Source organism: Xenopus laevis, chromosome 7L, assembly GCF_017654675.1.
Source record: "Xenopus laevis strain J_2021 chromosome 7L, Xenopus_laevis_v10.1, whole genome shotgun sequence".
Taxonomy (NCBI): Eukaryota; Metazoa; Chordata; class Amphibia; order Anura; family Pipidae; genus Xenopus; species Xenopus laevis.
In genome coordinates, this window is record NC_054383.1 from 36659948 (window position 1) to 36804126 (window position 144179).

The 144179-nt window shown below is 38.5% G+C and overlaps 1 protein-coding gene across 11 annotated transcripts; it reads right to left on the minus strand.

Annotated features, from left to right (window-relative positions):
• Nucleotides 1-3978: 3978 nt before the first annotated feature.
• Nucleotides 3979-100824, minus strand: sorbs1.L (sorbin and SH3 domain containing 1 L homeolog). 11 transcript variants are annotated; one of them, XM_041568784.1, is made up of 36 exons: nt 100722-100822; nt 96452-96510; nt 96040-96108; nt 91891-91986; nt 86742-86801; nt 84871-84984; nt 82898-82924; nt 82698-82813; nt 78953-79735; nt 77110-77460; nt 74191-74329; nt 71745-71774; nt 67213-67385; nt 66705-66768; nt 60181-60234; nt 59484-59613; nt 57473-57587; nt 50842-50925; nt 44790-44855; nt 41970-42062; nt 36132-36169; nt 33012-33157; nt 30700-32142; nt 29641-29726; nt 26898-27065; nt 25603-25649; nt 24417-24531; nt 22418-22543; nt 21678-21872; nt 17988-18680; nt 17611-17709; nt 15056-15154; nt 11418-11477; nt 10799-10989; nt 7777-7889; nt 3979-6385 (listed from the first exon to the last, which is right to left on the minus strand). In XM_041568784.1, the coding sequence occupies exons 1-36, from the start codon at nt 100766-100768 to the stop codon at nt 6318-6320; spliced, it is 6357 nt and encodes a 2118-aa protein (XP_041424718.1). In that variant the 5' UTR covers nt 100769-100822; the 3' UTR covers nt 3979-6317. The 11 variants fall into 11 exon arrangements, with proteins under 11 accessions (XP_041424718.1, XP_041424719.1, XP_041424720.1 ...); XM_041568785.1 differs by lacking the exon at nt 30700-32142 and having other exon boundaries at nt 29641-29729; nt 96452-96513; nt 100722-100823; XM_041568786.1 differs by lacking the exon at nt 30700-32142 and having other exon boundaries at nt 96452-96513.
• Between the last annotated feature and the right edge of the window lie 43355 nt (nt 100825-144179).

Here is a 144179-nt window from a genome sequence, read left to right on the forward strand (position 1 = left end):
TGAAAAATTTGACTTTGGGCCAAATAGGTAGCAGTTACAGTTGCCACCTGGCCAATAAAAATTATGGTTGATCCCAATTTTATTAATAGGGAAAAAAGACAAATATATAGGAAGGTATTTTTTTCCAGAAAAGCTGGCAACCCTAGTAGCAGGGCCTGGTTCCAGAATTTCCTGGCAAAAGGACTGCATAAACAAGCTTGGCACTTTTGAAGACTCCAAGGTTTTACACATCTGTGGCCTTATAAAAATATTTACAAAGGTTAGTGAGCCAAATGTAATACTGACAGCAACAAAATATGAAGCAGTCATCACAAATCCTTGCGAAATTACCAGAGTATTAAGAAACACCAAGTTTTTTCTCAGATCTTATTTGCATACACTACTAAATCTTTATGGTATTATGTATTTTTGTGATGTTTTCTTTGCACCATTTTAAATAGGCCCCCTATGTCATGCATGTAGTGACACAGTAGGGGGATAAAATTAGGCCAAATTAGTGTTTTTTTGCTATCCTACTAATTGTGGGCTGAACAAACAGATAGTATTCAAGGGGTCTATAATCCACAAAAAAAAGCACTATGCTTTAAAAGTGTCAGAATTCTTTGTTCACTTATAATGTCTTTGTAATTACAGTAGGGGTGCAGTATTCCTTATAATAATGCCTTTGTAGCTAATGGCATATTACACTGTGGTGCTCATTCACTTACTGGACAAACTTCCACTTTGTTGCCAGAGAAACGTTTTTTTTCCCTTTTTTATCCCTCACTGGAAAATTCCAGGATTCCTTTTAAGAAATTCTATGGGTAAAAGGCTGAGCTTTTCTTCTTTACACTTTACTTTTTACTAAATAATCTGATTTTTTAGTGGGAAAAAAAACCTAAAAATTGCAGAAGTCAGTGTGAGCTGTACTAGCTAATCTATTTATTCAATTCAAGTTTTTTAAAAAATGTTCCCACTTTTATTCAAATGAGTTTTTTATGTCTGAATTTTTTTAAAACACGTTTTAAAATATTTAAAATGTTTATTTGAAGTAGAAAACATTGTAAAATTACACAAATTATACAAGTTTTAATAAATAGGCCTCTCAGTACAGGTATTAGTCTAGAGTGGTTACTCTAATAATAGTGTATATACGGTGTATATATATATATATATATATATATATATATATATATATATATATATATATATATATATATATATATATACTGTATATATATGTTTTAAAAATTAGTGGTGAGCACAACTTCCCCTTCGTGATTCAACGTTTTTATTTATACACACATATAGCCACTCCAACATTTCGGTCCTCTTTGGGACCTTTATCAAGGATAATGTGCATTGTGCAAACAGGCTTTAAATAGTGCAAAGAAAACACCAAAACGACTGCACAGTGTCAATTAGGTTTAGCCAATCAAAATCCATCTCATTTACATGTCATTAAAGTGTCATTGCCATGTGTTAAAACATCAATTAAAAAGAATATAAAATGCAATGTGTTACATCACCACTAGGTGTCTCCATTCTGTGAATTAAAATCTATTCTTAAAACCTCCATATGTGATCCATCCTCTAAAACAGGGGTCCTCAACCTTTTTCACCCGTGAGCAACATTCAGATGTAAAAAGAGTTGGGGAGCAACACAAGTAAGAAAAATGTTCCTGGGTGGTGCCAAATAAGGGCTGTGATTGGCTATTGGTATAATCACTCCCCTCCCTTATCAGCATTTCTTATTATGATTTCTTTGTTGTTCTTAAGTTAAGGTGGCCATAAACGGGCAGATAAAGCTGCCGATATCGGTCGTTTAGACCAATTTCACAGTTTATCTGCCCGTGTATGGGGGCTTCCGACGGGTCTTCCCGATCGTTGATATCTGGCCACGATATCAATCGGGAAGGTTTGATTTTTACCCGACCGACCCATCAGAGCCCCTTGGCGTATCGTAATTTGATCGTTCGACCATACGGCTGAACGTTCGAATTACCCCCGATATAGCCATGCCGTTAGTGGCATATCGGGGAAAGATCAGCTCGTTTTGCGATGTCGCCAAATGAGCAGATCTTTGAGTCTATGGCCAGCTTTAATGGCATCTCTCTCCACAGGTGTCAGATTACCCTGCCATTTGTGTTTGTTTTTGTGTAGCAATAACATAGCTTTGTTAATCAGTCGATGGAAAGTTTTAATGGAAGGGTTTGAGCTCACTGGATCATTTTCTTGAAAATCCGTTCTATGCCTTTTGCTGCATATGCATCCTGCTGCTTCTCATGTGTCCCTCCGTTCAAGCCCCTTACTATTCCCTCAACACCAAACTGTTAATTTAGGCAGATTTGTTGCATATAAACAATATAGTAACAAAAAAAATACATTACTGAAAAAGGTATATAATGCATTCATAAGTGACCACACAGGGTGGATTTCAATCAGTGTCTGATCACGTCCTATTCAAATATCATACAAGCCTGGCAGAATTTTGCTTCAGCCAAAGACAACTATATGTCAAAGGTGTGTTCTGTGACCACTCTACTGCCCACTGTGTTTGTAACCACACAGGCTTGCACCCATTTTGGTACTGCAAGAAATCACCAGTCTATTTTGGGAATGGCTGCATGATTGCCCCTGAAAGTTGTCCTTTTTGCAACCTCTAGTAACCTGCTGCACTAGGATCACCAGTGCAATGTTTGCCCAAATGTTTTGCATTCAGTCACCATTACTTTCCTAATCAAACCCTATACACCAATATCCCCCAACCTTACATACTGCAGCTGGTAAAAAGGATTCTGATTCCAGTAGAGAATTTTTTCCACAAAAAAAGTGTCAGTCTTATTAATATCAGTCACATGATGCAATAGTAATCCTGTCAGAGACCTTTGCACTAGTGATGTGTTGATCAAGAAAAACTCAACCAGCACCTGACCCTAACCTGCAAAATGTTGCTATTGTATGACAAGCACACAACCCACACCTGCATCATTTTACTCTGTGCGCTACTTCTGTGCATGCCTCTGTGTCCAAGACAGGGAATCTTTTAGAGCAGTGGACTGTACTTCCCCAGCCTGACCTGCACCGAACCCTAACCCCAGGACCAGAACTACCCCTAGTCCGTGTTTGCTCTCTCTGCCACTCTCCCCTCCCCTCTGCTGCTCTCCCCTCTTTCACTATACCCTCTGTCACTATCCCCTCTTCCGCTCTCCCCTCTGTAACTATCCCCTCCCCTCTGCCACTCTCCCCTCCCCTCTGTCACTATCCCCACTTCCGCTCTCCCCCTGTCACTATCCCCTCCCCTCTGTCACTATCCCCTCCCCTTTGCCAACTCTCCCCTCCCCTCTGTCACTATCCCCTCTTCCGCTCTCCCCTCTGTCACTATCCCCTCCCCTCTGTCACTATCCCCTCTTCCGCTCTCCCCTCTGTCACTATCCCCTCTTCCACTCTCCCCTCTGCCACTCTCCCCTTTGTCACTATCCCCTCCCCCGCTCTCCCCTCTGTCACCATCTCCTCCCCTCTGCTGCTCTCCCCTCTCCTGTCACTCTCACCTCTGTCGCTATCCCCTCCGCTTTGCCGCTCTCCCCTCTCCTGTCACTCTCCCCTCTGTCACTTTCCCTCTTCTGCCCTGTCGCTTGCCCTGTGCTCCCTTCCATTGCTCTCCCTTCTATGACCATGGCCCCCTACCACATATGGGCAGGTGGTGTAAGAGATGGCCGACCAGGTTTCCTAGAGCACCCAGTCGGCTTGGCCCAGCCCTGCCTAACCCAAGATAGTCAAATTTTTAACCCAACCGGTGGTCAACCCGTTGGTCACCACAGGTTTCAGGCCAACCTGCACATCACTACTTTGCACAGAACCAATAACCTGAATCAAAGTATATTATAATGGTGGTGTTTTTGTTTGCATTCATAATCACCTTCCAGCGATTCTGTACCTTTAAGAAGAAATAAACAGTAGATGACAGATATATTTGAAAATACAGGACAAATACAACAATTATTCAATGCTTTAATTTATTAGGCTTCAAAATATAATGCACTGCAATATGAAAACAACACAACATAACTTGAAAAGTGACTGGTATGGTGATAACTGAACAATGCTGTTAAAAGTGTATTGGACTATAAAGTTTGGTAAGGAAAGCGTTATTGTGAAATAGCCAAATGGTAACATAATTCTAAATATGGTGGCTGAAACTTCTGTTGAAAGAAAAAACATTAATAAAACAAGGGATATGTTTGCTAAAAAGTGTTCAGTGTCATTTTCTTATGTGTCCTATGGTTCTGTGCTTAACTCTTCTTGTGTCATTTAAAACAAACTTGTTCATTAAATTAAATTCAAGAACTTGTTTTTCCTGAATCTTGCGCTTTTATCTTTCGATCAGTCCTCTTAAATTACTCTTTTTTTCTATACAAGATACAACATACATGTTCTTTACAAAGTCAAATATACATATTTACAATTGCTGTCTCTTAATATGAACCATCTGTGACTTAGATGTACTGTGTACATGGAAAAAGAAAAAAAAAACTTAATATAGGTAATATATCAAAACATATTGCTAGTCATGCCAACGCAGCTGCAATTGTTAATAAATCTGTATAAAAGCAATAGCAAAAAAATAGTCATCTTATATTAAATATATCTTGTTATGACAAAAGAACATTCTCAATCTTTTTTTTTTCTTTTATGAACATAAGCTACAAACTTACAGTATTACCCTCCCTTTTTTTTTTTATTAATAAATGTGTTTATTTTACAGGTGTTTACAGTTTGGGAGATTGCTTTGATAGGCAGATTACAAAGATTATATTTACTTCTTGCATTATTTTGTAAAAGAAATTCAATGTGGAGCCCAGTTTGGCAATGACAAGATCATTCTAAGCCAGGAAGCCAAATGATGTCTGGACCTTCTGAATTGAGACATGGCCTATTCTACGATGATTTGAGGCTATCAGTAATATATAACTATTTATATATATATATATATATATATATATATATATATATATATATATATATATATATATATATATATATATATATATAATATTTATATATATATAAAATTTTATAAGATGGCTTTGTTCGGGTGGTTTCCCCTTATTGGAAGCCCAGTTAGTGATGACATTGGTCATTTGCTGAGCTTGTGCCTCATTCAGGGGGTAAAATGTTCTGATAACTTAGTTTCCAAGCTCTTACTGTAGGAGATCTCATGCCAAATGATTGAACAACAAGTGGAAAAATCCCTATCACGTCTTGTATCTGTTCCTCAATTTAGCAATGATTATAACAGAGGCAATACCAAGTGACCCATCGTAGTATGAGGGTTTCTTGTGTGCACCCAACAAGGCACAAAAGCAGCTACTTATAACAAAAGTGACCGGTGACAACCAGACTATGCATGGACACTACTATGGACATATTTGTAATTAACAGCCTTTTGTCTCAAAACAGAATGGGCAAGCCCCCACCACAAAAAAAAACGATTCTCTAATTTGCAAACTGTATCTACTTCTCATAGCAATCACCTTATAATACTCATTATGTTGTTATGACTGTTGATTTGTTCAGATAGCAATAAAGGCAAATGACTCCCATGAACACTGATGGCGCTTTTGAGCATTGAGCAGCACCATTATGAATGACGCTTCAAGATGGTTTTGTGCACAAATATTCTCTATAGCACACAGGATTTCCTATGGCTTATTATTAGGCATAGAATTTCTGTAAAAAAAAATGACAGTTTTCATTGCTTATTAATTAGTTCATATTGGTTGGTAAGAGCTGACTGACCAATGCCTGCACTCTACAGCTACAACTGAACTGCAGATTTTTACTCTGGAAAGATTCTGGGGGGGGATATACCCTCAGCTAAATAGCTGCAGAAGGGCATAGCCGAACAAACGTATTCAGCCTTGAGGCTTTTCTTGTTTTCCTGTAAAATAACGATTCTCTGTTGCCTTGAACTGCGTCATTTAGGCTGTTAAATATCTAAAGTAACAGCTGAAGTGAATATAAAAAAATATTTGTTGTTCCTCCTCTTGATTAAAAGGTTTGAAATAAAAATAAACGGGAAAATCTAAAATTTAGAACTTAAATAAAATATTTCAAAGGCAACAGGTTCAATATAAATTGTAAGAAATATGTCTTAACTTCATCATATATAAAGAAATCAGAGGGCCACTTCTTAAACCCAGAACTGACACATGTAAACCATATACCTCTATAAATAACTTTTATCTAATACATTCAGCAAAGGCTTTCGGTTAGCATCATTCCCACAAGCAAGGCTCCGTATGGATGTTTCCCGGTAATTCCGAACACAATCTTCTTTAGTAGAATACTAATTTTACGTAATTGCCTGGAAAAGTACCAAAGAGTTTGGTTCTTCTAGACGTACCTAGGTGGTAAAATATAGAACATTAGCAAACAAAACAATATTTTTATCCAGATCTACGGCTTTTCTTTTTAAAGGGATTTTTATGATGTTTTTATTTCTCAATTACACTGTTTTCACTGCAAATAATTCACTTTTCAATATAAAATTTCATTCCTGAACCAGCAAGTGTATTTTTTTTTTAGTTGTAATATTGGTGTGTAGGCGCCATCTCAAGTCATTTTGCCTGGTCATGTGCTTTCAGAAAGAGCCAGCACTTTTGGATGGAACTGCTTTCTGGCAGGCTGTTGTTTCTCCTACTCAATGTAACTTAATGTGTCGCAGTGGAACCTGGATTTTACTATTGAGTGTTGTTCTTAGATCTACCAGGCAGCTGTTATCTTGTGTTAGGGAGCTGTTATCTGGTTACCTTCCCATTGTTCTGTTGTTAGGCTGCTGGGGGAGAACTTGCATTAGAGCAGAGTGACTGAAGTCAATCAGAGCACCAGTCACATGACTGGGGACAGCTGGGAAACTGACAAAATGTCTAGCCCTATGTCAGATTTGAAAATTAAATATAAATAAATCTGTTTGCTCTTTTGAGAAACAGTTTTCGATGCAAAATTCTGCTGGAGCAGCACTATTAACTGATGTGTTTTGAAAAAACAATCCCTCCTACCCCCTGACGCAAACCATCCCAGCACCCCACCTCGGTGTCCTCAAATTTATCCCCCATGCCCCAGTCCAAGGCAGGATGTGGTCCTGGGCTGGGGCCTACTGGTTTTTCCCCCAGTGCCAGTTATTTGGCCAGAACAATGCATTATTGTATCCATCTGAACTAAATGGATAGCCACAGGTACTTGCACAGCAATGGGGGAGTTCTGTGATTATATTACATTATATATTATGTGACCAGAACATTTAAGTTGGCTGCTACAGGTATAGCCTGCTTTAGCCTAACATACCAAGTGAAAATATCTCACAACTTGTTATCCAAGTGCAGGTAATACATCATGAAAGTATCTTATTCAGTACTGCATTGATGAACAGAGAGAGATGAGATATTACTTCTAATTTTAGATGAAAACAAATGCTTTATTTCTTATTGAGCTTTGGTAAATACATTATAATGGGTATTGCCTAATATCCTTATAGACGACTTCCGCAGATATAATTAATAGACAGTGCTCAAAGAGACTCCGGCCTACTTCTTCCATTTTGTTGTTCACAGTTTGTCCACAAGCCACTTCAGGCTATGGTGAGAAATGGGTGTCAGGATTCTATTACACAAGGGCCATTCTATTTTTCTGCTACTTCCAAGAGGAGGAAAGTAGGAGCAATGAATATGCCAGGGAGGTAGGTATGCAGGTTCCTAACACACAGATATTGTACTTTGGGATGATAATTCAACTTACCTACAAACCAGCCATCGTCACATTTTTCCATAATATCAACAATGTCCCCTTCTCTGAGCTCCAGCTCGTCATCATTTTGGGGTGTATAGCTATACAAAGCCTGATAGGTATATCTAGATAGTAAAGAATAGAAACATTCACTTAAGTCAATGACACAGTGAGATTCACAATGAAAGAAACAATATCCACATGTATTTTCATACGTATATGCTACAATAATCAGGAGTGAAAATATACTGTATAACCGTCTACTAAGAAGGCAAGAGAAGAAATAGTGAGCCATACTCATAGAATAAGCCATAATATACTCTTGCAGCTCTTCTGCAATATACTGTAACATATACCTGCGATATACTGTAACATATACCTGCGATATACTGTAACACATACCTGCAATATACTGTAACACATACCTGCGATATACTGTAACATACCTGCGATATACTGTAACATACCTGCGATATACTGTAACACATACCTGCGATATACTGTAACACATACCTGCGATATACTGTAACAAATACCTGCGATATACTGTAACACATACCTGCGGTATACTGTAACACATAACTGTTGTATACTGTAACATATGCCTGCGATATACTGTAACATATACCTGCGATATACTGTAACATATACCTGCGATATACTGTAACATATACCTGCGATATACTGTAACATATACCTGCGATATACTGTAACATATACCTGCGATATACTGTAACATATACCTGCGATATACTGTAACATATACCTGCGATATACTGTAACATATACCTGCGATATACTGTAACATATACCTGCGATATACTGTAACATATACCTGCGATATACTGTAACATATACCTGCGATATACTAACATATACCTGCGATATACTGTATCATATACCTGCTATATACTGTATCATATACCTGCGATATACTGTATCATATACCTGCGATATACTGTAACATATACCTGCGATATACTGTAACATATACCTGCAATATACTGTATCATATATCTGCAATATATATACTGTAACATATTCCTGCAATATACTGTAATGTATACCTGCAATATACTGTAACATATAACTGCAATATCTATAGCATACAAAATCAAACAACTTCATAACAAACAGATGCAAATGTGCCACTATATATACAGTTGCTGTATGAATGTGGGATATGTTCCCATATATATATATACAATGCGCAACATATAATATATATAATAAAAACATATAATGAAATTAGACACACACAATGCATAATACATATATGAATATATGCGATACAGAGGCGGACATGAATACATCTGTGAAAAAGTATTGGTCTGAATAAAATGTGGCTGGATCGTACAACTGTTAATAAAAGCAGGGAGGGGGGTGCAACCTTCCACAATACAGGGAGCTGACATCATCCCAAGCCGGAAATTCCTCCTAGCAGCTGTGTGAATATGGTATACATTTCCAGGCTATGTGGCTACTAATCTCTCCTGCATACTGATATGCATTCTTCTCAGGCTCATGCAAGCAATGGAAAATATGAAATCATGTTGGAAAGCCAGGAAAGGACACAGCACTGACAGTGGTTCAGTAATAGTGTTATGTCAGGGGTTGTTTAAGGCATGCTGACATAATGCCTTGTTACATTCTGGTCCTTCTGAATCCCATGCCAATCAAGCAACGCACAAATACCTCAAGACTTCCTCAAAAAAGATTGTTCACCTTTAAATTAACTTTTAGTATGATGTGATGAAGATTAGGAGACAATTTGCAATTGGTTTTCGCTTTTTATTATTTGTAGTTTTTGAGTTATTTTTTATTCAGCAGCTCTCCAGTTTGTAATTATTTTGGCAATCTAGTTACTAGGGGGGTCCAAATTACCCTAGCAACCATGCATTGATTTGAATAAGAAACTGGAATATGAATAGGAGAGGCCTGGATAGAAACATGAGTAAAAAGTAAAAAAGTCGAAATAACAAGAAAAGTGTAGCCTTACAGAGCAGAGGATCAGTGATCACAGTTTGAAAGCAGGAAAAAGTCAGTAGACAAATGCAAATAATTCAAAAACTATAAAAAAAAAAATAGGCCTATTGAAAAACTGCTTAGAATTAGCCATTCTATAACATACTAAAGTTAACTTAAGCAGACCCACCCCTTTAAACACATTTTATCCTCACATCTAAAAAAATCTGCATTGCTCTTAAAAACTCTATCACTTTTTATTAGGGATGCTTGAATCCACTATTTTGGATTCGGCCGAATCCTCCGCAAAAGAATCGGCCGAATACCGAACCCTAATTTGTATATGAAAATTAACGGTGGAAAGGGGAAAACATTTTTTACTTCCTTGTTTTGCAACAAAAAGTCACGTGATTTCCCTCCCCGTCCCTAATTTTTATATGCAAATTCGGATTTGGTACGGCCGGGCAGAAGGATTCAGCCGAATCCGAATCCTGCTGAAAAGGCCAAATCCCGAAACCGAATCCTGGATTTGGTGCATCCTTACTTTTTATACAAAAAATGAATACAGATATGCATTAGTCAGTACCACTTCTCAGCAGTCTCGGTCAGATAATATTACACTTAGACCGGATATGAACATCGCTACCTGTTCTGGCTTATCTTAGAACTGTCAGATCCATTGCAAAGAAGAATCTACACTGCAGAAAGGTGGTAGCTGTGGGATATTCACCTTTAAATTTACTTTTAGTATGATGTAGAAAATGTTCTGAAACAATTTACATTTGTTTTTAGTTATTTAGCATTTTATTTGGTTTGTAATTTCACAATCTGGTTGCTAGGGTCCAAATTGCCCTAGCAACCATGCATTGATTTGGATAAGAGACTGGTTTATCAATAAGAGAAGGTCTGAATAAAAAGATGAGTAATAAAAAGTAGCAATAACAATACATTTGTAGAATTAAAGGGCTATTAAAAAAATGAAGAACAATTGAAAAGTTGCTAAGATTTGGCCATTCTATAACATAATAAAAGTTTGTTTAGAGGGAAAATATGAGAAAATAACACTTACGCATCCTGTGGCGTCTGGCTCCTTTCTAGGCTGTCCCTTCTGTGTTGCGCTTGAGGTTGCTGGGAAATGATTAAACATTGTTTATTGTCATAGGAAGAGACCTTGTGTCGATAGTCAAAAGGATGAGAGATAGTGCTGCAGTAACGGACAGATTTCTCTGCAATGCTTATTATCTCATTGCAAACAGCTTCCTGCCGTCAGGTCACACCACCATTAGACAGTCAAGTAAGAGGAAAATAAGAGACAGGGCATTCCCGATTGTAGTATATAATTTCAGAATACAACAAGAGTTGTAGATCCGGTTAAATCCATGGAGTGGAGTGCAGAGTATATCCAGGTAAGCATGGAAAAACAGGCAAGATACAGAATAAGGTAGAGTTTAGTACAGAGACTGACATAGCCGCAGAGCAGGATGCGTTTGGCACATTGCTGTTAAAAACAAAGATAAATCGAGCAAAGGAATACTTGGTGTGCAGCAGTCAATTCGTGCATTATCATGGTTAGGAGTTAGAGGGAAGGCATAGCAAGTGAAAGCACATCGTATTATTTGGGAACAGACAATAGTCAAACCTAGGCACCAGTGACCCCTCAATATCCAGTGGATCACAGGATCTCTTACCACATAACTCTTCTCAGACTCTGTGAGCTCTGGTCCTGTGCTCAGTGTGTGATGAGGACGCTGTGTCATTAAGCAAATTACAAGGGACATATTTAGCAAGGGTTATTTGGTTATACTAAGACATAAAGACAGATGCTACAAAATAAGACCCTGGCAAACTGCAGGGGAACCCTTTCAGTCCTGATGCTGGATGTTAACATTGAGGGTTATTTTATAGCAATATTTAGGGGGTTATTTATTAAAATACAAATGTTAAAATCTCGAAAAATTCATTAGAAAGCTCAAATTTTTAGAGGAAAAAAACTAAACATTTTCAAGATTTATTATATATTAAGCCCTGATGCTGCAAAAAGCCAGAATCCGAAAATCGGCCATCTCAGACCAGTCGAGGTCCTGTATAAGTCAATGGGAGAGGCATCTATCTCAATTTGAATTTTTTGTGGTCTGTGCTGGTTTTGCCCAAAAATCCTTTTTTCAGGGATTTTGGCCAGAAACTAGAAACATTTGAGCACAGTGTCGGACTGGCCCACCGGGATACCAGGAAAACTCCCGGTGGGCCCAGGTGTTAGTGGGCCCTCTTGTTTCTAAACATTTGGCCTATTTCATGGGCATTCCCTATTTCTTTATGGGGGAAAAATGCTTAATAATGGGAGATTATTGTAAGTATATATAAAAGACTAGGAGAATAAAGAGGTTGAGTGAGTAGCGGAGGAATAATAGTTTAGAAAGGTCCACTGTCTAAGGTTTTCTAGTGGGCTCACGGTTTTAGGTTTTCTGGTGGGCCCAAGCTCTAAGGTTTTCTGGTGGGCCCAAGGTCTAAGGCTTTCTGGTGGGCCCCTGGCATCCCAGTCCAACACTGTTTGAGCAATTCGGGAAAAAAGCCTGAAAAATTTGAGCATTTCCGATTTTCACTCGATTTTATCTCGTTTTCCCACCATCCGTTTAATTAACAAATAAAGATAAAATAGGGCATGGGAGTTTGGTCGTGGTTTTTTAAAATATAAGATGAATTCGGATTTTAGTAAATAACCCCCTAATTTTGATTTGATTTGCTCCCACACTCCAAAACTATACAGGGATTATTATTAGCTGCTAATAAAATTCACCATAGTATATGTATGTGATGGAATTTAGTGTACAATTATAGGAATCTTAGACTGTAAAGTCCATAGGGCCAGGGACCAGTCTGAATGATGTAGAAACTCTCTAAACTTTTGCGAATACAGTAGCACTATTTTAATAATAATAACAAGAAACTGCCAAGGCTTTGGGAACAGTTGATTAAGTGATTAGAGTGTGGGCACAAATCTTAAAGCAGCACGCTGCACCATCCACTCCTTTTGGGGAAGTATAACATGAAGCACAGACTATTCTACCAATTCTTATCTCAGCTATGTATATATTTCTACTCTATCTGTACACTAAATGGGGTCTAGAGTTCTTCTGAATTTACTAAATGGTCCAGATTGGCACATAAGATAATGGGGCAAATTCCCTAAACTGTGAAAATTCGCCAGCAGCCATCACAACACTTCGCCAGGAGTAAATTCGCTAGGACAACGCTAGTTCACTAAAGTGATAAAGTTGTGGCCAGGGTGCCGAATGTTGGTGAATTTTCATGCACTAGCGTTGCCTAATTTGCATACAGCGGGAAGTGATAAAGTTACATGGACGTATATGTTGCAGCAAATACATTACATTATTTACACAAGTCCAGGGAATCTTAATAAATAAAATAGAGTTGTTATAATGCCCTACACATGAGCCCAGTGTATAGTTTATGTTCCATATGTTAGAAAATGGAGGGGGGAACACGGTTACTGAAAACATTTTTTACAGACCTTTGCAGGCTATCACTCTGAAAAAAGGAAAAGCCCCCAGTGTTTTTTGTGGGACTTTTTGCACCAAAAATTGAGGAAGTCCTATGCACTCCATTGCATTCACCTGGTCTGAGCTGGCGAAGGCAAGTCTGGCGAATGAGGTAGCGTTCAGTAAAATCAGCATCTAACTGAATTTGCAGAGTTACGTCCATTCATCAGAGCGAAAATTCACCTGGCGTTAAGAGTGCGAAGCAACGCAAGGGTCTATCTCCTTCGCTAGCGAAGTGACGCCTGTGCCTGGTTCAAAATGGTGCCACGCTGGCGAATTTTCACCAGCGTTAGTCACTTCACCCTTTAGGGAATCTGCCCCAATGATTGCTTTGTACTCTGCTAAAAACAGCCAATTAGAATGAGCCTGCCAACTTGTCTTTGGACACTTGCCTTTTGACCTGTCCACCAGAACTATGAGACTGAACCCTTTTACGGCCTGTTTTTCCAAACATGGATCTCCATTAAGTGGAAAACCCTAAGTCCCAAGCATTCTGCAGACTAAAATATTTTATTTGATATCATCACAAGAATACAATAAGGTATAGAGGATGTCAATGAAAAACATAAAAATAAATGTTACAATGAACTCTAACAGAGATGTTTAATGAAACATGATGCCAATTGAAGACTAATGGAGTAGAAGTGTGAAGACTAGATGGTTCATCTTATTTTGTAAAGGACAGATGTTTTACATGTTATTACCCTGTGCCACTGGGATTATATTATTGCATTCTAAAAGGATTTGTCTGTTGGGAAGATAAACGATTAGTGGATAGATTTTGGTCCAGTTGAAAATGGGATAATTATACTGTATAATTAATCCTAGCTGACAATAACAATATTTGTCACAAAGGCAGAATATCGGACACATTTCATCCAGAAATGAAATCCCTGGTATAGTGTAACTGGGCTAAATGTCGTTGAGATAATTGTACTTATACGTATTATATATTGAACTTATTGCACCAGCCTAAAGTTTCAGCTTCTCAATAGCAGCAATGATCCAGGACTTCAAACTTGTCACAGGGGGTCACCATCTTGGAAAGTGTCTACGACACTCACATGCTCAGTGGGCTCTGATCAGCTGTTGAGAAGCTAATCTTAAGGTATCGTCGCAAATTATCAAGCAGAAAATGTGGTTGGCCTGTAATATAAGATGATGCTACAGGGCTGATTATTAAATTTTGATGCTAAATGCACTGGTTTCTGTGCTGTCATGTAGTAATTACCCATATTAATTACTAATCAGCCTTATATTGTGACATTTATATTCTATGTGTGCTGTATATTTTGAGTCGGTCCCTAAGCTTAGTAACTGACAGCAACATGGAGCATGTGCAGTGAATCAGCAGAAAAGAAGATGGGGAGCTACTGGGGTATCTTGGAGACACAGATCTAAAGGACTGTGGTTGCCTTGGGCTGGTACAGAAGCACAAAACATAATGTACAATATTTATAGCTACTTCTTTAGTTTAACATTCCTTGTCCTTTAAAGATAGTCAATAGGCTTGTATATGATGGCCAAATTTACAAGATTGAATAAACTTTAACAGGGCTGGATTGGGGCACATGTAGGAGTATTCCAGTATTGCTTACTAATATTTTTCAGTTGTAAATGTACCGAACAATAACATTGTTGCATATAAAACAACTATATTAATTTTATTGTTAACCAGAATAGGAGGAAATATGTAAACCTGGAATTGTAGTGCATTTATTCTTTTTATAACTAGTATAATCCTAGAATAGTTATTTGCATGGGCTTACCACAACAGAATTTGAGTTCAGGGTATTAACCGGGGAGCCTGTAATCATTACAGGACTTTTAGACGCCCTTCCTGTCTGTTCTCCGTCAGATCTGCAAGGCTAATGGAATGATGTAAACAAAATTGAAAATACAATGAGAATGGGATGAATAATGTCAGCACACTTAAGAAAATTCAAAGTCACAGCATACAAGGAGTCATGCCAAACAGAGGTCATATTTCACGATCATATTTCTACCATACACATTACTAGGTTTAAATATACAAAATGGCACATGCAAGAATAGCCATGGAAATGTATCCTCCTGTATCACAGCTATTGTACAGTAACAATCATATGCGTTAGCCAATCATTAGATCAGGGACAGCCAACTTGGAGCACTGATGTAAATGCCGAACTTCAGCTCTCAACATACGCTGCAGTTAATAACAAAATATAATGTGAAGGGAAGAAATGCTTCTATTTCAAAAAGTAATAATCAGTGTGTTTTTGCTAGAAGAGAAACACAAACATCACTGGACACACCAAGTAAGATTTTACTTAAGACAGTAAAGGAAAATCCAGGAGCCGATTTATTTTGGAGGCTTATTTGCATGGTCTTTGCAGTGACAGATCATGCAAAATCTATAGAACATTTGCAAATCTTTGGCACATGCCCTAATATGTACCTTGTAAGAGTAACAGCTATAGGATCCGTTATCCAGAAACCCGTTATCCAGTTGATTCCAAATTACGGAAAGGCAGTCTCCAATAGACTTCATTTTATCCAAATTTTTAAAAATGATTTTCTTTTTTTCTGTTGTAATAAAACAGTAACTTGTACTTACTAAGATATAATTAATCCTTATTGGAAGCAAAACCAGCCTATTGGGTTTATTTAATGTTTACATGATTTTCTAGTAGACTTAACGTATGAAGATCCAAATTATAGAAAGATCCATTATTGGGAATGCCCCGGGTCCCAAGCATTCTGGATAACACCTGTAGTAAGTATAAAACTAAGAAAAGTATAATTTGGAAGTGGCTGCTGACTTGGCATATTTGGAGGAACACTCAAAACATCTTCTAAAGACTGATGGTGGAAACCAAGTGTGCCCTTGGCAAATGCCCAGTTTTTAAAGTGGCCCTTGTCTGTTCAGCTATCTTGTTGAAGTGACAGGATGGCCAGTGACTACCTTAGGATGTGTAATAAGTTTCTAAAGCCTTAAAAAAACAGCAATCTATGAACAACAGGAGCTGATTTATGATGGTGACTTGGCATCTCCAGACCACGCAAGCAGCTTACTAGCCCTGCATCCAAGCTTTCCCAATGGCCTGTCTGACATCTGACCAAAAATCCTGTCGAGCAAGTACAGCATCAGCCCCAACTTTCAATATAACGTTTTACATATTGAAGTATTTTTTTACTATAATTCTCCTGCACACAAGTGTTATATTGAATAACTAGTTCACTAAATGAAAAACGTTTGCCAGGCTAAAATGTTGCAAGGTTGGATAGTTTACCAGCCCAGCTTGAAAAACTGTATTTGATGCCAATAGTATTAATAGGAAGATAAATAGACAGGTTTTTTTAAAGGTGGTAACTAGAGTGCGCCAAGCTCCCCTGCAAAAAAATCTTCAGAGGGGCCCAGCGCACTTTGATCCCCATCCTACTGCCCACTTCCCGCCTCTGCCAAGTTCACGCCCTGACTCTGCCCACTCCCCCACCCAGACTCCGCCCACTATGTGGCCAGTGCCGAGGGGAGGGCCTGAATATGAAGAGGTGTAATAAAAAGTTGCAATAACAATAAATGTGTAGCCTCAGCGAGCAATTGTTTTTAGATGGGGTCAATTACCCCCGTCTGAAAGCTGGAAAGAGTGACAAGTAAAAGGGAAAAAAAATTAAAAAAATATATATTTACGAAGAACAATTGGCCATTCTATAACATACTAAAAGGTGAACCGTCCCTTTAAGCACAGGGCTAATGATGACAAAACTGACTGACAAAGAACAGCAGCCACATTTTGCTCAGGGCCTACAAAGCAACATCAGAATGTATTTTTTTACAGGACAACAGTAAGAAAACAATTAGTACATCATCTTACAAATATGCAGAAATGTAAATATGTTCAGATCAAAATCAATGAGTGTACAATAAAGATCACCAGTGGTGCCAAACTCAAGAGTTGGGAACTATAACTCCCAGCATCCCCTCACAACAACTAATCTGATATTCCTGATCAAATCAGACTTTAAATATACTGTATTTCTCCTAAGCGATGCAGGGTTCTCAAATTTGTGGTTCAATAAGAGGATTCTGAAGTTTAACTATTCCTGCTACAGTCATGCCAATTTAAATCACGTTTGCCATATATTTAGGAATCCAATATACGTGCTGATCATACCACAGACTATGATTTCACGGGAAGTTGCAAGACTTTACATGCCCATTCAATGTGCAGAACAAATACTCGGTAGCAGGTAGTACATGCAATGAAAGGGGAGGGTGTTTCACTGGGATACAGGCAATGCAAGTTAGTATGTGCCATTGGGCAGAAATTTAACAGCACATTACCTGTGGCAAAATTACCCTGCCTTTAAGTCTGGGAGGTGGTTGGTATGTGACAGGACAAGAGGACAGCACATAAGGATAGACAGATATTGAGTCTGCAGTCTTTAAAGGAAAGAACTCTCGTCAGGTACAACATCAGAGATCAGAAAATCACAGATATTCAGTATTTTCAGCATGCTGTTAGCATATGGCCTATCTGTGTAGCAAATAATTGTTATGCACACACACAGTCACAATGTGCAGATTAACACAGAGGAAAGAGAGAGAGAGTCAAGTTAGTAGTCTTATTCCTAAGAGATGTATCACCAGGCAAATCCAATTCACTCACACTCTGAAAAAAGCACAGCCGCAAGGCTGATACACACTCGTGCAGTCTGTACCTTAGGGAAATTGCACTCATTTCCCTTCATTTCTTCTTGGCCACTATTTACAATGCTAAGAAGCTCCTTACACAACTGGTTTTCCTCATATGAATCTGAAGTTGTTTTACTTGCTGGGGTCACCCCATGAGTTCTGCGGGGTGGGATGGGGGCCTTTGTCATTGTATAAGTGGGGATTCTGAGATCATTCGGCTCACCATTGGCTACTGGGCCAGCATCACCCCTTAACTTGTACTGATTGCGTAAAACGTCGCTCAGTTCAGAAATCAAATCATTCTGAGCAAACGGCACAGGTGAGTCTCCGTAACTGGAGCCTGACAATTTTTCTTCACTAACAGGAGAAATAACGTAACTTATTCGCGTTGCAGACTGAGGCCTAGATGGATATGTAGGCAATGGAGACATGGCGGAGTTTGGGGTGGAATTCCCCGAGACATTACAATTATGGAGACTGACAGATGGTGTAACGGATAATGTGGGACTGGCTGCCACAGATGGGGTGATATAGTCTATGGTACAAAGCATAGCTTCAGGTAGAGGCGGCACAGGAGGGGTGACAGTGGGACTGTTATTGCGGGATACACCCATTGTCAGAGAAATCCATTCAGATGTGATAGCCTGCACCTCTGGAGAGAAGGCTCTGCGTATAGCAGTGGGTGGAGTAGTAGTGCGTGGCCTGGTACAGCCAGAAAACTTCAAAGGAAAAAAGGAGAAATAAAACAAAAGTAGAAATGAAATTTCTGGAAATCAAAATCAGATTTTTAAACTTTAAGTAATAATGTATTTGGGGGGGGTAACCAGTTTGGCTTGATGAAAACACATGCATGTATTTCCAAAGGAACACTGTTAATTATCATTGCTGCTATCATAATACAGCAGAATGGAAAGACAAGATGAGAGCTACGCCTCTGTACACAAAGCACTGGGCAATGGCATTTAAGAATATTCAATGCCAAAAAACCTTGGTTTATTATAACATCAATTATCCACATTATGTCATTTGAAGGGATAAAGTCTGGTGCCAAATGGGCAATATAAGTTTTCACTAAATCCACCACCTTCAGCAGTTGCATAACTAGATGTTACTGGGCCCCACAGCTAATAATTTTTCAGGTCCTCAAAATGTCTAGAGATTGACCTGTTTTACCAATATTTATTGAAATTGTTTATGAATTAGGGCTTCATGTGGCCTCTATACCTCCTGGGCCCCCAGCAGCCGCAGGGTCTGCTTCCTCTGTAGCTACACCCCTGACCTTCAGCATTATCATTTAATTTGGGGCTTTGCTTAAAAAAATGTATCCCAAGCTGTGGGGCTACCTCCGTGGGGGACATGGAACAGCATCAGGGTGGCTCAGGCTAAATTCTTCTTAGGATAAGAATTTTTGAGAATGTTTATTTTCTCTTCTAGATACCCCTGAAAGCCCAGTTTGATGGTCAATTAGGATGAGATCTGGTTTTGCTTCCCTAGACATTGTTAGAACTATGGCTGAATGATTGATAAACCACTGGTTTTCATATATCTGTAAACTTTGTTTGAGGTGAAGAGGACTTTGAAGCAGGTTGGACATCCATGGGGGACTTGAACTGGAAAAGTCTGATAACTATTGCTTAGAGTCACAGAAACCTTATGGACACTTAAATGGCCCATCGAACAAAGGCTAAGAAAACCCTTACAAAAAAAAAAGCATATCTTCACTACACAACTGAAGTTAGATGACTCACTTACATAGGTAGATATCAATTAAGAGCAAAATTTTGGTTCTGGAAATCTGAAAATGCATAGTATATCTGCAGTGCCATATTGCATGTAAAATATATTTCTTCAGGATTACCATTCCTTTTTAATGTCAAGATTTGTCTTAATCTCAGAATAAAAACTGTCCCAAACATAAATGAGCACTTCCAACTTCTCAATTTTAAAATGCTTAAAAATGTATAATTAAATTGGAACTACGTCTACATTTTTCTGCATAATTAAATATATATTTTAATATTTTATATATATATCTATATCTATATATATATATATATATATATCTATATATATATATCTATATATATATATATATGAACAGAAGATCAGCACTCTCTGTAATCAGATGAAAAAAGTGTGTACATTTATTATACACAATATTACATCTTATCTGACGTTTCAGTCCCACATGGGGACGTGTTAAAGCTATATACCCACCCCCTTAGGTGAATTTGGGTACCAAAATGATGTCATAAGTCCATATAGGGATGTCATATTGGCGTCATTTTGGCGCCCAAATTCACCTAAGGGGGTGGGTATATAGCTTTAACACTCATACTGCACGGTATCCTTGAGAAAGGTCCCCATGTGGGACCGAAATGCCTGGGTGCTGTCAAATGTATTGTAGATAGTAGTTCCCCAAGATTGACACACTCCAGGGCTTCATAATGCAGCTTAGAAAAGAAAATTTATTGTCAACGTTTCGGTCCCAAATACATTTTCTTTTCTTAACTGCATTATGAAGCCCTGGAGTGTGTCAATTTTAGGAACTACTATCTACAATACATTTGACAGCACCCAGGCATGAAGAGAACGCTTGCCTGGAGTTCACCACAGCTGTAACTTTATATATACATATATGTCCAAAAACGTAACGCACACCATCCATCAGTTAGTTAAAGATTAGATCATCTACATGGGTGCTACCTTAAAAAAGCTATATTATCCACTATCCAAGACGAAAGGTGCACACCAGGATTTTTAATAAATTAAAACTTCATGTTTATTAAATAAATTAAAATAGAACCGGCCAATTTTTCGGTCTGTCTCTAAGACCTTTATCAAGACCAGTCTTTAAAATAAAAAACCTGGTGTGCACCTTTCTTCTTGGATAGTGAATATATATATATATATATATATATATATATATATATATATATATATATATATATATATATATATATATATAATCCAAAAAGTTCCTAACGCAAACCGTTAGAGTGCAATAACTGGGTGCTACCTTCAATGGCTGATTGTACACTTTGTAGAAACGAAGATGCACACAAGACCCTCAACTTCAAGTCTAGATAAAGGTCTTAGATTTAGACCGAAACGTTGACCGACTCTTTTTTAATGTAAATTAATAAAAATTGAATTTTAACCTTTTTGCTAAATCCTGGTGTGCATCTTCGTTTCTACAAAGTGTATATATATATATATATATATATATATATATATATATATATATATATATATATATATATATATAATTCTGTACAACAACTGGTTTTTGTGCTCTGCTGAAACATTGTAGGAGCCGGAACCCTACAGCCACCATGGACTCCACTTGCATTTTCTTCACAGGTCTGTTAATTAACTAGCTTTTTTTTATACTGTTTCAAGAGTCAGCACCAGCAGGGAGGGACAGATCCTTTTTTACATTTTAAATGAATGTAAATTGGAAAGCTGTTGATAATTATTTTTTTCATCAAGTAAAAAGAAAACCATCTGGGGTGTGGTTCCTTTTCCAAGTGCATGGTCAGAAAGGATCCAAACTGTCTGGTGGAGCTCAGAAGAAATGAAATATAATGCCTCTCACCTGCCACTAAAGACTGCTTAGAAATTCTTCTTTTCTCTACACTAGCCACACAAACCAGTTATAAAAGCACACAACCTCTATAGGTGCCCTATGAAATTCAATTGTAAGCAGCGGTTACCTGTGGGGAAGCACTAGTACTTCTGTTTGGTGAATAAGAAACTGGAAGGTCCATGTAATCTGCTGAATTCTTCAGTCGTGGTCTTTTCACAACCTCAATGTAGCTGACTGGAAATATTCCCTGACGGCTTGTTCCAGAGATCTTGCCTTCATACCAATTTTCATCAATTCTCCGAATCAGTGTAATTCTCTCACCCTTGTATTTAAGAGCAACACATTAATGGAGAACTAAGTGATGTATTTCTAAAACGGCTTTCTACAGCAAAATGTTTTAGTACCACCAAAGCCTGCTGGGAATGATGGCACTTGCAGTTCAGCTACATCTGGAGGGCTACAGCCTGTCATTCCTGTACCAAAATAACATTATTTGCACTATTTTCTCAGCAGCACTTAAAGTGCATTCCTCACATTCTTGGAACTTTCCTAATGTCTTACATTTAGTAAAGATATGACAGAAATGTATAAATATTTATTCTGGTGGAAACAAAGTGTTATTTTAAGTGTAATGTTTAGTTTTACTTTTGTTAACATCAGCATAAAAGTGACTACATCATTGATTATATACTTTCAGATTTCACTTTGCCATGAAAATTGATAATAATGTAGTATAATTTTGTATTGTACAATTTGAAATGACAAGTGGCATAATAATACTAACTATCCAGATTATTGTAATGCAGCTCTTCAAGCAATTAGCTTCCCCAATTCCCCAAGCGTCTTACACACATTGTAGTGAATTACCTTCTTAAATGACATTTCCACAGCAGTGTCTCCATTAAAGTTAAACTTGGCAACAGCGTCTCCATATTCCAAAACCTGCAGCGGCGAAGCTTTCCTTGGCTGAGCTTTCTCTGTTTCTGGGATTACCTACAAATAGTTGCAATTTTATGTATACTGTAAATATTCAGGTTATAGAGTCATTGACATTCATCTTGTGAGAGATATACTAATAACCTTTATTTTTTTTCTGCAGTTTTTTAGGGGGGAGGGGAATCCAATAAATGGGGCAGAGAACATTCCTTTTCTGCATGTTTTCATGTATGAGTTTCCTTATTGCTAGTCCCAGGTGAGTCATTCTCTACCGGAAGGAGCTACAGAAGCCACATATTTATGAGCATTAGTAGTGGTCGTGTAGTTGTACTCTCTGAAGAAGGCCCCTGGGACGTGAACATGGCTGCTACAAAGGCATTTGTAGAATGTTGGCTACAGCCTCTTTTGCAGGGATGTGCTGCACCTCAGTGATGATGGTGCAGCTGTTTTGAGAAAAAGGATGGATATAAGGTTGAAGGGGATTTGAAATTAGATATGGAGGCAGTGAGTAGATATAGGTTAGATGGGGCCTGGGCATAGTATGGAAGAAAGAGATGAGATGGGGGTTAGCCTATGTGATAAAGAGAACCAGAACTCAGACTCTAAGGTTGTAGTACAGTCCATTATCCGGAAACCCATTATCCTGAAAGCTCAGAACTACTGAAAGGCTTTTTTCCAGAGGCTCCATTGTAATCAAATAATCCAATTTTTTTAAATGATTTCCTTTTTTCTCTGTAATAATAAAACAGTACCTAGTACTTGATCCAAACTAAGATATCATTAATCTTTATTGGAGGCAGAACCAGCCTAATCGGTTTATATAATGTTTATATAATACATGATTTTCTAGTAGATTTAAGGTATGAAGATCCAAAATACCGAAAGATCCATTATCCAGAATACCCAAGGTCCCAAGCATTCTGGATAACAGGTCCCATACCTGTACTGGCATACATAAACAGTGTAAACACTGGAAGCAGTATAACATACATGTCCACTAGTGGAAGAAGCTTGACATGTAAATTCGGTGATTAATGTCATTGGATAAGCAATATGATGTCACCTTTATGGCTGAAACATGGCTGAATGAATTGCATGAATGGGCAGGAATTACTGAAGGCTAGATTTGGCTTTAAAAGGACAGAGTAAATGGGAAAGAAGGCTTTTTTCTGGTAACATAATTTGAAACTTTCCTGACAGTCAAAAAAGTGTTAAGAATAATCTGAACTGGGGAATGCTGATGGGTTCACAGACATTACAATCTTATTTTCACAATCAAATGCGGGCAATGCTCAACTATAACTCACCGCTTGTTGTAGCGTCTCGTGCTAGCTGCTGGTCCCCTGCCAGGGACCCACTTATAACTCCAAGAAATACTCGCTGCAGCACTTCGAATCCTGTGAAAAGTGATTTATTGTGCCAACAAACTAGGCAAGGCTTGAGAAGGGGCGTTGGCCCGAAACGTTGCCTCGTTTGTTGGAACTATAAATCGCTTTTCACAGGATTCGAAGTGCTGCAGCATGTATTTCTTGGAGTTACAATCTTATATTCAGTTCCAAATCGTGTTAGTTGAGCAAAACAAAGTTTACTTTCACTATATAAGTTAAATCTTGTTTCCTTCACAACAATACAACAAGAAGGCAAATAACAATTTAGTGGCATTGGCATTAAGGCAAATCTTTGGATCATCCTAAAATCTTGTGTATGGGCCAAAAAGCAGGACCTGATGCCCATGCTAAGCTGTAGACAGGGGGGGGGGTGATATGAGGGGTGCAGTGACAACTAGGATTACTATTTAACGGAGGGAATCCTCTGCATACACTGAGCACACTGAGTCTACAAACTGTTTTAAAAGGTTAAGGTAAAAACAAAAACATGACAATATTGTGAGTACATTGACTACATTTTATTTATAAACATATATATTTACCTCAATATATGATATTGGGAAGATTCCAACTCTGCCATGATGCTCTCCTTCAAACCAGTTCTCGTCTATTTGCCTATAAATGTAAACCAAGTCTCCCTTCTGAAGGGGTAGCTCCCTACACAGAGAAAATACATTCATTAACAACAGCCACAAGGAAATGTAAAAGTCCAAACTTACTTCTACAGACCCCGACACACAGTTTAAACTACATTATTTGCTACTATAGAAATGACTTGCACTTAGATTATAACATTTTCTAACTGTACTTGATGAACTGCAACATAATCTAATATGAAAGACAGTAAGTCATGTTTGAGTAATATATAAGGAAAACAAACTACTGTCTATATTATTGTTATTATATTATTAGTTGCTGCTATTGCATATTCCATATTCTATGTGAAGTAGAAAAATAATGTGTACATCCTGAACACGGAATTGTCATCTGTTATATAAAGTAGAAAGTAAGGAGTTTGTAAGAGTGTCAGACAGGGATGTTTTTATCCAGGACAAAACATAATAGATTCAATCTGCTATGATTTGAGCAAAGCTATTTCCCCCCTTAGCAGATTTCCATAACTCCTTCATGCTAAATTTATATGCAAATGACACATATATTCCAAAAAGCATACCCTGTGTGTCTTTGAATAATGTAAATTAGAATTTTAACAATTCTACAGCTGACCGGGCCCTCCTCGCACTCCTGTGTGTGCATACGCAGTGATGTCACACGCGGGGGGTGACAAGAGGGGAGAGCGGGAGAACTCGGATTAGGGGTAGGCAGAAGACTCTTTAAAAGGTTTCTGGCCAGCACGCCCCCCCCCCAATCATTGCACCCTAGGCAGCAGGCCCAGACTGGCAATCTGTGGGTTCTGGCAAATGCCAGAGGGGCTGCTATAAGGTGCCCATTTTGCTTCCCTGAAAATTTAAAAAACTGCTGGAAATTCATGAAACGCATGAAGTCAATGGGCATTTTTTCATGGTGATCTTTTCCTACAAACACTGTCAAAGTCAATATTTTCATAGCAATTCATGACAAGTTAGTGGATGCTTTTTTGGGGTCAAAATGCTAAATATTAGCAGTTGTTGAAATGTTGAATTTCGCCCTAAGTCCATGCCTGGCAAAAAATGTCACTCATCACAAATGAAGCTGGAGAAAAAGATATTGTGCTAATGATGTACTTACTTCAGAGACTGTGCTTTAAAATCATACTTGGCTCTTGCCTGCTTCATCTATAATAAGAAGAGACAACTGGTTATTTTACTAAAAGATAATTGGACAAATTGACAGTGGAATGAAAGCGACCTGCTAAAAGTATTCAGAATGGCAGGCCCTAATCACTATGCTATGCTGCCAACATTGTAATAAAAATGGCTAATTAGTTAATGGCCATTGGTTATCTATCTACATTCCTCCTTGATATACATGGCTCCTGGAATGTGAAACTGTGCAAAGGAGAATACTCACTCAAGCTATTGGTGTTCCTACTTGAACAGAATAAAATCAATTTATAAAGAACTACAATAAAATAAAAGTGACAAAAGACTTTTGAGACACCTAAAGAATTCCTAAAGTGACCTAGAAATATATACGAGATCTTAAATAAAAATTCTGGATCTGCAAATAAATTTGGGGGGAATTAATTTATTTACTTAACAGGGTAGTTCACTTTTAAATTAACTTTTAGTATGATGCCGACTGCTATTCTGAGACAATGTGCAATTGATCACTTTTATCGTTTGTGGTTTTCAAATTATTTGACTATTTACTCCCAGTTCTCCGGTTTTTATTTAAAGCAGTTATCTTTTTCTAGGGTCAGTTTACCATAGCAACCAGGTAGTGGTTTGAATAAGAGACTAGAAGATGAATACAGAAAGAAACAAAGGGTTTTTTTGGAGGTCAGTGAACCCCACCTGGAACCTGGAGAAAGAGGCAAAAGAAGCAGGCAAATAATTTGAAAACTTTAATAAGAAATGAAGACCAACTGAAAAGTTGGTAAATAGGACACTCTGTAACATACTAAAAGTTAACTTATGTATCCTTTTAATTCTTCCACTCATAGCATTCCAACATAACATTTCAACATTGGTTTGTTTTAACAGGCAAGAAAAAAATAGTAGACTGTTAGTAGCCACAACATGCTGACAGTAATTTGAGGAATGACACATATTAGTAATATGAACACACAAGAGAATGATCATGAGAGGTTATGAATCAGTAAGACACCACAGACACCAGTTATTATATGAATTTACATGAAATGGAAGCATGCAGAGAGCACCGTTACCATAATTCCCCAGCCAACATGCTGTCACATCAAGTTTGTCCCTTGCCCCTCTACAAGCCAAATTAGATAGGAAGCAAATCTACACAGGTCTAAGTGGCAGCATTCTCGTTACTAATGATTGGCTACATTAAGAAGACGTGAATGGAAAATATTGCTTGGGATCAAGCAGCAGGTTGAGGTTACTAGGACAGACCTCAGACCGAGATCTCCTTTTTGATGAATCGCCTACATTAAGAAGGTCCCCAAATCGCTCATTAGTAATAAACTGATGATGTGATGGGACAATCCCACTGTGCCTTCTGGCGGCAATATCAGCTTCTTCTTGCTCACGCTTAAGTCTTCTCTGATCCTCTATAAGTTTCTAAGATAAAATTGCATAAAACGGTCTGTGAATCACCTGTGTGATGGCATGGGCAACACAAATTAGATGATACCACAACATAAGCTAATTATGTTACACAGTGTTTAGATAATAAAGGGAAATTCATCAGGCTGTTATAAAATAAAAAAAGAATACTATGTATATATATATATATTTATATCTATTTGTTACTGTGGCACACTAAAGAACTAGCAAAAGAAGATAATCTGTCCATTGTTCAGTAGTAGACAACCAATGACTATCCACCCGTTAGATGTCATAAGTAGTCCATTCTCATGCCTTGACTAGATCTACCCCCATCTGCTGTTATTGGGTCTGTACCCACCAAAATCATAGAAATTAAGCAGAACTTTACACCCTTAAAATATAGGCAATTTCACATTCAGCATCCTCTAAAAAAGCCCTTTTTTCAGGTTAACTCAATGAGGAGCCAGCATTGCACATTGAGGAACTTTGAGCCTTTTGTGGCCCAGGCATTTAGTATTTCACCAGGCAGGAAACAAAACACTCCAAATCAACCCCTTTCATTTTTATGGCAATTGCCTGCAAGTTCTAGTATACTAGATTGTAACTAGGTTGCTAGGAGATTGTCCCTTGAAAACACTGAAACATTCATATTTTCTTTACTGTTTTTTCAAGCCCATTAAAGGTGGCCATATATGTCCAGATACTCTCGTATCTGCACACCTGATTTGGAAAACTACATGCTGGACCAAGGATCAGGCTGATCTGAGGGTGATGGGGATCATCCATTGGCCATGGGACATGTTGGATGAGGACCACACCAATGCATTTGTGTTCCTTGTCTGACCGGATTTTTTGATTGATTGATATTTGCCCAATTTTTGCCCTTGGTGGCCCCCACAAAGGCCAATATGTTTCTAACTCTTGTCTGGAAACTTTAGCACTCGTTAAAATTTTGTACCAGAAAATCCAGTGCACAGGCCTAAGCAAAATTTGTTGTTATATTTTATAAATTATAGCAATAGTAAAAGCACAGAAAGAGGGTGTTCCTCAAAAATCTCACATTTTTTTGCTGCCTTGATAAAAAAAGGGAAAATGTAGCAGAGTGGACATTCTTATTTTTTTTTCTTTGCCATTTTGCACCAGATGGAACAGCAGAACAATTCTATGTAAGCAAAACTAAAGATATTGGGAGTGCCATTGCCATTGCTTTGAATGGTAAAAATTAGATGTAGTCTTTAAACTGAGAAAGGCTGGTTGGACAATTACCACTTTAAAGCAATTTGTAATCCTGTTTCTAGTAATCCAGTCACCTAGCCCATAGACCAAACAATTTAGCCGCTGGACTGGAACAATTCATCTTTGTGTGAGAGTGTGGCCAGATCTCATATTTGGCACATATGTGACCAGTTGTAAACTGCAACTTGCATTTAGTCTTTCAGTGTAATTGATACAACACAAACAGTTACGCATTAAAAGTTGCCTTGTAGAGCATGATGTGATCATGAAAAATCCTAACTGACATGGCTCATCCTAAATGCTGATGAATGTCCCTTGAACAGAGTTATACAAACTTAATTTTTGGTTAGTTTTAGGTGATAATTAACATAACCATAAAAACAAAGATTGTGTAGACCATTAGATTCAGGTATATATTGTGACATATTTTATTGCCAGCATTATGGTTTTGTAGTAACAGCTATAGCCTGCATCTTCATGCCAACGTTTGCTATCTACATAAGCAGATATGGGTGAAAACAGGAACCATAAGCCGAGGACTCACACACTAACTAAATCTTACTGACTAAAAGGAATTACAAACTACCTGTTTTAATATTGTTTGCCAGAAATAATTTGATTAGAACCTTTTCCTGAATATGTAAAGATGCATTTATATAGTCACCAGTAACATGTTAACATCATTATGCGGCTTTAAGATGCATGACCGTATTGCTGGAAGAGTCTCTGAGTCTATTTTTTGCCTGAATAATAGCTTCTTTGTAGGTCTTGCCTATGATTCCATTGTCTCAGGCTGTTTTGCTGTAACTGATGTGCAGGTCAAGGGGACTAAGGCTTCCTGCTCATGAATAAAGAACTGGCAAAAAATATTACTGCAATATATGACTATGAAGATTTTCATTCATCCAGGTCATAGTATATCTAGTATAGGTCAATCTAAAAACAACTGGACTTGCTGAGTAATCAATGAAGACGTTTCACTACTCATCCAAGCGCCTTCATATCATTAAAAGGCTGTTGGCAAATGGGACACTCTTCGGCCAGCTAAAAAGTGCCTGAAATAACGCCCTGCTACTTGAACAAAACATCTGATCGTACCAACTCCGGTACTTCATAGCCTGAAAAATCTCATTAACTTGTTTTGAGCCCTGTAGTCCATCATCCTAAGCATGTACCACAAGCTGAGAAACATGGATCTAAATAAAGGTTTTTCTATCCACAGCACTACAAAATCAACAGGTTCCATTCTACATTTTTTCTCATTCTGTAGCATTCTCATGCACAGTTTCATATATATATTCTCTACATGCTTAGGGAAAATTAGCGATAGAGATAAAAAGTGAAAGAATACCTCTTTGCTGTCATATCTCTTGCGGAGACGTTCTTCTGGTACATCCATATATTCAACAGGGGCAAAATGTCTTGGAGATTCTGAATCTACTTCAAAACAACACAATGCCGTTAATAGAAAACCCACAGGCATGGCGTGCAGACAGACACTGACCAGCACACAGAACAGTGTGGAATTATTAGCAAAGGCTTCTAAAGACAGAATCACTGCAACCAGATTTGTAGCACTATTTTGTTTGTGACACTGTTACCACAGGCCCAATCAAAATGTAAGTACATTAAATGCAACATTTAGGTGGTATCCCAAGAAGAACAAACTGAACTTATAAAGGCTTCCCATCCAAACAAGCCACCGCTAGCCGCCAGTTAGATGCCCAGGACACTACAGAAAGACAATGGATCCTTCTACAATTACCTCACATTAGGTGCCAACATTTCAAACCAGCTTATTCATAAATTGAAATGGAAATGTTGGTCCCAGGTAGAAATTTTATTACACAGAAACCTCTCCAACAAGCTCCTAGCTAAGGTTGATCCTTCCAGGGTATTGTTTAACATGTGTCATTGTCCTGCATAACCTTGCATGCCTTAAAAAGACCTACCGCATGTTGTGCAAAGACATCTGTTTCAAACCCAAATTATATTTTGCGTTTCAGAGCATATTATAGAAATGTGAGGTAACAAAAATATTAGAATATGGTGACAACCAATTAAGTTCAGTTTGGTCCTAGATGGGACACCACCTTAATTTATACTCCTAAGAATACAGGCAATATTTATATTAAACGCTGTTATTCTGGCCCAGAATTGTGCCAAAATATGTAATATATTCAGGCTGGCAGTGACTTAATCTGCCGTTACAAGAACAGCATGTTAAAGTGGAAAACTGCTTGTCTGCACACTGCCCTTTTGATAAAAATCATGTAAATGTCAGCTTAGAAGGAAAGCAAACAACAGGCACAAATGTTTTAAGAAATGATGAAACAAAGTGGTAAGACAAGTAGATGATCTGTCACACAGATGGAGTGTCACATATTGGGAAGATGCACAAAAACTCCACCTCCTGTAAATGTTCCGTGTTCATTCGGCTGACTGTTGTTGTTAGAATCCAAATTGTAACATAAAGGAAATGAGACAATATCTCCATTATTTAGAGAATCTGGACAATGGGATTCTAGAGTGGAATTATCCTGCTCAAGGCTATCTACGCTTAGGGAGCTCAGCCTTCCAACAATATCATATGAAGATTGGCGTGCTGGAAGGCTAGGCCTCTCTTCTGTAATCTTTGGAGGCTCTACTGGGCTTTTTCTGTCTAGAGCTACCATGTCCCTCTGCTCCGTTGTATTACTTGAAGGCATTTTGGGGTTCTTGTGGAAGGGCTTTTGTACCTTGAATGGGAGTGGACTTATAAGATATATATTTCTTTGAAAAATCATTTGGTCCACTTGCTTATCTACTCTTGACTCCAAGGTATTTGACTTTTTCTGTTCATGCTTCCGAATGGTTGTAAATCTTGTGTAGGAAGCAGGACAGGAGCTCTTGCAGGTGTTAAGTTTGTATTTATGGGGCACTTTGTTTAAATTAGCACAGCTGTCAGTAGATGCATTAGAAATGTGGTCAGCCTCCTCAGTGTGGCCTGAAGAGTTATTTACAAGGTCAGTGTCACTGGGTTCAGAATTCATATCCTCCACATTACTGCTAGGTGTAGAGGAGGTTTGTTTTGTGACCTGGACATCTTTGTCTTCATTTCCTTTCACTGACGGCTCTAAAAGTGATTCAGCAGAACATGCAGACAACATCCCATGTCTTGGTTGTGATGGTGTGGAAGAGGTACTTTGCCCACTGGAAAAGTCTAAGGAAGGCAAAGACCTGGATCTCTGTATCAGCTGCTCAAAGGCTGTTACACGGGAGGACACTGTGTGCTTGGGGATATGTTCTGAGCTGTCAAGGTCATCAACAGAAGATCTGTTCCTCATCTCTTTCTCAAAAGTATTAGCAATGTCTCGGACATTGGAGCAGGACGATGCGCTGTGTAGAGTTGAACGGTTAATATGGTGCATGTCTTTGTACATCACAGTGAATTCTGCATTACTTGATTTAAATTTAGGTGGGAAAGGGCATCTGGTGGCAATCATGCTGCATTCTTGCAAACTGATAGTACTGCCTGACTTTACCTTGTAATCGCTGTAAGATTTTGACAACATATTTTCCATGCTTCCTCCTACTTTTCCACTGCTCATTTGTTTGTCTTCAAAAGATGTCCGAGGTTCAAGCAAATCTTCGCAGCTCTGTGCTTTCTGCTGCGTTAATGTCACATTGTGCTTGTGCTGGGAGGTAGCTGGCAGTGGGACCATTGGTTTGAACCGAGATGGTAGGATTTCTCCTATACAGGCTTTCGCAGCTGACAGAGAGGACTTCTGTTTATAAATGTTGCCTAAAGAGCTACTAGTGCTAAACGTTCGGTTGTTAATTGTGGTATATGACAATTTATGAGCATTCCCACCTGTAGAATCCATATGAAAGCATGCAGAATGGAATAAAGGCAGTCTGTTAAAATAACACCAGTTATCACTGAGAACAAAACAAATGTATTTATTTATGATTCTGGATATGACAAGAGAGACTAATCCTATGGCTAAATGCAACTTCTCATATCACTTTACATATATGGTCATGATAGGTGCACTCAAGGGACTTTTTTAAGTAAATGTGGACTTTCCCAAGGGTTAAGGAGCCCTGAACATATAGGTATCACGTTAAAATGTTTCCTGCTACATGCAAAAATTAACACCCTGCCTCTCCCCAGCCCTACTTGGCATATCTCACCTGTGTGGACTCCCAACACCTCTTCAGCCTTAGTTGCTGTTGCAATGATGTGGGCCTTGAAACAAAGCAAACACCTACCCCAAGCCTGACATCACTGGTGCAACAACCATGGTTGAAGAATTGTCAGAGCCTGAAACAGACATGTTACTGCTAGAGGCAATTTGTTAGTTTTAACACATTAGTCTAAGGAGAACCAGTTCATGTGCAGGTTTTTTTGGAGGTATCACAACTGTGATCATGTCACGTGCTGTGCTCCTCAGATATGAACAGAATTTGTTTAAAGAGAAAATCTACCCTTACCATTTGCTAACAGACATACAGTATATGCAAAATGTTTTGCTATTTGGACTGTGTGTGTTGATATTGAACAACAAATGATAGCAATCTATATATATAAACAAGAATTATGTACAACAGAATAACTTTGGTGCGCGTGTTAGATGCAAATGTAATAATAAACTGGAAAAAGCAGCACTTCGTCAACAGCATTGCTTTACAGTATGTTGCTGGAAAGAGCTGCAGTGCAGTAGTTCCTTACAGACTTACCTTTATTAGAAGCTGAGCTAGAGGGGCGTCTGTTGAGGCTATTAAGTCCATGAAATGGAATATCACCACCTTCTAAAACATTCTTGTAGATTTGCCTTTCATTTTCAGAGAGTGCAGGATCCACAGGTACGGCTTCTGTCCCCCTGCTGAAGTGGCAGCTCTTAGTTAATATCAGTTAGAAAATCTTTACCAGAGATTCATATCCAGGTCATTCTTAAATATTAAGGACTCATTTGATAAGAACCCATTTTCCAGCTCATTAGTATTTGGTTTAATCTGCTTTATAATCTCTAAAGAATGCAAATATTTGCAAGTGGTGAGTGCAGAGCTGCTGTCCTACTTAACTCAAGTGCACTAGTTGATTTAATTGGTTCCAACTTGCTAAATCATTCTATTTTAACACATTCCTTATCAAAGAGCAGGAATAGCAGAGCAGGACAGATCATTAAAGGGACACTTTTTTTTTAAAAAAGAAAAGGGATTTCTTGGCTACTTACTTTACTGGTTTTAATGTCTAATCATTATATCTGCAGCAGTCCTGCCCCACAGTATTGTTAAGGTCCCCATCGATGCAAAGATTTTTATTTGATGAACGACTGATTTCAGTGCAATCCAACCAATCCATCACATTATCGTGAGGTTAGTGGGAATCGAACGATCGTTCATCTAATGATTGTTCGTCCGACATCGGTCAGAAAATTGATCGGCCAGGCTAGAAAATTTTCATTGGTCACAGTGAAATCTATTTATGTTTGCAGGGCCAAGCAGGCAGCTACCCTCAGTTTTCCTGGCTTCAACTAGACAACATCTCTTGAAATGGTCTTTTTAGTTGATGGACAAATCATACTTTTAAACGATTGTTATAAGATAAGCTTGGTCTAATGATAACGAAAAGATCTATTAAAAATCTTTACATCTATGGCCAGCTTAACAGAGCGCCAAAAGTCAGAGATACGCTATCCAAAAAAGACTAAGGTTAGGGTCACACACTACACGGACTGTTTGCCTGCACCCGAACGGAGGTAATGATTCTGGGTGCAGGCAACGCCGCAGAAGAGGAGCAGCAGGGAAGAGGATTCTCGACCTACGTTTCTACACAGGCCAAAATCTGTATGATGTGGTCCTAGCCTTATCTAAATAGTAGGATAAGGCTCAGTTCATAATCCTGAGTGGCCTCCACCAAGGACCTGTAAGCTTCAAATCTGACTATTTACAGAGTACTCCTTTCAATCCATACCTTTCAACTATATCTGCAAAATGGTATGGGGGAGATTTATGAACGCTTGAGCCTTTGGCTACTAAAACCATCCAATAGTTTTTAAACTCTTGCGTGGTTTCAGCATTCCAATTCCTCGGCTTTATGCCAATTTTTTTATCCTCCGACAAAACATATAAAACTCTAGGCAGGTTTTAGGTGCTGAGCTTTTAAGTGCTGAGCTTTTAATTTGTTTAAAAACCCACTTGGAAAAAAAAAAAGATCCCCAAGTAGCTGAGATGCCGAACCTAAGCATGAGTTTAGGAGACTCTTGCGTGGTTTTAGTAACTGAATGCTCGATTCCAAAGGCTCAAGCATTCATAAGAGTTTTTTTTTTTTTGGAATTATGTTGGTACAAACAGATTCCCATTCCCAAAATTCTCATCATGATGTGAAGGGAAAATCCAAAAATGCTCTATGGACACTTTTCTTGAAAAAAATAAGGGGTAATGTGATAAAAGGGGCAACTTTTGCCCATGTATAGTAACCCATAGCTTTAAAATAGCTGACCAGTACTACCTGAAGATTGGTTGGGATAGGTAAAACACCTTTAGCAAATTTTACACTTTTTTTTACATTACATCCAAAGCTAATGTAAGGATGAGAAGTATTGCTGATTTGCTCAGTAAGACCCTATTTCATCTTGGAGCACTAAGGGCCTGTAAAACGTGGCTATGAGTGGCAGTGAGGCATACCAGTTGGCAAGCCTATGTGATTTCACTACTGATGTATCAGAAAGGCACACAGTTAAAAGCCAAAATAGCCAAAGTAAACAAGAGTCTGACAAAGCATAAGGACTTTCAATTGTCATGGTTACACATTTGCCAGGGAGTGTCACAGTTATTTTAGCAAAGGTTATATGTGAACTTCAAACCCCCAATATGTAATATTATTAAGGCAATATATTGATAAGCATCCCCAAACTTTTACACTGGGAGTTTACAGCAATGGTTCTCTTTCCCTCCCCAAAAACTGAGACCTAACATAAATGTCTAAAACTATTCTAATTTGCTTAACAAAATTTTCAAATAAAGTCTTAAATTGATTAAGATCAGTTAAAGGGGCTGTTCACCTTTTTAGTATGATGTAGAGAGTGACAATTTGCCATTGGTCTTCATTGTTTATTAATTGTGGCTTCTGAGTTATTTAGCTTTTTATTCAGCAGCTTTTCAAATTACAAATTCAAATCACCCTAGCAAACATGCAATGACTGGAATAAAAATAGGAGAGGACCTGAATACAAAGATGAGAGTAGCCATAACAATAAATGTGTAGCCTTTCAGAGCATTTGGTTTTTAAATGGGGTCAGTGACCCCCTTTTGAAAGCTGGAAAGAGTAAGAAGAAGTAGGCAAATAATTCAAAAACTATAAAAAAAATTCAATTGAAAAGTTGCTTAGAATTGGCAATTCTATAACATACTAGTTAATTTAAAGGTGTATGACCCCATTAAGAATTGTATCCAACTCCTTCAGTCTTTCAAACTTTTATGATCAGAAATATAGGAATTTGTCTTGCAGTCCGTACTTTAACCAGTCTGCCTGGGTTGTTTTCTAGAAAAAAGTCTGCCTGGGTTGTTTTCTAGAAAATTCCCACAATGAGATCAATTTCAGCTTGACAAAATACACAAGATTACAAGGTTGTGTGTTATAAAGCCATTAAAGGCAGTGTTTACATGACTAAAGAATTTTAAGTGCATTTTTCTATTGAACAAATAGGTAATATTTTGTACATTTGAAGGAAATTTAAATCACCAAGTGCCCCAATGCTGAAAGGGCACTAATTCTTATGCCTGAGGGTCCATCACAAATACATAATTTCTTTAATCCTAATTGTACAGTTCTATAAAACTTGAAGGCAAACTTACTAGGTTGGAATTTCCTCCGGATGACTTACAGCTGCATTCTACAAGAATCCAAACAGAAAAGAAGATTGATATACAGGCAGGTAGTAGAGAGTTATTCACACGTCGCCCAGGGGGCCATGTTAGCTAGAATCAACACCTGCTAAAACACTGAACAAAAGGCAAAAAAACATGTAAATGGAAATAATAGTTCTACAAATCTCCTTATGGAAAGAGACACATACTTCATGTCAGCCAGAGTGCTGGGTTAACCCACAGGTGAGTCACTGCAGATGAAGCCAGGAATGATAAGTAGCTGGTGTGAGAGTAGCAAGCTTAGAATAGTTTATGCCGAGGTATCGCCTTGTAAGGGTGCCATCCCACCCAAACACAACAGTTACATAAGTGCAAGGAAGTGTTCGAAAAAAATTGAAATTTCCTATTAAAGGAAAAGGGATAAAAAAAGTGATAATTGGCTGTGTGCTCTCAGAAAACTCTTCAGGTTTGATGCCTTTCTTTCAAAATACAAAAAGGGACAAAAAGATTTGCTTCGCGTAGCATGACATTTTGACCACACCCATCCAGGACTGCGGGTTTAGCTGTCAAAATCGGGACTGGGAGGTAGGATAATGTAAAAGCATCAGAAAACATGATTCCTTAAAGGAACAGTGACATCAAAAAATAAAAGCGTTTTAAAGTAAACAATATATAATGCAGTGTTGCTCTGCACCGGTAAGGGACAGTCCACACAAGCAGATTCGAGATTAGTCGCCCCAGCAACAAATCACCTCTTCTTCGGGGCGACAATCTCCCCAAACTGACTTCCCCCTGCCCTTTGCCGGCTAAAATGAAAATCGCAGCGGCAATTCACACGCGGTGCTTGATTTTCCGAAGTCGCCCAAAGTTTCCTTGTGAGGCAAACTCCCCGAATCTGCTCGTGTGGACTGACCCTAAAACTGTTGTGTTTGCTTTAGAATTACTACTATTGTTTAAATAAATAAGCTGCTGTGTAGCAAAGGGGGGCAGCCATTAAAGGAAAAAAGGTAGATAACAGATAAGCTATGATAACTAATGATATAGCCTTTTTTCAATTTGCTACACAGCAGCTTGTTTACATGAACTATAGCAGTGTTTCTGAAGCAAACAGATCTGTTTTACCAGTGCAGGGAAACAGTACATTACATTTCATTACTTTAACCTGAAATGACATTTTATGGTGTTACTGTTCCTTTAAGTAGCATCAGCCATGTTCATCTAGAAGCACCTATTTATTCAAGTGGCCTTTTACTCATTTAGGGGGATTTTTTATAAGAGAGTATAAAACATTTGTGTATATTTATAATGCTGTGTAATGATTTCACCCCACTGTGTGGCTAATCATAAAATACACTGGGAAAACAGATGGGGAAACATACATTATCCATTATAATTAATGCAGAGAGGCGAGATTATCTCTAAATACTGGTTACCTTTTGTTAAGTGGACAACATCCAATGGAAAATAGTTGCTATATACCCAAAGGCATTATCCTAGATTTAACTTTGCTAAAATCAAAAACCTACATCATTATAACTTTTTAGAACCTCGCTGTTCTACATATTTGCCCTTATACAGTTGTGGCATTAATGTATGACTAGTTGCTCTTGCAGCAGAATAAGCTTATTTATGTACTATACAGTGTGCATTAAGGCAGCTCCCACTCATATGAGTGAGTGCAACTATGCAGGCAAGGTTTGTTCTGTGTACACATTACGTAATGCCTTTATACATTACGATCAATTTAATAGAAAATAAATGGGACGAAGAACTCGTACTTAAAAAATGAGAGACCAGTTTTATTAATCGGGGCCCAAAATACGCAACTGTTAATGTGCTCATGGCAAAGGGGCCACAATATGCATTACACATCTGCACCCAATTTATCCTCCAGACCATTTACTAAACCTGTTGCTGTTATGGGTTCTGCTGTGTGTTTCTGGCATGAGGTGGAAATCTGGCCTTGTGTGTAAGAATACAGAACAAGCCAAATCTGCAAGGGCGTATACCCAAGACATGCCACTATTCGTCACTCAGCATGCTCCTTTTCTACTAACAGCAGAGACACACAATGCAATTCGGGGAGATTAGTCGCTCAGCGACAAATCTCCTCTTCTTCTGGGCGACTAATTTCCCTGAACTGCCTTCCCGCTGGCTAGAATGAAGATCGCCGTCGGGATGGACTCGGAGCACTTTTTTTCTGAAGATGCCCAAAGTTGCCTCACGAGGAAATCTCCCCAAATTGCAGCGTGTGTCTCTGCCCTGAAATCAATAAACCACCTAATATGGTTTGGGATAAAGCAGAATACTGGGCAAATTATAAGAGTCAGCGCAAATTGCTTCCCCTTTAATATCTATTTTTGTTGGGGGCGGCAGTGTAGGAGTGTTTCACCTTTAAGTTAACTTTAACTATATGGCTAATTTTAAGAAACTATTCAATTGGCCTTAATTTTTTTCTTTTTTATAGTTTTTTATTCTTTGCCTTCTTCTTCTGACTCTTTCCAGCTTTCAAATGGAGGTCACTGACCCCATCTAAAAACAAATGCTCTGTAAGGCTACAAATGTATTGTTATTGCTTCTTTCTATTCAGGTCCTCTCATGTTCAAATCAATGTATGGTTGGTAGGGTAATTTGGGCCCTAGCAACCAGATTACCAAAATTGCAAACTGGAGAGTTGCTGAATAAAAAGCTAAATAACTCAAAAATAAAGACAATTGCAAATTGTCTCAGAATATCACTCTACAATCAAACTAAAAGTTAATTTAAAGGTGAACAGCACGTTAAAAGCTGTCAAAACAGCCAATTCTGAAATGAGTTATTATTGTCAGCAAAGAATACACTGAAGCTGTAGGGGACTAAAAAAAACATTTTTGTCCTTCTCAAGGAAAAAGTCAATGGGATATAAAACAGGAGAAAATGTAAACGATTAATATTATGTTTTTTCCCCTGGCTCTTACCACATTTTTCTTTCCCAGAAACAACTTTACCTCCAAGGCCAGCCGCTGTAGCTGAACCCATGAAATGGTGACTGGGTCCAGCGCTCAACAATTATGGCAATCATATTTTTTTTTACCACTGATGTAACGGAAACAATTAGCAGCCAATTGTAAAAGCAATTAACTCATCAGCCAAAGCAATTCAAGCACAACTACAAGCAATTTGGTTTCATGAAAGATCTGCATATTTGGCACATAGTAGCTGATACTAAACACTTCTAGACAGTCATATATTAAGCCTAAGTCTGCTAATAAAGAAGAATAGATGGTTCAGAATGTGTTTGCCTACAACATACTTGCATAAGACTAAATTAAGAAATTCTTACAGTGTACCATGGAAATGTTTGTTAAGATGTTGATAAGTCTAAACGGAGCCATTGAGATAAAAGGGCCAATCACCAAAAACAAGTATAGAACACTATTGTCTTCACAAGTCAAGGTGGCATGATTGTCCCAAGCCACTTCACCCCAAAAGCAATCATGAAAGATTATCTGTTGAGATAATAAATCCATTCTTAAAGGACAGAGTGGCATTTAAAAAGTTTATCAAAAGTTATAATTTAAGGGGTAATGCCATTTGAGCATTTTAGCTGCATCTTTGTTGCAGCTGAATAAAGTAGTTTGCAATGTGTAATGGAAGTACACCCAGCCAATATATGTTATATATATATATATGGAACAGTAACACAAAAAAATGAAAATGTTTTAGAGTTATTAAAGGGGACCCGTCGCCTGAAAAAATTAATCCAAATCCTTTTTTTATCAAGGAAGCAAAATTAACTTTAATTACACTATATATATTATTTGAATCTTCTTTCCTTTAGTCTGGGATTTCATAATTAGCAGGAGACATTTTGTGGACACGGTCATTAAGGCATGTCTTTCATTATCTCAAAATCTTGTTTTAGCATCAGAATGTGGGACCTGATGTCCATCCCCATGCCCTGGCTACACAATTAAATGGTTAAAAGAGGGGGGGAATGTGGGGACATCTAGGAAGTGCTGAATGGAAAGTGAAAGTAATAGCCTGCCCCGGCTCTATGCCTAAGACACAGAGGAGGGGCAGGCAATATTTGATTGACAGCTGAGATTTTTAAATGAATTTACAACAGCTATGAATGCTTTAATAAAAAAAAAAAATATTTGGATTTCATGTTTAATTTGAAAAGGACTTTTATTATACAACTTTTTATGTCTGGGTGAACGGTCCCCTTTAAAATATAATGTATTGTTGCCCTGCATTGTTAAAACTGGTGTGTTTGCTTCAGAAACTATACTTTAGTTTATATAAACAAGCTGCTGGGTTGCCACGGGGGCAGCCATTCAAGATGGAAAAAGGAGAAAAGGCACAGATTACAAAGCAGATAGTCGATAAGCTCTGTAGTATACAATGGGATTCTACATAGTTTATCTGTTTTCTACTATGTGTCCTGTGCTTGAATGGCTGAACCCATTGCTACACAGCAACTTGTTTATATAAACTACAGGGTCGGACTGGACATGGGGGGGCCCACCGGGTAACTATACTCTGGGCCCCCCGCGCACATGCGCGAACGTCTGGCCGCACGCCAGTGCGCATGCCTTAACGTCTCGTCGCACGCCGGCGTGTGTATGCAAACTAATTAATTTTTATTTGGGGGCCCGGACATCTGTGGAGGGGGGCTGGGCCGGCGGGGGCCTATGAGGGCCAGGGCCCACCGGGTTTTTTCCCGGCTTCCCGTCGGCCCAGTCCGACGCTGATAAACTATAATAGTGTTTCTGAAGCAAACACCCCAGTTTTACCAATACAGGGCAACACTGCATTATTTCATTTTTTAGATGTTACTATTTTTTAAGAGATAATGAGCCAGCTTGCCCAAGAGTCTTGCTTTTAATGATGCTGGGCCATATTAATACACAAGTGGGTAATCTACATCTTATATGAAGTAAACCAATTATATCACATCTGATATTATTTTAGGGGTAGAGTCAGCCCCTTCAGGGAAGTACAGGTATAGGATCCCTTATCCTGAAACCCGATATCCAGAAAGCTCCGAATTATGGAATGGCTGTCTCCCATAGACTCCATTTTATCCAAGTAATCCAAATTTTTAAAAATGATATCCCTTTTCTCCGTAATAATAAATCAGTAGCTTGTACTTGATCCAAACTAAGATATCATTAATGCTTATTGGAAGCAAAACCAGCCTACTGGGTTTATTTAATGTTTAAATGAATTTCTAGTAGACTTAAGGCAAAAAGACCCATATTATGGAAAGATCCGTTATCCGGAAAACCCCAGGTCCGGAGCATTTTGGATAACAGGTCCCATACCTGTACTAGAGATAGGGGCTCAATGAACATGTAATTGAAATGAGTGCACTACTTAACACAGAACCAATATGTGTAATTATGTGAACATATTTATTAAACTATTTCTATGGAAAATCTTGCAAACATTTCCAGGGCACCTTTAACAAATAATAAAAAATTGTCTTTACATTTCTCTAAAAGCATTAACACAACACAACAATTACATTCATGCCATTTCATTCAGTTGGGTCTTGATGCTGAGACACAGGCCTCAACCCTCCCAGACCACCCATGCAGAGCAATATCATGCTAAACTCAGGGAGCATCTACTCATATTTAACAGAGAAGGTCACTGAAATGAAAAGGAAATATACAGAACACAATACTGTCCTGATATAATTATCTGTCAATGGTAAAACATTCTGCAAGCCAACAGCAAGTATGGTTAGTTGTGTTATGTCATCACAGCTCTGGTTCAGTGCCAAACTCAACAAGAAACAGATTTTAATAAAAAAATTGAGAGCAGAAAACACCATACCCTTTTCTCAGGAGCCTTAAAACACTTGTCCATTCTCTCTAAATCTGCATCTAACTCAGTCTCGTACTGATAGATGTCTCTCTCTAGCTCAGTCTGGTTAAAGAAGAAGAACAGGACAATAAGGAATCAGTTAAGAGAGAAATGGGAAATCACTGTAGAAAGCAAAACATCAGGTGAAAAGAAAGTACTATTTCCAGCAAACAGCAGCTCCAGGCACAAAGATATATTGGCTTGTTTGAAATAGCAGAGAACTAATGTAGGTCATTTACAACATTGAACTTACAGGAACAATAATGTTGAAACACAGGAAGCTCATACACAAAACAATGTAAGGTGAATAGATACAGATGTGAAAAGTTATGATTGTGCTTGACCTAATGTGCCTCATTTGGAAGACACTAAAGAAGCAATGTGTTTTCCATTGAATCTCTCCCTTTAACAGATGGTTTTCATGTAGGCAACTCCCATTGCAGATTGCCATATCTGCTGATAAGGTGCTATTTATACACCAGCTTCCATGATTCATAAGAAAAATCTGGAAGTCTGAAACAATATTCTGACATATGCCAAGTGCCTGAAGGGGAATATGGGTGCATTTGCAAAGAATAATAGCACTGTAATCTGCATAGTCTTAAGGTCTCTTGATGGGAAAACAGTAAGAGATTCAGTTTCTGGTTCACTAGGAGATGTGCCATCTGGGTTTAAGAAAGCATGTATTGACTACAGCACAAGTTACATTACAGAATAAGGCACACGGATACAGTAAAAAGAAAAGCATAAAGGGTTTCTAGTAGTTTATAGAAAAGTACAAAGAGGTCCACATAAAAGGTGCCTTTTTTAATAAAAAAAAGCACGATTTAATTGGATTAGGAACAAACATGAAAAAAACGCGTGAAAATCCGAATCGTACGTTTTTTCCGTGCTTTTTCCCGAAAGGCCCAAATTTTTAGGATTTTTGCCTGAAAAGTCCGAAATAGCCGGATTTTCGGGCTGATTCCAGCGCAGACCACAGAAAATTCCAAATAGGATAGGGACCTCTCCCATTGACTTATATACAACCTCGGTAAGTCTGAGATGCTGGATTAGTATATCTGCCAATATGCCAGTGTCTTGGGTGACCAAACCAGCTCTATAAGGAGTAGTCTACTCCAGTCAGAAACAGGCTACTCTACCAACAATTGAATTCAGTTTTTTCCACGAATCTCTAAAATTCATGGTTTTCTAAAAATGTAAAAGCTCTAAAATTTCAAGACTTATGAAGTGTAAAAACCACGGAAACCTCAAAAGTTGCTGAGGTCCTATAGAAGTCAAGTGGAGCTGCTGTGATCCTATTGGACCGTCTAAATCGTTCTGACTTTTAAAAGTTTTTTTTTTTTTTTCGCTGGGAATTGTCCACAAAACTAGAATTTTTAGAGGTTTTCGAGGTATTTGTATTTTTTTGCGTAGAGTTCAGCATAATTTTCCATTCACACTTTTTTTATTTGGATTTTTTTAATAAATTTCATGACATTCTTAGATTAAGAGTTTAGTTTAGTGTAACCTGAGCCTTTTCTCCTTTGAATGTTTGTTATACCAAGAAAAATAGACTGTTAATAAATAGGCCCCTATATGTGCAGAGACATCAGGGCAGAAGGGAGGGAACCCCCCATTACACATGATGTCCATATTTTACTACCTGTGAAAGGATGTATCTAACTGTTGGGAGTAAACAGGATATATTAACTCCTAAATAATTTATCTCTGTTTTTGCGGTCTTTCTCATGTGTGTACTCTTCCTACTCAGTATAATTATTTAATATATATATTATATAATATATTTTCCATATAAGGGCTCTTCCCACAATTTGGATCACCTACTAAGAAACAAACTTTAAAAAAAACAAGATTGGTTTGCCAGCAACATGGATTTACACAGCTTAGTTACCATTATTATACCGTACTTAAAAAAGAAAGTTAATAAAAACACAAGTGACATTTCTGTATTGAGAGTTTTCTGGATAATGGGTTTCAACATAATAGATAATCTGTATTATTAATCCTATGTTGAATCATGCTGTTCATGCTCCGTCTATTTACTGTATAACATACAAATAACTCCTATAATTTGATGTCTTTTTAAATTATTATTATATTCTGTTTTGCTTATTACTTTACATATGTCTGTTAAACTGGCCATTTCCTTAAATCCAGCATAATAATAAACGCTTGGAGGACCCTTGAATGATAATAGAGTCAATCTGTTTATCAGCTCCCTCTAATATTTACCTGCAAATACTCAATAAAAAAACTTTCCTTACCTATGCCTTTGTAAAAGTGAAAATATATTGAAAATGAATCTTACCAGGAGATCATGCATATTTATAAGAAATTATAATTATTACACGTTCCAGTAATCCTTTCTTTTTTTTTTTTTTTTTTTTTGCAGTTCAGCGATTGATGACTACAAGATTATACTGTGTATCTGGTTTAGCATAATGTGGGACATAGTACGATTGTAAATTAATACATAAACTCCCACTAGCCTTTTTATGGTAAGCCTAAAATATTATGATTACAAAGGTCAATTCACAAGGCATGCATCTGCTAAAGCAAACAATATAGAAGCTCCCATGTAACATATAATACAATATGTTCTTTGTATGCAAAAGCCAGTACAATCCAGCAAATTTAAGGCAAGTAACCCTAATATAGCTTCACTTTAATCAAATAAGAACAGTTTTACTGAGTAGTGCCTTACAAACACAACCTGACACACGCACGTAAAGTATGACTTGCAAAGGAAGCAATTACATTAAAACATAATTAAGAAAACATCATTACCTTCCTATGCTCTATTTTAAGGATTGAGCAATCCCCCGGAGTATAATCCCATATCTTTTTTGGAGGCTGATGGAAAGCAGAAATGAGGAAATGAAGACAGAGAAAGAAGACATCACAAGTAGTATGAATACAGAAATCATACAAAGGGCAAGAGCCTGTACTCGGAAGAAAATTATAAAAAAGCAAGAGCGGGTCCTACACGCGTCTGCCAGGCTAAGCATCATGCATGTAAAAGACCTCCCCATAATCCCACCCTCAGGCCCCACAGCTGTTAGAAATTAGGTTTCAATTAATTGATTCAGGAGGTAGGTAGAAACCAGGAGAGAGCAGGCTATTAAGGGAAAATAGGGAACAAACAGTGGAGATAGGAATAACTTATAGAGAATCTTTGCCCTGCAGAATATATTTGGCTGCAAGCTCAGATACATACCACATTTACAAATGGCTGAATTTCCATGTTGGCAGTGAAGGACAACGAGATGTAAGTTTCACTCACAATAGCTCAAACTACGCATCAAGGGTTGGATTTCCCACCGTATGACTGGCATATGACATTTGCTAAAGGTCTATTTTGATTCTAAAAAAATCTAACTACTCAATGGTGTTTTCACATACCCTAAACAGAAATAGATTTTTACTAACAATGTGTATCATGTTTAACTAAATATAAGTTGTATTATATTAGTTGCATTTTTAATAGTTGTCATGCTACAAGTTACCTTAATTAATTTCCCCTTAGAGATGTGTCTAACCCCTATTTTCTGCCAGAAAAGCAGTCCTAAAGGATACAACTAATTAATTTAGTACTTCCTCACTATGTCTCAAATAAATTACAGAAACCAAAAAGCAGCAATTTAAGCAGGAAACATGTCATCCCCTGACATCATAAAAAAGGTCAATGCCTCATTATATTACGATATATATAAATTATAGACCAGATATTTGCATTATATTCAAACAATTTAGTGGAAGCTCTATAAACGTTAGAAGCAACTATACAAGCAAGGAAAATAAACCAACATTGGTCAAATCAACCCGGACCATCCACTTTAAGCACAAATGACCAGACTGAAGTGGTTTTATTTTAGAAATAATACGAGAAGCCTTGATTTAGTGGAAATGATAATTATGGTAGAAAAAGCTGAAGGGAAAATAGCAAAAGGAAAACCAGCAACAACATGAATAGGTTCAAATTGAATTACAACAGTCATAAATAGGCCATTGAGAAGCAGAACACAGGACACTCTGGAGAAACACTATCCATATGGTATCCAGAAATTAAAAATACATTGACATTACTTAGTAATAAATAGTCATATGGTTAGAGACTGGTACAAACAGCACTGAATTAAACAATGTAAATAATAACACTAAGCAGGAGATGAGGCAGAAAATGTTTTTTTGTTGGGGACACAGAATACCTTAAATATACAACTCAACTGAATTTGTTTAATTTCTTTAGAAAGCCAGGTCATGGTTCCCCAAAGCAATATAGACCACTTATCATGTTTGGACCAAAACAGATATTATTGTAGGAGTTTAAGGTCCATGTAGTGCATTTATACTATGGATATGAAGCAATTGTTATGCCATAAAGGAGAAGTAAATCCTAAAAATGAATATAGCTAAAAATGACATTTTATATACTGAACGTATTGCTACAGACTAAAGTGTCAGCTTCTCAATAGCAGCAATGATCCGGGACTTCAAACTTGTCACAAAGGGTCACCATTTTGGAAAGTGTCTGCGACACTCACATGCTCAGTGGGCTCTGAGCAGCTGTTGAGAAGCTAAGCTTAGGGGTCATAGCAAATTATCAAGCAGAAAATGAGTTTGGCTTATAATATAAGATGATGCTACAAGGCTGATTATTAAATTCTGATGCTAGTTGCACTGGTTTCTGTGCTGACATGTAGTAATTATCTGTATTTATTATTAATAATAAGCCTTTTATTGTGACATTTATAGTCTATGTGTACTGTATATTTTGAGTCAGTCTCTAAGTAAGTGACAGCAGCACAGAGCATGTGCAGTGAATCAGCAGAAAAGAAGATGGGGAGCTACTGGGGCATCTTTGGAATCACAGATATTTACTGCTAAGGGGCTGTGGTTGCCTTGGGCTGGTACAGAACCACAAAACATAATGTAAAACATTTCTAGCCTACACTGAGTAAAATCAAGTAGCAGTAGAACAAGGAACCCAACAGGAGTAAAATGTCCCAATTAGGAGTACTCTGTTATCCTGTGAAGCCTAGTATACTGGGGTAACCTAGGCCTCCTGGGAACCTGGCCACATAAAGGTGGATCTTTTTTGCTACAGATGAGAGTGGGAATATAGTAGCGCTCACACCATGCACAACCACATAATTATTAACAACTTTACTCTATTTAAGGTCCCCTTTTCAGCAACTGCATACATAGTCAATGATGTTCCCTATACACTCAACGCTCACGCATGTGCGCAAGAAAGCATAGTGCACACATACCTCCTGTACCATATTATTAGTATTTGTATATTATCTGTATGTTTGACTTGTGCAAATTTGGGATAGTTCTAGGATCAATAATAATTTTGGAAATTTTAACCATATTTTGCACACAAAGCTTCTCTAAGTGACAACACAGTGGCTCCTAAAATCATTTCACATCTGAAGCTTTCCGAGCAGCATCTGCAATGGTTTCACCCATTTTCTGGGTTCGTGTTCCTGCTAATTGCTGCTCATTACCTTCCCTAGTAATGAAGGAAAAACAGCCCATCTCTCGCTACAATAATTGATCAATAAAATGGAGATTTGAACAGCTCAGAAACTAAATCAGTCATAATTCAGATGACATGCAGCTTCCGGCATCCTCCACCAGCCCAACAGCTGACAAATACAATCCAGAATCCAAAATAAAGTGCATTTAGATTCATGTCATGGGGCTTTCCTACATGATATGACCTATGATAACGCGGATCCAAACAATACAGCCACTGTGTGCTGCAGCCTTCCGAATAACTATCAGATCTAGTTCTACCCTTTATTACCAGCTCCTGAAACATAGATTATACATGGCAAAACTAGCTACAAAGAAGCTGATTGAAACAGTGGAGCTACCTTACGTCTAGTGAAATCCATTAGGGGCCAACAACTATAAGCAATGGCATTGTGCAGTATTTAAATTCTGTTGAGAAACAAAATCCTAACTAATGTAGTCGGCATGGGTGTGTCTTTTCTTGTATGGAGCCTATTGAAAGATCCCTTGTATTCTGATGGGCCAGTCCAATCTTAGTAATTATTCTGAATGACTGAAGAATTTGCTTTTTCCACACATCTTACTCTAGTAGATCACTAGACACATTTCTTCCCTATTTAGGTATTGTAACATTCTAACCTTTTAAGATAATTATCTTATTCTACACAAGCATTTAATCAATTGTTCACTGGGGTCACAGTTTTATTGGAGTCTACAGATGATACCCGGGATCAGTGTCGGACTGGCCCACCGGGATACCAGGAAAACTCCCGGTGGACCCAGGTGTTAGTTAGTGTCTTGTTTCTAAACATTTGGCCTATTTCATGGGCATTCCCTATTTCTTTATGGGGAAAAATACTTAATAATGGAAGAATATTGTAAGTACTGTATATATAAAAGACTAGGAGAATAAAGAGGTTGAGTGAGTAGCGGAGGAATAATAGTTTAGAAAGGTCCACTGTCTAAGGTTTTCTAGTGGGCTCACGGTTTTAGGTTTTCTGGTGGGCCCAAGGTCTAAGGCTTCCTCCCAGTACGACACTGCCTGTGCCTGGGAGTGCAGTTGTATGTCAGCAATAATTCTATTTTTCCTATAAAGATTCACCACTTCACTTGAAAGCTCTGTATACATGCTTACAGCACTAGCACCATATTTTCTACTGGCCTGATCTTTCTTACAGTTGATCCAGACATAATTGGAGATTGCGTCAGATATTGGCCTTTATCTCAGTGACTGAATGGGTCTACTGTATTCATGTGAGATATAAAAAGGATTAATTGAGGACAATTTAAATACATGATTTTTTCCACATTCTGATGTGAATTTAGTTATGTGCTAGCAAATGTTATACTGCTGTGAATTAATTCAGAGCCTGATGTCAGGGAGAGGTGGATTCGCCAATTAAAGTATGTAGATATTTTTATAAATAAAGAGATGAAATGCCCAGACTTTATTTATTAGACAAGTATCCCATGGATACAACAGTTTCTGAATTATTTCAGGTTATTTGCCCAAATTTAATTGCAACAAAAGGGATCTTCCCTGCCTAAAACAACACTAAACCAAGCAATTTTAAACAGTATTGCGAACCCTTAAGGGCTCATACCCTAGCAGAGTCAGTGCCAATGAGCAGTTTTTCCAATGAAAAATATTATTTTTGCACCAACAAAAATATGCCTTAAAGCTGAAATAAGCAATGTAATAACTGTCTATATTGCACAATAACCATTTTGCAAAATGTTAAAGAGGTGGTTCACCTTCAAACTAGTTGTTTTCAGAAATAATGACTTTTTCCAAACTATTGTCTATGTGTGGCCGTTTTTCTAATATTGAAGCGTAAATGTATCAACTCAATGTTGCAAAATTGTACCTACACCTACACCTAAATTACTGAGCTGCCAGACTGAAACACCAGAGACACAAACATTCATCTTTAAATTTAGATTTTGGAAAAACTGTAAAAAATAAATAATGGAAAGTAATTGAAAAAAGTCTTTATTTCTTGGGAACAATCTAAAAACAACTGAAGTGAAAAATGTTTGGAAGGTGAACACCCCCTTTAATTTTTTTTTACCCCATTTACAGGTTGTGATTTTTTCCTTTATTTGTTTAGAATTATTTTTTATTTTATTTTGGCAAACAGGGTGGTTCTGTTTCTCTAGAATCTGGGAATTTCATTCTTGTAATGATTCCTCTGGCTTTCACCTCCTTATAGAAAACACAATTTGTATTTTCAGGGCCACAGGTTGACTTTGTCTGGTCAGATCTTTGGGCCAACCTTCTTGAGTGGTATGATGATTATCACTACGTGGCCTGAGAGCTTAACTTTGGGTGGAAGTGATTATTCTGTGATACTTGCCAAGGTTTGCATGAATACAACTGTAAACCTTCATTGGTAGGATTTATTATAACACTTCCCTTAGGGGCAGATTTAACAATTTGTGAGATTATAGCTCACAATAAAAAAAACTCATTCATTCCTATGGGATTTTTAGAAGAGATTTATTACTGGGTAAAAGTTAAAAGTTCACCATTTGATAAATACGCTTCTATAATCCCACAGGAATGAATAGAAAGTGGGTAGTTTTTTCTATGGTGAGCTCTAATCTCACATATTGATAAATATGCCCTTAAATGCGAATGTCTTATTATAACAACGCAATACCATGTCAACAGGACCGCCATCAGAAATCGAAGGGCCCTGTACGACAAAATTTCCTGGGCCCCCTGGGCTGCGCCCACCGCAACCCCTACCTACAGGTCCGCCCTCCCCACCACACAGTAAAAAAAACAAAAAAAATATTGGTGGCTAGGGTTCCCACATGTTAATAAAAAATATAAAGATATTGGTGGTCAGGGCCCCCCATAAAAAAACATTTGTGGCCAGGGCCCCCCATTAAAAAATATTGGTGGCTAGGACCCCACATGAGAAAAAAAAATGGTGGCCAAAATTGGTGGCCAGCCCCCCCCCCACATTATAAGAAAATTGGTGGCCAGGGCCCCTTAAACGTCCATGCCTTCCCGAAGTCAGCAGCTCTCAGAAAGATGGGGGGCCCGGCTAATCAAGTAAGTGTGGCGTGGCCGGGGCCCCCTTACCCTCAGGGCCCCCTACAACTCTTCCCCCTTTCCCCCCCTGATGGCCTGCCCTGCATGTCAATGTTATTTAGCACACAGATGTGGCACAACCCACGCCCCCCCCAAAACACCCACACACACAAACACATGATTAGAATTAAACAAGCTCACAAATGTCTAAGATTTTAGTGTTCTGGTACAAAACAATGCAGCATTAACCAGAAACAGTTCTATCCTACTTACCGGTTTCCCAAATTCCAACTCCGAAAAGAATTTATACCAAGGTTCATTCTTTAAATCTATCTCTTCAGGACTTTTATCCCGAGTCTACAGAGTTCATGACAGGGGAATGGAAGGAAGAAGGAAAAGAAGATTATGAAAGGAACACAGAGGAAAGGCTGTTACAGTTGCAGTGTTTCCAAGTGTGCCGTTTTACTGCCAGAGCTCGGGTCCAAAAGGCAGCCGTAATTTATTATGTATCTCGCTGAACACTGCATCTGTAACAGTACAAGGTTTGTAAGAAACAAAGTCCCCAGCAAAGTCAGATAGTACGAGGGAATAGAAATATACAGAGGACACCAACAGCATAATGGATAAAGGGACAGCAAGCGTACAGTATGTTGAAAAGCCACACAAAAGGAACCTAGAGCCAAAAATAAAGTGTTATATGTACAGAGCACTTTCTTTTCTGCATTTTAAAGGGGCGGTAGTTCCTAGGGCTTGTTCAAAATCGCATTTTGTTCAAAATTAGTTCAGTTGTGACTAATATAAATAAATATTATAAAGTATTTGTTCTGTTGTGAACAAATACACAGGGAAAATAATTAAACCAACAATAATGAATTGGCTTACTAATTACAAGTATGGTTTGTTTGTGTGCACCTTGAATCATACGATCCCAGGGGCGCGGCCCTTATTTTTTAAAATGGCAGTTTTCCATTTATGATTACCCAATGGCACATCCTACTAAAAAAGTATATCATTATGAAAATGGTTTATTTACATGAAGCAGGTTTTTACATATAAGTTGCTTTATGCAATATATTTTTATAGAGGCCTACATTGTTTGAGGCGTATAGTTTTCCTTTAACTGTTCACATGTGCACATAGCATTTGCATCAATGCACCTGAATTTCTAGACATACGTTTTGTTCTGTTCTTCAACTACTGCAAAAATTCAAGTCACACTTCCCTCCCCCACATTTTAATGTATTTATACGGTTTATGTCTTAAGAAACTTGACATTCATGCTGCAGAGGAGACCACTCCAACTGACAAGGTTGGAACACATAGCTAGTATATATAAATTAAGCAAAGAGGTTTAAAGCAGGGGCATAACTATAGAGGAAGCAGACCCTGTGGCTGCAGGAGGGCCCATAAGGTATAGGGGCCCCATGAGGCCCTAATTCATATACAGTTTCAATTAATCTTGGTAAAACAAGTAAACCTCTAAACATTTTGGGGGCCTAAAAAACTATTTGCTGTGGGGTCCAGTAATATCTAGTTATGCCACTGGTTATAAGATTATTGTTCCTTTAAACCCTCAGGGGGGTGTATTTCTAAAGGTACACAAAACAACAGCATTTAAATTCAAGCAGCACTGCCACTTTAATGCCTTGGACCACTGTGTGGGTATTTATAAAGCTGTGTAATGATTTCATGCAAATGTGTAGCCTGTTATAAAATCTCGTTTTTAGCTTGAAAAAACAATAGCCAAAATAAGTCAGGCTGTTTTTTTACACCACTACTGACTTGAGTGGGTTGATGTCAAATAATGGTATAATTTAAAATTTTAAAAAAAAATGGAGCTTTGTAAACACAATTTATTTTATAAAATATTGAACGTGCCTTTATAAACTTTATATATGCCCCATATCACACTGTTCCTTAAAGAATGGGTTCATGCATGTAACCATAAGAACTGGAAATCTTGTTTAGCATAAAAAAGCTCTCTACTTTATATCTATTCCACCAGAGCAATATTGGGCAAACTCTATAGTTAAGAGAGGCCTCCAACAGAATTGGGTTAACAGGGGGAGTATCACGACTCTGTCTCCAGATGTATATTTTTCCAAACAAGAGTAAATCATAGCTACACAAGTAACAAACATGCTGCCTCTTTCTGTGTCACTGGCACTGAAAAAGAAACCATATGTTACAAGAGCATTTTTTAACATTGAAGTCACACAAGGCTAAGTGAATAAGCTTGAGGCAGTGCTACAGAATTCTAACAATAGCCTAACCCTCCCCATAACCCTCCCCATTTACGATACATATGGACATTTCAGCAGATCCAAATGAGCTAATGCCCAATGTTTTCTATATAACTGTTTGATATACGAGTTAATGAGTAATGCAAGAACATGGGAGCAGATACAAGACCTTTATTATGCTTGGATGTGCTGCCACCTAGTGGTTGCAAAAATCTAAAAGTTAGGATTAGGGATGGGCGAATTTTTTGCAAAAATGACACCCATATACTTGTATGGTGTCGTGCGTCAATAAAAAAAGTTGCATGTCAAAAAAATATATAATTTAATGGGCGTCGGCGACATTTCGCCAGCGAATTTTTGACGAAACGGGTCAAATTTGCCCATCCCTAGTTAGGAGAGACAGGCAGACTAACCCTTGCTTCTTTTAAGCATAGGTGCATATAGGCCTATTAAATGTACATTAAGATTTATCAAGGGTCGAATTTCGAAGTGGAAAATAATTTGAAATTCAACCATCGAATTGGATTACTTCGACTTCGAATGTCGAAGTTTTTTTTTTTTTCAAATTTGACTGTTTTTGGTCTAGTCAAATCGTTCGATCGTCCGATGAAATCCTTCGAATCGAACGATTTCATCCATCGATCCATCGACCGATTTTACTTTGACTTCTAAAAACTTAGCCAAATGTTGGCTATAGGTTCTAGAAGGTCCCCATAGGCTAACATAGCAATTCGGCAAATTTAAGATGGCGAAGCGTCGAAGTCGAACTTTTTTAAAGAGACAGTACTTCAATTATCGAATGGTTGAATAGTCAAAGTATTTCCACTTCGAATCGAAGTCGAATTTAGGCCTATTCGATGGTCGAATTACACAAAAAATAGTACGAAATTCGAAGTTTTTAAATCAAGAGAGGGTTTTTAAACCTGCCTAAAATATATCTGATCGATAATAGACCAAATATTGGTAAGATTGTGTAATCATTTTGGCTTCATACACAAGCCAATACATTGCCAACTGGGTCTGGAATGACCCAACTGGCAGCCATAGCCGCCCAGAGTATGGCCAGGTTTCTGTTCACTTAGGCAGGTTAAAATAGAGTCAACAGGTTGAACTTGATGGACGTATGTCTTTTTTCAACCTAACTTACTATGTTACTTCTGTTCACTCTGATTATTCAGGTGAGAAGTAACAAACCAAAGTTTAGAACTCTTTTCGCCCATTGACCTAAACCACTAATGTTTATTGTGTTTCATGTCAGTGGTACAGTAAAGCAATGGCCATAGCTGCTCTCTTATGTTAACTGACTGGGGTGTTAGTGCGCAAAAGCAGAGATTGTAGCTTAGACATTTAAACATGTTGCTCTGTATATTATTGAATATTTCAATATGCTAATATGCTTTGTTTTCTACAGGACATTTACTAAATCTGAGTTGGCAAGTTAATATAGGGTCAGTAGCTACCACCTGCCTGAGGTTGATATTTCCCAGCATTCCCCCCCCCCGGGCCCGGGCTTTGTTGATTTTTGTGTGTTAGGGGGCCCAGCCATGCTTCACTTACTTAATTAGCCGGCCCTCTTGCTGTCAGCCTGCTGCACAGTTTAGAAGAGAGGACGGGAGCTCTCGTGTACCCTCATTGGTTGTTTAAGTCCTGGTAAAGCTGTACAGGGATTGGATGGGTGAAGTAGGAACTTCCCCTCCAGCCTATCCAATCCCAATGCAGCTTCACCGGGACTTAACTTAATCGACCAATGAGGGTACAGAGAATAGAATGAAAATAATGAAGGCACTGGAGCTCCCGTCCTCTCATCTAAACTTTGCAGCAAGTTGACAGCAGGGGGGGCCTAGATAATCAAGAAAGTGAGGCATGGCAGGGCCCCCCTTAAGAGCCAAACTTATGGGGACCCTGGCAAGCGATTTTTTAAAATTTCAGATTCAGGGAGATTAGTTGCCCAGCGACAACTAGGGTTGCCACCTTTTTAAAAAATCTTCACCGGCAGGTGGAGCGGGCGGGGTTAAAAGGGCGGGTTGTGATGCTAAAGAGGGCGGACTGTGACGCTAAAAGGGGGCGGGCCATGATGCGCTATTGGCTGGGCGGGTCGTGACATCAAAGGGGCGGAGCCAATGCGTGTTTGGCAAGAAGCCCAGGAAAAAAAAGTTAGTTTTGAGCAGGCTGGGGGCAGACCACAGGCTTTTTTTAGGTGTATTACAGATTTAGCGGCAGCTACATTGCCGGTAAATTTGTAATACCGGCCCCGGCCTTGGCTGGTGTTTTACCGGCTAGGCCGGTAAAATACCGGCCGGGTGGCAACACTAGCGACAACTCTCCACTTCTTCGGGGCGACTAGTCTGACCAAACAACCTCCCGCCAGCTAAAATGTAAATCGCTGGTGGGATCGGTGCGCTTCGTATTCCGAAGCAGCCTCGATTTGCCTCACAAGGTAACTTGGGTGACTTCATAAAACGAAGCACTCAGAGTGCCATTCCGCCGGCGTTTTACATTCTAGCTGGCGGGAGGCAGTTCGGGGATATTAGTCGCTGGGCGACTAATCTCCCCGAATCTGAGCTTGTGTCTCTGCCCTAAAATTTAAAAAAAAAACATTGGTGGCCAGCCCACCCAGGCCATCAATATTTATTTTTTACTTGCAGGTGGCCCCTGATCTCCAGTGGCTTTTTATAATATGTGGAGTGGGGGGGGGGGCTGGCAACCAATATTTTTTTTATAACTTAGGGGGGTTACTGTTTCAGCACTGATATCTGTTTGGCTTTTTTACTGTGGGGTGGGGCTTGGGGGCGGGGACCAGAATATTTTGCGCAGTTTCCGGCCCCCACCGACTCTGATTGTGCTGTACAGGGCCCTGTGATTTCTGAAGGCGTCCCTGCCATCCATCCCAATACTGGTGACCCACCCAGAGAATAAACATCTGCCCCGATACCTTCCAACAACATAGCAGAACAATAATAAAACTGCAGCCCTAATTTATCTACAGGGGATATATAATGTCACTTTTGTAGATGGAACTAGGGCAAAACACAAGAGCTTAGGATCCTATCATTTCTTTAAACTCAATAATTATGCTTTGCCCCTAAGGGTTCACTAACTTTTTAAGTGATTTATTGTGTCTTAGGCTGACAGGCTTGTGCATGGTATGCAGCCCTTTTTTTTAGCATACATGCCCGAACTGTAACATGTCATAGCAATTTCCCTGGAAAAAGAACCATTGGCCTCTGTTCCTACTATACCCAGCATTCCCCTGGGCAAAAAGAGCTGTGGGTGGGGTGGGAGGCAACACTTAACTTGAAAAACAATGATGTGTGATTTTCACATCTCTCTTTTTCTTTTTAAAAGTGTTATTATAAGATCAGTTTAACAGATATTTTACGCTGAAAACAAACAAACATTTTTTTGAAAAATATATTTAGATATGTGGGAATTATACATGGTAAGAAACTTTTAGGGAGCAAGCAAAGCAAGATTATTACTCCAGTCCAATGAATGAATAATAGCCACAATATTATTTGTGAAAAAGAATATGCTTTTTAGCAAGTTTTCAGAAAATCCTAAAGCCATTATCATTGTCTGTAACGTATAAAGCGTTCTCTTGTGTAGACAAACATCTCGTATCAGTAACTCTAGACACCTGCCCAACAAAAACACAGGAAACTGGTTGCAAAGTTTCCTTGTCCGACTCAATAAAAGTTAATTCTGTTATTACCAACCAACAGTGAAAGGATTAGACATTTCTACATAACGAGAAAGGGAAGGAATTCACTGACATCACACACAGATACTGCTCAGGAGTCTTGTTTCCAAGATTTCCTCCAACACAAAAGACTCAAGAGTTAAACTCGGTCATGGAAATCAGGGCGGTAGGAGAGAGTTAACACTTGTTTTTTTCAAGGAACTGGCAGAGGAAAAACTGCAAGCTCTTTGATGCAGCAGTACTCAAAGCAAATGAGGGCAGGGTTTTCGACACAGAAGCAAAGTTAAATCAGACACACTCCAACAGTTAATACACAGTGTAATCCTAATTCAGATCTATAAAGCATTAAAGATGTACAATGAGCCATAAAGAAGCTGTAGATTAAATGAAACATGATTTGCAGTGTAACAAGAGAAGATTAAAACCCATAACAGGTAGACCCCCCCCCCCCATGTAATTAATACTTTAGTAGCTGAAGTCAGGATTCTCAGTTGCTAGTTATGGAAACTACTCAGGGACATTTACATACAACGATATTTACAATGAAATCTTACAGTGTCGCGGAAAATGTGTTCTTCCATCTGCAGTCTCCGACACCATAAGCTTAACTATGGAGTGCTGCACAACGGATAAAACCCATCTGCAGAATTAGCTAGATTAGGCATGTCATGTTCACTAACTTTTCCAGATCCACTGCATTTTCCTATAGCCTTTTCCATGCAGTGAGACATAGTATGTAACTGCTAGGACCTGGGCATCCCTCATATATAAGGTATTCTAACTGCAGATGGGTTTTGTCCAACATCCAGTACTTACACGTCCCCATCCATAGTCCTTCCCCTCCTCTCTTCGTGTTTATCTGTACTAGTGAACTCGTTGTTAGTAACAGGATTGTATCAACCAAGAATTGCACAGACATGTTAAGCTGCTGGAATTCAGAGGCAGTATTTAAATACATTACCATCTTCTCATTGGCAAGAGCGGAGGATTTCCCAGGCTGATACTCATGAATGCTTCTTGGCTCAGCGCGGTATTTTCTGGTGTCGACCTTTTTGTCTGGTGGATCCCAGTCATTCCTGAGGACAAGGAAAGCAATTAACATGAGCCTGCCTCCTTGTTACCAGGGAAACGCATGTTTTGGATAGAAACGCTCCAGAGTTACTAATCCTCCGTCCAGGCACTTTCCTTTCTAAACAGGAAATTTGCCGGAGATTGGGAGCATTTTATGTCTCTCGTTTTATTTTTTCATGGCAGTTTGCTTGTGTATCATAGGTACAAAAATAGAACTTAGTTTTTAGTTTCCTAGAGAACATATTGAATTATTTCTAATTCTCCATCAGAGCGCAGAAGATGTACAGATGTGTCTCATTTCAGTCCCTGGATAGAATTAACTTGATAAAGACAAGGAGGAGCTGGGCTGTACTTAACCCTGTGTGTGCCTGTTAGTGTTCTTCTACACAGACACACACACACCACATATGTATTGGGTTCTGTATCCCTCTGTGTACACAAATCATAGTTTGGCTTAAATTCCATTTCAAACACAAGCACTAAACATTAGAAGCACATTTGGGACAGGACTAAAACAGCATTTGCCCTCTGCTCTTTCCCACAAAAGAGACCTTGCTTGTCCAGTAATTGTTCTTGGTAAATGTCATAATGACGTTAAACTTTTTAATTACCAAATATTTTAGGAATCTGTAGTCTACAGCCCTCCAGCTGCTGAAGGGCATCAACAAGTTTGATAGGAGTGCTAGTACAACAAGTCACCCCTGTAAGGATAAATATACATACATAATTCATCATGAAGCTGCTGTAAAGGGTAGTCTCATGTGTTCCATACAGCAATGAATGTGTTTCATTCTGTCCTGTGTGTACCCAGTGTTGGTTGTCTGTTCCTGCGGGTACCAGCTAATAAAATCAGTTGAATGAATATGGTCATCACTTCTAAAAAAGTTATTGTCACTTTTAAAGCTGCATTGTTGGAATCCATTCTCCAGGACTCGTGTCACTTTCTGGCAAACAACTGAAGAAACCCTGGTGCTTCGTGGCACAGGTTTTAGCATCAGAGACGGTGTTGCCAAAGGTAAAGCAAGATCAGTTATTGTTCATCTGCATTTATACTGAAACGGAATAAATCTGCGCTACCACTGTTCACCAAATGTCCCTGGTTTCCTTCCTTCCCAGCTATAGTCAGGTTATCACACTGGTGTCTAATAAAAGGGCAGCCAAGTTTGGGAGTTTTACTTTGAAAGCAGCAAGTAAGTTGCAGGTAAAACTTAGTTCCTTTGTAAAATGTATAATAAAGAAATAGAATACTTAATGAATCAGATGCAATTTGAGTGTAGGACTGGCCAGATATGGGATGACTTTGACGTAGTTGGACAGCTTAAATATATTGCAATATATGGACAAACAGTCCCTTTTTTATTTAAAGAGTAAGGCATTTTTTAGTAGTTGTATGCCAAAATGTCTCAATCTCTTAAATATATTGATAATGGGTTGAGTGTAGAGGACTTTTTGTATTTGTCTATATGTATTTTGTGGTCACAGCCTCATTGCACCCCCGCCTAATGGTTTTAGAAATAAGTGATGAGTACAACTTTCCCTTGTTTGTCCTGGTTTCCTTCCTACCAGCAATAATTAAAGATTAAACTAAAATATGCAAAATTGTCTCGGCTTTCTGAAGTAGCCAAAAGTTGCCTCCTGAAGCAATGCATATGTTTCCCCACCGGGGATTTATATTATTGCTGGTGGGAAAGCATTTTCAGGAGATTGACTGTGGCTGACTAATCTCCTAGTGTGCCATCACCCTAAGGCCTATTAAACATGGGCATTTCTACACACATTCACCTGTGATGGACCCAGCGAGGGAAACGGCATCCTACAATGAGTATAATCGGGGATGTTAAGCCAATAAATAAAGTACTAGTGTGACTTACTACAGCCAAAGACTAATATTAATAACTTACCTTTCATGACTTGGTTTCAAGGAAGAGGAGCGTGCTGGCAAAGGGAGAGTAACTGATCTCCGCATGTTCTGTTCAATATCGATATTATCCATCTCACTCTTGGAACGAGGCACCCCAGCTTGTGGTTTGGCTTAAAAAGGATATTGGGACGACCGATTATTGAGAGGCTATCAGTAAGCAAATGGGTTATATGAATAAAATAGCTTGTACTTGGATTTGTGGGCCTGGGCACCTAAAACAGTGGGGCTTACCAGAAACTGAGTGGAGTTTTGGGCAGATCAGAGTATGCATCTCTATAAGTTAATGTGATGAGACAGATTAGCCTGCCCTAAAAGTCTGGGTTTGGGGAATTTTGAAAGCTATAATAAACTATTTCTTATTTGTTATGCATCAGTTAAGCCATCCAAGAGGGGGGGGGGCAGCAGATCTGCATGCACATTTTATTAAAACTCAGTGCACTGTGTCTTAACAATTTTCTCTCTCTCTTTCTATATAACATTTGCAGATTTAAGAGGAAGATAACATGGCCATACATGACCAATAGAAGACAATAATAGAAGACAATTTTTTGAATGTATAATTCTTGTGTACTATATGGAGATAGCCAAAAGAACATATAAATGTTTAGAGAACATCAGCTTGAGAAGTACTGTGTGACTCTCCCTGGAACAGATGCATTATGACCAGATTAACTCACCATCCTCCAAATATGAATGGCGTCCATAGGATGGGTAGGAGTCTGATTCATCATCTGCAAAAGAAACATAGCATTGAATCAGATGCTTTGGGGGTTCACTGAGTACAAGATAATTAGAAGGCAAATATCACTGCAAAGGCAGATATAACAAAGCAATCACCACACAATGGGCTCTTTGTAAGGAAGTAACTTCTAAGCACAGTGTAGTGTAAAGGCCCCGAGGCTGAGGTCATGCTATGGTGTTGACATGTTTTGACCACAAGCACAAGTATTACTCTGACAAGGACATTAATTGGTTTGCTTTGTACATGTAGCATCTACTGGGTCACACCCTGCCGGACTGACTAAAGAGAGACACTCCTTTACGTGTAAATATAGATTTGCTTGACTCATTCCAAGTAAAACTTCCCTATAACAGACCGCAGAACAAGGAGTTCTGTATCTACCACAAGCATCAATTCCCCATAACCAGCGCCGATCCGCGCCTTTATGCTGCCTGAGGCGGCCTTCCGTTGCCGCCCCGACCCCTCCTCATGGCGCTCACATTTTCTGCGCTGGGGGGGGGTCGAGTCGCTGCACGACGCTAGTGCAGAGAGCACAATTGCGCTCTCTGCACTAGAAGAGCTGAATTTCCGGGTTGAAAACCGGAAATTCGGCTCTTAGTTACCAGGAGCGGCATTTTTGCCGCCCCTGGTAACCAGGGGGGCGCTGCCGCCTGAGGCGAGTGTCTAAAGAGCGGATCTATATGTCTATGGCCACCTTCAGACTTGGGCAAACATTATTTGTAACACCACAATCCAAGACAAGCATTATATCATTTATTATGACACTGTTTCAGTGGAGCCAATGGACACAATGAAAGAGTAAGCATTATGGAAGATCACATTCCTGCAAAATTATATATAAAATAATTTAATATAATATCTTTACACTACTATGCAAATTATGTCTGAATATCCACAAAAACATGAAGGAAAAGCAGGTCTGACTTTAGGGTTGTGTACATTTTACATTTACTCTTTACATTATAAGTTACATTCAAATATATAGCCAATATAGAATATGTAAAAGTATAGAGAGGAGCACTACATAATTCAGCTATATATATATATATATATATATATATATATATATATATATATCTATCCCACAAAGAAGGTCCGCACTCTCAGGACTTATATTGAAATCAAAATGTTTTATTAACTAAACGACTAACGTTTCGGCCTCTCCGAGGCCTTTCTCAAAGTGACAATAGGTAATCAGAAAATGCATTATATACCAATGATGGCGGGAAAAAGAACTTAATTGGCTAACGTCATCATCATCATCACTGTGCGTCACATAGTTAAATTACATATAAAAAAATTTTGGTATTATTTAGCAAAAATAAATACAGCAATATCCACATTTATATTGATATTAAAATTGATATTAAAACCCCCTATTGGGCGAACCATAAGATTAAAATAATATAATTTGTAACAATTCTTAGTCATAATTGTAACTCTCTATAATCCACAGAACCACCTGTTACTTATGTTACAAATACCTACAATTGAGTCAAGATCAAAGGTCTGTCGTAGGAACCCCTCTATAGCAATAAAAATCCTATTTGTCTTTACTAAAATACAGGTAGGAGGACCAGGTGCTCGCAAAGGGTCTAATTCTCATTGTATAAATATAGATGAGGTATAGTCTTGTATCACATGTCCATTAACTTAGCCGTTAACCCATCAGTGCTATGCCAAAATCTAATGTGAATCTACATTATTAGAGTCCCAAAATACCCATAAACCTAAATACACAATGTGCATTCTAAGGAAAACATTTTAAGGAAAAAGAAATTTGTAGCAAACCATTTAAATACATAGTATTCACCCTGCAAGTGTCGTTGCTATCTGTTATTACATTTAGTGTTAAATCAGTAAAGTATACATATGAAATGTGTCAAGCCTGTCTAGAAATCTAACGATCTATAACTAATCAGGCAAGATATGTGCAAAAAAGAAAGAAACCTCATAGAATATATAAAAAATGTATATAAAGGGAAAAAAATTCATAATACATGAAAAATTTAAAAGGTCAAAAAAATCAAAATCAAAAAAATAAAGTCATAAAGTCATTGTAGTGGTGTGCAAAAAGTCACCAAAGTTTGATTCAAATGTCCATATAGACACCCAGAAATGTACATTGTGTAGACAAAGGATATGGTCATCTGGACATCGGAGATAAAAGGCTTGCACCTTTAGATCACAGGGGCCGAGATTATTTAGCTTTCTAGGGGTAGTACGGCAATAAATGCATCGCATTTTAGCAGCTTGAACAGTATACCCCAATCTTTAATCATCAAGGGATGTCTAGTGCAGGTGCCTCACACGGCAAGACTAGCAGTAATACGATCCTTCCATCATCTACACCCGACTTGAAGGATTGCTCGGACCGGAAACAATGTGTGTAGGGGCCCCGCAATGCAGGGAAAGCTATCTATCTATATATCTCTATATATCTCTATATATCTCTATATATCTCTATATATATATATATATATATATATATATATATATATATATATATATATATATATATATATATATATATATATATATATATATATATTGCTTTGGATCTGGTGTTTTTTTTCCAGATAATGGATTTTTCCATAATTTGTATCTTCTACAAGAAAATCATTTAAACATTAAATAAACCCAACTGGCTAGTTTTGCTTCCAATAAGGATTAATTATATCTTAGTTGTACAAGTACAAGCTACTGTTTTATTATCACAGAGAAAAAGGAACTCGTCTTTAAAAATTTTGATTGTTTGGACAAAATGGAGTCTATAGGAGACAGCCATTCCTTAATTCAGAGCTTTCACTGATCCAGTATATGAACGGCCTTTACTACCGGTAAAGCAGATACACCACTGGTGAAGCATTGCCTGGCTAAGAGACATGGTTTACCAACATTGTGATGTATGCCGATTATGTCCCACCACTGTGGAGGGGTGGGGACAGTGACAGACTTTTATTACAAAGAGAAACCAAATGGATTCGACTGTTGGATACAATGGCACCTCGAAACTTGAATACTATGTATTCACTTGCATGTTATTCAGTGTGGAGCTACCATCCGTTTATTGGATCTCTAGGATGGGAATTAACATTATAATTTTGGGGTATTGCTTTAAATATGTTTTATGTGCTGTATTCCTGTATCATGCTCGGTGGTATTGGCTTTGGTTGCTGAAAATTTGAAGGTTATCCACTACATTAATCATTTTGGGGTACAGTGGATTTAATGCATCACTGTTATTACATGAAAGTTTGTCCACTCCATGTTTTTTGGGTAGAGGTGAAGTTGGAACAATAATTTGACAGTTTTAATCTGGTTTTATACACTTACACTTGATGTAACACTGGTCACAATTGTTTAGTACAACAAATTTTACATCATTTGTAATTTATGCACTTGGTTAATGAATTGATCTAATGTCCACAGTTTCACATGTATTTATATGATTTGCTACTTGTAATGCTCGTGAAATGTTACTTTTTTACACATTGATGGATTTTATTGTTGCACTTCTTATATATTTGCACTTTAGTGACCATTTGGGGCGTGAAAAAACATGGTGTGTGTGGTATTTAAGTTATGTGTTGACTTCTGATTCTACATCCTGAAGACTGTCCCAGGTAGATTGAAACGCATTGAATGTCTTGGGTAGTATAAAATATAATTTTTCTTATATGCCGTGCTTTCATAGATAACCGGTTATATTATATATATACAGCATATACTGTATGTGTGTATATATATATATATATATATATATAACTACTCTTCCCAAAATCACCCACGGTTAAAGTTTACATATTATAATGAGTTGCTGGTTATATATATATATATATATATATATATATATATATATATATATATATATATATATATATACATACACACACACAGTAGATGAAATGATTCTATTTTACTATTTTATGTTTTTCAGGTTGATGAAAAAGTAGACTCACTTGCTGTATTTTCCAATAGCAGTGAACAATTGCTCACACCTCAATGTAACACACAAAAAGTCCAACTTGAGATGCTCACCTGTGGTATACTGCCACTTTATGTACAAACGTGCACTGGACTTATACGCCAGATCACAGTTTAGATGGCTACTACTGTTGATCCTGAATCCTTCTAGATATTTGGAAACTTAATTCAATAGCATTTGATGAGTAATGGATTGTTCTACATATCATACAGGGTTTTTGGGCAACTACTGCACACTAACAGACAAGCTTAAAGCATCACTGCAAATACACTTTTCAGACCCCACCCGCCTGTTACATCAAACATGATAAAGACAAACTGGTTACAGATTTGGAAGTGAAAAATCCAACATTCAAGGCAATGTTTGTGCAGCAAAGATTATCTACATCCTTTCAATAACAGTACCTTCAGAGCTAGGACTAGGAGTGGAGACAGGAAACTGGTATGTAGGAGTGTAAGGATTGGGCTCTGCAGCAAAAAAATAAAAAGCAGTGGACTCTGAGAATATCAACTTTAGCTGCAAGTCTAGACGGAACACATCAAAGCACCACAGCTGAGCCACTAGAATGTAAATCTAAATTAAATAAATATAAAAGGGAAGCTTATAATGTAAATGCACCAGGACAAGTCCAGAGGTACCTTGCATCTTGGGCTTGGCCTCAGGGAGCTCAGGAAATATATAAGTGGGAAAATAAGGGTTTTCTTCTGGAAAGTCTAATCAGATGGAAAAACACATAGGGAATATATAAAAAAGTACATAAAATGACGGGCAGATTTCAGACATCCATATGTTATTTTGTATTTGTCATATAGAGGATGGTATTCCAGCACCAACCATAAACTACACAGGACTGCAACCATTTGATATTATCACCCCTCAGCAGAGCAAAATGTCATATATTCATAATATTAACTGGCAGGCCCAGACTGGTAGTCAGTATAGATTCTGGCAAATAACACAAGTGCTTCTTAAGATACTATAGACATTTTACTTGTTATTGTGCCTATGGAGGGCTACTTGGGCCACACTGTACTTGAAATGCCATGGCGTATTTTCAATCCTATTCTAGACATGCTAACTGGGTGTGGTTCGGGCAGCCTCCATTCTGCAACTATTTGTGTAGGTAGTCACAAAGGGGACAGGAATGAATGAACAATTCACCAGCCCTGGAACGAGTCATACTGGATGGATTCATACAAATACAGACAGACAGACTTTTAGAATAAACCATTGCTCCTAAATGTGTTTTCTTTACCTATGTTACTATATATAAAAGACCAAGTCCCGGCAGCAAAATATGTAACTTATTTCCATTGCATACGCTATGTGAGTCGCAAGCGTTCGTAGTGTAAAACAGTAGAAAACTCCCAATAACTAGTACTCTGATTTGTATGTGAGTAAATGCAGGGCATTCTTTACAGTTCCGTATTTTTCAAAACCAGCCTGCAGAATGCCATGACTGGAACCCAAATGAATACCTGTGGGATGAATTGGAAAGAGGACTGCAAACCAGGCTTGAACCTAATCGTCAGCACCCCAATTTATTAATGATCTTGTGGATGAATGGAAGCAAATCCCACCAACAATGTTAAAAAAAACTACTGGAAGTGATTCCCATTCAAGTAGAGGCTGTTATAGCAGCAATGGGAAGACCAATTTTGTAAGAATACCCTTGGTTTGGGTCTGAGAGTTTGCATAGTCTGGATTCTTTTGAAATGGTTAAAGAATGGTTCTTTTCTGGGAATCCAAATATATAGATTGTGTAACCAGTACATTTTTGTTAGGTATCTGCCCACAAATATAAATATGTTGAGAACTAGTATGTTTTCTTCATGTCACAAGCAACATCCTCCTATTATACGGTTTAGTAGAAATTCAATAAAAAAGTGAAAACAAGAATTAACCCAATGAAATGATTCTGTAACCGTTAAGGGAATATGCCAGATCTCAGAAATGATGGCTTCTCTCTTGAGATTAGTGTCCTATATACATGAATGGAACATAGCTTGAGATAAAAAGGAACTAACCGTTTAAAAATATATGAACATTGTCTGGTGTCGAGGAATAAACATGCACAGAGGGTTCAGAAATGGGTAAAGTAGCGATGAGGGGAAAAGTATCTCTGGCCGGAGGTTGGGTTACAAAGCTTTCTTTTTATATACTTTGTGGTATATAAGATCATATTCAGGGTATGTATGTGTACACTAACTATTCATGGATATATCAAATGCACATATCTGGTAACTGTGTTTTATCCCACATGAGAAAAGCCCCAATGTTTTATAAACAGTCATCTTAGCACCCTACTGTGGCTGCTTTCCAATTTTCATTTTGTCATATTTGTAAAGATAGAGCCAGGGTGGAAGGAATTGTCATTTAAACTGGAGAATATAGAGATGTAGCCCTGCTTGATACAGGTAATTACGATCAACAACCAGAGGCAGAAAAAATGCGGAATTAGGAAAAATTACCTTTATTAAGCCGGTGAATCTGTTTGAACATTGTCTTGTACCAATCCTTTGACCTTTCAGTGTTCTATTAAAAAAAAAAAATTACCTTAAATCCTTTTCAAATATTAAGCTTCTGAAATATATATTGTTATCACTACCTCCGTTTACAGGTGTGGCAGAGGATGGGTTAAAGCTGCTCTCTTTACACAACTGAATCTAAGATCACTGACACAGATACTTACAAGCTAGCACACAGCGCACTTACTTGGAAATAAAACGGATACAAAGATACAGATAAGTAACCAACATACAGATACTAACCTCAATACAGATAGACCCAGCAAATGCAGATACTAATATACTGGATGTGCACACCCAATCTGCACTCTATTTTATGGTGCAATACTGGTTTTCCCAAAAAAAAGCCTACCCCTTCACTTCAGATATTTCACTTGCCCCTTTGCTATGCAAATCCATCTCAGAGTATTATAATGCACACACACATAATAAAGAAGGAGGGCATCCTTACCCGAAGGGGTATGCCTATTTCATCCACTGAGTCTCCTGTAAACTGAGGACTTCGGGTGTCTCTTCTCGTGTAATCCATGGTTGGCTTCAATCTCTGAGTATCATCCTGCCATTTCTTCTCCTGTGCAGCTAATGGCTCCAGCTTTTCATCATCAGATCTAATTACTACAGGTTCTGGAAATTTCCAAATTGTAAGCATGAAAACCTGGTTCGTCCAGCGCTGTACTCACACATGCTTTCTATAGCTCAGAATATGAATATAATACACAATACATTTAAAACACATACACATATATTGGAAAAATAAGGCCTTCCTAAGAATTTTTTATATTTAATTGTGGAATCCACAAAAAATATTCACTTCTGTTTTACCTAACCCAATTTTCTGATCCAGTGGTCTCCAGATTGAGCCAACGGAATTTCCAAAAGACATGTATCAGGAACATTATAATAAAGGTATATGTTTATTATAATCAAGATTTATAGTTTGCTTCCTAAAAACATGTGTACTCTTTTATAGACTAATAGAATTCACCTGATATCATAGCTTTCAGGAAACAACTACCACATTGTTATAAGCAATACGTGTTTTCAGTCAGCAGTTATGATCTGTTGTAAGATATAATTCTACAAACTGTTGCAGCAGGCACTTCACTAACAAAATGAATTGGCTTTCAGATCCTAGGTTAGTGTAGGCAAGTAAATGTTCTTGCAGCACTTTAGACTGCTGAAGATCAGATAAACAGTCCTCTGTTGGACAGTTCTAAAATTAAATGTATGGCTGCACGTACAGAATTCAACCATTTAGCATGCGGGCTGATTGGCCGGATACCATACGGAGTTGGTCAGTGTATCCACCATCTTAACACAGAACTGACATCACTGAGGAGTCAGATCTCTGTATTAGGTAAAAAATAAAAAAAATGTAACGGTATAGATGCCTGCACCTCATCTGACTACCCAAGCAAAAGCACACCCCCCGAGTTGGGAAACAGGGGCTTTTCTATTTGAAAACTGACAGCTTTCAGTATTCCACAGGTTTCTGACCCAGTAGAGAACACAGGCCCACAGTTAGTTTTCGCTGACTCACTATCTGAAAAGCTCTCATTCACAGGGGCTGGGTATTTCAGTGCATGGCCACATGTGATTTGACAGAAGCGTCTAAATCAGAAGCAGCCAATGATTGTCTAGATACCCTGTCAGAGGCTTTTACCTATCTGTACTGTTCAGTATAAAATCAGTATAAATTGCACCATTAGCTAATATTTTGTACCTTCTACTATAAAACATGCAGGAATTCCTCTAACATATAAAGGCACTAGCAGGGCTGTTTCATGGCTCAGTGCCACCCTGACGTGGCCAAGTCGATGCTTCCCCCTCACCCCCTGGCACTTTTTAGAAGAGCCAAAATTCCAAATTTCAGCTTTTTGCTGCCCATGGTAACTCTAAGGGCACTGCTGCCTGAAGCGAGTTTCTCGTTTTTTTGGCAATGGGCACAGGGCTAAAGGCGGAGTGCTTTTGTACAGAGGATTCCTAATATCCTAATAAAGGTATAGGATCCATTATGTAGAACTGATTTTCAGACAGCTACAAAACATCACATTGTCCCATATAAACAAACAATTCTTCAATTGGGTATGATTAGGATAAAACTTCCGTAAATCTGGCTGAATGCTATAGGTCTGTGGGTTATAACTGGCTTTTATTCTGCAGGTCCATGAAATTATCAGTTGCACCTGCACCATTTTCTTGCAGTCAGTTGTGCATTTAACATGTATTAAAGGTACTTTTATCAAAACGCCACTTTAATTTGAGTGCAGCTGCACCTAGAGACACAGAGTAACCCTGAAGCTACCACCACCTCCAAACCAGGTTTTCAGGATTTCTTCAGTGGTGTACCTCAATAGGTGTCCCTCTTGTACCAAACACAGAAAATTACATCAACTGGGCTTGGAAAACTTTCAAAGCAATTGCGCTGATTTGGACAAATCGTGCACAATTGTGTCAGGTCTAATAACACTGGAATTCTGGGAAATACACAAAATTTTGGTGAAAAAAACAAGCAGATTCGCTTGAAATGCTAACTGTACTTGACGTCATAAATGACCCCTAGCTTACTATCTGTTTCACTCCATATTATTTTGTACCACTAGGGGGTGCTTGGTCTGCAGACAGCGAAACAATCCAATATGAAAAAAGCTTGACACACACATATATATAGCATCACTATTCTGCTAAGCTCCCATTTGCCTTGGCAATATATATCACCTAAGGATACTGAAAATCCCCCCAAATTTAACTTTAAAGTCTTCTAAGCATTTTTTTTGTGTTATTATATATATTACTTGTATTTTAATCCTTTTTAAAATATATAAGCACTTTTATGCTGCTAATATCCATCTGTTGGCTCCACAGCTCTATATGTTGGCATCTCCAGTGAGGGCCCACTCAGCATATTCCTCTCAATACCCGTTTATATTTAACCACTGCCAGTGTCACTGCTCACCTATTTACCACTGTCAGTATCTGATAATTCACCCACTTCACGTGGGACAGTCCCAAGTCAGCATCCACATATTGGGAATCCTAGAAAGTGGGAGGAGCTTCAAGGATATCAGGAGTGTCTGGGTATGGAATGGGGGACTATCCTAAATTGCCCAGATTTTTTTATTTTAAATTGTCGGAAGGTATGTCACCTAGTGGTGTAGATGAAAATGGATACTGTAGACATGTTTGTTGTCACAGCCCTACTGCAACCCAGATACTGTTAACAAGCTTTAAATATTGTAACAAGCTTTATAGTACTAAAAAGGTGACAGCTTTATTAAGAGATAGGGTCACTGGCAACATATGATCAATATAATTAATTTTTGATTATGACATTTAGCTGAAATAAGCAATATACGGTTACAATCTTGTGCCAAAGGGACTGTATAATGTATGTATTTAATCGTGGATATTTACAACTTTCTGAAATATTACTTCTGGCACCCATGGATGTCTGCTAAAACCCTGCCAAAATCCTAAGTGCCCAAAACTGTTTCTCTCCCTCATCCTGGTGTATATGATATAGTATAATGTTTCAAGGCTGTGAGAGATTAATTTACCTTCCATAATTTCCAAGGCATTAAATATGTCAGTAGTGATGGCAGTCCAGCTGCATGAGATTGTTAAGTAAGGCTTTATGTACCAATTAGCACTGATCTGTCCTTAAAAGCTATTTTGTCTTTACTGGAGTTCAGACTCTTACACTTAGGCCAGTAAGAGGCCACTGCTAAAGGCCACATTAACCTAGAACAGAGATTCGTACGTAGCCTGGAGATCAGCACCAAAACCGGGTCTCCATGCAGATTATAAAAAGGATCGAGGATCCACATTAATTTTAGAAAACTGGTTCTAAACCAACCTTTGAATCACAGAACTGATATAGCAATTTGTGTTCCATGATATAAAGGTTAAAAAAAACACTGCCCTAGAATAGTCTGCATAGCTTAGCAGTGGTATTCATGGATGCTGGCATAGTTTTATAGTATTCCTCTGTACGGAGCACAAGTGCATCCCCTGGAGTATTATTCTTTCTGATCCATTCAACTGGTCAACCTCTCACGATGCCCAGAGGGGCCCAAGAGCATAGAGGCTCAGCCCAATAAGGTCCTAATTAATGTCATTTCAATATATATTGGTAGAATACGTCAACTTACCAATGATTTGGGGCCCTCAATTAAATTTACTGTGGAGCACAGTAACATCTATTTACACCACTGTTTTTTTTCAGTGTCTCAGACTTCCAGGCTATTATGGGCAGATTTTAATGAAAGTTAGCCTCCCCAAACCAACTCCAATTAATTTCCTTCAACTAACAGGATGGAGGTATTATACATGAAGCTGATGCTGCACTTATCCTACTATATGTGCTGGGGGCCTTATATATGAAATTTCCACTGTATTTATCCTGCCATTTTGTTGTGGGTTATTCTGTATAAAACTGCCACTACATTTATCCTGCAAGGTGTACCTTGAGATATTCTACATTTCCACTGCATTTATCCTGCCATTTGTTCTGGGGGTAATACATATGGAAATGGCCCGTGGATTTTATGGAGTATATTTATCAAAGCGTTAAGTTAGAGATCACCATAGTCCACTAGTGTGAAATTCCACCACTCTCCATTCATTTCTATGGGATTTTTAAAAGAGTATTTATCAATGGTTGAAAGTGAAAGTTCATCCTTTGATAAATATGCCTGTAAAAAAAATGAATGGAGAGTGGCGGAATTTCACATAAGAGGACTGTGGTGATCTCTAACTTCACTCTTGGATAAATATACCCCTATGAAGGAATCTGTGTAGATTACGATACCGAACCCCCCAATAAGGACAAACGAAATTCCTAGAAGCCAATCAGGTCTAACACAGATTGGTAAGATAGAAGCGTGAATATCCACAATCATTATAAAAGTGCTTCAAAACCAATTTCTATACATCCATATGCACAAGCAAATAATGAGCGTGAGAGAGCTGTGAATTTCATACCTGGCGCATTATTAAGCCGTTTTTGCTGTTCTGTGATAAAAGAAAAAAAAGCATAAACAAACGTGGTGAATCAAACGTGAAGTGCAGATCTCACATGCACACAACACATAAGCAACACACCCGAAGCTGCTGTGAAATTGTACAGAGGGGAGTGGCACAACAAAACACACCAGAAAGGGCAGTGGCTTGCAAGGTAGTGCAAATGATGGCTTTATACGTTTTTTCATTGGCAATTTCAGTATAAATTGTGTAAAGTAAAAGCTACTTCTAAATTAGATATATTTAACTTTAGAACAATGCATTTATGTTGTTTCAACATGGAAAGGGAAGCTGACAGACTAATGACATTAAAAGTTCCATCCTAATTACAGGTATGGGACCCGTTATCCGGAAACCCTCTATCCAGAAAGCTCCGAATTACGGAATAGGTGTCTCCCATAGACTTCATTTTATCCAAATAATCCAGATTTTTAAAAATTATTTCCTTTTTTACTGTAATAATAAAACAGTGCCTTGTACTTGAACCAAACTAAGATTGGGTGTATTTATTGTTTAATTGATTTTCTAGTAGACTTAAGGTAGGAAGATCCAAATTGCAGAAAGCCCCCTTATCCAGAAAACCGAGCATTCTGGATAACAGGCCCCATACCTGTATTAATAAAATAGCTACATGTACCATAAAAAAAATTTCTTGCATATGTTATTAATTGTGCAATTTTAAGTATTTTTCTGAATACCTGTATTATCAATTATATCAATTATAATTATAAAACATGAAACTTTTGTCCCTCCTATGGCATCAACAAAGCTCCACTGATCTGCCCATTTTCTCCTGTTGCTATGCAGCACTCTGGGAGACTAGTGCCCTGCTTGCTCTTCCAGTCTGGCCAAAATCCATCTTAATCTCAGGTGGCATCTGAAGTCTGATTTAGGGCAGATCAGTGAGCAAGCAGCACATAAGCTTCCAAAGGAACTCACAGGAGAGCGTATTAAATAGGGTAAAAGAAGCAGTCAATACTGCAGAGGGGGAAGGGGGAATCAATGTCAAAACCTCTAAACGGGCCTAAAATATATACAAATGATTATATTTGAAAACAGTACTTACAATTTCATAATCAATAGCATACAGTGTGTTAAAAAAAAGTTGATAGTTGTATTTTAATAACTATGTCCTTTTTTTCTCCATTCTTTATTTTCAGCAAGTGCTGAGTGTTTTCAAAATAAAACGTGTGTAATATCGATAACAATTAGGCATCTGACAAGGATAAGTGAACTACAATATGTACATTAGCCATAATACAGCAATACCAGGGTGTGAAAATAATCTTCAGTGCAAAAAAGCAAAGAATTATTTACAGCTGTAGGAACTAGCTCAAGGCTTTGCCAAAGAAGAAAGATTACTGTAAGTATAAATTCATACATTTGGAACAATTTTACTCTTTGACCTGGCTGCATACAATTCCACAGATCTGTATTGTCGGCCAGTGAATGGCCTCACCGATTGTAACTCATCTATGATTTCCATATATCACTCAGCCCTATGAGCCACATGTTCACACACCAAAAAGGACTACAAAAGGAATAGTGTAGAATATGGTCAATCAATGCAACACTATAGAACAATAATAACAATAAAAAACAATAAGGATATTCATTCACAAATAATTCTGTGTGTATTACACTGTTCAGGAATATTATTGAATTAGACAGGGTGCAGAGAAGGGCAATTAAGCTGGTAAAAGGTATGGAAAATCTCAGTATGAGGGAAGACTAGCCAATTTGGGGTTGTTCATGCTGGAGGAGGAAGAGGCGCTTAAGGGGTGATATGATAATTAAGTATACAAGGGGATTGTACGATAACCTCTCTAATGATTTATTTACCAGTAGGTACTTCTAGCTGACACAAGGTCACCCATTCAAATTAGAAGAAAGGAGGTTCCGTCTAAATATTCGGAAGGGGTTTTTTTTTTTTACAGTGAGAGCTGTGAAGATGTGGAATTTTCTCCCTGAATCAGTTGTACAGGCTGATACATTAGATAGCTTTAAGAAGGGGTTGGATAGCTTTTTAGCAAGTGAGGGAATACAGGGTTATGGGAGATAGCTCATAATACAGGTTGATCCAAGGACTAGTCCGATTGCCATCTTGGAGTCAGGGAAGAATTTTTTTCCCCCCTCTGAGGCAAATTGGAGAGGCTTCAAATGTTTGTTTTTTTTGCCTTCCTCTGGATCAACTAGCAGTTAGTTATATATATAGTCTTAAAAGGTTTAACTTGATGGACATGTGTCTTTTTTTCAACCTATGTTAATACTTTAGGCAAGGTGCTTCTTCTTGCATTACTGTAATATAGATACAATATTCTAGGCATCCACATACCCCTGTCCCATCGTTTAAAGAAAGAATAAATAACACTATGTCCCAATAAGCAAAGACAAATTGATCACTTACCTCTGTTATGTTGCAGTAGTACAATGGTTGGGTTTACTATGGTTGTTGAAGGATACACAGAGGGTTTGTTGATAGGTGCAAATGAAGAAAGTTTATCATTGGTTACACTTGCAGCTAGGGCTTCATCTGTTACAGGTTCCTAAAAGCAAAGCACAGTGGTTGACCTCTTGTATATATAAGAGCTATCCCATCTAAAAACCCCAATCAGACTATGAGAATTTATATTAGTTTCTCCTTAGAAGAGTTCTGCTGCTGGGCACCACAGTAAACAAAGTAGCACTGAACTCCCAAAAGGCTCATACTTGGTGGGAAGTATCACTCTTAACAGGGGTTTCTCCCTAGTTTATAGAAGCAGTGACAGGTTCTCTTTAACAGCAAGTAGTCAGACATGCAAAACACATGCAGTATCAAATGAAACTGGATTACTTCCCTTGGCTTTCCCGGGCCGAGTAGAAAACTAAGCTTTGCACTGTCACTCCAGACGAGACAACATGACGCCTGCAGAGCTAGTGGAACTATGTACAACAGGTGTGCTATCATCAACTTTCTGTCAGACACGGAAATGTCATGATAGTCATTGCACAATGTCTTTATGGCGCTTCAGATCGTTATGGGCTTTTGTTTTTATCATCAGGTTGGTTTTGGTAGAAATTTTACCAGACGTCTCAAGACTCAAAAACACTTACGAGGGTTTTGCAGATGAACAGACAAGATTTTGCTCTGATCCAGTTTAAATAGCCATACACGGGCCAATGGTTGAGTTATTCAAAGCACCACATTTTGGGCCAAACATATACGATCTCTTGGCACTTACCTATCAATGGCCAAATAAGAATAGATATATGAATAAGTCAGTAGGAGCTACTTGCTTTAGGCTCTGCTAATGCTTCATCCAAAACAAACATTAGCAATTTTGACTTTCTGTCTGGATATAGTTACTATAATGAAATGGGATAGTGGTCTAGAGCAATTAGAATAATTAAACATCTAATTGGTGACTGTGGATAAGGCAGGTATATATTGTAAGACAGCAAGGCCAATATTTTCCCAACCATTTTCTTACCTCTATGGCCACCACCTTAAAGGTGGAACCACTCCTTTAAGGAAGTAAATTTTTAGTATGTTATAGACTATAACATATAGGCTAATTCTAAGCCCCTTTTTAAAGGAGAAGGAAAGCTACGGAGGCATTTTATTGCCAATAGATTAGCTGCAATAGTGCAAGCTAGAATGCTATATTTATTCTGTAGAATGTTTTACCATACCTGAGTAAAAATCCTTAGAAACTCTCTGTTTGTTTAAGATAGGAGCTGCAGTACTAACATGGTATGACATCACTTCCTGCCTGAGTCTCTCCCTGATCTGAGCAAAGATTACAGCAGAGAAGGGAGGGGGGAGGGAAGAGGAGCAAACTGAGCATGCTCTTGCCCAGGGCAATGAGGTTTAAGCTGAAGGCAGGAAGTCTGATACAGAAGCCCATGTGTACACAATAGAAGGAAAGAAATGTGATGTTTCTTTTGACAGGGGACTCAGAGCAACATTACTTTGGGGGTTTACTGGTATATTTAGATGGACCTTTCTGATAAGGATTACTTAGTTTTAATCTTTCCTTCTCCTTTAAGTGTTTTTTTAATTATTTGCCTTTTTCCTCTTTCCAGCTTTCAAATGGGGTTCACCGACTCCATCTAAAAATAAATGCTTTGTAAGGCTACAAATGTATTGTTAATGCTACTATTTATTACTTCTCTTTCTATACAGGCCCTCTCCTATATATTTCCCAGTCTTTTATCCAAATCAATGCATAGTTGCTAGGGTAATTTGGACCCTAGCAACCAGACTGCCGCAACTGAAAACCAGCCAAGAAAGCTTTCCCTAAAGATAATTTTTATGTTGCACAAATAAAATTGTTTTGTACAATTTTGGTACATATAAGCTGGCAGGATAGTCCTCACTGGGATAGTATGTACCACATAATCCAGCTGGTTTGGAAATATCTGGGCAATGCACCTCTTTGGCAAGTACTGTTCCAATCATTCAAGCTGCTGGAACAACAGAGAAAAATACTGTGTCTGGTTGCTGGTACTGTATCCATTAATTTGGCTGAATATTTAAAGGGTGGTTCACCTTTACATTAACTTGTAGTATGTTATAGAATGGCTAATTCTAAGCAACTTTTCAGTTGGCCTTCATTTTTAATTTTTTTTGGGTTTGGAATTATTTGCCTTCTTTTTCTAACTCTTTCCAGCTTTCACATGGGGGTCGCTGTCCCCATCTATAAACAAATGCTCTATAAGGCTACAAAATCATTGTTATTGCTATATTTTAGTACTCCTCTTTCTATTCCAGCCCTCTTCTATTCATATTCCAGTCTCTTATTCAAATGAATGCATGGTTGCTAGGGTAATGTGGGCCCAGCAACCAGATTGCTGAAAATGCAAACTGGAGAGCTACTGAATAAAAAGCTAAATAACTCAAAAACCACAAATAATAAAAAATTAAAACTAACTGAAAATTTTCTTAAAATGTTGCTCTCCACATCACGCTAAAAGTTAATTTAAAAGTGAACAACCCCTTTATCCTATACAAGACAAATACATTCTTTTAACTGCACTAAACTAGTGGAATCTAACTGCTTATTGGTTGCTGTTGGTTACAAGACCAGAAAAAACTCAGTCCATGTTTCTGCAAAGCCCAGTCATGCCTGAAGTGAAACATCCAGTCTATGAAGGAATCTGAATCTCGATGGAATAAACCGGTTTCACCTGCACAATGCATGCATTAAAAGAGGAGCTGAAATGAAGGTGGTTATTCATGCTGTAGATCACAGGACTATTGTATTCCTGTCAGTGTTTAGTATCTAGCAAGAAAGCCCTACTGTCAGTACAGAGAGAGGAAACGGTGAGAGCATTTGTAGCTTACTGTGGGTGCGATGACTCCACCGATTTCAGGTTCCGAGACTCTGCGTAAATCCTCCGTTACTGGAGGATGCAGTAAAGGTGGTGGACAGAGTGGTGGCTGACTGTTTTGTATAGAAATAGTGGGAGAGCTCGGGTTATGGTTTGATCCCCTTTGCAGATGAGGGGGGATAAAATCATCAAGTGTAGGAAAAGCCAATTGGGAGGTGTCAGGCTCTGGGGAGGCTGAAAGTTTGCCAGCAGGTACAAGAGGTGGTGGTGGAGTGCTCGAGGTGCCTTCTTGCTTTCTTTCAGCTTTAACCTGGATGAGTGGGACTATTATAACCTCAGGCTGAGTTGTGACTGAAGTGCCATCCTGTGGGAAATAAGGTGTTGTTACGCAGAATGGAAATGTATACACTGTACATGAACAGTGCAGCTGTGACGTGCAGGAACATGTCCAAAAAAAAACCCCAACCATGGTGCTTTGACTGAGACAGAACGCCATAACCGTGTTCTAAAGAGCTTAAAAAAACAAAATGGTTGCAACAGCAAATTCATGTTTTCACTAAGCAGTCTTACCCACAGAGTCAATGTTTCAGATTTGCCAGCCACGTGCCTTTCCTATTATGCTGGGGCACATTTAGTGAAGGATATTTGCCCAGAACCCCCAACCCTGAAAGATTTCAAGGGGGCTCCTTTTGTCACAAAATGACATTTGTAAAGTTTAAAAAAACATAATATTATTATATATGCCCAGTGGCATAACTTGAAAGCGCTGCCCCCCATCACCACAAAAAATAAATTGGGTCCTGCTTGCTGCCCCCTTGCTATTGCATAAGGCCAGTGGCACAAATAGCATATCTACTCCAGTATAGAAAAGACTGATCTGTTTCCATGGCACATCAGTAGGCACACTGGGTGGATTCCAGAAATGCTACATTATGCAGTTTTGCACTACAGTCTGCCCTGTGTACTGCCACACAAGATCAGATGAATGGAAACAGATCAGCCGTCTGTCAGCTGGCATATCTACCCCAGCAGAGAAACCGATGTGTGTGACACTGGCCTAAAATTCTGGGAGTTGTAGTACAACAGTAGCAGCTGCAGCATACATGATGAAAGGGGTAACTGACCTTTAAACTAACCTTTACTACACTGTAGACAATCTTACTTTAAGCAGTTTTATACTTCCATATATACCTCCATATTTTTGTGGATTTTGAAATCTGGTGTTTTCTGGATAAACGGTCTTTCTGTCATTTGGATCACCATTCCTTGCTTCTATGCTAGCCTTTATATTCAGTGTCTCTCTAAACTGGATGTTATCCCAATGACCCTAGCAACCAGAAATTTGATGTTGAGGCACATTGTTATTTTGCTCTATCACTTACTTTGGTAAATATATAGAAGGCAGGCATCTCAGCTAGTTACTATTTTCTAGGGAGAGTAACCCTAGCGACCAGATAGCTTAAATACCAAAGTTGTAGAATGAAGAAGTAAAATAGTTCAAAAACCACAAAAAAGACAAAATGGAATAAGTCTTGAAATAACCCTGTATGTTTCATAATAACAGTTAATCTAGGGTGAGCCGTCATGCCTTTCTGCTCTTGGAACCCTGTGCTTTAATTATTGCCCCACTACAGTACAACAGTGCTTGGCTCACTTCCAGCCAAGTTTTAACCAACAATAAGACACAGAAATAAGAACCAGCAATAACAGATAAACAGAATATAAAAATGTTAGCAGTTACCCGGACGAGCCTTACAGAATTCCGAGAGTTATCAGCTTGAAACATGAAGGTAACAGTTACAGAGAGCGTTAGTTCTGAGCAGCACTGAATGAGACGTAATAAAGAAAAGAAGTACCATGCGTCGGTATCCCTGGGCCCGTAAGGGATATTGTGGCTTTGATGAAAAGTAGGGCTCCTTTGCAGTCATTTTCACATGGCCAGCAGGATGCTGTGTATCTAGCTCTGTGCGTCCCATATCTTGATGTAGAGGACATGGACTCCAGAAAGTGTCTATGTCACCGGAGCTAACGGAATCTTTACTTGGGACAGGGTCAAAGAATGGCCTGGGAGGGACAGGAGGAGGGGATTTTCCGGTGTCTATTATCGAAGGAACAATGTTTGTGGCTGGTGATTTAGTTACATCAGCTTCCAATTCAGCACTCTCTGTTTTATCATGTGCAACGCCAGTGGGATTTTCAGATGCAGCTGAGCCAGTGCTGTTAGATAAACAAGCTACATATAGACTGCTGACCTTTTTATCTTTTTTAGTCTCATGACTGGAATTCGTTCCAGCAACACTTCTATCCCCATTGCCAGGCTCACTGGTGCAGTGTTTTGGTGATGTGTTTGATAACAAGGAACTAAAAGCAGTGTGTTGTGTTTCAGTGGGGATGGAAAATGCAGGGGTGTTCGTGTGATCGCTCGGAATAGCTTGGGTTCCACTGGGAGTACAGGCAGGGATAGGCAGCTCGGCATTAGTACATGCTGCAGCGTATGGCACGTAGGGCTTGGGAGAACTCAGGTAAATGCAATCCAGAATTGGCACGGGTTTCAAGTAAGAGAGTTTAGTGTTAGTATGTGGTCGCCATGCAAAGCTCTCCTCTTTGGGAGGAGGTGGAACTGGGGGAGGATGAGTTTTCTGCTTGGATTAAAGCAGAAGATGATTAAAAAAAAAAAAGAAAAAAAGGAAGAAATGGTCAACAAATGAGTAATGGATCAACTGAGAAACTGGCATTGTACTGCAAGAAAGGAAAAAAAAGTGGAAATGGAATGAAAACAGACAGTAAATTCTTGTTGATCGGAAACAAGGGTAGAATTCTGTTTAGAGCAGTGTTAATATGATTTTGTGCTGAAACAAACTAGATAAAGCCGACATGTACAGTAAAGTATCTTTGTGAAACAGGGACCCTCTCATCTGAAGGGTGGTGGTCTGACATCACTTGACGTCCCTCTTTGCCCTTTCCTGAATAAACAGCACAGCCCCTCTCACAAAGGGGCCATACACAGAGTTATGCCTGTGCTCATGCTCTATGCTCTGAGTGGGCGAGACCTCTGTTACATAGTGAATATAACCAGTATTTCCCCAGACAAGGAAGCACTAGGCAAACTGCCCTGGGTGAAGTAGCCAAGCATGTCCATATCTCAAATCCCAGACAGCTGTACCTTGTTTCACATTTCACACAAACAACATGCCTGCACCAAACACCCTCTCTTTCATTTGCTTAGTCACAGCTCCATTACTGATCCCACCAGGCATGGGATTTGAATACATTTGCAAACAGACAATAACCTGACATATGCATGATAATGATCATGGGAATGTTTGATGACACCTTTGCAGACATTAAAGGAGTCATTACCAGAGTTGCCTTTAAATGCCACACCCACTTTACATGACATTCCAAATGGGCATAACTATCTAACAAAGAGGTGTCCAAACTTTTGGCTCGCCGGGCCACATTGGAAAAAGAAAAATTTTCTGGGGCGACACATGAAATACACAAACAAGTTTGATTTGTAAAAGTAAAGGAAATACACAGAAAAGAACTACAATGCCAGTTGGATAACCAGATGGAGCTATACACTGGAATATGGGACACCTGGATATTAAATAGACGTATTGTTATATTATTATTACCAACTGGGCCGCAGTTTGGACACCCCTGATCTAACACATCAATCCTTTTCTTTATCTATAGCTTGCAGAATGAGTGATGATACTATGAACAAGTTTGCATGTTACATTTCCAGTATTCTTTCACTGGTAGGACTAACTGATCTTCAACCCATCTATAGTAAGCAATGAAGAACACAAAAACACTACACCACAAAGACAAACTGCGATTCCCTTAGGAATCAAAAACAGTATTTTTGTTTGGACAGAACTAATCAATCAAAACTTACTCCCAATCTGAGATACATACCCAGGTAGTCAGGTGTATGGTTGAAATCGCTCTAAACCAACCAAATCTAGATATGTAAAGCAACCTTAACACTAGCTGCTTGACCCAGAGATGTCAAGAGCTCATAGGCCAACAGGGGTAGATTAACATAGAGGGCAAATGACTGTGTAGCAAATAGCAAGGCAATCACAAATATGGGCTTCAGCAGAGTACAGTCTCAGGGGCACTACTATTGGCCCCTGCCTAGAGCATACCCCATGCACTGTTCTGAATTTATTCTTTAGTTTATGCTAACTACAGTGATAAACTGATGAAAACCTAGTGAGTGGGTCAGACCATCAAGCAGCCCATCTAAGTCAGTAGCCGGATGATCCCTAATATGAGAGATAAACCCCAGTATAATAGATGGTTAGCTGATATTAACTGCAGCTTTATTCTTCACATTTCTTTCATGCAGATCTGGTGCCTCTCAATATGTGGTGCTTTTAAGAAATCTGGACTGCACTAATGTAGTTGCAGACTTCATGGGTGCCAAGTGAGAAAAACATGGCACCTTGCAACTATTTTTTACACTTCTTAGTTCCAAAACACTGTATGAACAAGATGCAATGTCTGCCTCAGTATAGGAACATTTCTATCCATTTTCAGCAATGTAAATGTTTTTTTTCCACATTGGATCAAATTTTAGATTACACAGTCATTTTAAAAACAGAAAGGAATATTAGAAACTGATTATAAGTCTCATTTCTGTATAATTTATGTTCAGAGAGAAAGTTAATGAAAGGGGACAATTCTAAAGGGGCAGATTTACCCAAGTGTGAAATTACATCTTACCACAGAAAAACTCACTTTTTATTCATTCCTATTGAATATGTAGATGATTATTTATCAAATGTTGAACGCTAGCATTCACCCACTGATAAATGCTCTTCTAAAAATCCCATAGGAATGAATAGAAAGTAGATGAGTTGGTCTGTGGTGAGCTCCTATTTCACTGATATAGATGCTGTAAGCACTAGAGTATTATTTTTCCACCCTCTGTCAAGTTTCAATACAGCACAATAATTCTGTCACTGCCCCTTAAGGTGGCCATACATGGATAGATCCGCTCGTTTGGCGATGTTTGGGATTTCCCTCCGATATGCCCACCTTGAGGTGGGCAATATCGGGCTGATCCGATCGTGGGCCCTAGGGCCCAACGATCGGATCCTAGCATTCGCAAACGGGCGGTCGGATCGCGGGACCGCATCAACGAACAGATACGGCCGCGATCCGACGGGATTTTTAACCCCATCCGATCGAGATCTGGCCGACTTTCGGCCAGATCTCGATCGGGGAAGCCCGTCGGGGGCCCCCATACACAGGCCAATAAGCTGTCGACTCGGTCTGTCTGCAGCTTTTATCGGCCCGTGTATGGCCACCTTTACACAGGTTTAATGCAGCATATGCTTAAAATCATCTCAGCTTATTACAACATACATATAATATGACTGTAACTGACACTTCACAATTTTAGACACAAAATGTTTCTAATAGGCATGGCAGTCCCATACCCCCAACATATATCTAAGGTAATGAGCCTGGGCAGTTTTTGCTAAACTACAGTTCTCAGCAGTCTGCGCATCTGCTATCCAATATGAAAAACATAGAATAACCATTGTTTATATGCTAATGGAAATGACATCCAAATATTCCTACCTGTGACTTGCTGTCAAATGGGAGATTAGGGCGCACACTCCGAAAGCCTTTAGCTGCTAGGGATGAGTGCTGGGAATCTCCGTTGGACTCGGCTACTGATGGAGGCCTGTCGTCATCTAAACAGACCAGGAGATTTTAACACTCGTATACTTGTGGTAATGCAGCTACAGTTCTTCCTAGGGATCGTGTCAAACTCTTACCTGTTACATCTTCCGCTGGGGCATCATCTTTTTAATTCAGCGAATGCATAAGAACAAACAAAACAAAAGTGTTAAACATCCAGAAAAACATCACTCGACTGATAGCTCAAAGCTTCTAGCAGAGGAGAACTGAAAAAAAAACCAGGATTGTTAATGCAAAGTGCCATAGTAACTGCCATGGCAGATCATGTCCCAGAGTTTTTGACCTTTCCGGACACAAAGAATTCTTTCAGTGAAATAAAGAGAGGATTGTGCATTTACGCTTCTCGTTTGAAAAGCAAAACACAATTGAGTGGTTGGAAAGCTGTGAACATGATGTCGATCTTGTTCTGCAGAATGTATGGAGGTTACCAAAGGGTTTTTCTAAAACCAATGATAAATGTCTGGACACAGAGCATGTGGCACAGTATTATCAGCTTTGGTCCTGCACTCTAGAAAACAGCAGAAGGCTAAGGGCTAGAGGTAAGGGGGTGGATAGGGGAAAGTGGCTTTTCATGTAGAACATAGGTTACAAGGTTAGTCCTGTGTGTATTTCTTTTAAATATTATTGTATATACATATATATTCACACAAACACATATAGGATCTTTTAATCTGTTATCCAAAAAAGCTCAGGAAATGTGGTTTTCCAAATAAAGAGGCCTTCCTGCACCATACCTTAGGGGTGGTTCAACTTTAAGTTCACTTTTAGTATGTCATAGAATGGCCAATTCTAAGCAACTTTTCAATTGGTCTTTATTATTTTTTTTAAACCGCTTTCTTAATTATCTGCCTTCTTCTCCTGACTCTTAAGCTTTCAAAAGGGGGTCAGTGACCCCATCCAAAAACAAATTCTCTGCAAGGCTACGTGTATTATTATTGCTACTTTTTAATACTCAATCTATTGATGAGGTCTTCTGCATCATCTTCTGGGTCCACCACATCTAACCAAACCAATAGGATGGCTGCAACACAGTAGTTCTTTGCATTGTGTTGATGTTATCTTATCAGTGAACATAATAATTAACAGTTGTGTGATGTGTTTCTAAGCAAGTATTTAGCACATACCCATGCTTCATATGGCAAAGTGATGCTGCAATGGAATTACCAGATATGTGTGATATGTGAGCTCCACATCAATATGATGCCAATGCATACTTCCCGCCACATCTTTAAATGCATCATGTACATGAAATATTTGGAAAGTTATCACAAATACCTGGAAATATGGCATATGAATAAGATTCACCTCTGTACTTAGAGAACTTCAGAGTTTTTGCAGCATGCAGAAAACAATATTCCTTTACCCTCACCCATTACTTGCTTTGAGGGAGAGAATAACCTGTTTGAGTGATAAAGTCAATTTAAATGGTCTCCTTTTTGGAAATCTGAAGTGTCTGCTACATATAGAAACTTTCACAAACATTAAAAAGATTCAATAAAGATTATCACGTAAGCTTTTTGGGGGGCTTGTTTAAAAGATGTACATGTCATATTTGCCATAAAAATAGAGGTGAAGAAAAATAATCAAAATAGTCTTTGCAAAATGTTTTTGCTCACAACATAAGTACACTATTCCCTCTGGTTGTATTGCCATTCACTTAATTTAGGGGCATGAGATCAAAACTATTCCACATAAATGCCCTCACTCCATAATCAAACTACTGGAACCTTTAACTGGTAGGTGCTGTGTGTGTACTCATAAGAACAGGGTGAATGAGCATTTATTTGAATGACTGCCCTGATATACAGATATAATGTTGGATCAAACTCTGTGAATGATGAACTATATTATGTTGCCTACTCATGTCTGGTTTGGTGCAAGAATTCCTCAAATGTTTTGCGTTGCATGTTGAACCAAGGCACAGATGTATCCCAAGCATTAGTCAGTTCTCAGACATTTTTGGTTCATACAACTTGTATTTTGTGTAACTATTAAGACTAAGTTTACCTGGTGCCTAGTATAATACAACACAATTCAGTTTCTAGCTTACATGGAGAGAGTTCAATGTCCAGTGTGGTCCTGTTTTTCTGACTTTCCAGCTGCACTGGAGAGGCCCGGAGAGTGACTGCTCCTTTCCCTGCACAAAGCTTAGCAGGATCCACATCTACATAGAATATAAAGGAATAAGAGTCAAGCTAATACAGCACATTGACCTGTAAACATTATAAGTGTTACTCTTGCATGCTGTTTCTGTTTTGCATTACTATATAGAAAGGATCCAAAAAGCAGAGCCGTTATAATTTAACTTCTGACATAATTTAGGTCTATATTTTAGTCATGGTCTTGTTAAATAAGGAGCAAAGGATTTTTGTTTGGTTCATGGTTTGGTCCTAAACCCTGCTTCCATGCATTTACTTTTGTGACTTTTCTTGCAATTCATCTAAAAATTAACCTTTGATCAATATACATGGTTAAATAAAATTCACTTTAATATTTACAGTTGGGGGCTAACAAAATCTGAATAATAATAAAAAATGCAGAGTTATTTTAAAGGTTTTATTTGGGTAGATGCACATCAATGCCAATGTAAAATACTTAAAGGAAAACTATACCCCCAAAATGAACACTTAAGCAACAGATAGTTCATATCATATTAAGTGGCATATTAAAGAATCTTACCAAACTGGAATATATATTTAAGTAAATATTGCCCTTTTACATCTCTTGCCTTGAACCACCATTTCATGACTCTATCTGTGCTGCCTCAGAGATCACCTGACCAGAAATACTTCAACTCTAACTGTAACAGGAAGAAGTGTGGAAGCAAAAGACACAACTCTGTCTGTTAATTGGCTCATGTGACCTAACATGTATGGTTCGTTGGTATGTTTGTGAGTACAGTGAATCCTATGATCCCAGGGGACGGCCCTTATTTTTTAAAATGGCAATTTTCTATTTATGATTACCCAATGGCACATACTACTAGAAAAGTATATTATTATGAAAATGGTTTATTTACATGAAGCAGAATTTTACATATGAGCTGTTTTATGCAATATCTTTTTATAGAGACCTACATTGTTTGGGGGGTATAGTTTTCCTTTAAAGAAGGCATGAGAATGACAAGAGTGAAATACATTAAGGCAAAACACACAATGAAACCCATGTGTCAACATTATCACCACGACTGAAGGTGTAAGCAGAGCCAGGGGTGAAAAAGCAAAATGAACTGCACAATATATGGGTTGGGATTAGATCAAAATAGGAACATTTTACTTCCCATTACACCTACTGTACATAAAATGTAATTTCTCTATTGATTCACACTGGCTTTGATAGGGAACCCAAGACTTAAGTAGCATGTACTTTGTGCAAACGACTCAGATTCAAAACAAAACTGTATATTATTTGAAAGCTTTTCTCTCCATTTATTTTCCTTTACATACAATAACACACTATCTAAAATGTACATCATGTGTGTCGAATAACGTGAAATAAATTCTTCACAGACACAACTGTACCACCAAGTGGTAACAAATAAATGGTGCAGTGCCATTATTCTGATATTAATAGCGGATATTGTAAAGTCATGTATATCAGACAAGTAATGTTCAAGGGCACAGAGAAAATTCACTTTCATGACTGTTAAAATACTGTTATTACAAGCAATCCCTTGCTAGTTTATATATATATATATATATATATATATATATATATATATATATATATATATATATTCATATTAACAATATTAGCAGCAGGGTCTCGCGCTACTATTATTTACAGACACTACCACTTTCCCACCTAGCTATTGATATTATACACTTTGAGCACACAGCTACCAACTGTCTCTGGCTTATGTGATAATGTGTGATCTGGACTCTTCCTTTAATATCTCTGTGCCCCACCCACAGTACTCACCCCCAGTAATTGCTTTTGTGTCGCCTTCTGTCCTAGTTAGTTGGTGCAATAACACAGTTTCTGAAAAAAACTAAGTTAATGAGTTTCTCCTCTTTTTTTTTTTTTTTTTAGAATATTTTGTTCTATAAACCATATGTATTTGTACACTAAACAAAATTAGTAGTAAAACAGCAAATCAGACATAGTCCCTTGCTGCTTTCCTTACAATGTTGTCTGTAAATAACATAACTGTGCCCCTCTCTGTTAGAAGAGGCAGGGGCAATAAACTACATTATGTTTCAAACTGCTGCCCTGAAATGCAAAATACTGCAATATTGAATAAAGGTAAATGACTACCATTCTGCCATGTGATTTCCAAAGCCAGACCTGTGGTTCTAAATCATAGATCCAACTGAAACTGTGTTTCTTGCAAGTGTAGTGCATCTGCTTGCTCCATATTTATAATTTGGGATGTACAGAATCCAGGTCAGTATTTTGGTTAAATCCCAGGATAATTTGAAAGGTAAAGACAAGTTCAGCCCAGTGTTTAGGAAATGACCATGCAGATTCCATAGAGGAACTCTCATGCAACTGCAGCAAAGCAGAAAACGCAGGAGCTTTTTGTTCACAGAATTTATGGAGGAATCCACAAGTTTTGCTGAATAACAATGGGGCCTTGTGATGAACGGCTGCTTGACTTACAGGAAAACTGGCCCTAGATGCATGCTGTACTTCCTAATTTACAGGAAAAGACACAGTGCCACACTCCAATCCAATTGGCAGCTATTAGAGGGCCCAAAAAGGGAGCAGCTCTATCACTCTATCAGCTGTCTCTATCATTGTTTTTTTTTTTTAATCTAACAAATTTGGGAAAAGCTATATATATATATATATATATATATATATATATATATATATATATATATATATATATATATATATATATATATATATATATATATATATAGTCCATATAGGTGAACGCACTCTTACCGGATTTGATGAAAGTGGGTGCGTTGGTCAAAAGATTAATACATCAGGACAAATGGACCCGCACTCCAAGATATTTTGTGAAAATAGTGTTTTGTTTTATTCACAGATGCATATCCAACGTTTCGGTTCCCATTGGGACCTTTCTCAAGGAAGGATCCCAATGGGGACCGAAATGTTGGATATGCATCTGTGAATAAAACAAAACACTATTTTCACAAAATATCTTGGGAGTGCGGGTCCATTTGTCCGGATATATATATATATCAGTCCAGTGAAAGCATTCACGGCATTGACTCTTCAAATATATATCAAAAGGCTTTTATAAGTGCATGGTGCATCAACGCGTTTCAACTCACATGGGGCCGTCGTCAGGATATATATATATATATATATATATATATATATATATATATATATATATATATATATATATATATATATCTACAAAGAAGGTCCGCATTCTCAGGTCTTAAAAAATAAAAATGTTTATTGACTAAAGGACTAACGTTTCGGCCTCTCCGAGGCCTTTCTCAAAGTCAAGAAAAGCACACATATATATATATATATATATATATATCTGGAGACAGGCGAGCACACACAGGTCTTAGCAGGAAAACAAAAAGTGTTTATTGAACAAAAAAACTAACGTTTCGGCTAGCACTCTAGCCTTTCTCAAAGTACAAATGAAATAAAAAACCAACCTTTTAAACCCCCAGTGGCGGGAAAAGAAGGAAAGTGACGTCATGGTGACAAGAATGTTAGGTGTAAGTAAACAATATACAACAAAGGAACGTGTAAATAAAATAAATCCGTCAAAAAGCTGTGAAAATATATATACATACAAAAGAATCAATGGTTACACAATGAGTACACATTTGGGTCTAAATTAGAACAGATCAAAAAAGCGTTACTGCTAAGTCAAACAAATTTAAGTGCAAAATATTAGACAATGTCGGCATTTCAATATGCAGAGGATATGCAGTATAGATAAGCTGCTCGTAGAGGTGAATGTCCCTTGACAGTGTAGGTAAATGTAGCAAAACATAAGTCATCGCTTGGAGAGAAGAAACAAAGTATCATGGAAGTCCGTTAACCCATTGGCCGCCAGGCTAGACATTATAGGGGGAAGTGTCGACCCGAGAAAGGTGTGCTAACAGTTGCACAAAGTCTAAAACTGTCCATCAGGTGTAACGGCAGCCTAGTTGCTGGAAAACGGTATACCTTATCACTGGTTGCCAGGTCCGTCTTCTAAGAGACATGCGATCGGTAGCAGGATGTGCCGGTGAAGAGGTTGTTCAAGGCTCCCGTAGTTATGGGTCGGGGAAACGGCGAACGAGCATCTGTCACTCCTGGAAGGTGGAATCCACGGAGCTTGTATTCATAGTAATAGGGCGAGGAATGTGGGCAGGCCATACCGTAAGTCTGGTGCGGTTCTGAGCAGCTGGAAGTTCAATAAGGACGGGAACGTTGAGTGTCGCTAAGGACTGAAGAGATGGCAACGATGTTAGAGGTCAGGGTTCAAAGTTCACTTGCCTCGAACAAGGGAAAGAAGGTGGATCTCGGAAGAAGGGATCGTCACTAGCGATCCGTAAATGCATAATAAAGAAGTTGTAGTAAAATGTCTGTTGCGGTTAATTAGAAAAATTATTAACGTAAACCCGGCATGAGTCCTAATACAGCAGGCATTGCCTGCACGACGAGGTGCTGCCTACTTAGTGTTACCCCTTGCCACTGCCGTTGGTCTCCAAAGGTAACTTGCTTTACCTACATTTATGTGTGTGCACTATCGCTGTGCCACCCTTTGCCACTGCCGACATGTACCCATACCCCTCCCTCCTATGTGTTCCCTCCCCACATGTGTGCTTTCCCTCACAGTAACCACGAGCATGTACTGCAGTAAATGTTGACATTTATAATTTTTCTAATTAACCGCAACAGACATTTTACTACAACTTCTTTATTATGCATTTACGGATCGCTAGTGACGATCCCTTCTTCCGAGATCCACCTTCTTTCCCTTGTTCGAGGCAAGTGAACTTTGAACCCTGACCTCTAACATCGTTGCCATCTCTTCAGTCCTTAGCGACACTCAACGTTCCCGTCCTTATTGAACTTCCAGCTGCTCAGAACCGCACCAGACTTATGGCCTGCCCACATTCCTCGCCCTATTACTATGAATACAAGCTCCGTGGATTCCACCTTCCAGGAGTGACAGATGCTCGTTCGCCGTTTCCCCGACCCATAACTACGGGAGCCTTGAACAACCTCTTCACCGGCACATCCTGCTACCGATCGCATGTCTCTTAGAAGACGGACCTGGCAACCAGTGATAAGGTATACCGTTTTCCAGCAACTAGGCTGCCGTTACACCTGATGGACAGTTTTAGACTTTGTGCAACTGTTAGCACACCTTTCTCGGGTCGACACTTCCCCCTATAATGTCTAGCCTGGCGGCCAATGGGTTAACGGACTTCCATGATACTTTGTTTCTTCTCTCCAAGCGATGACTTATGTTTTGCTACATTTACCTACACTGTCAAGGGACATTCACCTCTACGAGCAGCTTATCTATACTGCATATCCTCTGCATATTGAAATGCCGACATTGTCTAATATTTTGCACTTAAATTTGTTTGACTTAGCAGTAACGCTTTTTTGATCTGTTCTAATTTAGACCCAAATGTGTACTCATTGTGTAACCATTGATTCTTTTGTATGTATATATATTTTCACAGCTTTTTGACGGATTTATTTTATTTTATTTACACGTTCCTTTGTTGTATATTGTTTACTTACACCTAACATTCTTGTCACCATGACGTCACTTTCCTTCTTTTCCCGCCACTGGGGGTTTAAAAGGTTGGTTTTTTATTTCATTTGTACTTTGAGAAAGGCTAGAGTGCTAGCCGAAACGTTAGTTTTTTTGTTCAATAAACACTTTTTGTTTTCCTGCTAAGACCTGTGTGTGCTCGCCTGTCTCCAGATATCCACTATTGCTTTGCTGTTAGCACCCAGGCAACAAACACCTTTATACGAGCTGTGCTGGCTTTTTCTTCCTATATATATATATATATATATATATATATATATATATATATATATATATATATATATATATATATATATATATATATATATATATATATATATATATATATCTCTCACTTCCTGAAGACGGCCCGAGTTGGTGTGCCGAAACGTTGAAATAAAATCTACCACTTTTTTCACTATTTCCAGACCTTGGAGTGCGGTTTTATTTTTTGATTATATAGCACACGCGTCCCCAGTTATGCAAGACCGCGTGGTGGGGTGGCCGTCCGGGTTGCCTGGGCGACTGCCCGGCATTGCCCAGCACTGCCTGACATGATAACGTATATACTCCCAAGAACAAACATGCTTATGCTATTCTCTTTGTTTATCAAACTATCTTAATACTGAAGTATGCCAGAAAGATACAAATTGACACGTGCATTTCACGCTAAGCTTCCCCCTGCAATACAATCACAATAACATTACTGCAATTTTAACAGCAGCCAAGCTTCACAATGACAGTATCAGTTCAGTTGCAAATTAATTTTATATATTAATTCTAAACTCAGCACATTCATCTGAGGATTCTGCATCCCAAAAGCTGTTGATAAACTACATCTCCTAAATGATGACATAGTCAAGAGTGAAGCATAGTGACAATTTCATCAAAAGCTGTTATATAGTTGCGCATATGAGACCCCATGCATACAGAGATACAGTGGTATTATGCATCAATGTATTCCATAGAACTTCAAACACAGAAAGTACAAATAAATGGTGTGAAAATAAATCAAACTAAAAAAAAAAATCCCAATCCACCGAAAAATCAGCACATTATGATTTAATTGTACCCTGCACATACCTCCCAACTGAAAAATTGGTTTATTTTAGACCACATACTTCTGCATCAGCCACACCTCGGATTCACTTAAATCCCACCCACTTTTCTTTTAAGCTCTACTTCTTTTGGGTCATCAGATCTGGACAACATGAAGACAGTTGGGAGGTATGCCTGCAGCATCTAGCAAGTGTAATGATTAAGGCAAAGTTCATACAAAAGCAAGCAATCAAATTAAGGTAATGTGATGTGAATGCTGAATGAGGATCCAAATGAGACACATTACTTAATTTGACAGCAAACATATACCTGCAGTTGGGACAAGATCAGGAAAACTTTTCACAGTCTTCACCGGAATGATTTTAACAGCAGCCACTGAACGTGCACTTAAAGGAGATTTATCTGCTGCAAACACAAAAAGTGTAGACAGTGTATCCCCAAAACAAAGAAAATCAAGAAAAAGATTCCATCAGCTGCAAACTATAACAACAATTCCAGATTATTTTGTTACAAGGCATGAGCGGTCTTACAATATAGAGATTTACTTCATTGTATACAATTAGAAGTGTACATACTTGCATGACATTTCTGCACTGGCTTACTGCTGTAGAGTGGATCATTTCCCCAAATCTCTCTGAACCCTGTTTTGCTAAATGTCAATGGTAGCTAAATCTAGCTAATAATAGCATATGTTTTTTTGCTTTTTCCCTTTGCTGGTAACAAGAGGCACTCACCATACTTGTAAGAGAAAGTGACGATCCATGGCATGCAAGGTCTTAAGGCTCTACTATGGGGACAGTTTCTTCAAAAGGGATCTGCAAGTGTTGCTAAACTACAATTCCCAACATCTTCCAACAGCGAAACTCTGATAGAATGTGAGATATGGGGCACCACGTGTGCAATTTCTCACCAGCCAGGTTGTAGTTTATTTCACCTGCACCTTCGCTTTGTGATAAAGAATCTGCTGGGACAGACGTTAAACTAATATACACTTAATCCATAAACTGTGTCACTGCACAAGAACAAGTCAGACCTGTTCATAAGTAAAGTTATCAGAGTGGCAGGCAGAAGGTGCTGGGCCAGAATAAACCAAGCCTGAAACCAGCTTTGTCCTAAGTTTCCATATGAAAATGGTTATTGTTCTCTCTCTCTTTTTTTTTTTACAAGTTGTGGTTGGTAAGCAATGTTTCTTTAAGTTGTACCATAGAGAATGAAATGTTGATATAAAGCAGGGGTGTCCAAACTGCGGCCCAAGGGCTACATGTGGCCCAGGATGCATATGAATGCGGCCCAGCTTGGTTCCTGAGCAAATAGGAGGAGGGGGGACTCTGCCCATTTCCCAGTTAGTAATAATAATATAACAATATGTCTATTTAATATCCAGGTGTCCCATATTCCAGTGTATAGCTCCATCTGGTTATCCAACTGGCATTGTAGTTCTTTTCTGTGTATTTCCTTTACTTTTACAAATCAAACTTGTTTGTGTATTTCATGTGTCCCCCAGAAAATGTTTCTCTTTCCAATGTGGCCCGGTGAGCCAAAAGTTTGGACACCCCTGATATAAGGGTTTAAGAACAGCAATTAGGGTGGAATTTGTAGGGCATGCTTCTTTTTTCTGAGCTGGAATTAACCAAGGTATCTGTCACAACAGAACATGGACTTTGAATTCTATTTTGGCTTGGAAATATCCTGTGTTGTTTAATTCTAGCAGTGTTGAATTTTTTTGAGCATACAGTGTGGGATAGTGACAATATGGACAGAAATAACAGCTCAATGTCTGCTCAAGGGCAGCATTGGGTCAGACCACATGAGCCCAGGTTACCCTATTTATTAAATATACACCATATGGCCAAAAGTATGTGGACTTCCCATTGCTGCTATAACAGCTTCTACTCTTTTGGGAAGGCTTTCTATTAGCTCTTGGAGCACTGCTGATGAGGTTTTCTTCCAATCATGGACATTGATGCTGGGCGATTTGATTGGTCAGTAGACTCATCTCTGTAAACCAATGGAATTTAATACTTTGTCCATGGGATTATCATCTTGCTAAAACATGGAAGGGCCTTCCCCATACTGCTGCCACAAAGCAGGAATCAAGGAATTGTCAAGAATGTCATTATATAAAGACGTTCTACTGTCATTATAAAGAAGTTCTACCAATTTGTTTGCAATGATAAGTGTAGCAGAAATAGCCAAATGCAATCAGCAGAAGTGTTGACATGTTTTTTGCCATAAACTTTATTTATATGGTAGGTTTGGCACTTTAAATACCCTTTTTCTCACAGCACAAAAAGCTAAAGACAGTAGGTGTAATTTAGTACCTGCAGGGCAGGGTGGCAGATTTACAGTAGGTCTCTGCTCCCCTTTGTGCTCTCGCATATCTATCAAGGGTCTACCTAAATGACCCCTAAAGTTTCTCTGGAAATTATTTTTAATTGTTTTCAACTGTGTAAATATCACCAAGGGAATGACTTCCTAAATGATAATGAGGTAACAGAGACGGAATTCCAGATCTGGGATGACAAACATTTTCCATAGTGGAATTGGCATTGTCATTTACCAAGAGAATTTATTTAGGGATGTGAACACACTGCACTTCAGCTGCATTTGAATTAAAATTTCCAGCAGCTTTCACCTTGCTACAAAGATGGGGTTTGTGACTTTACTGGTAATCTGTAAAAAAAAAAAATGATGAGCCCACTGCAACCTACATAGCATTTATGTAGTTAAAGTGGACCTGTCATAATGCACTTATAGTTATCTGTACCCTACATATGTAAATCCCATATGTAAATATGTCTTGAAAAAAATTGTTGCTTTATTTAAAGAAAGGCAGCCCCATTTTTGTTTAGAGACATGAATCTAGTCTTACGGACATGTACCAGTCTCTGTTTAGCCAGAGATAATGATTTTGTACTTAACACTGAGTTTTCTATATGAAGACAGGAAATATTTGATATGATTGCCATCTTCACATGGGGCACTCAGGTCTTCATCGTTAAGAAAAAATGCTAGTAAGGAATAAATGTTGGTAATACAGAATTAGCATGCATGTGTCAATTAAACTTTGTGTTCCCTGTTCTGAGTCAAACTGAACGTAATGTAACTTCAACGTTTATGGTTTCATCTTGGCATTTTGACAGACCGAGACGGAAATTGAAATCTTGCACATAGATACAGCAAACAATTTAACAGCTCATTTGTAGAAGTGAAACCTAAGTGTTACAATGTCCTCCAGCCTAGCTGAGCAGAGATTAGTGAATACTTTATTTGTGGATATTTGTAAAGCAGTTGATACAGAGCATAATAGGAGGTAGAGTAATACATGCAAACAACCCGTACAGATATCATATACAAATATTGGATGAATTACAAAAACCTAGCTGAAAGAGCAAATGGCCTACCCACTTTCTATTAAGGAGCACCATTAAAGAATATATAATAGCACAACAGCTTTAACTATGTGTACCCAATCACAACAGTTCCCTATGATTGTGCAGCAACTAGGGATGCACTGAATCCATCGGGATTCGACCAGGATTCGGCCTTTATCAGTAGGATTCGGCCGAATCCTTGTGCCCAGCCGAACCCTAATCCTAATTTGCATATGCAAATTAGGGGCAGGGAGGTGAAAACATTTTTTACTTCCTGGTTTTCTGACATTTTTTACTTCCTGGTTTGTCAGAAAACCAGGAAGTAAAAAATGTTTTCACCTTCCCATCCCTAATTTGCATATTCAAATTAGGGTTCGGGTTCGGTATTCGGCCGAATCTTTCCAAAATAGTGGATTCGGTGCATCCCTAGCAGCAACTAATGGCTAGGAACACAACTAAATATAGCTGACGCACTGACCTGTTTATAACAGGAACTGCTATATTCTTGGCTGATCTAATATTAAGTAATATCAAGTTCAAGTTGTACTTTCTAAAATAGAAGGGTGGGATTCTCTTATAATACTTACAAGTGTTGTTAGACTTATATTTCAAGTGCTTTCCATCCACCACCAGTTTAAAGGAAAACACAAACCATTTGTTACTCTGGCATAATATATCTTTAGTTTTCATTTAGAGAACTCATATTTTAGGCCCTAGACATTCCCTAGAGTGCTGCTGCTACAGGTATCAATGAAGAATTCCACAAAAAACATTTTTATATATTGGTACAAGTAGCCAAGCAAATTTCTCAGGGAAGTAAGTATGGGAGGTGCCAATCTCATGTATAAATATGTACAGAGATGGAACATACTGGTTAGACAAAAGTTCTAACTTACAGTACATAGTATATCTATGGAAAAAGAAATGATAAACCCAACCACTGTACCAGGCATATGTTTATTTAATAATTTAATAAAACAAAACTAAAGCTATGACTATGAAAAATTACAACCTTGTGATGTGTTGGGCCAATCAATTATCCTGAGATGAGAATTAACAAGAATATGTAAAAATGAATCCCCACCTTTTTCTGGCATGTTGCACCTGGGGGTCACTCCGTTGACAACGTTATTTGATATGCTTACTTCATTCTCTGAAAAATAAAGGAACCTCATTATAACAGATGTTATAATATAACAGATGTTCTAATATAAGACAGAGAATGGGATGGCCGATAACAGTGCACCATTAAAACATCTCAAAAATGTTAGTGTACACTTCCATTAACCCTGTAAGTGCTTGGGGCACTTTGATCTTGCCGTACCACAAGCAATTCAGAAGAGATTAAAATGGATTCATAAAATTAACTGAGCTGACATGATGATACTTTTATAGGGGCACCTTTGATTTTTACAATGCCTGGCACTTAAAGGGTGCTAGAGAACCTGGGATGAAAGTTATACAATGTTATTTTACATACCTCGTTACTAACTTACCTGAACTCATTATGGGAGCAGTAGTGATCTTCAGTAATTGACTTTGTTTCTGGTTGTTTCTGCTTAAAGACAAAAGAGAGACCAGAGAAATGTTTATTGGGGGTCAAACAGCAGCATTAGTCATCACATCATCTTTCATAAGCCAGAAGGTATGCAAAATATTTTTCATGAGAACTTCCTGGGCCTTATTCAGATCTTATTCCCATTTATGGTGTCATTGACTTCACAGGCACCAGGCTCATAAAAATATACCCTTGCTTATGAAATATTAGTGGATATGAAGTCACGCATTTATGTCTGGCCATTCTCAAGGTAGAAATAAAACAGAAGGGGTCCTATCGTCTTACATTCAGTGCCTTCTAGTACAGCTTGATAATATCACTGGCACTGGGGATGGGATCAGTGAATACATTTATAATGCTACTTACAGTCAAGTAAAGAACATTCATATATTTGAACCACCTATTTTAAGCTTCAGGTACATCCTTAATTCTACTCTACAGTTCAACCAATTCAGGACCAACCTTAGGGCAAATAGAACTCCATAATTAAAGGGATACTGTCATGGGAAAAAATTTTTTTTATCAAAATGAATCAGTTAATAGTGCTGCTCCAGCAGAATTCTGCACTGAAATCCATTTCTCAAAAGAGCAAAATCAATTTTAAAATCTGACATGGGGCTAGACATTTTGTCAATTTCCCAGCTGTCCCCAGTCATGTGACTTGTGCCAGCACTTTAGGAGAGAAATGCTTTATGGCAGGCTGATGTTTTTCCTTCACAATGTAACTGAATGTGTCTCGATGGGACATGGGTTTTTACTATTGAGATCTACCAGGCAGCTGTTATCTTGTGTTAGAGAGCTGTTATCTCGTTACCTTCCCATTGTTCTTTTGTTTGGCTGCTGGGGGGAAAAATGGAGATGGATGATATCACTCTAACTTGCATTACAGCAGTAAAGAGTGATTGAAGTTTATCAGAGCACAAGTCACATGACTTGGGGCAGCTGGGAAATTGACAATATGTCTAGTCCCATGTCAGATTTTAAAATTGAATATAAAAAAATCTGTTTGCTCTTTTGAGAAATGGATTTCAGTGCAGAATTCTGCTGGAGCAGCACTATTAACTGATTCATGTTGAAAAAAAAAAACATGTTTCCCATGACAGTATCCCTTTAAGTAACCCACATACACTATTCTTAAAAAAAAAAAATAGAACATTTTCCCTTCTTTTCCTAGTCACAGACTTTAATAACATCAAATTAATTCTATGGTTTCTAAGTCAAGCCATCCAGAATGCTTGGGAGCTGGGTCTTTCTGTAATTTGGATCTCCATACTTTTAAAGTCTTCTAAAAAATTATTTAAACTCAATGCAATTGTTTTGCCTTCACTACAGATTAATTGCATCTTAGTTGGGTTCAAGTACAAGGTACTGTTTTATTAATATAGAGAAAAAGGAAATATAATATTTGATTATATTATTTGATTATAATAGAGTCTATGGAAGATGACCTTCCTGTAGTTCTGTGCTTTCTGGATGACGGATTCCATAATACGTGTACTTTTCTTCCTATTCAGACCCTCTCCTATTCATATGTTGCTGAACTCATAGCTAAATTACTTTAAAAAACACAAAAAAAATAAAAAATGAAAACCAACTGAAAACTGTCTTAGAATGTCAAGTTCTACATCATAAGAAAAGTTAAAGGTGAACCAAATTATGATTAATTATGATTAATGATAGCTTAGGTGACATCAGGTACAAGGCACTTTATCACAGATAAAATCAGTCAAAAATAAAGAATGTTTTTTTTATGCAGGCATAATGGCAATGCCATATTTTCAGTGAAATATGGATAGTGGATTCCATACCTGCACTTGCAATAATCACCAGCCATAAGATCAAAAGTGTCTCTGATCCTCTAGGCTCAGAAAAAGAAATGCACACTCATCAATCATCTGTACTTAAGTCAACCCATAACACTTGACAATATGTGCCCATTTTACAGGGGTTGGTATGGGAAACATAGATATAGGAAGTATGAAGATTATGACAGACTTATTTCCCAGCAACTAAAACATGAACATTCATAATACGTGCCTGCTTTAGAAAAGGCTGATTTTATAATGTCACTGTCATGTGTCCATCCCTATTAGCCAGGCATCTCACACTACTTATAAAAGTACAACTTTCATTCATGCAAAATAAGTATGAAAATTAGTAATATACAGCATTACAAAAAATACATGAAACAAACCAGTTCCACAAAAACTAAAATGTAACTTTTATTATGGTGTAGACAAAGACATTTTAAGACAATTGCCAGTGGATTAACTGGAATCCCAAAACCCAGAACAAACACCAAGGTTCTCGTCTCAGATAACGCTTCTGCCTATAACAACTGCCTTTTGCTTCGGGAGGAGCCCTCTCCTACTTGGATGCCGTCAGGTCTTAATGTGACAAAACTAGGGATGCACCGAATCCAGGATTCGGTTCGGGATTGGCCAGGATTCGGCCTTTTTCAGCAGGATTCGGCCGAATCTTTTCTGTCGGGCTGAACATAATCCGAATCCTAATTTGCATATGCAAATTATGGACGGAGAGGGAAATCGCGTGACTTTTTGTTTTTCCCTTCCCGCCCCTAATTTGCATATGCAAATTAGGATTCGGTTCGGTGTTCGGCCGAATCCTTCGTGAAGGATTCAGGTGTTCGGCCGAATCCAAAATAGTGGATTCAGTGCATTCCTAGAGAAAACCAAGGCAAGAGTTCTGGGCAGAAAAGGGGACCATAGCGTATGACAGGAAGGACAGGGAAAGAGGAAGTGTAGTCGCGGGACAGGCCAGAGTCAATATCAGTCAGACGGAATCAGGAACCAGAAGCGCATTCAAGGACCGGGGTTGAAGCCAATCAGTAATGCAAAACAAAGTCAGGATCCGGAAGAATGGTCAGAACATGCAAAGGTTGGTACAGACAGCGAATTAGCAGAGGTTGGGGACACGCAAGGGTCAAAGAACAGATAAACAGACTTGAATCGCACCCAGGAACTATCAGAAATAGACCTATGTTGGGCAGGGAGAATTGTGAGTGGTGCCTTTAAATATTTGAATTTCGCACAGCAGAAGGAGCAGTGCAGAAAAGAGGAGGTGGTGGGCGTCCCCGCAGGTGAGGCGGCAGAACAGAAGGTTTTCTTTGTGCCCCCGTTGGTGAGAAATGGTGCGTCTGAAGGGGGGGGCCTGGTTGCAACTGGCCCGGCCAAGGTTAGGTACATTACTGCAATTTTGAAATTGGTTTTCTTTTTTTCTTAGAAGGTGCAAACATATCTTTTGCAACTCCTAGCATTTTAAAGCAAAGACCTCCCTGTCCAAAAGGAAATTGCATCAGAGCCATCTTATAAAAGCACTTAAAACCCAGATTCTCAGCAGTAATGTGTTAACAGGCTTCAATAAAGGCAACATTTACCATCTTAAAGGTAACCCAATCAATACTGGATGAAACAAAGAACCATGAAAAAAGAACACTGAGGATTCAAAGCACTTTTTCCAAACCATTATATCTTTTTAAGTCCGTTAAACAACATCACCTGCTGCTGCAACCAAACTCAAAGCATCTGGCTGTTCTTGAACATTAAAGATTTTAATTGCCACTTTCTCTAACAGTCCAACACATTTTACTCCTCAGATCTGGCAATGTTTCAGTGGTCTGTTTAACACTTAACACATGCATATCTCACAAACATCTGTGAACCACACCGCAACTGCTACACAGCTGTCCTGGGAGTCTTTTTCTTTACCACACAGGGGTATTAACATGATTAAAGGGCATTTTTGTCTGTGAATTCTCTGTAATGCCAAGAAGATCACATCTCATAAGATAAGATATGGATTTTAATGGTCGTTTTAGGTAATTCTATGACTTGCCTTGAACAAACCTCACTTGGTCTTGTTTCATGACAGATGTTCCCTTCAAGCAAACTTACTTGTTAATCACAGGTATAGATTTAGATATCATTATATGAAGGAGCATGTGAAGAAGGTTCTTCAACCTGATGCTAAAGTACAACTCCCTGCAAACACAACAGCACTATAAAAAGAGTGATTACTTAAATCAGACCGTCACCATTACAAAACACTGCTCCATGATAGGCTGCAACATCTTAAACGCCTTTAACGCCTTTCTTATTGCTGCACATAAATATTCCCAAGTCAAGGAACAGATGAAAAATGTTGTATTTGACCAGCAAGATTTTACTTTCATTATTCCAGAAGCTTACCTTTCTATAGCCTCCTCTGTAAACGTTGTGATTTGCTTGTGCCGCATGTTTCAAACTATTTAAGCGGGAGTATAAAGAGAACGGCTGAGCTTCACAAAATGAGCAGTGTCTTTGAAAAGGTTCTCCTCTGTACATTTAAATATCTCCTCCGTACCCACCCTCCTCGAAGCTTAAATTAGCTTTGTTTCTTAGTGATGTCACTGGCTGCTTTACAATACACCAGCCCTTTCAGCGGCCTAGCATTCCTTCTGACGTGAACATCAACCAGACAAAAGGAAAAAAAAAAAGAGGCGTAAAATATCTTTTAATAATAACCTCTCTCTAATGTAGCCGACCACAACATATACACAATATACAATACAATAACACACGCTCAATATATTAACAGAGAAGATAAGCCTCTTCTGTGACCTTTGTTAAGGCTTGTTTTCGGAATGGGCATTCCTGGTACCCCTGCATCAGAGGGGAAAATTAAAAAGATTAAAAAAAATTGTATTCAATTGTTTAAATATTCTATGTATATACAATAGGAATGACCACCATGTAGCTTTCTAGCTGTTGCTGAAACACAACTCCCAGCATCCACAGCGACATAGTTAGAGGGTACCAGCCTTCCTGCATTGCCAGGGACCCCCTCTCTCTGCTGCTGACCTCTACACAGCCTGAAATATTTTGTATAATTTCTTCCATAACATTTTCCCATTTCAAAGTTTCTATGAAAACTCCAGTCCACCAAATTAGGTAGGTCACTGGCCTATTCAGAAATAAATTCCCTTATGATATGCAGTTGATCAGCATGTTGATCAGATGAGGGATAAACAAGCAGATCAGATGAGGGATCAATCTTATGTGGCCAAGTGTACTTACTGGCAGAAAAGCAAAGAGCATGAAAGTGCAGGGGTACTAGAAAGAGCTGCTATTCATTCTATAAACATCAACGGGCACAAACTCTGAAAATCTGGTTACTGTATATTTTCCTTTCATTTACTCTAAGCAAATAATAATCTATGAGACAACAGAACAATTCTTCTCTTTATACTGAGTATGCAAGAGTACGAGCTGCAGTGCCAAGTCTTTATTCCTCCCAAATAATTAATTACAGAAATCAGTAATGGTGGCTCTGTAATATCCAAAGTGTCCCCAGTTTTTATTTATTCAGGTTAGCCTATATGTCCCTAAATTGTAGGACTGAATTCCAAATGATGGCTGTGGGGTGTCCAGCCTGAAGGTCAGTTAGGGTGGGATTTGGGGCGAGTGCTTATTTGCTGCCTGAAATACTCCCCACTGAACTGTAGCAGGGTGTTTATAACACTAATGTTCTGTTTATCTGTAACCTTGTTATGAGCAAAGGGAATCCAGCCTGAAGGGCAAATAGTGTTATATTTGGAGTAATTATTTGCTGTACTAAATTCCCCTGCAAATAGAGTAGAGTGGCTGGCACACCACGGTTTCTCTATATGGCTAATAATATTGTGAATGGAGCTTGACCAAATAGGTCAACAGAGGGGGACTGAAAGGCTTAAACCCCAAAATATTGGATAGGTAAGTAATATGAGTTGTGTGGCTTTAATTAGGATTTGTTTAGTCTAAATAACTGCCTTACTTTTGCAATAATCTATGTTTGTCCATGCGAAGAACTGAATCATTTTTTTACCTCCATCACCTCTATCCCATTCCCTTTCCTAGAGCCACCTTTGCCAGTATGGAATGGTGATATCATGTGGGTAAGGTGATGACGTTACATGGGGGCAAATCAGGCACATCAGGGTGGAGACTGGGGGATGGACTTGGTGGCACTGGAAATGGGGGTGGATGTGAAGACTTATGTGTGGGCACATTTGGGGCAAAACTATGCAGGAAAGGATGTACAGGGAATTACAAATGTCAATCTTAGTAACAGCAAAGCAATTTGGACCTGTCTGATAAGTATTTATGGACTTGAAGGTGTGATGCTTTCCTTTACTTTGGGTGTCAGCGTTTGCTAAACATTCTGATAAACATCCATATTCGCAAAACAGGGTGGTGCCACACTCTGCATTCCGGGGAGATTAGTCACCCAGCGACAAACCTCCTCTTCTTCGGGCGTCTAATCTCCCTGAAAAGCCTTCCTACCGGCTAGAATGTAAATCGCCGGCGGAATGGCAGCACAGCGTGTGCCACCACCCTAATGAAACCTGGCAAATAATTTTCAGATCCATTTGGGTATATGTAGAAAACCTCTGGCATTATATGCTAAAAAATACTAATAAAAGTTACAAAAAATGCAGAAAGCTGCTACATTTTAAAGGAGAACAAAACCCTAAAAATGAATGTGGCTAAAAATGCCATATTTTATATACTAATAATATTATTGCACCAGCCAAAAGTTTCAGCTTCCCAATAGCAGCAATGATCCAGGATTTCAAACTTGTCACAGGGAGTCACCATCTTGGAAAGTGTCTGTGACACTCACATGCTCAGTGGGCTTTGAGCAGCTGTTGAGAAGCTAAGCTTAGGGGTCGTCACAAATTATCAAGCAGAAAATGAGGTTGGCCTGTAATATAAGCTAATGCAACAGGGGTGATTATTAAATTCTGATGCTAATTGCACTGGTTTCTATGCTGCCATGTATTAATTATCTGTATTAATTACTAATCAGCCTTATATTATGACATTTCTATTCTATGTGTACTGTATATTGTGAGTGGTCCCCTAAGCTCAGTAAGTGACAGCAGCACAGAGCATGTGCAGTGAATCAGCAGAAAAGAAGATGGGGAGCTACTGGCGAAACTTTGGAGACACAGATCTTTACTGCTAAAGCGCTGTGGTTGTCTTGGGCTGGTACAGAAGCTCAGAACATAATGTCCAACATTTCTAGCTTCTTCTTTAGTTAGGCTTTAGTTCTCCTTTAAAGGAGATATCCACCCAAAAGGTGCTTTTTGCATCATGAAAGAACATTGATGTTTCTGCTGTGAAGCTAAGGTAAAATTTATCCTAAGGTGGGTGGGGAATTGGTCCCAGCTAGCACAAACAGGCTCTCATGGTTTCATCTCAATCTGTGAAATCAAGTATGTCTGTGTGAAAAACAAACATTTTTATTTAGTTCTGAAAGTTCAAATACTGTTTACGTGGTGGGATATTTTCCATAGCTCCTTAGACAAAATGCATTTAGTCAATATGTTTTCTTCATAAAGAAAAACTTTTCCAGAATTTGCTGTATCATATTAGTACTTTTAGAAATAGTTTGCCAGGTGACACATTCCTTAACAGGGAGGATTCCATTTACATCTACTGAACGCCGTGTACTCAGTTTGTAAACAGGCTTATGACAGCTTGTCTCTAAGAGGTACAAATGTACCCTATGCTACTCTGCAAGTATAAATATCTGCTGCACAGTGGGCAATGAGCTTAAGAGTCCCATTAAAAAAGATCAAGTAGGATTTGTAAACAAGATAACTTTAAAATATTTTGGGCATATAGACACTTGGCAATTGGAAGTTTAATATTATAGGAAGGAAATACCCACGCCAAACAATCAACAGCCTGTCAGATTCTTCTTTTTATATGTGACCTCTGAACCAGCAACTGACACTGGTATCTTGTGGTCAGCCTCATTATCACCCATCTTTTGAGCAGTTGAGTAAGAGGGAAAAGTCTCAGTTGCTCAGTGGAAAGCCTTCTACTGGTAGCTTCCCAAACAAAAAAATTCACCCACCTTCCCTGAACCCCTACCGGAGCAGAATATAAACACATGCGAGGTTTAGTTTTTTGAGAAGTTAAACAACCAGCCATTATTGTTTTTGGTGTGTGCTGGAAAACCACAGTACCCAGAGGATATCCAACAAAACCAGGAAGAACATACATACAGTGCTCTGGTTTGAATTAAACACAAGGCAACAATGCTAACACTGTGCCACCATTCTGCTGAACAAAACTAAATTTTATTTTAAACTGCTACTCTTGCCTACCCCAATGTCTCTGTCTCTGTCTCTGTCTCTCTCTCTCTCCATTTATATTTTTTTTTTGGCATTGGGTCAACAGCGCAATCTATCAATCACTTCCCAAGTGGAAAATATGAATGAAGAATCATGTGATCTGAGACTTATTTTACTGGCCCGATCACAACACATCAACCAGATTATGTTTTATGGCAGAGCCCTCATTATAGATTCCATTCTTAAAACATCTCAATGGAATGTATTTTATTGTTGACAGCAGTGAAGCAAGAGGTGTTATTTAGGAGTATATTTAGTATACAGGGGGAGATGTAATCTGAATAACATTACACTTTAAGAGCTGCTATGATGGAAGGGAAAATCAATGCTACTTATAAGAGGAGTTTACCCTTCCATTCACATGTTGCCTTGAATAGAAAGTAATATGAGGCTTTGTGCACGCAGAATGTGTCTCTTTATACATGTATTTTACTATGTATAAGGCATTCTCAATTAAGGGCAGAGACAGACGAGAAGATTCAGGGAGATTTAGTCGTCCGGCGACAAATCGCTCTTCTTCGGCGACTAATCTCCCTGAACTGGCCCTCCCTGCTGGCTAGAATCTAAATAGCCGGCACTCAGATCGATTCGTTTTCCAAAGTCGCCCAAAGTTTCTGCAACTTTGGGCAACTTCGGAAAATGAATCGCTCCGAGTGCCATCCTGTCAGCGATATAGATTCTAACCATTGGGGGGGGGGGGCAGTTCAGGGACATTATTCACCGAAGAAGAGGCGATTTGTCGCTGGACGAATAAACCTCCCTGAATCTTCTCGTCTGTCTCTGTCCTTACACTCGTACAAGATAGCTCCTTATGCCATAATAAGGAATTAAACAGCAACATAAACTTTATGGCTGTTGGCAGTATAGAATGCCTTAAAATAAAACTTTACCCCCAAAATTAATATTTTAGCAACAGATAGTTTATATCATATTAAGTGGCATATATCATATTAAGTGGCATATATCATATTAAGTGGCATATTAAAGAATCTTACCAAACTGTTATATATATATTTAAGTAAATATTGCCCTTTTACTCTCTTGCCATGAACCACCATTTTGTGATGGTCTCTGTGCTGCCTCAGAGATCACCTGACCAGAAATACTACAACTCTAACAGGAAAAAGTGTGGAAGCAAAATACAGAACTCTGTCTCTTAATTGGCACATGGAACCTAACATGTATGGTTTGTTTGTGTGCAACGTGAATCCTACGATGCCAGGGGGCTGCCCTTATTTTTTAAAATGGCAATTTTCTATTTAGAACTACTCAATGGCATATACTACTAAAAAAGTATATTATTATGAAAATGGTTTATTTACATGAAGCAGGGTTTAACACATGAGCTGTTTTATGTAATGTCTTTTTATAGAGACCTACATTGTTCAAGAGATATAGTTTTCTTTTAAAGGGGTTTTTCACCTTTCAAACTCTTTTTTTCAGTTTAGTTGTTTTTAAATTATCCAGAAATAAAGCCTTTTTTCAATTGCTTTTTTATTTAAAGCTATTTTTCTGGTGTTTCTGGCAGCTCAGTAATTCAGGTGTAGATTCTGAACTGTTACAATTTGCTACATTGGTTGACGCATTTTTCAGCAGCATCTTTGGAGTATTAGCAACTATTGTATCAATTATAACAGCTGCCTTTAATGAAACATATGGATCCTCCATTGCAATACCCAAGATACGAAATGTATCAACTGAGCTGCTTCAGAAAGACAAAAGAAGATGAAAATTAAAGTTTAATCTTAAATATCAGAAAAATTGTCACACATAGAAGATAGACAAAACAACAGGTAAACAACCGTTGAAAGAGGAGCATGAGCTCATTCAGTTGTAATTTTTTTTTTACACATACCAGTTTCTACAGAGTGAAAGGGAACTATCATACTCATTCAAACCATTTCCCAAACCCCCCTCTTGGGTCAAGTGTTATGCAACAACTCACTCACCTTGTTCCATTGGGAATTGAGGGATTCTGGGAATTAAAGTCCCTCTGCTTTTCATAGTGGGTACAGATTCTTTAAAAAGCAAATGGACTTTATCAGTAGGTCCTTCCAGCTGACACGAGGTGATCCATTCCAATTTGAAGAAATGAGGTTCAGTCTAAATATTTGGAAGGGTTTCTTTCATTTTGTTTTTACAGTGAGAGCTGTGAAGATGTGGGATTCTCTCCCTGAATTGGTTGTGCTTGGCTGATACATTAGATAGCTTTAATAAGGGGTTGGATGTTTTTTTCAGCAAGGGAGGGAATACAGGGATATGAAAGATAGCTTGTAGCACAACTTGATCCAGGGACTAAGGGACTGGTCCAATTGCCATCTTGGAGTCAATTTTCCCCCCTTTGACGCAAATTGGAGAGGCTTCAAATGGGGTTTTTTTTTTGCCTTCCTCTGGATCAACTAGCAGTTAGGCAGTTTATATATAAGAGGTTGAACTTGATGGATGTGCGTCTTTTTTCAACCTAACTTACTATGTTATTAGGACTTAAATCCCAGAATCCATCACATCTCAATGGACAAGGTGAGGGAGGGGCAAAGATAGTAGCGATATGCACGCAAGCCGCAGAGTGGGAAGGTTTGGGCCTATAAATACAGAGGTGCTGTTAGGGTTAGATAGACTTTCATGGTTAAAAAGCTCATGATTTAGAAAGAGCCCGTACTTCACAATGGAACTGCTTTCAGACAGTCTACTGTTTCGTCTAGTCAATGTAACTCAAGTCACAGTGGGATTTTAACCATTTAGTGCTATTCTCAACAGGCTGCGGTTATCTTTGAACATTCTCATTGTTCTGCTTAAAGTGATACTGAGACTAAAAAACTACTTTTAAAATATGAAAGTATATTAAAAGATATAATATAATCTGTTTGCTCTTTTGCAGAACTGAATTCAGTGCAGAATTGTGCTGGAGCTACTAACATACGTTGTTTTCCCGTGACAGAATCCCTTTACGTGCAATAGCACCAAGGGATCAATAAGTTGAGTACAAAGATCTACACCCTTGGAAAGTGTGGGGCAGGGTGCAAAAGTGCAAAATATACTGCAGGTTTTGCCCTGTTTTTCCACTTTTCATCCTGCCCTACATAAATATTTTCCAACACTTCGATGCTGGCTTATTTTAGCCAAGAGGAGATGGGAAGGAGATGTGGCCTTTGTCTGATAAAATCAGAATAAACATGACAGAAATGATAAATATGCGTTGGCCCTTTTGATGTAGAAATACAACAGTAGCTGCAGCCGATGTGTAACCGATGGAAGATTCTTTGAACAGATGGCCACAAACCTGTACATCATTATTTAGCTATCAATGACAGAAGTGGAACTGAAACGGTACCTATAACCCATGGTGGTTGCAGGTCTGTGTGATATACTTTATACAAATATAGAATATAAGAAAAAAAAGTTAGAGCTGAGTATAAAGGTCGAAACAGGGTTTCATGTCACGTTGTACTGAAGTGAACTGGACAGTAATGTTGTGTGTCAGAGTTCACTGTTCATTAAGTGGCAGTGGCAATGAATAATGGGAATGGGGCAATAGGTAAAATAATTCAATCTCCTGGTGGCTGTTTACTTGTGCGGCACGTAGCACTAGATGTATCGGAGCTTTCTGCAATGTGGCTTCTACTTTCCAGTCACTCACATTCTTCCCTTTCATGTTTGCAGAATGTGTCCTGCTAATGGACGTCACTGGCACAGGGACTAACAACAAACACTCGAGAGACAATCCTTACAGACATTTCCTATTTCAAATGAGTATTTTTCAATGATTAGTTGTGGAGATGTTTAGTTTATACATGAAAGTGACAGCCATTTTACCTTAAATAAAACTAAGATATATGCTGCCTTATGGCCAGATGTACATAAGCCGGTATGTGTAGAATATAAAAGATACATATGTGCCAAAAACCTATACTATATTTAAAAGCATATTATAAAGCTTCCATCTAGGTGTTCTTCAAACCCAATGTTGTTAGAATGAACTCACCGCCATAATACTACATATTATAGAAATGCTGTAAGTTGCAGTCTAGCAACATCGAGAGGTTAGATTATTAAACCAAGAGTTCAGTAAAACTTCCCCCCTGCTCTACAGTGCCAGTGGTGTACTTAATGCAAGAACCCCATCCAGTGAGACACCATCTTATTTTTTGACACCCATCTCCCACTAATTTGTTTAAGGTAAGATATAATTATTGCTTTCTAAAGGCGGAACTGTGCAAAACAGTGGTTAACAATGCTTACTTGCAGTCTTAGGGATCTATTATTATTAACATGTATTCATATAGCGCCAACCTATTTCGCAGCGCTGAAGGTTTGATTCTAGTTAGAGAACATTGAGTTTTTATATTCTCCACATGGAGGGACATATGAGAATGAGCTATACTCTCTGTAAAGTGCTGTGGAATATCTTAGCACTATATAAATAAACAGTTATAATAACTATGAAGGTTCTTTTATAGGCTACATTTTCCCTTTAATGGCATCACCGTAACTTTATAACACAATCTGTTTTAAGTAGGGTTGCCATCATTGCTGTCAAGTATAATATTTATGTAAAAAAGTATTTTACCAAACCCGACCATTAATAAATTGTTGATATTCCTTCATCAATCTCCAATCTAGATCAAGCAGAGATAAAACAGTATTTACTGGAAAAGGGTCATATGATGAAGCTTCTCCTTTTAAGCTGAATTCATTCAAAGAGACTAGAAGACAAATTCTTATAATGTCTGCTACAACCTTCTCATGCTCATTTTCCTATTTAGCAAAATGCCATATTTTCTTGTGACATGAGCAGGTCAGCAAGGTTGGACAGATGAAACGTTGGTGTTTTATCTTCCCATGGTATCTCTTTAATGTACAATACTAATGTGGTACAACAATGTTAACTATGTCATGTCACTGAACCTGCCCTGAGTTTCCTTGACTGACTTGTTCTCAACTGTCCTCATGTCTATTAGAACATACAGATAAAAACAAGTAGTGGCAAGTAGTTTAGGTGGGTCCTTTCTGTCTCCATGACCTAGTGGGAATAAACAGTTATATGTGATGTCACACAATGTGGTCACATCATACAGTGAGACATATATTGGATGCATGTCAATCAGACAAGGCCGTACCTTCCTCAGGTGATGGAGAGAACCCTCTTCAATGGCAAGATGGACCTTGGTCTGGTTCATAAGGATATAGCAAGCACTCATGCATGGGGTACAAAGTACACAAAACATGGTTTGCACCCATGTTTTGTACTCTGCACTTAGTACATAAAGGCTTCCATAGTTTTACTATACAATAATGCATTGTATAAATTCCTGTACAAAATAACATTGCACTACAAAATGCTTCATTCCCTGGCAAAGCCACACACAATTAGTTCAGGAGTTCAGGAGGGTCAACAGTTCAGTTACACTTCTTCACACGGTCTCAGGTTCAAAAGTTCACAGCAACATCAAGCAACTTCAACTGAACTTTTTCCATTTACAAAGTTAGGCGGTTGTAAAGCATTCCTATATGGGAATAATTAGGATTGTACATTACTGTAATATATCATTACGGTAAAGTAGTCTCTGTTATCTATCTCTATGTACATATTTTGAATTAATTCATTAGAAAAACTCACATTAACACTATTACTTTGCATTATTCACTGGCAATCTTTCTACATACTAGAGTTACTAATACAGATTAATATAGATTAATCCAACCCATTAAGTATGACGTGTTGGAATCGGGGCCACCCCAAAATTAATTTCCTGGTGGCAATTTAGTTGCAAGCTATATGCAATAGCTGCAATTGAACTTTTCAAATTGATTAGTTTAATGAAGCCTGGCCACCAATGTAAAAGTTTATGCTTTAAATGAGAAACAGTAATGGTTTAGGAAGTATTCAAAGATGACAAGATAAGAAAACATCCTACAAAAACATTACTGTCAAACCCAAAACATTCCCTGGTTGCAATTTTGTTGCAAGCCTATAGCTGCAATTTAACCTTTCAAATTCATTTGTTTAATGAAGCCTGACCACCCATGTAAAAGTTATTTATATGAATTAAACAAGAAACAGAAACCATTAAGGAAGTATTGAAAAATGACAAGAAAACATCCTACAAAAACATTACCGTCACACCCAAAACATTCCACAGTTCATAATGTATATTTAGATTATAAAATTGTTAGCATAACAAAGCTCAGCCTTCCCAGCAGATGACAGCACAATGAAACTGGGACAAGGACTACTGTTTGGTATATATTTTTGGCTCCATCTTGCCTTTAATATTTTTCTCCATTTTTTACACCACATTCCACATGGAACAACACACAAAAAAATGAAAATACATACTAAGTCAGCGGGGGACATCTTCACAAAATAAAAAAAAGTCATAGGTTTATATTTGCCATTTATCTATCCAGTAAAATATGGTCTATGGACAATACTGGAGCTTTATGATCATAAAGCCCCAACATGGGCAATACTAGAGTTTGGTTGAGCCTTGAACTGGAAGGGGGATCTGGCAAGTGAAATAACACACCTAACGGAAGGATATTTTTGAACAAGCAGAAGATAGCATCAGTAGTATCGTGCCCTCTGTGCTGGGTTAAAAGCTAACAATACACCCCTTAGTCTTTTAGCAGAAGATTGCTCATAGTACAGAATAGGATAGCATTAGAAGGGATGTGACTCCTCCAGGGGTGATGACATGGCGATCAGCGATTGGCCAGTCAACATGTCAATCTAGTGGTATTCTGCCCAATTTTCCCAAATATGGAAAACCCGGGCAGGTAGTTTAGACCCATAGGTAGAAGAATTTTGAAACAGCAGCACCGTATTTTTCTTATTTCTCAAAAGCCTTTAATTTTGCATAGGGGCATGACAGCAACGTTTCAGGCCTTGCGGGCTTTTACAAACTTGCTTATTTGTTGGCATATTAGAACTACTGTCAGGATTCATGAAAGAACTGAAACTGCTGTAACAAGGTAATTTGTTTTCGTATTGCATGTTCTTGAATCTGTACCCCTCCTCTTTTGCCTTCTGTACCCTACCATAAGCAATAAAACAATAAATAAAACCGGGTAAAAATAAAAAACAGACGGGGTCAACCCTAATATTGGGTTACCCTAATATTGGGTTCTGCTCACTATTTATAAGGTAGCCATACACAATCCTATCAAGTATGCTCTCCAACCAATTGGCCAGATGGAGAATGTAGGAGGGGCCATACACAGTATTTATTGTTCCGATTGTTGGGACAAAGAGCAGTACCTTCAGGACTGCACTGGCCAACTTTTTACATCATCAGATTAGATTTTTTGAAAGTATCCATAGTACAAGGATATCAGTCAGGATCAGAATGCCACCATACCTGTATCAATAATAATACAAAGCAAAGTTTCATACAATATTATTGGTATGTTCTTGGAAAGCTTTAATACAGCACTTACCGTATACAACCTAAAGACCTTTACAGCACTTGTGTCAAGACCAGCTTTAATATATGTGTCTCTAGTTTTAGGGCACTGGCAACTTCTTGTCAACCACAAGAGAAGTTGTTTTGACTAGCCCAAGATACTTGGAAGGGGCATGAGATGCCCCAGGATTAACATATGTTGACAGCAGTATCATTTGCACTGTGCAGACTCTCACTGTGATGTTAGCAGTTCATCCAGCCTATAAAGCCATCAGCAGGCAGCTTTAATTACACCAGCAGATTCTTACACATTAATGATATCTGTAGCTGATGTAAAATTCTTCTGCATACATACAGATAATAATATGTCTGCTGCTGTGTAATTTACTCCTTAGTAAAGGTTAAGACCTTTAGACAATCAATTAACCTTTGCTGAGAGTGAAGCAGTGAGAGGTTTATTTCTATTTCTAGCCATGACCCCAGAGCCAGGATGCCTAACTTATTCCCATAATAACTGGCAGACTTATACAAGGCTCTGACAGATATGTACATTTAATAATTTGATAATGCTTGCAAATATTCAGTTACATTTACACATTTACACATTAAGAATTATATTCACACGTGCCTTAATTATGGTGACAAACAGCCAAACATGCTGGCATGTGCCACATTTCTGTAAGGGCCACTATACATTATTTTTCCGTTGGAAATACTAAATGGGTGGTTCCCTTTAAAGGAACAGTAACATCAAAATATAAAAGTGTTTTAAAGTAATGAAAATATAATGTAGTGTTGCCCTGCACTGGTAAAACTGCTGTGTTTGCTTTAGAAACACTACTATTGTTTTTATAAATAAGCTGCTGTGTAGCAATGGGGGCAGCCATTCAAAGGAGAAAAGGCTCAGGTTACACAGCAGATAGCATATAAGCTCTGTCTGTCTAATGGTGTTATCTGTTATCCATTAGTTAACCTGTGCCATATAGCCGTTTTTCTAATTTCCTACATTGCTTCACAGCAGCTTGTTTATATGAACTATAGAAGTGTTTCTGAAGCAAACAGATTAGTTTTACCAGTGCAGGGCAACAGTACATGATATTTTTATTACTTTAAAACACTTTCATTTTTTGGTGTTACTGTTCCTTTAAGTTAAAGGGGAACTCCGGCTTACAAACCAAAATTTGATAAAGAGGCCCACATAACACACTCCTCCACAGCATGCAGGAACTACACAACCCACAAAGAATTTCTCTATGACGTTCCATTCCTTATTGAAATCACATGTGCATGGAATTGTGGGGTTTGGAGGATGCAGGACAGCTGGCTGTGGATACAAAGTAACAGTAGTCAGCCAGCTCAGCAAAGTAGTCAGAGAGATCAGCAGGAGAGCAGGGGGCTAGGCTTAGGGAACTGTCAGAAACCATTAAAAATCATAAAATGTCTACATATTTTTTACATGATGTATATTGCAAAATTGCTTGAAATTATGTTTACTTTTCAAAAAGCTTAAGTTATGTTTTTTGTGGAGTTCCCCTTGAACTTTTAGCATTTTATAGAATGTCCTATTCCTGGCAACGTTGCAGTTGGTCTTCATTATTATTTATTCATTACTTTGAATGTCAGATATGAAGTGACCTGTAATTCCATAACAGTCGGAGGTCCTACAAATTGGCCATCTTAAGTCTCCGCAGTCAGTTCCCTTTTAAATAACCTAAATGATGCGATAAACAACCAAAAAGCACATAATTTATTCCTGCTAACTTTGCAATTGGTCTTCATTATTTGTTGTTTTCTAATAGTTTTTGAATTGTTTATCTTTTTTTTCTGCCTCTTTCTGCTTTCAAATGGAAACGGGGGTCCAAAAAAACATTGCTCTTGCTACAATGTTATCGTCATCTTGCTTTTTATTACTTAACTTCATATCTAGTCCCTCACCTATTCATATTCCAGTCTCTCGTTCAAACCACTGCCTGGTTGCTAGGGTAAATCAGACCCTAGCAAAAAGATATCTGCTGAAAGACCAAACTGGCAAACTGTCTTAGAATATCAATGTCGACTTCACAGTAAAAGTTTATTTAAAGGTGAACAACCCCTTTTAGAGCTGTAGCAGGGTTTATTTCTATAGATAATTATATATTACTGGCAGGTTTGCAAAAAGCTTTCTTATTGCTTCCCATGGGCTTTCTATTGTGGTATGATGAAGACAGAAAGGGGCAGGGACAGTGTATTAACAAAGCATTTGGGGGCTCTCTACAGCATGGACAAGTCAGCAGAAAAAGCTATGTTTAACTGTTGTTTAACTGTTCTCAGAATATATAAGTGATCAGTATGATATAGGAATGGTACTGTATTTCTAATAACAACTAGGCTTATTTTCAAAAAATAAAATATTAAAAAATATCCATATTAAAGCTTAAAATAATGTAAAAAAAATTGACTTTTTTTCTCAACACAATGTACTTCATTTTCCAGGCCAAGTAGTGTGAAAAAACACCTGACCTACAGTTCTTCAGCAGTTGTTGACCTACACTTCCCAGCACTTTGAATGTCGGAGATGAAGTGACCTGTAATTTCATAACAGTTGGAGGGCCTACAAATTGGCCATCTTAAGTCTCTGCACAAGCCTCCGCAGTAACTTCCTTTTTAACTGACCTCATACGCTATAAACAACCTAAAGTATAAAAAACACATCTAATTTATGCCACGGCACTGGGTTGTTGTGTTTGACATGTGGCATACCAACCGGCAGCTCAATTTCTGTAGGGAAGGAGCCAGACATGATTTCCAAGAGTTCAAATCACCTCCTAGATATTTTCGTGTCTATGTTTACATTACAGATATAGTCACAGGGGATAAATGCTTGCAGGCAAACAGCTTGTAATAAATACAGTACAGCCCTCCCCAACCCACATACAGAATATTAGTAGCCCACAGGCTTTAGGGCTATACATGGATTCAAATGCATTCAAACAAGGTACTGGCGTAATACAGTATACATTCCTAGAAAGATTCAGTAAGAATTTGACATATTTATTCTTCCAACCAGTTTACATAGCATAATTTTACAACTGCAGTACGTGCATTAATCAGTTTCACATATCAGCATTTGTTAACAATACAGCAACTGAGTCTTCACTGCTGTTGAACATACAGAAAGAGATTAGGAGAACATCTGCTAAATAAAGGTATGATACTGTTAGAATTGGGAATAACACAACTGTACAATTAGTAACCCACAAGCCATAAGTGTCTCGTGGGGTTCTGCCTGCATAAAGCACACACAAGAACTCTATAGCATCTATTTCATGACATAATTTTAAGGGATTCTGGTTTATGTGCTACAAGAGATCGTACATGGACTAGGACAGCACTAAGGGACAGCAGGATGTAATTTATCACAGACGGAGGAACAGTAATGCTTTAAAGGAGAAGGAAAGGTTAAAACTAAGTACGCCTTATCAGAAAGGTCCACCTAAATATACCAGTATATTCAAATATAAACACCCGCTTTGAGGCCACTGAGAGCAACATCCGAAGGGTTGGTGAGCAACATGTTGCTTGTGAGGCACAGGATGGGGAACAATGCTCTAGGCCAGTGATCCCCAACCAGTAGCTCGTGAGCAACATGTTGCTCTCCAACCCCTTGGATGTTGCTCTCAGGGTCCTCAAAGCAGGTGCTTATTTTTAAATTCCAAGCTTGGAAGCAAGTTTTAATTGAATAAAAACTAAGTATAGTGCCAAGTAGAGCCTTCTGTAGGCTGCGGGGACCCCTGCTCTAGGCCATCCTAGAGGTTCGGAACCACTGATCTAAAAGACTAGGCAAGAAAAAAGGTTCGCCGAACCAGGGGAAACATGTTGAAATATAACTATTGCATAAATACATTACACCACTGTTACTCTGATTATATTGAACAAAGTATGATTCTGTATATATTTATTATGTGATTTGTCTTCCCTGTGTATACTTTTATATATTGTACTTTTATGCACTGTACAGTGCTGCGGCTCCTTAAAGTATTCCAATATATGACACAGCTCCAGTCAAGATAATAGTCTAAAAAGCCTTTATTAGCCCATGGCTTCAAGATCTGAAACAAACATGACGTTTCGGGCTCACCTGTAGCCCTTTTTCAAATGCTGCGGCTCCTTAACAGCACTCTACAAATAAAGGTATACATACATACAAGTCTGTACTACCAGTCAGGAAGATGATGAAACATAATGAATCTGGATGTGGAAACAATACAGACGCACGCAAGCAGCAAACTTTCCACCACCTGGATTACACATCTGTCTGTCCCAATCACAATCAGTTTTACAGTGTTACTAGATGTTTGGCATTTTCTAGATAAGTAAATAACACTATAAATAGGTAACACTTGGGGGAACTAATGAATTCCTTTTGTTAGCTCGTGATCCTTTCTGATATTTTACAGTCCGAGCCTATGCATGCAAACATCAGATAACAATACATCTTAACCTAATGGCACACGGATAGTTTTCTCTATATATACATGCCAGCAGAATAAAATATCTGTATGCCTTTAGTGTTAGTTATCTTAAAGAAGAAGGAAAGGTATAATTGCTGGGGGGGTGTCAAATGTTAGGCATTCTCCAGTGATTATAACTGCTTAGCTAACTCCCTGGGTCAGTGCTTCAGTTCACAGAAAATTGCACCCAGTGCTGGTGCAGTTTTCAGCGAACAGGAGCACCAGAGGGTGCATAACAATTTATCACCCCCTCCTTCCGTCTTAAAGGTATTCAGGGCTAAAAAAAAGTATTTATCAATATAGACAAAAATTTTCCTGGATTTGTTTAATTACTCTATTTCCAGGGCAGACTTCCCAAACAAATCCCTCCTACACCTGACAGTCACTCAGCTATTTCATCTGTGTTCATCTGTTAACATTTTTTATAGCTTTGATTATCACAGAACTTTGAGAAATTGAGTCTTGGCAGGATAGGAGCCGACTACAGCAACTTGTTGTCAACGGTAGTAGAGAATATCAAACGACAGATGGCTACTGCTTTCAATAGCAATTATATTTACAATAACTTTGTCGGAAAGTTATTATGCAAATATTTTTACAACTGCTTTAATGGAGTGGCGGTTTGTGTTTTGGCCAACAACTCAGTCCTCCTAATTGAGCCAATCCAAGCCTCAAGATTTAATCTTAACAGGTTCATAGTGAGCCCATCAGGAAAAGCCCAATATGGTCCTTGCGCCACAGGACTTTAAAACCTGCTCAATATCTGGCCATCGATCCACTAGGCTTATGATTTGCTCCATTACAAGGTCCAATTAGATGTGAGCTCAGCCCATTACAGCAATCAGTTACACTACCATTTTGGCTCAATAATAGATTCCTCAAGTAGCCTATTAAGATTGTTAGAAATGAAACAGAAAGAAAATAAACGCTATTTATAAAACAAGGATGTTGACATGAGAGAGAGAGAGAACAACACTGCAGTGTGTAGTAGAAGGAGAAGCCAAGAACCCAGAATATATTTTTATTGCTGCGACAAGCCACAAACACTACTACAAAGATGCAAACAGGCTGTGCTCTTTATAACACAAATAGACACTGGGGAGATTACATGAACCTATTGATTCCAACCTGTCATATATGTTTATCCAGACATCCACGAATATAATATGATGGCCAAATACCAGAACTCGGTATGTGTCTGTGGCATTATTGCTTTTAGTGTTTATTTCGGTTAGTATTACATCTCCTGCAGACACTGGATAAAGATCATGTGGTTACTCACAAACCATCTTAAGAAGCATCTTGAGGTGCAGACATAATAGTCAGTATAACACGAAGCCTTCTGGCATGGAAAGACGCAAGGATCAGATTATTATTTCAGCGTGGAAAGTCCCATACGTAACTGAATCATAAAGACTTTCTGGGCCCTTCCTAGACCGTGACCATTTAATGAACAATGTGTTCTACACACAGACATAGAGCTGCCAGCTGTAACACTCACTCTGTCTGAGGGCTTCTTTGAGATTTCAGAAGGGAAACTTGTGACTGTGAATTATAGACAGTCTGTTTGCTGAATTATTCCATCCCGGCTACCTGAGGAGCAAAAGAGAAATGACAAACATTAGCTAGTAACGATGGAGATAATAAATATATAAAAAACATCAGATTATCACATATAGTTGACCTATTTCACAGGCACATAGAGGGCTCACATTTACATTGCTGGCATTTTCTGATGCTGGTGTAAAACACATTAAACAATGTATCAAATAATAGAGAATTAAATAATCTGGCTAAAAAAGAAACAAAGAAAATGTGAAACTAATTCATTTTATAGTGTACAAAAAAAAGGAAAGCAAATGAAGTCCTTAATAGGACCAGATTAATGTAAAGAGGGATAAAAGGATGAAAAGACTTTTTGACTCTTTTTGGCTCTCGTGACCCTAACCTTATTGGCTTATTCCATATGGTTACTTTCCAAATCCTACACCCCAAAAACCATTATCCCAATATCAATGCACAGAGGAGATCTAACAAGGACAAAATGGGCAGTCTGCAATTTTGGATCAACGCCACAGATTAAAGGGGTTGTTCACCTTCAAATTAACTGTTAGCATGATGTCGAAAGTGATATTCTGAGACAATTTGCAATTGTTTTTCATTTTTTTTTATTATTTATGGTTTTTGAGTAGGGATGGGCGAATTTGACCCATTTCATTTCACCAAACATTCGCCCATTAAAGTCAAAAAAATTTTGTCGCGTGGTGAAATTGTTTTGACGCGTGTCTTTTTTTTTTGACGCACGCCCCCATACAAGTCTATGGGCGTCATTTTTTCAGCGAAACAAGGCGAAAAAATTCAACCATCCCTATTTTTGAGTTATTTAACTTTTTATTCAGCACTTCTCCAGTTTGCAATTTCAGAGAATTGGTTGCTAGGGCCCAAATAACCCTAGCAACCATGCATTGATTTGATTAAGAGACTGGAATACGAATCGTAGAGGTCTAGATAGAAAGATGAGTAATAAATAAAAAGTAGCAATAACAATACATGTGTAGCCTTACAGAGCATTTGTTTTTTTAGATGGGGTCAGTGACCCCCATTTGAAAGCTGGAAAGAGTCATAAGAAGGCAAATAAATCAAAATCAATAAAAAAAAATGAAGGCCAATAGAAAAGAATTAGCCATTCTATAACATACTAAAAGTTAACTCAAAGGAGAATCATTCCTTTAAGGTTTTATTTGAGCTTATAAACCAGTGGTTCTGGATGTATAGTTCGCCATAGGGTCATAAAAGAGTAATTTTTTGTATGCCTTTGGCCATGTTTCTGTGAGCGAGAGTTTAAATCTCTCACTCCTGGTTTGCTTTTATTTATGCATTATATTATCATTTGTTGCAAGTTTGTGCAGTTGTCCTTTAAGATGTAATACCTGTGCACTGAACAAGATACTAATGCTAGCTTCACATTGAGAATAGGAACACATATTTTGGACATTTATAACTGATCTGCATGATAATCTGGCTGCTTCTTTAATTTTACAAAGGCCTCTTCCAACCTTCTTTTGCACATTTCTCTTTTACTGAAAACACAGTGATGTGATTGGGTATTAGGTCACTTGAGAACCTACTGCCCAATCACAATGAGGTGCTACCAACAGATATCACTAATGCAAAGATCACGACAAAAGAAGAGGCACTTGAACCTTGATTGAATCAAGGTATACAATACAGTTACTCAAACTGAAATAACATGTAGCCACTTTTAAATTCAGAAACCCTTTTATACAGATGTGAAAACTTAACACATTTTGTTACTAAACAGACAATCATAAACTGAAAAACCTAGGGCCAGATGGCCTAATTTTGTCCAACCATTTAAGTATCTGACTTGGGCAAAGATCCACCTATAATACATGTATCTGTACCCTTTAAGACAAAGCTAGAGAGTGTGGTCTAAAGTATGCTGGTCTGAAATCATGCCAGTCAATTGAGCTAAGCAGGGCTTAACCTATACAATTAAACACCACAGAACAATGTCAGTATAGTTATTCCCCTGTACTAACTGCACAGCGAAAAGTTTAGGGTATAACGGTCCTTTAAATTTAATTTCATATACACGTATGGGATCCGTTATCTGGAAACACGTTATCCCAAACGCTCCAAATTACTCCCATAGTCTCCATTTTATCCAAATAATCCAATCCAGTTTTCTGAAAACGGATTTCCTTTTTCCCTGTAATAATAAAACACCACCTTGTACTTGATCCAAACTAACATATAATTAATCCTTATTGGAAGCAAAACAATTCTACTGGGTTTACTTAATGTTTACATGATTTTTTAGTGGACTTAAGGAATGACGATTCAAATTACAGAAAGATACGTAACCCAGAAAAACCCAGATCCCAAGCATTCTGGATAACAGGTCCCATACCTGTACCAGTTCATGTGCAACGGCAGCAGGCAATTGGATTATATCCGTATATTAAATTTCTTGTGAGGCTATTATACAAAGTGGCACTGTAAATGAGCAAGTCCCATGAGTGCTCCAATTTTTATTGTATGGATACACATTTCACTGGGGGCACTTGGGCTATTGTTTTTTTGTTTGGGAGTGCGTTACTATTACACCAGCTATATATTCATATTATTATATCATCATTTATTTATATAAAGCCAACAGGTTACGCAGTTAATTATTGACACAGAATCATTTTTTTCAACACATATCACATGTTCTAACTAATAATTATGCAAACCTCGTTTTTTTTAGCGAAATACAGATTCTTGTGAATCCATTCCCTGGCACAAATCAAACACTATTTCAATAATGGATCGTGAGGTCTCCCGCTAGTTTTTCAGCAATGATATTAGTACTTGGGCTCAGACTTAGGATTTCAGGCCTTAGAAGTCTGTGGGTGGTAATGATGTGCTGGTTCAGAGAGCAGAGTGCAGCAGGACCTTCCTTTGCCCACAAGCTTTAATCATAATTTTGTGCCCTTAGCACATAAGGAATTCACTGCCAAAATTAGCATTTAGACTAGTTCTTTATTATCTTTCCAGTCTGCGTAATAGCTTTCTTCGCAATTTAAACTAGGGATGCACCGAATCCTGGATTCTGGTTCGGGATTCGGCCTTTTTCAGCAGGACCGAATCCTTTTGCCTTGCCGAACTGAATCCTAAATTGCATATGTAAATCAGGGCTGGGTAGGGAAATCACATGACTTTTTTCCTTCCCTGCATATGCAAATTAGGATTCGTTCGGTATTTGGACAAATCTTGCACCCAGGATTCGGGGATTTGCCCGAATCCCAAATAGTGGATTTGGTGCATCCCTAATTTAAACATATTGGTTCAAGGCTTGGCCGCATTATCAGCTTGCTCATTTATTATTATTATTATTAAGAACTACAGCTCCCGATAACCCCACTGAAAACAGACTTGACAGTTGTAGATCCGCAACAGCTAACAGACATTATTCTATAACTGTGTATAGATTTATACAGTTCAAAAAAGAAAAAAAAAAAGAAAATGCAAAGCCTGCTCTACAGGAAAAGAGCCATTTCCAAGGCCTAAATGTCCACACACTCCAGGAGTAAACTCTAAGCAATATCTAAACTAGAATGTTTAACTCTTACTATACAACTCCCGCGTTATTAAAGCTTTCATAAGATTATTATTAAGTCTAATGAAAGATAAACTTCAAAAAAACTTTCAAAATACATTCATTGTAATAATGTCAAAGTTACTGTAAATGTAACTTCTAAGGAAAGCAATATTTGTGTGTCCCTTTCTATTCTCTGTACTTCTGGTTCAGAATACTGGGATAATGTAGCAGAAGCCAGTTGATTAACCTACATGCAAAGACACCCACACGGCATTGTAGGCAACAAGGTCGGATTGTGGACCCCTCTGACCCAAGCGTGCTGCCGGCTCAGATCCTGGACTTTTGGCGAGGCCAGGGCTTGGTTGACTAGATTTCTGGATCCTAAAGCCCAGGAGCACTAAGGATTATACATACAGGAATATGAGTCCCCAGTGCTCCTTAGATTGCAGTTGGGCGGCATGTCACCCCCTGGGCCCGGGCCTTTGTGGCCTCACCACAAATCCGGACCTGCTTTTTGTACCAGAACGTGGTGGCAAGGCCATCCAGGTCTGCCACCTGATTTAATGGCAAGTAGTAATGTGCAGGCTGGCCAAAGACCCACAGATTGGGTAGCTTCGGGCTGACGTCCATACGCCATTGTTGGGTCATGCTCTTCCTTCCGCTCTCGAACTTCTTTGGCTGGCTTACACCTCCAGCTTGTGTCTTTTATAGAATATCGCCTGCTTGGCCCCACCCCTTTAGTGACATCATGGTGGGGTGGGTGTATGTGCCAGGTTAGGGTCAGGTGCGGGTGGAGGATCAGCAGGTTAGGGTTGGGGTCAGTTTTTCTAGATCTGCACATCACTAGTGGCAAGTATCCACTGGCAGGCAAGCAAAAAGACAGCTCCGACCCTTATGCATGATTATTATTAGCCATTAGTAATACATACCTCCCAACTGTCCCTTTTTCGGAGGGACAGTCCCTCTTGACAGCTCAACCCGCAGGCCCTCATTTGTACTGAAAAGTCCCTCTTTTCTCTGCACTGAACAGCCAGAAAAAGAAACAAAGTTTCTCACTTAATTGGCTTTTAGCAGAGAGCCCAGAACAGCCACAGCTGCAGATAAGATACTTTGTAACAATTTTGAGACACAATTTTTAGGGTGTGTGGCCACATAAAGGGGTGTGGTCCAAAAAAAATTTTGTCCCTCTTTTTATTTCCAAAATGTTGGGAGGTATGAGTAATATAGTGCTGACCTATTCCACAATGCTTTAACAAGATTATACATCATTCACATGCATTCCTGCTCCAGTGGAGCTTACAGTCTAAGCATCTTATCCCTTTCACACACGGCAGTTTATTAGGAGCTAATGAAACTGCCTGTTTCTGGAGTGTGTGAGCTGTACCTGAAGTAAAACTATGCATACAAGGGCAGAACATACAAACTCCTTGCAGATAGTGCCTCTGCTCAGACTCAAAACCCAAGAGATACAAGACAGCAATGGTAATCACTGCACCATTGTCCTTGTAAGTGTGGCAGCTATAGGAAACCCATCTCTTCCCCTGAGGCCCCCTAAAAAGATAATATTTGGGACCCCATGTGTCATATGTACCAATAATAAAAATCTATTTTTTTGACTGGCAGTTATGTGGCTCCTTTGTACAGTACAAAAAAGCCCACACTGAGACATTTACCACTTAATTTTTTTTAGTTTTTACATTTCGGATTAAGTTCCACCTAATTGTAAATTTTCACAGAGTTAATATAATACACCACAAATTCTTATATTGTTTTGGAATATGTGCGCTCAGCGGCAGCATTCTTCCAAATACCTATGATGCTTCATCCTTGCAAACTGATATATTACCATGCGTAACACAGTGCCAGCTATGTCTTGGCAGCTTAAAATAGTTTGGAAAGAAAGGAAAGAACAGAATGCTTGTTTTACAGAGCTGTCATTTCACTGAATTTACTCTGTGAATTGTTACACTATCAGCAGAGAATATAACTGGGCTGACAGTAAGGCAGTGTGTTAGCGGAGTCCATCAGGCAATTTAGTGAAAGGTTTGCAGAAAGATGCCCTAATATGGGATAAGAATGCAAATAGAGAAAAGAACTGAGATCTCTAAGGACATGGGAAGGCACCACAGTATCTTGTTAGGGCCAGGAGAAGACTTCATTCCTACAAACATGCCTTTATCTGACAGAGAACATGACAAAGAAACTGCTGTGAGGATAAGACTGGCTAAGATTTTTTACCATATTTCTGCCAACAGATTCCATGGCATCCCATGAAACAATGCATAACTTCAAAAAGTATTAAAGATGTTATGCGATTCCTCTGCCCCTAAGTTACCAAAGAATGTTTTTCTCCTACTCAGAACGTAATATTCCTAAACATTTCCAGAAGCAGCCTTAGGAGGAGCCCGGGGCCCACCCTCTCCCTAGGTGCTTTCCCAAAATACACAATCCAGTTTCAAAATATGTTTCCTTTGCTAAAATCAAAATCCATATTGAATGCATTTATCCTAAACATGAAACTGTCATTACTGTTTGTTGTACTTGAATGGTGCAGTAGTCACTTTAAAACATTTCAGATTTAGCCGACTAATGCCAAAGATTTGATTGGGCTCATATGTCCACAAGCACTTTGCTCACTGCATCTTGGTAACTAAATGCACCCTTTAAAAAAAATTAAATTTAGGATTAAGGTAAAGGCTCAACCATATCCTGGATTTAATATACCTCTAGTACAGTATTTAAGGGTTAAATACCTTAAGACAGTATGACATATGACCCCTGCCAAAGTTTAGTAAAGCTTTCTCTGTGTTTGCTTACAGAGTGTAAGATTTTAGAAAAATTCATATTTAGGTTGTGATTTGTGCAGAATCTATATTTGCAGTAATAATACCCCAGGAAGTCCAATTTATAGATAGGGATGCACCAAATCCAGTATTTTGGATTCGGCCAAACCCCCAAATCCTTTGCGAAAGATTCGGCCGAATACCGAACCGAATCCAAACCCTAATTTGCATATGTAAATTAGGGGTGGGAAGGGGAAAACATTCTTTACTTCCTTGTTTTCTGACAAAAAGTCACACAATTTCCCTCCCCGCCCCTAATTTGCATATGCAAATTAGGATTCAGATTTCGTTAGGCCGGGCAGAAGGATTCGGCCGAATCTGAATCCTGCTGAAAAAGGCCGAATCCCGAACCGAATCCTGGATTCGGTGCATCCCTACTTATAGAATATGGACATATTTGTTGCCTGGGATTTTTAAGCAACTATGACTATAAGGCTTATAAATCAATGTTCCCCTCCACCTATAACTTTGTGTGAGCAAGGGGGTCCTGACATAGACAGGTTGTCTGTACCAAACAAAAGTTAATGGGATACAGCTCAAGCAGCATCCAGAGTTCTAATGCCCAGAGAGAAATCCTTTGCATAGTGCACAGCAATGTTGATAAACAAAATGACTTTGTATGTCGTGTTCAAACTTTGAACTTAGCCTGAGTCTCTGCCTGCCCCTGTTTATGAGCAAATAGCAGCCTATTACTTTAAACATGTCATAAAAACTGTCACTTTCAAAGGAGTTCCGCAAACTCCATGTTCCCTAATACACTTCCAATCACCAGACACCTGCTTACTTTTCCTTTGTAACAGTTTTTTACCCGCCAAAAAAATTCTTCTGTACACCTGCCAGACACCTGGTGCCTTGACATAATTTAACTAGGGGCAATCTGAGGTGGGAAAAGGTGAAGTAATAAGTAACAGTATAACACAGATGGAGCAACAGTACACATAGGGCCTAGTTTACTAACGTGGCTCAACAACTAGTTGCCATAATGTGCTCAAGTCTATGCATGGTAAAGCAGAATCAAAGTTCCAATCTATGGGGGGGGGGGGGTGCCAAACGCTAGGGCACTTGCTCGTTAATGCCTCGGGCTGGTGCAGTTTTCTGCTAACAAGTGCACCAGACTGGGGTATCAGGTAAGACAATACAATCCTTAGATCGATTGGAACTTTTGTTCTCCTTTAAGACGCCACATATGAAGTCATGGCATCTAAAACAGCATGGATTAGAAGCGCCTATTATTATGACTGTATTTTTCGATTGATGAAAGGCACCTGGCGCCTTTACACTGCTCCCTTTACACGTTTTTGTCTGAAATTGCATAAAAACTAGAGACACAATTATATGCTCATGTCCTGCCAGCAATGCACTTATTTTGTCATGTTATTTAATAACATCACTAAATGTTGAACTCTGCATTATGGGAAAATAATAGGGCTCATTTACAATGTACGTTCCACCATGTTTTTGCACTTTGCACACTGCCCTGCACACTAACTTAATTGCCACAATTAACCTGCCACCCCCATGAATACTCCGCGGCTTTCATGCAAAGCTGTATACATGAGGGAAAAAATGGAGGAGGCACGTATGTCCCCTACATTGTCCCTGCTGCAAATTTAAGTGCAAAAATTATTATAGGGTCACTTTTACACCCCTTAATGCTCTTGAAATTGCAGCAGGGACAGTTGAAAACTAGCCATAATGGTTCTTTGCCCACATTAATAAATAAGGGCCAGAAGCTGAAATCAGCTGCAGAGAAGAATCTTAGATGTCATCCTGGACAAAAAGGGATTTTGGTGCGTCAGACCCTACTTGCCCCTACCATGCCCCTGATCATGGTTCCTACTCTGGCTGCTTCAAAAGATCTTGGGTATGTATTCTATGCTTTTCAAGGGTGGTATAAATCAAGGGTTGAGTTGGAAATTACTAACATAGGCTGTTATTGAGGGTGACTGAGTAAGGGAGGTTAAATCTGAATGATCATGACTGGTCAGAATCATATTAATATCAGGCATGGATAGAATACATATGCTCAGTGTCAGACTGGCCCACTGGTATACCAGGAAACTCCCGTGGGTCCAGGTGTCAGTGTGCCTCTTGCTTCTAATCATTTGACCTATTTTATGGTCATTCCCTATTTCTTTAAGGGGCTTAATAATGGAAGAATAGAGTATAGTATGTAGAGATAAAAGACTAGGAAAATAAAGTTGTGGGTGAGGAGAGGAAGAATAATAGTTTAGGAAGTGGGCCCATAGTCTAAGGTTTTCTAGTGGGCCCCTGGCATCCCAGTCCGACATTGCATATGCTTCGGCACAGTATACAGACTCAAGTTAAACTGCACTTACAAGACATTGAAGAGTTTAAACACAATGAATTAAGGTAGCAGAAGACAAGCACTAAAAAAAAACCTTGATAAATCAGGTTTGTTTTCACAAGAAAAGCGGTGAATTCAACCCGGACAAAAATTAATCTGTTCTAACATAACAGGTCAGGGAATTTTCAAGGGAACTTTTCATTCCCAACATTTGAAATCAGTGCATGACACCCAGCAGACAAAGTTTCATTAAACTACACATTGTTAAAAGTAATGTGGGATTGTTTGTGCTGCCTTCTTTTAATATCTTTTTGTCTTTTAATATCTTCTGTGCAATTCTTTTAATGCCTCTCAAAACGTTATGTGGGTGAAAAAAAATCACAACACCAGATCAGTTGTTTTAATGATGTAGAGGAGAACTTGGTTGTGGTTCCCGAAGTTAATAAAAAGCTTTCATGTTCTAATGATGGTGTTTTCACCATCTGCCATTGAAACGTAATTCATTTATATGTATTTTTATTATACAAGTTGTAGGGACATAAACAAATCACAAACAAAGCAGTTCATGTAAAGAATAGTCCATAATAGCAGACTGGGAAAAGGGAGGCTTTCTGCAAATTAGCATTAAACATGCCTTTTCCAGTGTAATACCACAGTAGTAAAAGCAGTGGCGTAACAATGAATTCCCGCCATCCGCATGCATCCCAAGCGGAATTCTATACTATAGAACAGGGATCCCCAACCTTTTGAACCCGCGAGCAACATTCAGAAGTAAAAGGAGTTGGGGAGCAACACTAGCATGAAAAATATTACCTGGGTGCCAAATAAGGTCCGTGATTGACCATTTAGTAGCCCCTATGTGGATTGTCAGCCTACATTGAGGCTCTGTTTGGCAGTACACCTGGTTTTTATACAACCAAAACTTGCCTCCAAGCCTGGAATTCAGAAAAAGCACCTGCTTTGAGGCCACTGGGAGCAACATCCAAGGGGTTGGAGCAGGCCCGCACTGGCAATCTGTGGGTTCTGGCAAATGCCAGAGGGGCTGCTATAAGGTGCCATAGAAAGTCACTATTTAGTGGGCTGGTGGGGGCTGTTTGGGCCTCTGTGTGGGTTGAGTGGGCCTCTATGTACCTGAAATGCCAGGGCCTATTTTAATTCTCAGTCCGGACCTGGGTTGGAGAGCAACATGTTGCTCATGAACTACTGGTTGGGGATCACTGCTATAGAGGAAGCAGACCCCACAGTCTGGGCCCAAAGTCCCTTTTTCGTGGGGTCTGCTTTCTTTAGTTACACTACTGAGTACACTACTGAGTAAAAAACAGTAGTAAAGATCTGTGTCTCCAAAGATGCCCCAGTAGCTAACCATCTTCTTTTCTGCTGATTCATTGCACATGCTCTGTGCTGCTGTCACTTACTGAGGATCAGTTATCTTTCCATAATTTTGATCTCCATTCCTTAAGTCTACTAGAAAAATAATTGACCCAATAGGGTTGTTTTGCCTCCAATAAAGATTACTGGATTATATATTAGCCAGAATCAAGTGAATGATACTGTTTTATTATTATAAATAAAATAATTTATCATTTTTTAATTATTTGATTAAAATTGGGGTCTATGCATGAAGGTATAGTGTACACCTCTTTCCCTATCCCTGTTTCTCTTGTTTAAAATATATTGCAATAAAATAAAATAAAACCTTTAAAAAAATTGGGGTCTAAGGGAGATAATCTTCCGCTAATTTAGAGCATTCTGGATCACAGGTTTCCAAATAACGGATACTATACCTGTATTTATATACAGTAACTCCAACATATTCTGCAGTGCCATAGACTAGAAGAGTGAATAAAACATGCAAATACTTAATAGTAGGGCCTCTTCACTTGTACGGCTAATATTAGAAAGAAAGCAGCATTACGGGCAGAATATCGGACAGCTTTTTGAAACTCTAAAAGTGTTATACTAGTGATACGCACAGTCAATCAAACTTTGTGTCATAATAGAGCGTCTAAATGTATTGAGGTGTTGGTATTAGTCTAGGCAACTTGTGCCAGGGGCATGCAACCGTTGCGCGATTTTAAAGTGCCGCCAAATACAATACAAATGTTCAGCATCAGTCTGCCCTCCAGCTACACAGAACTTGTAATTACATGCACAATGTGCTGTGGAAATCTTTGAAAAACATTTGCTTTGCTTAGCAAATGACCCCCTGTGAGAAGCATAAAAGAGGTGTGTGCTGGAATGTTGAATAATATTAGTTAAGCTCCCATGTACGTTTATTCCACCATGGAAACATCAAAAGGGGAATAGAGAAAACACTCACATACATGTCCCTAAGGAGCTGTAAATCCACAGCAGCCGATAATTTTCCTCTATTTGAAGTTGTCTTTGTCTAGCACACGTCCTAGTCCCTACACATATGTATTTAAAAGCAAAACTAACTACTGCTCCAAACTGAAATCATAACCCCCTGAAGGGTCCTAAAGTTAAATGCACCTAAATCATTGAGAACACCCAAAAGCAAGAACTAACATCTAAGTGAAAAATGCAGCAAAGATGCCCCATGCATAACAACATGGACTGCTCACTACAGGCAATACCCATGTAGTGCTTTTTCTCCCAGGAGCCATCTTTGGGTACGATCTGGGCATGGAGGCCTAGATTCACACCAGGATTTATAATATGAGATCCAGGGTTACAGAGAAACAAACCATTCAGCCTTGTCCTCATTAGCTTTCCTTAAACTTCTGTTTGTACAGGTATGGGACCAGTTATCTGGAAACCCGTTATCCAGAAAGCTCCAAATTAACGGAAAGCCCGTCTCCCATAGACTCCATTTTATCCAAGTAATTAAGATTTTTAAAAATTATTTCCTTTTTCTCTGTAATAATAAAACAGTATTTTGTACTTGATCCTAACCAAAATAAAATTAATCCAAATTGAAGGCAAAACAAACCTATTGTGGTTATTTAATGTTTACATTTTTTTTTTTAGTAGACATGATATGAAGATCCAAATTACAGAAAGATCCATTATCCAGAAACACCCAGGTCCCTAGCATTCTGGGCCCCATACCTGTATTGTTGGGCCTTGCCCCAATGTCTTACCCATCTTTAGCCAGGAGTATTACAATTAAACAAAAAAAGGAGTAAAATATAGCAATAGCAATTAAACAGAATGAATGTTTAACACTAAGAACAGGGTGGAGCTTAAAAGAAGAAATTGAACAGGTAAGATAGGGTTGGTGAAATATGTACCATCCCAGCAGGGGGCATTAGGAACAGGATAAGATCAACATGGGGGGCACATAGTGAAAGACAATTGTTTAGAAGGCAATGGACCAGAAGCAATAGCAACAGGAGAGGTAACAGGCAAGAGATGGTGGGGTGTCAGGAAGGTAGAAGGATCACCGGCACACAGGAGTTTAGTTAAGCAGGGCAAGCCCTTGCAATTTTATTAAATGCAGTGCATTTAATAAAATTGCAAGGGCTTGCCCTGCTTAACTAAACTCCTGTGTGCCGGTGATCCTTCTACGTACCTTGACTGGGTGGCTGCCGATTAGGTTTGCCACCTTTTATAAAAAAATTTACCGGCTGCTGGGGGTGGGGCCTCAAATGGGCGGGATGTGACGTCAAAAGGGGCGGGGTGTGACATCAAAGGGGCGGGGCCACACAAAGGAGACCCGCGGACGGTAAGTTGCAGGGGATTGGGGGCAGGCCGAGGGCTCCTTTTGATCGTATTACAAATTTACCGGCAGCTACATTGCCGGTAAATTAGTAATACTAATTTACCGGCAGTTTACCGGCCTTGGCAGGCCGGTAAAATACCGGCCGGGTGGCAACCCTACTGCCGATTCCCCCATCACTGAGCACCAGGAAACTCTGCTGGGGTATGTGAGGTGTGCGCTTTTTCCAAATTTGCTTGGGGTGTCAGGAAGGTAAGATACATCTGAGAAATACTGAAAAGGGATGTGAAATGAGAATTTTTGTCTATTTGTGTAGCATTCTGCCTGTCTATTATCTGTAAGCATGGCTAGTAAACAACACTGCACCCACCCATTGTCATATATTTGTTGCACGTATGTGTCAGCTGTATGGGTGGTGTGTCCTCTGGGTGTGGATGATTAATTTAAATGAAATATGTTTGTGACAGCTAGGCACTAGAATGCTTGCCAGTGGGTGAGGCCCAGGGCCCAGAGTAAGGGAGCGATTAGCTTATAGTGGTATGGTTGCGGTTCAGCACAGGCATTTGTCTGTGGAGATGAAATCAATTGTGAAAACCAACAGAACTGGGTGAACAAAGACATGATCATCAGGGAGGTATGCTGAGGTAGTTGTTATTACTGTATTACTTAGGAATGTTTAATTATTACAGAGAAAAAGGAAATCAATTTTAAAAACAAATTATTTGGATAAAATTGAGTCTATGGGAGACGGCCTTCCCGTAAGTCGGAGCTTTCTGGAAAACAGGTTTCCTGATAACAGATCCCATACCTTTATACTGCTCAGCTCTGTATGATAGAACAGTTAAAGTACGCCTTTTTGCATCAAACTCCACTCTAAGGTCAAATTTATGCAATTTTATAAAGTCGAATGTACTCACACCTCGAATGGGGCGTTATTTATGAAAAAACTTGAATGTCTAATATTCGATCGAATAGTTCCGACCCAAAAATTAGAATTTTGAAAACTTGAATGTCAGGAAGGCAATAAACAAATGGTTTAACGGACCTCTGCCAATGACTTGTAAATGAACTATTCAAATTAGAACTGTTTCCATGGTCGAGGTGTGATAAATCTCAATTGGTGCTTTTTTTTTGAATTTGTGAGTTTTGACACACAAAAATATAATTATAATTTACCATACTTTTATAAACTTTATTAAATCTGCCCCTATGTGTCTGTACACCGGCCGACCCCGCGCCTGCGCACATATAGGGGGTGGAGCAGGGGTGTAACTACAGAGGAAGCAGATCCTTCAGGTTGCAGAGGGCCCAGGGGTTTATAGGGCCCAGTAAGACCTTATTAGTGAGCAATTTCAATATATCTTGGTAGAATTAGTCAACTTAGCTCAGATTTTTGGGTCCCTAAATTGAATTAGCTTTGAGACACAGTAACAGCTAGTTACACCACTGGGATGGAACTGATGGGAGCACACCTGATTTTCTCTGACTATGTGGAAACCATTGGTGGAAAAAAAATTAAGCATTATCTTCGTGTGTGCCATTGGCCTAACAGTAATTTCTCCTTGCAAGCTTTATTGGCCAGTATGAGCTAATTATTCACTGCTATGCCTTTTACCTATGTGCTTTATGGCACACATGAACTGCCAAGCAAAGTTTTATTGTGCACATTATGGAGGGCCTGAATTATGCCATTAACTTTGTATAGTACAACTCCAGCGCAAGAGAGAAAACCTATTTACAGACACTGTGTGGTCATTAAGGAGTAATACGTGTTTATGTTTTGTGTAGTACTGGCTTTATTACCTGCATTGCCTCTGGCCCAGAACTCCTTGGAGGTAATATAACACAAGTCATAAGGTTTGCACAGATCTAGTGATTCATAACAATTAATCAGCAACTAGCATATATTGGTCGCCTGTTGGAAAGCGAATATCAGATTGGCTGCCTTGTTTAAGTACAGGGCTCTCCAACCTTTTTGTTTTTACACGTGAGTCACATTTAATTGTAAAATGAGTTGGGGAGCAACACAAGCCTGAAAAATGTTCCTGGGGGTCCCAAATAAGGGCTGTAGGTGGTGGCTATTTGGTAGCCTCCATGTGGACTAGTAGCCTACAGGAGGCTCTGGTTTTTATGCAAATAAAACATACCTCCAAGCCTGGAATTCAAAAAGAAGTACCTGCTTTGAGGCCACTGTGAGCAACTAGCGACTGGTAGGGGACTACTGGGTTAGTAAAAGTGGTGCAAATTTGTGACTTTCACTACAGTATCCTCATTACATTAAAACCACCTGTGTGCCTGCAACCTTCATAGAAATTGAGTATCACTGATCTCCACTATTATTCCGGTATGCAATCCAGTAACAGGCTAAGGAAACATAACCAGCATTTTGGACTTTCGAAACATTACCAGCGTTTGAGACAAGTGCCTCAAATAGTAATGGTTTAACTTGGCTGTGGTCTACATTAATTTTATGTTTACAGGATTTTTGGCGAGGTCAAACGACACTGTAGAGGCTTTTCACTGAGCCCACCATAAGGCAAAATAAAGGGGAGATAGATCCCTTATAAATGGGGGGAAGTTTCCCTTTAAAACAATTTGGCACTGTTTATAATTGCACATGCTACACATCATGGCCTGCTCTCTCCATTCTGCAGTGAAATGCACCGGGCACTGGCAGATTACTGATACCTAGCTGCAATTAAAATGGCACATCGTCTCCATTCATTGTGCAGTAACCCTGGGACGAATTCCACCATTGTTTCTGTGCTCTTGTGCATATCCTCTAGCTGTCACACTTAATCCAGCTTCCTCTGTTACTCTGATCTTTTGTCCATCTGCTCCTTTAAAGTTCCCCGCAAAAATGTGTAACGTTCCAAATTTTACAAACACAGGACTCAGAAGTACGACATGCAGGAATAGACAGATACACAAAGCAGAACTATTGCATTTTTTTAAATGTATTTTGGATCTGATGATAGAAAAGGGCAATCTGTGTGAGTAAGATGAAGACCAGATACTGTAAAATAGTTCAAAGCCAGTTTTCCCCTTTATTTGCATAATTGTGTCCCCTGTCATTGCTGATATATTACCCAACAAGGCAAATATTAGGCACAAATGAGAGCACAATGTGTTGCAGTTATGGGTCACTCAACCATAGACCCCCCCCCCACACACACACACTTTTCTGTCTGTATCACAAAAGCACAGAGCGTAATACCACTATAAAATCTACACATGAAAATCAGAATGATTTGACAGAAGAATAGGGCAGGGTATTGGCAGGACTGTAAGCACAGGCAGCTTGGAGAACTTTCCAGTGTCTGGAGAAGGGGAATTTGTCCCCAGGGTCAAGGTAATTCTGAATTGTGTGGGGCTGATCCAACTTTATTAGCCAAAAACCCATGCAGCATGAAAAGCATCACATTTATGCAAAGTGCACAACAGTCAAAGCGGAATAAAGTTTTAATTTAAAAGTTATAGGACAAGGGATAGTCTTTAGGACAACTAGCATGACCACAACGGATACCTTTATAATATAATTTACCCCCTTTGTTATAAAACAAATATCATTGTTAAAGGGAAACACAAGTGCTCTCTTGTAATTGTTTTTAATGAAACTATTTTTTTAAGAAAGAGAGACTCTTTTCTCTTTTTCACACTATTACACATTGCTTTTAAGAACATTAACATTTTTAATATTACAGTATCCTTTTAAAGGACATTCAGCGGGCTTGTGTGCTGTTGTCTGTATATTCACAATGTACTTCTTCTTGGACCCAGTACAAGGGATATGAATGTTGACTCTCATAGGGGTGCTACATACAGAACACAATTTGCATGAGAAACAGTAGAAAGATTATATTCATTATTTCCTAACTCTCCAGATAGGACCCAGATAAAGTTCGGAATTCAGGTTTGCAATGCAAGTTCCAGTTTAGGTTTAATTGTCATTATTAAGATATAAATATCAGTATTAATAAAGGATCATGACTACACCCCAAACAGAAAGATGCACCAGATGTCTGAGCACAAATCGAAAATGTCATACATTCAACAGAAAAACTGAGTATTTGCTGTTCCTTTAGTGTGGCTTAGGCTGATACATGAGAGTGCCCAAAACTATCCTGATTCTGTAATAAATGCTAATGGATATGGATCTGGAAAGGGGTTACAGCAGACAAAGGAGTTAAAATTTACAAACAAAAAGATGATAAGTATGCAAAGCCCATTTGTACATTTGTGAGCAGTTTTACTTTATCATACATGAACATTTAACCAATTCACATTATTAGAAGCATAGCTCGTAATTACTAAGTTTCCTCAATATATCGGACAATAAAACACACATGGAAAGCAGGAACACTCTTTAATCTGCTAGGCGAAAGAGGGAAACCATAAAAGTATCATGTTTCTATTTAGGTGTATGTTATATACTTCAAAGCTAGGCCAGATGGAGCCAGCACTTGCTTTGTTCCAAGAAAAAAAAAAAAAAATCACATTTCCTTTTCTCTATAAAATGTATCCAAAATATCTAAATACCAATGTTACCAATATGTTAAGATAACTTGCTGTTGGTTGTGATAGGACAAATCTTACAATCATCATCACATAAAAATGTCAGGATAATTCTGATGGCTTGCTTAATCTACAATTAAAGTGGCAATACAGAGACAGAGAGAGAAAAAAAGAAAGAAAGAAAGAAAGAAAGAAAGAAAGAAAGAAAGAAAGAAAGAAAGAAAGAAAGAAAGAAAGAAAGAAAGAAAGAAAGAAAGAAAGAAAGAAAGAAAGAGTGTATTGACACCATACATGAACTGAAGGGCCAAGTAAGCAGCTTTTATCGTCGGCCCTTGTGTGACCAGTTTAAAGGGGTTGTTCACCTTCCAAAAACTTGTTTTTTAGTTTAGCTTGTTCCATACAGTACAGAAATAAAACCTTTTTCAATTGCTTTCTATTTTTTTATTTTTTTTTCTAAAATTTAAGTTTTAATGTCCTGTCTCTGATGTTTCAGGCTAACAACTCGGTAATCCAGGAGCAGATTCTAAACTGTTACAATTTTCTATGTTAGTTGATACATTTCTCAGCAGCAGCTGTAGAATATTAGCAACTATTGTATCAATTCTAACAGCTGCCTTTACTGAAACTCGGGGATTCTGCTCAACAAGGCCAAAGATAAGAAATGTATTAAATAATGTATCAAACTAGAGTTTATGGAGTCAGTGACCCCCTTCTCAGAGCTTCTATAGACAGACACGAAAAAAGTTAAACAAAGAAAAAAAAAATTGTAAATAATACAAAATAGAAAGCAAATTTAAAAAAATTCTATTTTTGGTGAACAATCTGAAACCAACTCAATTGAAAAAAGTGCTTGGAAGTCGAATAATCCATTTCAGCCATGAATATCTGAACTGAACCCTGCCGTTGTATACTATCACCTCTGGGCTCCCTGCATGCTGTCAGCACAAGACCTGGATGGTAGCCAGTTAAGCATCTTTGGTCTCCGAAAAATAATTTCAACATTGCCCCTCAAACTCCTACAGACTCAGAACTCATAACTGTGGATTGATCATAGACAGACAGCCTTGATCTGCCATGAAATGCCTTCTTGTCTTTCAGCTGCTAGTTGGCCTCCTAAACTATATCAATTTGCTGAGAAGGGTTGTCTTAATATCATAAATTACATAGTTACATAGTTAAATTGGGTTGAAAAAAAACAAGGTCCATCAAGTTCAACCCTCCAAATGAAAACCCAGCATCCATACACACACCCCTCCCTACTTTTACATAAATTCTATATACCCATACCTATACTAACTATAGAGCTTAGTATCACAATTGCCTTTGATATTCTGTCTGTCCAAAAAATCATCCAAGCCATTCTCAAAGTCATTAACTGAATCAGCCATCACAACATCACCCGGCAGTGCATTCCACAACATCAACCGGCAGTGCATTCCACAACATCAACCGGCAGTGCATTCCACAACCTCACTGTCCTGACTATGAAGAACCCCCTACGTTGCTTCAAATGAAAGTCTAAAGGGGTGGCCTCTGGTACGGTGATCCACTTTATGGGTAAAAAGGTCCCCTGCTATTTGTCTATAATGTCCTCTAATGTCCTTGTAAAGTGTAATCATGTCCCCTCACAAGCACCTTTTTTCCATAGAAAACAACCCCAACCGTGACAGTCTACCCTCATAATTTAAGTCTTCCATCCCTCTAACCAATTTAGTTGCATTTAGTCTCTGCACTCTCTCCAGCTCATTTATATCCCTCTTAAGGACTGGAGTCCAAAACTACACTGCATACTCCAGATGAGGCCTCACCAGGGACCTATAAAGAGGCATAATTATGTGTTCATCCCTTCAGTTAATGCCCTTTTTTATGCAAGACAGAACTTTATTTGCTTTAGTAGCCACAGAATGACACTGCCCAGAATTAGATTACATTTTATTGTGTCTCTCTAGTTGATATTACTACACAATAAAGCAAACTCAGAGCTGCTATATGAGTTATGAGACTGAATACTGGAAAATACAAATATGTCCTCTGTGTGGGGAGTAAAACCATCACCTGATTCAGTTTTGTGTGAATCCCACACATAATACAGCAGCCATTCATAATTTCAGTGAGACAAGAAACATTGCCAAAGTATCAGATAAAAAAAAAAGCTAATGGATTTGAGGTATTGTGTGTGCTATAAAAACCGTAAAGTGTCATAGACCCATAGAAATATATGTATTGAGGAAAGAGCTGCTTCTCAAGGTCACTCTGTACTCAGGGCAGTGTGACCCTTCAAGAGACTACAAATGTAAATATTACTCTAGTCTATTGAAGGATCATGTTGTCCCCAGACCAGCTTGAGTGATAGACCAGAGAGACAGTAAGCCTAATTGGATGTTCACGAGCAGTAGGTAGTGCTGGGCAGTTTTGCATTGCTGTGGTTCAAAAAAATGAATACTAACAATTAATCTGTTATAGGAATGTGCCAGTATAACAATCTCTAGTGACCATTTTCTGGACAAAAAGTGTTGGTACCGGGTCTGACAGGCATTTTGCCATTGAATTGAATGGGAGGCTGTAAAGCCAGTTTCAAACACATATTTGCCAGCATGCATTAAATACAAGGACAGTTTGTATATATCTGTAAATAATGAAAGTTGCTCTGTCAGTTCATAGACTTTGGTCAACCTGGACTTCAGTACTAGGAGATTCCCCTAAAAAACTGACAAAGACTGCGAGAGGGGTCACTAGCAATGTTAGCAATCGTCTATGAAGAGTACTACACATCTGAAGTGATTTTTAAAAGCCTGTCCTTCTCTCTGAAAATATAGATTTTTGTCTGCAGATGATCAATAAAAACATTCTGGCACAGAATGGAACATTTGCTCATTTTGCAACACTGCCAATGAGCAGATCTTTGTTTGATTCTACCACCCAAATAAGACAGATAGTTTTGAATTCTGGGCAAATAGTTGGCTCATACGGGGAGGAGGGCAGTGCCGAGCCATCAGGAGAGAACCACATACATAGCTTAATTTGGAACTCACTTGAAGGCATATAAATGCACAGTGCTTCTGTCTGCACAGACATGGGGCAAGATCTACATATCCTTGAGAAAGGACTGAAACATCGGAACTTTTTTTGTACAATGTTTTATTTAATAATGTAATTTATACAGGGTCCTGTGATCACTATATATATATATATATATATATATATATATATATATATATATATATATATCTATATATCTATATCTATATATATAGGCTAAGAAATGCAAGATTTAGCATTCTCGCACCAAAATCAACTGAGTGTGCCTGCACTCAAGCCGGCACAACTGTTCCGGGTGCATGCAGGAGAGGAGGCTAATGTCTGTGTAGGCGAGGATTTCCAGCTTGCGTATTTCAGCAGGTGGATTTCAATCCCTGTCTGGCATTAGCCTAAACAGCAGTTGAGATTTCAAATAACTTTAGAAGGAATAGGATTGGTAGGGTATCTAGCTGGATGGAGTTATTAAACTAGAAGGCTGGTATTATAAGAGACCAGAGCAAGGGATAGGATTGGTAGGGTAGCAAGCAGGATGGAGTAACAAAACAAGAAGACTGCCATTATAGGAGACCAGTGCAGATTTGTGGCTGTAGTTTTGGTCTGGTTCTCATGAGAATTTGCACCAGTTGGGCCCAAGAGTAAAAGACCAACTCTGGAGAACTGGTTTGCACATTGAGCCAAGGTTTGTGTTTGGTTCTGTGTTTCATGATTTGAAAGTAGCACCTGATTAAAGAATACCCCCAAAACCATTATTACATAATGAAAGAAATGTAATTTCAAGCAAATTAATCACATTTATAACTGTGATTATTTCAATGTCTTCAAATTTAAATTGTGGAAAAAACAGCCGTTGAAAATCCCAAATTGTTATATAATAAACAGAGGTAGCTAAATTAGGACTATAGGTAGCGGAGAGGAGACATACCCAGATTGTACAGGTTACAGTACGAGTGTGTGTCTGAGAAAGTGAGGAATGGGTAGAAGGAGCCAGTGTGAGAGGAAATGTGAGCTGATCAGAAAGGCTGAAATGGAGGAGTTAATAAAGTTGGAGAGTGAGCAGAATCTACACTGGTGTGAGTGGGGGACAGAGGTAAGCCAAATCAATCAACGTATTTCAGCAACTGGAAAAGGCTGCCGGTGAATCACCCAGAAAAGAATAAATAGATAAATAAATCTTAGCCATGGGTATTTTTCAAGTCGTTTGCATCTTAAATAATTTTTTAATAAAACCTCCTTCTTTACCGATTGGCTCAGACTTTGTGCTCAGTTCCTCTGGAAAAGACAGTGATTTTGAAATATACCACTACACTTTTGGTGGTTCTAAATAAGTCCTCCTACAACAATGCAAAATTTCAGGGTACCCGCCAAAGGACTGTTGTGAAATCAACAATAGAAAGCTGCTGATTGATCCCTCTGTGAGGAAATCTATGGGAAAAAAATTCAGGAAAGTCGAGGCTGCACAATCTCAGAATGCAGAAGAGAATAAATACAAGTTATGATATATGCTCTGACATACACCCGTATGCCTACACTTTTTCCATTAACAAATCGTGTAGGATATACAATACCCAGTAGTTATTTCTAGAGCCTCCTGAGACTGTAGTTTATGGCATAGCTGCCATTACACACAGACCTTCTAATCCTCACCTCGATGCATATTTATGTGTAGTACAGACCACACAACGCCGTGTACAAGAATACTCTCTGAAGTATCGGCCAATGTCATTTCTTTCTCACTTGGCTGATACAGTTAAACACTATTAGAAATACGGGTCTATAATAAATATGTGGTTTGACTTTGAGCGTGTGTATAAGGCTTGAGAAGTCCATTCCCAAACCATACACTCACAATATGCCCAGATTTTATCAGACCATCAGGAATGTGGAAGATCTGTCCAACATGAACATTTCAGCCCAGTCCTACACCTTATACAGATATGGGACCTGTTATCCAGAATGCTCAGGACCTGATGTGTTCCGAATAATGGATCCTTCCGTAATTATGATCTTCATACCTAATGTCTACTAGATAATCATTTAAACATTAAATAAACCCAATAGGCTGGTTTTGATTCCAATAAGGATTAATTATATTTTAGTTTGGAGCAAGTACAATGTACAGTCTTATTATTACAGAGAAAAAATAAATCACTTATAAAAATCTGGACTGTTTGGATAAAATTCAGTCTATTGGTGATGGCCATTCCATAATTCGGAGCTTTCTGGATAAAGGGTTTCCGGATAATGGATCCCATACCTATATATGATATTATACCTATACCAGTTATATGAACGTGTCATTATTGTTTTAAGTGCATGAAGAGAACAGATGATGTGTGAATACACACATGATTTGTACCAGATTCATTTGCAGCTGCTTTTTATGGCATAAGTAATAAAAAAAGGGAAGAATGAGATCTGACTAAACGGGAAAAAGACATACCCCTATTCCACAAATATGATTCAATTCATCTTCCACTGACACTTAAAGGGAATCTAAACTATAAAATTAACTGATGTAAACTTAGAGTGGTCCTTTAAAAGAGAAACAAACCTTTAATAAAAAAAACTCTACCCCCCCTACCCTACATAGACCCCCTCCCCCCCAGCCTGGTTCCCCCAAAATGCCCCTAACTCTTTACTTACCCCTCCTTGCAGATTCTGTCCAGCGTAGATCTTGGGGGCGCCATCTTCTTCTCTTCGGTAATCTTCACAATGAGATCAGCGAAACGGCGCATGCGCAGTTGGAGCAATTTTCTGCTTCGCCACAACTGTGCATGCGCCGAAACTCACAAAAATTGCAGAAGCACAGATCTCATTCTGAAGATTACCGAATCGGCTGAAAATCGCGACCATGAACTAAGTAAAGAGTTAGGATCATTTGCCCGTGGGGCAGCTAGGCTGTAGGGTTTGTTTCTCCTGTAAGCAATTTTGCCTTTTATATGGACTTTCTTTTTTTTAGTGGTATCTGGAGATAGTGGCAGTGTTTGTGTTGTTCACCTTTAAATTAACTTTTAGTATGATGTAGATATTCTGAGACAATTTGCAATTGGTTGACATTTTTTATTATTTGTGGTTTTTGAGTTACATAGTTTTTTTTTATTCAGCAGCCCTCCAGTTTGCAATTCCAGCAATCTTGTTGCTATGGTCCAAGTTATCCTAGCAACCATACACTGTTTTGAAGAAGAGACTAGAATATGAATAGGAGAGGATCTGAATAGAAATATAACTAATAAAAAGTAGCAATAACAATACATTTGTAGCCTTACAGAGCATTTGTTTTTAGATGGGGTCAGTGACCACCATTTGAAAGCTGGAATGAGTCTGCAGAAGAACTATAACAAAAAAAGTGAAGGGCAATTTAAAAAAATGCTCAGAATTAGCCATTTTATAACATACTAAAAATTATTGTAAAGGCGAACCACCTCTTTAATAGCAGGCTTTCAACTGAGCAGAATTCTTTGAAGGTTAGAGGTGGCCGGTCACCCTAACTGTCCATGCACTTTCTGTACAGTCAGTTAACCCTAGGGTTGCTGACTAACTCTCGCAGAACTGTTGAACCAAAAGCCTGATATTAGCAGTCTAAAACTACTAAAAACAGAAAATGAATGTTAATTGCAAAAGTTCTCGGAGAAATTGACATTTACATCAATTAATTTTTTCATTTTTTTAAATCCGCTTTAAAATCACAGGTTGAAAAGACCCACCTATTTCCGTAAGCATTGGTTGTCATTATGGGGCAAATTTACTAAAGGGCGAAGTGGCTAACGCTAGTAAAAATTCGCCAGCGTGACGTCATTTCGTTACTTTGCCGATTTACTAATGGGTGCTGGCGTAAATTCGCAAGCGAAGTGGACCTACTCTAGCGAAGGGACTTAACTACGCTAATTTACTTAAGTGTGGATTTTACTGAATGTTACCTCTTGCACCAGACTTTACTTCGCCACCTCAGACCAGGAGAAGTGCAATAGAGTAGATGGGGCTTGCTTAAAAAAAAGTTGGAAAAAACGCTGCCATCTTTTATCTTTTTTTTTAGGGTGATAGGCTGAAAAAGATCGTACATTTTTTTGGGGGTACCCTCCTTCCCCTCTACATTTCCTAACATATGGCACCTAAACTATACAGTGGGCACATCTGTAGGGCAAAATAACAACTATTTTATTTTATAAAGCCTTCCCAGGCTTGTGTAGTGTAATGTATTTGCTGCTTTATATACGTCCATTGTACTTTAACTTGGCGCCATATGCAAATTAGGCATCGCTAGCTAACTTCGCTTTGCTTGACCAATTAACGGTAGCGCAACTTCACTACCTTTCGCCTCCCTTAGCACAACGTCGGATTTTAGTGCATTAGCGGCACCCTGGCGAAGTGCGGCAAAGCCAACACTGGCGCAACTTCGAAAAGGAAAGTAAATTTGCCCCTATATGTATCAGACTAGTCCCATCAACTGACTTAATTGGTGCAACCATATCAGATAAGATTCTGAGCAAGGCCAAAATCCAGTTAAAAGGATACATCATGTATTGTCTTTTTCAGAATTCCTGCACTAATGTAATTTGAATGAATGTTTCCGCTATTTATCTTAGTTCATATTACACACTGTCCCATTACACACCAGTGTGTTGCTGGGCTTTCTGGTTGACAGGAGGAGGTTAAAACAGCTTAATGACCACTTAATGCAGCATGATTAATACAATTCTTTTAGTGAGAGCCATACCAGCACATGGGAGGAGAAGGGGGGAGATGCATCATGTAACCTAAACATGTCAGCTCTAAAAGGAAATGCATGCGTGTTTCATAATGGAAGGTATTTCATATATATATACTGGGCACATAGTTCATGCACACTCTGCATATTTCTACAACTCTGTCACAGAAAATTGCTTTATCCCCAATCTTTCCATACGAACAGCACATTAGTTTTGTTCCTAAAAATTTTCATTTTTAAGGAATATGCTGTAGAATAAAGTTCACCCACATGCTCTGGCAATTGAGCAGATTCACTTTGGGGCAGATTTACTAAGGGTCGAAGTGAAATCGAGGGAATTTTCAAGTAAAAAAATTCGAAGTAATTTTTTGGATACTTCGACCATTGAATAGAATACTACAACTTTGAATTTACTTCGACTCGAAGTAAAAATCATTTGAATATTCGACCATTCGATAATCGAAGTACTGTCTCTTTAAAAAAACTTTGACTTCAATACTTCGCCAAATTAAACCTGCCGAAGTGCTATGTTAGCGTATGGGGACCTTCTACAACCATTTTCAAAGGAAAATCCTTCGATCGATCGCTAAAATCGTTGAATCGAACCATTTAATCGTTCGATCGAATGATTTTTATTCAACCGCAGGATTGCCAAATTTGTTGAAAAAACTTTGAATTCGATATTCGAAAGTTTTTTAATTCAATGGTCGAATTTCTAAGTGTTTTGTACTTTGAAATTCGACCCTTGATAAATCTGCCCCTTAAAGTGAAGTGTGATAAAATAGGATTTTGAATAATTTTTTTGGGTGACGGGTCCCCTATAAAGAGCAAATATGTTTCAGTAAGGCTGGCCTCCCTCCCACAGACTCCAGAAAAAACAGTGCCCCAAAACGTAAGATTAGCTCCTTTTTCATGTAAATGTTGTGTTTATATACCATAGGATTAAAGATGAATGGCTGCCATCACACAGGAACTGAATTTCCACTACTGTTTCAATCAGCTAAACTAGGAAATACATTTCAGAAATGTTTGGAATTCCAAACCCCTCAATGAAATTTCCCATATGTGGTAAGATTATGTTTTGTTAATCTGTGGGACAATGTTCCAGGACCATCCCTCTAGGAATAATTAACATTGCAAACAAAAAACCAAAATCAGCAAACTTCCCAGGCTTTGGACCTCACTGCTAGACTTGTTTGTTTTATAGACGTTGAAGCCATGAACATTTAAAAAAAAAAAAAATGAAGACTAATTGCATTGGCTTAGAATACTGCTGTCTTTGTCATACTAAAATTACATTTTAAGGTAAACAACCCCTTTCAAAAGTTTCAGGTTAGGCCAGTCTGATAGTGTGGGTGTTACAATATATGGGAAAGTCTTGCAGTCCAGAAT

Coding starts and splice junctions, on each gene's coding strand:
- sorbs1.L (XM_041568784.1), bottom strand. CDS start 100,768: ATGCGGCACAAGCAAATCACAACGTTTACAGAGGAGGCTATAGAAAG. Junction 50,926..57,472: donor CTCTTGCCAATGAGAAGATG/GTAATGTATTTA, acceptor TGAACTCTGTAG/ACTCGGGATAAAAGTCCTGA. Junction 6,386..7,776: donor TGACGATGGCTGGTTTGTAG/GTAAGTTGAATT, acceptor TTTACCACCTAG/GTACGTCTAGAAGAACCAAA.